Raw genomic sequence first — 144,179 nt, 5'->3', positions numbered from 1 at the left:
TTCTGGCAAGACAGTGATGGAGTGAATGATGGTGAAAGTTTTTCTTTTTCGGGCCACCCTGCCTTGGTGGGAATCGGCCAGTGTGATAATATATATATATATATATATATATATATATATATATATATATATATATATATATATATATATATATATATATATATATATATATGTATATGTCGTGCCGAATATGTAAAACTGGTCAAATAGCAAGAGCATTTGGAATCTTTTCCAGTTCTAATGCTATATTTATGTTGTTTTAATCTTAGTTCAACATAAATATAGCATTAGAACTGGACAAGATTCCAATGCTCTATTTATTCATGTAAGATATTTTAACCATCCAATTGATTTTCAAAAAATTGAGAAAGTAGTATCAAGCAAGTCCATGGTCGACAGGAATATAATTGAATCTTGTTTCATAAAAAGCAGTTTTGACAATAATATGAATATTTCCTTTGGTTTATATAAATTAGATCCATTTATAATTAATAGAATTTGGGAAGAATTTAATAATACACTGGACAAATAATAATTTTTAAATTTTCTTGGGTAGAATAGTTTGTGGGTGAGTTGTGCAAAGGACCTATCCAAGTTGGGTCGGCGCGCGTCAGGTGTTTAACCGTTGTGGGATCTGATAGTGAGGTGCTGGCCAGACCCCTTATATAGCTTCCTTGGATGCTTTACTTTCATAGTTCCTTGATAATGTGAGTAGTCACGAAAGCGATTGGAATTTCTCTATTCTTTCTGAGTGGTTGTTTTTCATATATATATATATATATATGTTGTCCAGAGGGCTGAGGAAGGGTTGTTGAGGTGGTTCGGACATGTAGAGAGAATGGAGCGAAACAGAATAACTTCAAGAATGTATCAATCTGTAGTGGAAGGAAGGCGGGGTAGGGGTCGGCCTAGTAAGGGTTGGAGGGAGGGGGTAAAGGAGGTTTTGTGTGCGAGGGGCTTGGACTTCCAGCAGGCATGCGTGAGCGTGTTTGATAGGAGTGAATGGAGACAAATGGTTTTTAATACTTGACGTGCTGTTGGAGTGTGAGCAAAGTAACATTTATGAAGGGATTCAGGGAAACCGGCAGGCCGGACTTGAGTCCTGGAGATGGGAAGTACAGTGCCTGCACTCTGAAGGAGGGGTGTTAATGTTGCAGTTTAAAAACTGTAGTGTAAAGCACCCTTCTGGCAAGACAGTGATGGAGTGAATGATGGTGAAAGTTTTTCTTTTTCGGGCCACCCTGCCTTGGTGGGAATCGGCCAGTGTGATAATAAAAAATAATAATAAAATAATATATATATATATATATATATATATATATATATATATATATATATATATATATATATATATATATATATATATATATATATATATATATATATATATATATATTTATATATATATGTATATATATATATATATATATATATATATATATATATATATATATATATATATATATATATATATATATATATATATATATATATCACTTCTACATTGTAAAAACTTCTCATATGCTAACTTTTTCTCCCTTACTACTCTCTTTACATCATCATTCCACCAATCGCTCCTCTTCCCTCCTGCACCCACTTTCCTGTAACCACAAACTTCTGCTGAACACTCTAACACTACATTTTTAAACCTACCCCATACCTCTTCGACCCCATTGCCTATGCTCTCATTAGCCCATCTATCCTCCAATAGCTGTTTATATCTTACCCTAACTCCCTCCTCTTTTAGTTTATAAACCTTCACCTCTCTCTTCCCTGATGCTTCTATTCTCCTTGTATCCCATCTACCTTTTACTCTCAGTGTAGCTACAACTAGAAAGTGATCTGATATATCTGTGGCCCCTCTATAAACATGTACATCCTGAAGTCTACTCAACAGTCTTTTATCTACCAATACATAATCCAACAAACTACTGTCATTTCGCCCTACATCATATCGTGTATACTTATTTATCCTCTTTTTCTTAAAATATGTATTACCTATAACTAAACCCCTTTCTATACAAAGTTCAATCAAAGGGCTCCCATTATCATTTACACCTGGCACCCCAAACTTACCTACCACACCCTCTCTAAAAGTTTCTCCTACTTTAGCATTCAGGTCCCCTACCACAATTACTCTCTCACTTGGTTCAAAGGCTCCTATACATTCACTTAACATCTCCCAAAATCTCTCTCTCTCCTCTGCATTCCTCTCTTCTCCAGGTGCATACACGCTTATTATGACCCACTTCTCGCATCCAACCTTTACTTTAATCCACATAATTCTTGAATTTACACATTCATATTCTCTTTTCTCCTTCCATAACTGATCATTTAACATTACTGCTACCCCTTCCTTTGCTCTAACTCTCTCAGATACTCCAGATTTAATCCCATTTATTTCCCCCCACTGAAACTCTCCTACCCCCTTCAGCTTTGTTTCACTTAGAGCCAGGACATCCAACTTCTTTTCATTCATAACATCAGCAATCATCTGTTTCTTGTCATCCGCACTACATCCACGCACATTTAAGCATCCCAGTTTTATAAAGTTTTTCTTCTTCTCTTTTTTAGTAAATGTATACAGGAGAAGGGGTTACTAGCCCATTGCTCCCGGCATTTTAGTCGCCTCATACGACACGCATGGCTTACGGAGGAAAGATTCTTTTCCACTTCCCCATGGACAATAGAAGAAATAAAAAAGAACAAGAGCTATTTAGAAAAAGGGGAAAAACCTAGATGTATGTATATATATATATGCATGTGCGTGTCTGTGAAGTGTGACCAAAGTGTAAGTAGGAGTAGCAAGATATCCCTGTTATCTAGCGTGTTTATGAGACAGAAAAAGAAACCAGCAGTTTTTACAATGTAGAAGTGATGCAATGAGGGAAAAGTATATGGAGAAAAAGAGAGAGGTTAAGAGAGTGGTGAAGCAATGTAAAAAGAGAGCAAATGAGAGAGTGGGTGAGATGTTATGAACAAATTTTGTTGAAAATAAGAAAAAGTTTTGGAGTGAGATTAACAAGTTAAGAAAGCCTAGAGAACAAATGGATTTGTCAGTTAAAAATAGGAGAGGAGAGTTATTAAATGGAGAGTTAGAGGTATTGGGAAGATGGAGGGAATATTTTGAGGAATTGTTAAATGTTGATGAAGATAGGGAAGCTGTGATTTCGTGTATAGGGCAAGGAGGAATAACATCTTGTAGGAGTGAGGAAGAGCCAGTTGTGAGTGTGGGGAAGTTCGTGAGGCAGTAGGTAAAATGAAAGGGGGTAAGGCAGCCGGGATTGATGGGATAAAGATAGAAATGTTAAAAGCAGGTGGGGATATAGTTTTGGAGTGGTTGGTGCAATTATTTAATAAATGTATGGAAGAGGGTAAGGTACCTAGGGATTGGCAGAGAGCATGCATAGTTCCTTTGTATAAAGGCAAAGGGGATAAAAGAGAGTGCAAAAATTATAGGGGGATAAGTCTGTTGAGTGTACCTGGTAAAGTGTATGGTAGAGTTATAATTGAAAGAATTAAGAGTAAGACGGAGAATAGGATAGCAGATGAACAAGGAGGCTTTAGGAAAGGTAGGGGGTGTGTGGACCAGGTGTTTACAGTGAAACATATAAGTGAACAGTATTTAGATAAGGCTAAAGAGGTGTTTGTGGCATTTATGGATTTGGAAAAGGCGTATGACAGGGTGGATAGGGGGGCAATGTTGCAGATGTTGCAAGTGTATGGTGTAGGAGGTAGGTTACTGAAAGCAGTGAAGAGTTTTTACGAGGATAGTGAGGCTCAAGTTAGAGTATGTAGGAAAGAGGGAAATTTTTTCCCAGTAAAAGTAGGCCTTAGACAAGGATGTGTGATGTCACCGTGGTTGTTTAATATATTTATAGATGGGGTTGTAAGAGAAGTAAATGCGAGGGTCTTGGCAAGAGGCGTGGAGTTAAAAGATAAAGAATCACACACAAAGTGGGAGTTGTCACAGCTGCTCTTTGCTGATGACACTGTGCTCTTGGGAGATTCTGAAGAGAAGCTGCAGAGATTGGTGGATGAATTTGGTAGGGTGTGCAAAAGAAGAAAATTAAAGGTGAATACAGGAAAGAGTAAGGTTATGAGGATAACAAAAAGATTAGGTGATGAAAGATTGAATATCAGATTGGAGGGAGAGAGTATGGAGGAGGTGAATGTATTCAGATATTTGGGAGTGGACGTGTCAGCGGATGGGTCTATGAAAGATGAGGTGAATCATAGAATTGATGAGGGAAAAAGAGTGAGTGGTGCACTTAGGAGTCTGTGGAGACAAAGAACTTTGTCCTTGGAGGCAAAGAGGGGAATGTATGAGAGTATAGTTTTACCAACGCTCTTATATGGGTGTGAAGCGTGGGTGATGAATGTTGCAGCGAGGAGAAGGCTGGAGGCAGTGGAGATGTCATGTCTGAGGGCAATGTGTGGTGTGAATATAATGCAGAGAATTCGTAGTTTGGAAGTTAGGAGGAGGTGCGGGATTACCAAAACTGTTGTCCAGAGGGCTGAGGAAGGGTTGTTGAGGTGGTTCGGACATGTAGAGAGAATGGAGCGAAACAGAATGACTTCAAGAGTGTATCAGTCTGTAGTGGAAGGAAGGCGGTGTAGGGGTCTGCCTAGGAAGGGTTGGAGGGAGGGGGTAAAGGAGGTTTTGTGTGCGAGGGGCTTGGGCTTCCAGCAGGCATGCGTGAGCGTGTTTGATAGGAGTGAATGGAGACAAATGGTTTTTAATACTTGACGTGCTGTTGGAGTGTGAGCAAAGTAACATTTATGAAGGGATTCAGGGAAACTGGCAGGCCGGACTTGAGTCCTGGAGATGGGAAGTACAGTGCCTGCACTCTGAAGGAGGGGTGTTAATGTTGCAGTTTAAAAACTGTAGTGTAAAGCACCCTTCTGGCAAGACAGTGATGGAGTGAATGATGGTGAAAGTTTTTCTTTTTCGGGCCACCCTGCCTTGGTGGGAATCGGCCAGTGTGATAATAATAAAAAATAATATATATATATATATATATATATATATATATATATATATATATATATATATATATATATTACACTTTGACAAAAGGAACTCACAGCCAAATTCTCTCTGTCTGTCTGTCTCTGGTTCTGTCTCTGTCTGTCTCTCTCTCTCTCTCTTTCTCTCTCTCTTTTATTTGTATATGAAGGCATAAGGGTTGCACAAGTTGCGCTCACGAAGAGATCACCGTGAATACAATAATGCCTCGAGTGATCCTTCCACTGCCTCCTAAGATCATCATTAGCTGGAAAAAATGTCTCAAGGTAGACACGCTGCGTTTTAGGAACTGTCTCTTGTTTTTTCAAATATCAAAACCGAAATATTGCACAAGTTGCGCTCACGAAGAGATCACCGTGAATACAATAATGCCTCGAGTGATCCTTCCACTGCCTCCTAAGATCATCATTAGCTGGAAAAAATGTCTCAAGGTAGACACGCTGCGTTTTAGGAACTGTCTCTTGTTTTTCCAAATATCAAAACCGAAATATTTATCCTTTGAGAAAATATTAATTTTATTTAATCCCTCAAGTTTATTCAATTGATTTGAATTAAAGATATTATTAATATTTACATCTCTAGCATATTTCTGAAGAAAAGTTTGATATGATTCTTAGTGAAAAATTCAGTTTCTGGGAACCGTTCGGGTCACCTCATGACAGTAAAAATCTTCTGGTTCTGCAGTCGTGCATAGAGGTAAATAAAGGTCCTTCTGATTGATAGGTTAGGTTAGGTATAGTTCGTCAGGAAACAGGACAAATGTTTCCTGACGCGGGTCATAGTCAGATGATGACCCCCCTTTGGAGCTTTTGGTCATCTGACCGAGGCCTTCCGCTGGCTTACCGGTCCACCTCTTTAAAAATTATGGTCATGTAGAACGATTTTTGTAGTAATATGTACTATTTCTAATTGATCGTTTTATCTTTAATTTCTACTCAAAATGTTTTTTGAATCCTGAGTTGATTCAGGATGTATATAAAAAATAAATGAAGCTGCATTTCACGATAAGAATACTTTGTGACCATTTTTTTTTTTTTTTTTTTTTTTTTTTTTTTTTTTTTTTTTTTTTTTTTTTTTTTTTTTTTTTTTTTTTTTTTGCGAAAGAGCAAAATGTAAAATTCACGCAAACTATTTCACAAGTGAGAGTTTCTCTTCATATGATTTTTTTAAGTAGTTTGTTAACTTTGCTAAAGTGCATAAATGTCGATTTAAATATATAGACGTGATGAATATATAAAAAAATATTATAATGAAATACAAGTGGAGTCAAGAAGCATATATGAAAGATTGAAGATTAAGTAGCGTTCGTATTTGTCTTTTACCTACCCCCCCCCCTCCCTCAGTAGTGCATGATATATAGGTGAGTTCATTATTACAGAAATTACCAAGGTCGTAATTGATTTAAAGTACCACAATGAACTCTGAGTGAAGACACAGAAACAATCTTTGACACTTAAAAATCCTTAACTTGTCACAGGAAACAGGAAAATTTACAGAAAGATGAAAACTAGGAATTGTCATCAAAATATTTAATCATAGAAGGAGGTAGCACTGTACTAAACATTTATTAATATTTTGTAATTAAAATGAGGACTGTGGAACACCTGGAGAACAACAAATCAAGAAACATTTCAAAAATTAAGAGGACGGGTAGGTGGGCTACACTTTTCTGTAATGTAAGAATATATTTGTTAATCACCATATCAGAACCTGATGGGAAAATAATCTTACGAAAAAGGCACTACAATGGGCCACATAATATCAATTAGAGGGATTGAAAGTCTTACTCAAATAATCAGAATGATAATGTGTAAAAAGTGGAATCCATCATGGATCACTAGTGAGACTAGTATTGTCTTTCGATATTTTAGTTAGTTTAATATGTTTATTATGCACCCCATACCCATCCTGTGGGCGGTAGTCAAAAGATTACAGAGGTACATAATTGGTCCAGGGACTGGACTCCAAAGTTTTGATAGCTGAGCAAGTTACAGAGGTAATGAACTCACAATTTACAAAGGTAATGAACTCCAGGTAGGTCTAGTCACAATCACGACAAGTTACAAAGGTATTTACAGATTACAGAGGTACACAATTTCGATATGCAAGAAGTTTAATCGTAATTTTCTGTGTGCATTTGATGTTAAGCGAATGATGAGAATAATTACTGAAAGTGACATGGAAAGTCATCCCCCTCCTAAAAAACCGCTAATATAAAAGATTTCGGGGTATAAATAATATTTGAGATAAATTATAAATTACAAGAAACAGGAAAGCTGAATTGGTGTTGGGGTTCGGGGAGGAAAAAAATCGATTAAGGACTTTATATCGATTAAGGACATTATATCGATTAAGGACTTTGTATAGATTAAGGACTTTATATCGATTAAGGACTTTATGTCGATTAAGGACTTTATATTAACCATTTTACATGGGGTGTCCATCACCTGACTACAATTAATGGAGCGTGAGGCTTCTGTAAACTTAAGAATTACACTCATAAAATCTAAAGAATTATACAGGATGCAACCTAGAGATTACATTTGACACAAATAAAGATCACATCCGGCTTACAATGTGCGCGTAAGTTTGTCGACAAAATCAATTACAGATAAAAGCATCATATAAAACGAATTCTGAAATAGACGATTTACATGAATATATGATGTTGTTACCCAACACTGAAAGCTTGTTTTATGGTACCTTTATCAAACACTTGAATATTTTGGTGTAATTGTTACTCTCTTTCTCCCTCTGTCTCTGTCTCTGTTTGTTTGTTTGTCTGTCTGTCTGTCTGTCTGTCTGTCTCTGTCTGTCTGTCTGTCTGTCTGTCTGTCTGTCTCTCTCTCTCTCTCTCTCTCTCTCTCTCTCTCTCTCTCTCTCTCTCTCTCTCTCTCTCTCTCTCTCTCTCTCTCTCTCTCTTTCTCTCTCTTTTTACACAGGGTTTGACAAGGTTAGGTTAAGAATCCCTAGCTTTATTGAAAAGCTATTTATTGGTTAAGGATTCCTAACTTTATTGGCAAGCTAAGAGCTGTTACCTACATCAGCTCATTTGAAAGCATTTTTATTGTTATGAGACATACAAGTAGGGAATAGGATGAAGTTGGAGCCATCTATGGGCCAGCATTTTCATTTTATCAACTGCTTTTACCGCGTTGACATCATTATGCTTTACGAATGTGTTCCATACTGGAGTCATCCTGGGTATATATGATCTCAGATGGAGTGATGTTCTGGAGAAGGGTACAGCCAGAGTGAAGTTGCTGCTTTCTGCCTGTCTTGTGGCACAAAAGCTTGTTTCACGCTGTCCTCGAAGTGGATCCAAGTGTGGTACTTTGACAATATTGGCCTTGTACATAACAGTAAGGCCACCCACATCCCTCCTGTGTTGAAGGCTCTGCTGAAATGACTGATCTATCCAGGATGGGTCCAGGCGAGAGATGAGACGTCTTCCTCTGTTCTCTACTTTGTCAAGCAGTCGCAGATTAGAGGGGGGGGAGGGGCAGGCAAACCAAGAAAGTGGAGCATACTCAAGGAGTGAGCGTACTTGTGCCTCGTACAGAATCTTGCAACCCCTACTGTCAAGCAGATGCGAGATACGGCGAAGTGCTATAAGATTCCTGGCTCCCTTGTTTGCAAGATTTACAACATGGTTCTTCATGGTTAGTTTGGAGTCAAATTTCACCCCAAGGATATCAACTTCTTCTCCAGGTGCCAACACCCTCCCTTTCATCCTTACTACTGCACCAGCATTACCATCATGGTGCCTAGAGTCCATCATCATTTGCATTTTCTCAGGTGCAAATGTTACTTGCCATCTATTTCCCCAAGCTGATATAGCTCTTAGCTGGTGATTGATGTAGCTTAGAGCAGCTGGCATTTCTTCTCTTGGATAAGTGTGTACAGTCTTCTGCATATGCATGGGATTCTGGGATGGGATGAAGAAGGTCGTTGAAGTAGACATTCCATAACAATGGTCCCAGCATGCTTCCTTGTGGAAAACTTGCCCCAATGGGATGTCTTGCTGATTCCGTTCCATTGAGAACTACCCTTAGAGATCTACCATGAAGGTAATCACTGAGGAGACATAGCATAGAGCCTGCAGTTCCCAGTGCTTGAAGTTTTGCTTAGAGGCCCTGGTGCCACACCCGGTCGAAAGCACCAGCAATGTCCAGTGCTACCACACAGCTGACTTTGGATTCATCCAGTGACTGGTGCCACTTAGTGGAGAGGTTTAACAACAGATCAGCAGCACAGTAATGTTACAAAAAATGCGATATCTAATAAGCATAGAGATCTCCAGTGAATACTAGAAAGGACTGCCCTTCTAGCATCCAGCCTGTTACTGGGTTTTTGTAACAAGTAGTCAGTATCCTGGTCCAATTATCCATTAGAATTCGGTAAGATTTAATAGTGTTTCAGGATTACAACTGGTAGGCTACTAAAGAAATTAACATTTTAATAAGGTTATTAATAAAGTTGTCTAGGCCTATATTATCAAATTAAATTAATCAATATAAACAAAATAATAAATCACTTCTCTCGTGTACAGTAATGTTGTGCTGAAGGCACATATCACATCTTTATGGCTTATAAGTAGCGTCTGGTACATTATTAGAATTTAACAACTTAATACAAATATATACAAGTTTGTGTGTATGTGTGTAAGTGCTCTAAGTAATTCGCTGTGTCTCAAGACTCGACTAGACTTAACCAGTGACTGACTAAAAGTCCTCACATAAACTAACTTCTTGACCAATCTGGCAATCAGAACAGCTTGCTTGAACAATAAAACGACTGATAAGCCGAACATCAATGTAACAAGCAACAGCGACACAGTATCAGGAACAAGAGAGATAATATAACGACACTAAGTAGCGACCATCTGCAGATCCTCCACAAAAGTCACAAAACTCCCATACTACTGAATCTAAGTTCAGCATTAGAAAATCCCCGACTGTGACAGTACACAGATACCAGTACAAATTAGGTCAGAAGCTACAGCTCAGGAACTGAGTTACTTAGAGCGTCTAAGCGACACACAACCTCAGTACAACGTCGAAAATCACTAAGTCTAGGCAATGTTGTATGAACAGAGTTCCACAGAACCAACAACAAGAAAGCGACAGAGACGATCCTCCAACAAGGGCCCATGAGGGAGAGGAGTGTGTTAAGTCTTGTTAGGAGAACGTCCAACTGACAAGAGACAGCGCAGCCCTGGCAGACTACTACAGGCAAGGTGTGATCACTCCCCCTGATCACGAGACTCTGTGCTCCTGCTGCCCAGCAACACAGAGAAGCTGGCAGCATAACGAGCACAACGATTGTTAGACAATGTTGTTAGCTACTTAACACTCGAACTATGAGCAATGAATAATATATAAATGTTACATCCTACCGAATAAATATAACTAAGTCAAATAATAATATAAAGCAATGTATTTACGATTTTGCTATTATCGCAAATATAAGCAATATAAAAATTGTCTATTGCACAAGAATTCTTTTCTAATAGACAGTCTCCAATACTATGATCGAGCCACAACGTGTCATGCTTGTCTACGCTATCCTGTCTCTATACTGTTGTACATAACCACTAGTATGCAGAGATAAGATACTGTGTACTGCCCTAGTACGAGGGGCATAACTTATAGTGAAATAAACACTGAAAAATAAGAAGTGTTGGCACAAGAGTGACTCTGAATTTTTATTAAATTGTGTTATTAAAGTGACACGAGTAATCACAGTAATCATGTGAAAGACATTAATGCAACTCCTAGTGCGACCGTTTGTCATGATGAGGGGGTATTGCAACCCCTGAATGGGTCACAATGTATATAATGTATATAACCTGTTCATTGTAGATGAATGGTTCAAAGAACCGACACGTTGTTAAATTAGACACATGTGCAACTCTTTGGTATCTTTAGTGGCTTCATCAGTCCATACAAAGGATAAACATGAAGAACAGGAGGAGAATGAGGTAATCAGTCCCTCGACCTTGAGTCGATGTGGCCAGTCCATCAATCTTGAATAGATTGATGGACTGACCGAGCCTACCGGGAGTGTGTTACACTCCCGGTAGGCTCGGGGGAGCAGACAGGACCGCCGGGGGCTCCATCAGGAAGGAACGATGTTCCTCAGGAAGATTTACTGGAGGATGTGTTGAGAGGTTTTTTGGACGGGTCGGGGACCTCCGCCTTAAGTGTTGCCGAGGCTGATGTGAGGGAGGAACAGCAGTCTGTGGTACAAACATTGTGTGGAACTCGCTTAGAGCAAGTGGTGGAGGTGGAGGTCCATCAGGAGTATTTGTCGGATGAAGACATGTGTGTGGGTAGTGGTTCTAGGAAAAGGCCGGCTGGTACGGTTGAGGCCGAGGAGGTACTCACGGCGGGGCAGAGGCCGGGCAGAAAAGCTTGGGCAAATAATGAGGAGTTGCTGGACCAAAAGGATCTAGTGGATCCTGATTTATGTAGTGAAAGGGTAAAAGTTGGGGAGGGAGCCAGGGGAAAGTCTGGTGAAGTGTCGGGTCGACGCACAGGAAAAGGGATGGTAGGCAAGCCACAGAGGCATAGAGGGAAGCCGCCGTTCTTATAAATTTCAGGTGTGTCACTCTAAATGTGAACGGTCTCAAGGCTGAGATCAAAACTGTGTGGTTATTATGGTTCTTACGTAGGTTCCAGGTGGATGTGTGTTTCTTGCAGGAACACAATCATAAGATTGGTAGTGAGTTGTTGTTGTATGTTAGTTGTGCTTGGCAGTTGAAAGGGGGGGTGGAGATAGCGATAAAGGAGACCAGCCTCTTGCGTGTCACGGGTTGGGAGGAGGCAGGGGGGAGGGTTGTGCGGGTAGATGGTGTAAAGGGTGATAGAAGGGTATGTTTCACAGGAGTGTATGTGCCGGCGTCGAGCAATACACGAGTAAAAGCGAATTTTGTGAGGGAAGACTTATTGTACCATCTGCGGGGATTGCCTGCCATCACGATTATTGGTGGGGATTGGAATTGGGCAATTCGGGGCTAGGATGTTGAACGGAGGGGGGCGGGTTGTGTATTACGTGTTCTGAGGGATGTGTTGAGGGACGTGGGTGTCGTAGATGTTGCAGGGGGAGGAGGTTATAAGGTGGAGCACACGTTCATTCTCATTCGCAAGGGGTATGCTGCAAGACTAGACAGGATTTACATCATGAAGGGATTGGAGGTCGGGAGGGTGCAGACTTTTGATGTGGGTTTCTCGGACCATAGGGCAGTGATAGTGGATCTGTCGTGGGAAGGTGCCGTGCATATTTACCCCGGCTATTGGAAGTTGAATGTGTGGCTGCTCAGGGGGAAGGGGGGGGAATAGGTTTTGAGGAGTGGTGGAATGGGTTTTGGGGAGATAGGGGTCGGGCTATGGAGCTTGTAGAATGGTGGGAGTTGTGGGCGAAACCTGGGATCGCGAATTTTTATAGGGTCAAGGGCCGTGAGGAAGCGAGATGGAGATATGGTTTGCAGAATTATTTGGAGGGACAGTTACAGGCATGTTACGGGAGGGGGGGGTGGGGAGGGGGAAGATATAGCACTGCTTCGAGGTAGGATTGAGGAGATTCATAATGAACGTTTTGACGCGATATGTTTTCATTCAGGGTTGGACGATGTGTTGTGGGGTGATAAACCGACTGGGTATGTGCTGCGTAAGTTTAGGGAGCATAGGAGAGTGACCACGTTATTGCAGTTAGAGACTAGTGCTGGAGTGGGGGATTACCCGGAAGGTGAGGTCCTCATCTCCACTGAGAGTATGAGCATTTATGCAGGTGAATGACTCAGGAGAAAATGGGGAGAGGGTGGGAAGCAGGGCACCTGGCAGGCGTCTTTCAGTAGGGGGCTTCATAAGGCTATTGGAGAAAAGGATAGGGTGGGGTTGGAGGCTGATATTAGTGAGGCTGAGGTGTCAGATGCGGTCTTCAGCATGCACACGGGTAAGGCGCCAGGCATTGACAGTTTGCCTATTGACTTTTATAGGGCTCATTGGGGGTGCATGAGGCATTGTTTAGTTGGGGTTTTGAAAAATATGCTAGATGGAAAGAGAATGGGTGAATCACAACGTACAGGCATAGTAGTATTAGTACCAAAGAAGGAAGGGGCACTGGCACTGAGTGCTTTCCAGGCAATTTCCTTAATGTGCGCAGACTATAAGGTATTCGCAAAGATTCTAGGGAATAGAATGAAGGCAGTTTTCGGATCACTATTACACAGAGGTCAGTTTGGGATTCCAGGGAGGAGTATGTGGGATGGACACGGGCGCATAAGGGATTTCTTAGAGGGCTGTGGAGGGGAGGGTTCTAGGGGTTGATTGGGAGAATGCGTATGATTGTGTGGACAGGGTGTTTTTGTGTGAGAGTTTGTGTGATCTGGGTTTTAGTGCCAGGGTGGTAGGGTGGGTGGATGCATTGTATGCGGGGGCGATCATGTGTGTGCAGGTGAACGGTAGGTTGGGTTCTGGGATTCGTATGGAGAGGGGTTTGCGGCAGGGTTGCCCACTTTCACAGCTATTATTTGCTTGTGTTCAGAGCCCATTTTATGAGCTTGTAGACCGAGAGTTGTGTGGGGAGGGGGTTGAGGGGAATGACGGGGGGGGGTTGTGGGTTACATTGATGATACGACGATCTTACTTAGTGGAAGGGAGGATTTTTCAAGGGTGGGTAGAGTCATCGAGAAGTTTGGGGCCATAACAGGAATGAGGGTAAACAAAAGCAAGTCGATGTTGTTAGAGGTGGGCACCTGGGTAGGCGGGAGATTGGGTCAGGGGTTTGGATGGAATGTCATAGAACGGATTAAGATTTGTGGGATTTGGTACACAGCGGACAGGCAGGACAGTAGAAAGATTAATTCAGAGGCAGTTAGGGACAGGGCAGTGGGTAGGCTACATGGCCTTCGGGCCAGAGATGTTAAGTTGCACCAAAGGGTTGTGATTGTGAATTCGTTGGTATACAGTAAGGTTTGGGGAGCGGCGGCAGTATATCCCTTGAGAAATTGTGATGTAACAGACATACAGAGGAGGGCCTTAAGGTATATATGGGGTTATGGGAGGGCGTGGTTGTGACGTGACGTAGTAATGACTGGGGTGCGTCAGGGGGGATTGGGTTTGTTGGCATTGGGGCCCAGGGTGAGGGCAATATACGTCAAGGTGAGATACCTCAGTGAGGAGGGGTCTGGGGGCGGCGTGTGGGGGAGGTGATGCGGGACTTACGTTGTTGGTGGAGTGGGAGGGACCTGGAGGTGTGTGAGGATATGTTGAGGTATATGTTAAGAGTGCGAGATGTGCGTCATTTGCGAATAGGGAGGCTGGTGGGAGTTGAGTATCATCGGGAGACGCTGCAAGGGGTAGCTGTCTTCCCCACATATAATTGGAGGGTAATACGGGAGGAATTTCGAAAGCTAAGAATGCCTGCAAGGGTGAGAGAAGTGGTCTACAGATTCCTCATGGGGACATTATCGTCAAAACAGGTGTTGAGGCAGATGGGATATGTGAGTGATGCTTCATGTGTGCATTGTGGTGACGTGGAAAATGCTTTCCATGTGGTGTACTTTTGTCCTTTTTTGGAAAATGTAAGGGTGTGGTTGAGGGGTGTTTTTGGATTATTGGGAGGGGGAAGGGTGGGGGTCCTTAGGGCTTTACTTTTAGACGTGGGAGGAGTGTTGAATGAGGTAGCGAGGGCGTTAAGGTATATAATGGTTGATTTTTTGTATGTTTCTTGGGGAATGAGGGAGGTGGGGGGTAATGTCAGGATCAAGGCCTTAGCGGCGAGTTTTTATAGGCCGGTGGGTAGGAATAGGAGCTTATATGGGGGTCAGTGGGTTGCTCTTTTTCCGGTAGTTATCGGGGACTGACTGTGGCACGACTGCTACAGTTGGTGCCAGGGAAAGGCAGCAAGGGGTTGGTTTCTGGAGGTGAGTGATGAGTACTTGGAGATGATTGTAGTAAGGAAGAGAAGAGGTGGCTGCTCTAGTGGTGTATGTGAGATAACATGATGTAAGGCCTGTCTGTGTGAAGGCCTCTGTGTGTGTGTGTGTATGTGTGTGTGTTGAGTGTGTGTGTTGAATGTGTGTTGTTGCATGTGGTGTGTGTGTGGTGTGTGTCTGTGTGCGTGTCTGTGTGAGTCTGTGTGTGTGGGTGGGGTGTTCTGTTATTGAAATGGGGCTTCTGTGAGAGAGGTGGAGGTTTTTGGTAAGATTTTCTTGCTTCTGTGGGTTCGCCAAGGCGTCCTTTCGATACTTTTCAAAGACGGACCAAACTGAAATTTTTTAGGGAATAATGAGCTAAGAATTATTTGTGTTGTAAAAGATGCAGGGTTTTTTTTTGTTGCCCCAGAGATTAATGTTATGATTCCTATCCTATTTAACAACTGTAGTACGGGCGAGGTGCCTGCGTGCACCAGGCTCATGTATTTACTGTATATTTAACTTTGTCAATGTTAAATGTTCTGTGTACGAGAGTGGGCATTGTACATTGCCCTATTCAGTATGCCTTCCTGTTTGGAAGTTAATGAGGTAGGAACGTATATACACACGGATTAAGGGTATATTTCACCTGTTCATACTGTGTACCTTGTGGGTGATGGGAGGAGGCACACATCTTAGAAAAATTTTTCTTATTTATCATTTATTCTAGAGTAGGCAAAGTTCCATATGATGTGTATTTGGGTTATATGGGGTGTGGGGAGTACGATTTAGTCTCCTCGAAAACATTGTCAGGGGGTTTTAGTTTTCGAGAATCTATGTACGTAATATGTTACTATACAAAATAATTGTATGAGAAATGATTTGGTGTATACTTAATGTTTTGTATATAAAGTTTTTATACAAAATATGCATAAGTGTAACAGGTTTTGTTTTGTAGTTTTTTTGTTAAGGAATGCTCATGTGTAGGTTCTTCTGTTTCATTCCTAATTAGGCTTGTTTTTTCTCAGTGTTGAGCTTTTTTTGTTAAGCTTTATGTATAACAACATGTAGATTGTATACTGTGTTCTTAAATAAAAATATAAAAAAAGTAAGCTCAGTGAGAGGACAGCAATCTGAGAAAAGTTTGGACAGAACCTGCAATAATATCCTGCCATGCCCAGGAATCTCTGTACACCCTTCATATCCTGTGGCACTGGAAATGCAGAAATAGCACGAACCTTAGCCTCAACAGGAGCAACCTCACCTTGGCCGATACAAAAGCCTAGATAGGTAATTTTGGCTTGACCAAAACTACATTTAGCCAAGTTAACAGTGAAGTTGTAGTGTGCCAGTCTCTCAAACAATGCTCTGAGACGCATCAAGTGTTGTTCCCACTCGTCACTGCACACCACTAAGTCGTCAAGGTAGGCTTCTACTCCAAGTTGTGGGTCAACTCGTTGATTATACATTGGAATGAAGAAGCCACGGTACACAGGCCAAAGGGGGTGACGAGGTAGTTAAACAATCCATCTTGAACAGTAAAAGCAGATATTTCTTGAGCACGTTCAGTAAGCGGGACGATCATAGCCTCGTAAGAGATCTAAACGGCTGACAAACTTGGCTCCCGACACACGACACACGAGGTAGGGGATAACCATCAGGCAAGGTGACAGAGTTCACTTTTCGGTAATCAGTGCACATCCTGAAACTACCGTCAGGTTTAGGCACTAAAATACATTGAGATGCCCATGGACTTTTACTGCCCTCAATAAGTCCGTGAGATAACAAAATCAACTTCTTCTCTCAATGCTTTATGCTTCGTTGGACTCATCCTATATGGTGATTTCTTATTGGGTGATGCTCCCTGTACATCAACGTCATGTACACCCTGAGTACAACGTTTAGGAACATCACTGAACAATTCAGAGAACTGCAAAATCATGTTTTTAATATCACCAGCTTTATCAATCCCAAGGTTACTAAGAAAATTGTCTAGTGATTGTAAAGTCACTGAATTTTCTAAACGCACCTCTATACCTCTGGAGATGTCAGGCAGACTGACGTTTTCTTCTTCTGCCCTAGGAAGAATAGGTGCAGTAGGTAGAGGACTAGCGTAGTATGTCTTGTGCTGGTTAACATGGTACACATGATTGGATTTCTTCTTCCCAGGCGTGCGTACCAAATAATTTACGTCGCTAAGCTTTTTCACTACTTCCAGGGGACCATCATACCTGGCTTATAGAGCATGACCTGGTACTAATTTCCGAGCCATCACCTTCTCTCCTGCTTTAAAAGAACGAGAGACAGCACGCTTGTCATAATGTTGCTTCATTCTAGCTTGGGCTGAAACTAGGTTTTTCGAAACTAGCTCTCTAGCGGCTGTCAAATGTCGCTGCATTAATGAAGGTGAAGTACTCAATGATGGATTTGATTTTCCTGTCCACACGTCTTTCAACACTGCAAGAGGACCACGCACTTGGTGTCCGAATATTAACTAAACCCGAGACTTTCTTGCTCACTTTCTCTCATAGCAAGCAGAAGAAAAGGTATATATACCTTCATCCCTGTCTCTAGAAAAAATGTCCACAATAAGCTCTCATCATGGACTTCAATGTCTGATGAAATCTCTCTAGAGCACCTTGTGACTGTGGATGATAACTGGTTGAAAGTACAGACTTTATTCCTAGGTGGGATAATGCTTCTCGAAAGATCTTAGAAGTGAAGTTAGATCCCTGATCTGATTGTATCTCTCGTGGCAATCCAACCTGGGAGAAAAATTCCATCAGCGCTCTTACAATAGCACGTGCATTAATTTTTCTCATATGAATAGCTTTGGGATAGCGTGTTGCAGCATCCATAATAGTAAATAAGTATTGGTTCCCCAGTTTGGTTCTAGGCAAAGGACCAACACAATCAATAATAAGGCGTGAGAATGGTTCACCATCCACGGTGATAGGAATGAGAGGTGCAGGTGGAGGTGTGTGTGCTGGCTTGCCTGTCACTTGACAGACGTGGCAGCGTCGCACATGATCAGCTACTGTTTCCTTCATTTTTGGCCAAGTAAAATGTTTTGCCAGTTTACCGAGTGTCTTCTTGACACCCAGATGTCCTCCTATGGGACTATTGTGAGCAAAATCAATGGCTTGTTCACGAAATGTAACTGGTAACACTACGAGATGCTTGACTGTGGTGGAAACACTATCAGCTGACAACTTTTATGTATTTTTCTCCATCAGTACACCGTTACTATAATTGTAACAATTATCGAGATCCTTTGCTTCTCTTTCACTAACTGCTATATCTCTCAGTCTTTCCAGTGACTGATCAACAAACTGATCCTTGATTAAATCATCATGAGTCAGTTGTATCCTGACTAGGTTGATGACAGGGGGGAGTCAGTGTTAATGATCCTGGGCGCAGAGCGTCATTAAACAACATATTCAAGCCCAAATCATTGTCATCTACTAACTCAACAGGATACAAGGATGGTTGTTGTATCTTTGACATAGCTCTAGTAATTGCACTGAGAGGAAATAAAATAGGCTTCTCTCTACAAGCTTCAATGGCATAATTGTCATCAGTGGTATTATCAAACACAAGTGGTTCCTTACATATACCAGCATGAAGGATATCGTTCCCTATCAACAAGTCCACTGACCTGATGGGAAATACACCACTGGATATTCCCACTGAAATGTAACCAGTATAATAGCTTGTTTCAATGTAAACTTTGTGCAGAGGTACTTTTATAACAGCCCCACCATAGGATTCTAACAATACATCTATCTTGCAATACATCTTCTGCAGCACATCATGCAGCACATCTTCTCTTAATAATGTGAGATAACTGCCAGTGTTTCTGAAAGTAATTATCTCAGTTAGATGTGAGTCTTCAAGTCCTACTTTACCTCTCGATAAGTAAGGACTCATTGCTGAACAAATTTTTTCGTCAGATACACTTTCTGATGCTAGTCATCTATTCTGAGTAATATTACCTAAAACAGTAGGATCAGAGGTATTACTAGGATTTTGGTGCCCTTGTTGCATGGAAGAGGATACGACTTGTGTGGAGGCGCCAGCCGCATGAGAGCTTCTCGTATCTCTTTCCAACTTATAGCAATACTCTCTAGCATGTCCTTTTCAGTTTTTTTTATTATTATCACACTGGCCGATTCCCACCAAGGCAGGGTGGCCCGAAAAAGAAAAACTTTCACCATCATTCACTCCATCACTGTCTTGCCAGAAGGGTGCTTTACACTACAGTTTTTAAACTGCAACATTAACACCCCTCCTTCAGAGTGCAGGCACCGTACTTCCCATCTCCAGGACTCAAGTCCGGCCTGCCGGTTTCCCTGAATGGTGACGTGTACTTAGCTCTGTGAAGACCTGTTTGTGTGCTCTCTGTGAATCTGAACCAGGATGCCCTCTCTTGAGCAGCTTTACCAGCAGCTGAGAGAAGAACTCAGAGTTGCTAAACTGGAGATACGGCGATTAACGGAGGAGAACAAGAGGATTCGTAGTAATCCTCCTGTTGTGAGTCCCCAGGTTAAGAGGGGAGCTTGGTCAGTGGCCGGGCAACATGGAACCAAGCTGAAGATTAAGAAAACGGTTGGAGAGGCAGAAACAACGAGAAACCAGAAGACTGCCGTGGAAACTTCCAACTCATTCTCGGTGCTACCTGACGAATGTGAGTGTTCTACTGGGAATGCCACAACGAGCACCAAGGAAGCATTGGCAGACGTGAGTGAGACATCCCTAGAAACCCCAACGAAGACCATCGAGAACGTCATGACGAATTCTACAAGTGGTGTAATGCTACCTGGCGAATGTGAGTCGACTACTCGGAGCATCACTACGGACGACGCCAAGGAAGGTAAAAACATTGTTGTTGTTGGGGATAGCCAGATTAGGTACATGGATAGGGCATTCTGTTTGAAGGATAGGAGTAGGAGGCAGAGAGTGTGTTTTCCTGGGGCTGGGATGAAGGATATTGTTAGCCGTCTGGATGACATCATGAGAGGTAATGGGAGCAATCCTATTATCTGTCTCAGTGCTGGAGGCAACGATGTTGGCAGACGTAGGAGTGAGGACCTGATTAGCAGGTATAGGTCAGCAATAGAGATAATTAGGAAGAAGGGTGGGAAACCTGTCATATGTGGCATTTTGCCAAGGAGAGGAGTTGGAAATGAATGGTTGTCCAGAGCAATTGGTGTCAATTGCTGGCTGGACAAATACTGTAAGGAAAATGCGGTAACATTCATTGACAACTGGGACCTCTTCTATGGCAGAAATGACATGTATGCCAGGGATGGGGTTCACTTGTCTAGGTGTGGGGTGGGAGCACTGGCCAACGCAGTGGAGGGAGCTGTTAGGTCTTTAAACTAGGAATAGTTAGTGGTATGGGTTTTGGCGGGAAAACTGTGAAGTCGCAGGGTAGTAACATGAGTACTAGGAGAACTAGTAATAGGCAAAATGAGGAGGATATTGGAAAGCCAGTGGCACTAATTGACAATGACAGTAATAGGTTTAGTGGAATAACAGAAAGGAGCAGGAAGGGTAAAGAGATAGGAGGGTCATTAAATATTTATTACACAAATAGTCGCAGTGCTAGGAATAAGATGGACGAGTTGAGACTAGTTGCTAGTGCAGGTAACATAGATGTATTTGCCATTACTGAGACGTGGTTTAATTCAAAAAGTCGGGACATGCCTGCAGAATGTCACATTCAGGGTTTTAAATTGTTCCAAGTAGATAGAAGTATCGGGAAGGGGGGTGGGGTGGCATTGTATGTCCGAGATCGCTTGAACTGTTGCATAAAAACGGGTATTAAGTCTGAAGTAACACATACAGAGTCTGTTTGGATAGAATTTTCAGAGGGGCATGAAAAATTAATTTTAGGTGTGATATACCGTCCCCCAAATTTAGATAGGGACCAGGGGAGACTACTATGGGAGGAAATTGTTAGGGCCACAAGGCACGATAATGTAGTAATTCTAGGAGACTTTAACTTTAGTCATATTGATTGGAATTTCTTGACTGGGAATTTAGAATCATACGATTTCTTAGAAGTAGTTCAGGATTGTTTTTTGAAGCAGTTTGTGACAGAACCTACAAGGGGTAATAACCTGCTTGACTTAGTTCTGGCAAACAATGAATCCCTTGTTAATAATTTAGAAGTTTCAGAGGAACTGGGTGCTAGCGACCACAAATCAATTACATGTAGAATTGAATGGAAGTATGATAGTAGGGATAACTCAGTAACAGTCCCAGATTTTCGCTTAGCAGATTACGATGGGCTTAGAGAACACTTATCATCTGTTGACTGGGGTAACGAAGAGAGCTATCAATATGACAGTTTTCTGAACACAATACATGCTGCTCAAAGAACGTTTATCCCTTATAAGGAAATTAGATCAAATAGAAATGACCCAAAATGGATGAATAATAGGCTGAAATATCTACTAGGGCATAAGAAAGGAATTTATAGGCGTATCAAAAGAGGCGAGGGTCATCTTATGAATCAGTATATTGACATTAAGAGGGACATTAAAAAGGGGATAAGAAAAGCTAAAAGGGACTATGAAATTAAAGTTGCTAGGGATTCTAAAACTAACCCAAAAAGTTTTTTCCAGGTCTATAGAACAAAAGTCAGAGATAAGATAGGTCCCCTTAAAAATAACTATGGGCATCTTACTGACAAAGAGAATGAAATGTGCTCGATTTTAAATAATTATTTTCTCTCGGTTTTTACACAGGAAGACACTAATAATATTCCGGTAATTAATTTTTATAGTGGATCAGAAGAAGATAAATTATGTAACATCACAGTCACTAGTGAAATGGTTGTGAAGCAGATAGACAGACTGAAGCAAAATAAGTCACCGGGTCCTGATGAGGTTTTTTCAAGGGTTCTAAAGGAATGCAAAATGGAAGTCTGTGAACCATTAACTAATATTTTTAATTTATCTCTTCAAACAGGTGCAGTGTCTGATATGTGGAAGATGGCTAATGTAATTCCTATTTTTAAAACAGGGGACAAGTCGTTACCATCAAATTACCGCCCAATAAGCCTGACCTCAATTGTAGGCAAATTACTAGAGTCAATTATAGCTGAGATTATAAGAAGCCATCTCGATAAGCATAGCTTGATTAATGATACTCAGCATGGATTCACAAGAGGCCGGTCTTGTCTAACTAATTTATTAACTTTCTTCAGTAAAGCTTTTGAGGCTGTTGACCACGATAAAGAATTTGATATTATTTACTTAGATTTTAGTAAGGCATTTGATAGAGTTCCGCACCAAAGACTGTTGAAGAAAGTAGCAGCTCATGGCATTGGGGGAAGGGTGCTCTCGTGGATCGAATCATGGCTCACAGACAGGAAGCAAAGAGTGTCCATAAATGGGGTTAAATCCGAGTGGGGATCAGTAACAAGTGGCGTTCCACAGGGATCAGTCTTGGGCCCGTTGTTGTTTATAATATATATCAATGATCTTGATGAAGGAATTACTAGTGATATGAGCAAATTCGCCGATGACACGAAGATAGGTAGGATAATTGATTCAAACGTAGATGTTAGGGAACTTCAGGAGAATTTAGACAAACTCTACTCTTGGTCAGAAAAGTGGCAGATGCAGTTCAATGTAGATAAATGCAAGGTTGGTGGTGACGTGTACTTAGCTCAGTGTTGACGTGTACTTAGCTCAGTGGTGACGTGTACTTAGCTCAGTGAAGACCTGTTTGTGTGCTCTTGAGTGGTGACCTGTACTTTGAGTGCTGACCTGTACTTAACTCTGTGAAGAAGTGTCTTGTTTGCTCCCGTGGACTGAACCAAGATGCCCTCCATCGAGCAACTTTACCAGCAACTTAAGGAAGAATTGAGGGCAGCGAAGATGGAGATACGGCGATTGACCGAGGAAAACAAGAGGATTCGTAGTAGTCCTCCTGTTTCGAGTCCTCAGGTCAAGAAGGGATCGTGGTCAGTGGTTGGACAGCAGGGGACGACGAAGTTGACGATCAAGAAGACGAATGGAAAGCCAGAAACGATGAAGAAGAAAGAGACTGCTGTGGAAACTCCCGTGGAAACCTCCAACGCATTCTCGGTGCTACCCGACGAATGTGAGTCTACTACTGGGATCGTCACGACGAACGACAACAAGGAAGGTAAGAATATTGTTGTTGTTGGGGATAGCCAGGTTAGATACATGGATAGGGCATTCTGCTTGAAGGACAGGAGTAGGAGACAAAGGGTATGCTTTCCTGGGGCTGGGATGGAGGACATTGTTAGCCGGCTTGACAACATCATGAACGGTAATGGGATCAATCCTATTATTTGCCTCAGTGCTGGAGGCAATGATGTAGGCAAGCGTAGAAGTGAGGATTTAGTTAGAAAGTTCAGGACAGCTATAGACATGATTAGGAAGAAGGGGGGGCGCCCTGTTATATGTGGCATTTTGCCAAGAAGAGGTGTTGGTAATGAATGGTTGTCCAGAGCAATTGGTATTAATTGTTGGCTGGATAAACACTGTAAGGATAATGCAGTACCATTCATTGACAACTGGGACAACTTCTATGGCCGAAATGACATGTATGCCAGGGATGGGGTTCACTTATCCAGGGCAGGTGTGGGTTTTCTTGCTAACTCAGTTGAGGGGGTTGTTAGGACTTTAAACTAGGATTAGTTAGAGGTATGGGTTTTGAAATGATTAATAATGAATATGGATATATTGACTTATGCTCTGATATTAAGAATCTTAATAGTAACTGTCATGGAGTAACTCTGGGTAATGATAATTTCAGAAATTGTGTAAAAACAAAGATGAATAGGAAAAATGTGCAGAAGAAAAAACATATGATGGTATTTTATGCTAACAGTCGAAGTGCAAGAAATAAAATTAATGAACTACGTTTGGTAGCATGTGCTGGGAACTTTGATATCATTGCATTAACTGAAACGTGGTATGATTTAAAGAGTCGGGATATGACTGCTGAGTGTAATATTCAGGGATTTAAGTTATTCAATGTGGATAGATGTAATGGGAAGGGGGGAGGAGTTGCATTGTATGTTCGAGAAAATATTAATTGTTGCATAAAAAAAGGTATAAAAATAGATGGAGCAGTAACAGAGTCTGTTTGGGTAGAGTTCGTGGAGGGTCAAGAAAAACTAATTCTAGGTGTAATATACCGACCTCCAGGCTTGGATCACGATAGAGGGAGACTTCTTTGGGACGAAATTGTTAGGGCTTCTGGACACAGTAACGTAGTCATAGTAGGGGACTTTAACTTTAGCCAAATTGACTGGAATTCTTTGACAGGTAATCTAGAGTCCAGTGACTTCATGGAAACAGTTCAGGACTGTTTTCTGAAACAGAGTGTAACTGAACCTACCAGGGGTAATAATTTGCTAGACCTAGTCTTGTCAAATAAGGAAACACTCGTGAATAATCTGGAGATCACTGAAGAGCTTGGCGCAAGTGATCACAAATCCATCACCTTTAGCATTAATTGGGAATGCAAGAATAATGATAATACAGTAAAAATCCCCGATTTTCGTTCTGCCGATTATAATGGACTTAGGGAACATCTGTCTAATCTTGATTGGGGTTATCTAGCTAATGATTTTATTGACGATAATCATACTTATGAATATGAAGGGATCTGCTTTTATGATTGTTTTCTTAATAATGTACACAGTGCCCAGAGTATATACATTCCCCAGAGAGAAATTAGGTCTAATAATAACGATCCCAAATGGGTTAACAGGAGGCTAAAGCATCTATTAGGGGAGAAAAGGGGAATTTATAGGCGCATCAGAAGAGGAGAGGTTAACCTTACTGACCAATATGTTCAGCTTAAAAGAGAAGTAAAAAAGGCGATTAGAAAGGCTAAACGTGACTATGAAATTAGAGTTGCTAATGAATCAAAGACTAATCCAAAGGGGTTCTTTCAAGTGTATAGGACGAAGGTGAAGGAAAAAGTAGGACCTCTGAAATCTGGGAATGGACAGCTGACGGATAATGAACTGGAAATGTGTTCCTTATTTAATGACTATTTTTTGTCAGTTTTTACACAGGAAGATGTAAATGAGATTCCAGTAATTAACAATTATTTAGTTCCTGATGAATTTAAGTTAACTAATATTACTGTCACGAGGGACATGGTTATTAAACAGATAGACAAACTGAAACAAAATAAGTCCCCGGGACCCGATGAGTTGTTTTCAAGGGTACTTAAGGAATGCAAGATGGAGCTTAGTCAGCCATTAACGAGTGTATTCAATGCGTCCATCCTTACCAGTGTTGTGCCAGAGATGTGGAAGATGGCTAATGTGGTTCCTATATTCAAATCAGGGGATAAGTCCACTCCTTCAAATTACCGTCCAATAAGCCTGACATCTATAGTGGGCAAGTTATTAGAATCAATTATAGCTGACATTATCAGAAGTCACCTTGAAGAGCATAACTTGATAAATGAATCTCAGCATGGATTCACGAGAGGTCGTTCCTGCCTGACAAACTTACTGACGTTCTTCAATAGAACATTTGAGGCAGTTGACAGTGATAAGGAATATGATATTGTTTATTTGGATTTTAGTAAAGCCTTCGACAGAGTACCTCACAAGAGACTCTTAAGAAAAGTGGCAGCTCATGGTATAGGAGGTAAAGTTCTAGCATGGATTGAGGCATGGCTTACCAATAGAAAGCAGAGAGTTACCATTAATGGAGTGAAATCTGAATGGGGATTAGTCACTAGTGGCGTTCCACAAGGATCAGTTTTAGGCCCTCTCTTGTTCATAATTTACATTAATGACCTTGATGAAGGGATTACTAGTGACATGAGTAAGTTTGCTGATGATACAAAGATAGGCCGTATAATTCACTCTGAGGAGGATATCAATGAACTCCAGGACGATTTGAACAAATTAATGTCTTGGTCTGAGAAATGGCAGATGAAGTTTAATGTGGATAAGTGTAAGGTACTTGCCCTTGGTAATGAAAATAACCCTCGAAGCTATAATCTAGGTGAAGTAGAGCTTGGTCATACAGAATGTGAAAAAGACTTGGGAGTCATGGTAAGCAGAAATCTAAAGCCAAGACAGCAGTGCCTCAGTGTGCGCAACAAGGCCAACAGATTACTTGGATTTATCTCAAGAAGTATAAGTAACAGAAGTCCAAAAGTTATTTTACAGCTCTATACATCACTAGTGAGGCCTCATTTAGATTATGCTGCTCAGTTTTGGTCCCCTTACTACAGGATGGACATAGACTCATTAGAGAACATACAGAGAAGAATGACTAAAATGATTTACTGTGTAAGGAACCTCCCGTATGAAGATAGACTTAAAGCCTTAAATCTCCACTCTCTGGAGAGGCGTAGAATGAGGGGAGATATCATTGAAGTGTATAAGTGGATGACGGGCATAAACAAGGGAGACATTAATAAAGTACTGAGGGTGTCGAACCAGGTAAGAACCAGGAATAATGGATTTAAGTTGGATAAATTTAGATTTAGCAGTGTTCCTACATTCTTATGTTCTTCCCAATACCTCTAACTCTCCATTTAATAACTCTCCTCTCCTATTTTTAACTGACAAATCCATTTGTTCTCTAGGCTTTCTTAACTTGTTAATCTCACTCCAAAACTTTTTCTTATTTTCAACAAAATTTGTTGATAACATCTCACCCACTCTCTCATTTGCTCTCTTTTTACATTGCTTCACCACTCTCTTAACCTCTCTCTTTTTCTCCATATACTCTTCCCTCCTTGCATCACTTCTACTTTGTAAAAACTTCTCATATGCTAACTTTTTCTCCCTTACTACTCTCTTTACATCATCATTCCACCAATCGCTCCTCTTCCCTCCCGCACCCACTTTCCTGTAACCACAAACTTCTGCTGAACACTCTAACACTACATTTTTAAACCTTCCCCATACCTCTTCGACCCCATTGCCTATGCTCTCATTAGCCCATCTATCCTCCAATAGCTGTTTATATCTTACCCTAACTGCCTCCTCTTTTAGTTTATAAACCTTCACCTCTCTCTTCCCTGATGCTTCTATTCTCCTTGTATCCCATCTACCTTTTACTCTCAGTGTAGCTACAACTAGAAAGTGATCTGATATATCTGTGGCCCCTCTATAATCATGTACATCCTGAAGTCTACTCAACAGTCTTTTATCTACTAATACATAATCCAACAAACTACTGTCATTTCGCCCTACATCATACCTTGTATACTTATTTATCCTCTTTTTCTTAAAATATGTATTACCTATAACTAAACCCCTTTCTATACAAAGTTCAATCAAAGGGCTCCCATTATCATTTACACCTGGCACCCCAAACTTACCTACCACACCCTCTCTAAAAGTTTCTCCCACTTTAGCATTCAGGTCCCCTACCACAATTACTCTCTCACTTGGTTCAAAGGCTCCTATACATTCACTTAACATCTCCCAAAATCTCTCTCTCTCCTCTGCATTCCTCTCTTCTCCAGGTGCATACACGCTTATTATGACCCACTTCTCGCATCCAACCCTTACTTTAATCCACATAATTCTTGAATTTACACATTCATATTCTCTTTTCTCTTTCCATAACTGATCATTTAACATTACTGCTACCCCTTCCTTTGCTCTAACTCTCTCAGATACTCCCGATTTAATCCCATTTATTTCCCCCCACTGAAACTCTCCTACCCCCTTCAGCTTTGTTTCGCTTAGGGCCAGGACATCCAACTTCTTTTCATTCATAACATCAGCAATCATCTGTTTCTTGTCATCCGCACTACATCCACGCACATTTAAGCATCCCAGTTTTATAAAGTTTTTCTTCTTCTCTTTTTTAGTAAGTGTCTACAGGAGAAGGGGTTACTAGCCCATTGCTCCCGGCATTTTAGTCGCCTCATACGACACGCATGGCTTACGGAGGAAAGATTCTTTTCCACTTCCTCATGGACAATAGAAGAAATACAGAAGAACAAGAGCTATTTAGAAAAAGGAGAAAAACCTAGATGTATGTATATATATATGCATGTGCATGTCTGTCAAGTGTGACCAAAGTGTAAGTAGGAGTTGCAAGATATCCCTGTTATCTAGCGTGTTTATGAGACAGAAAAGGAAACCAGCAATCCTACCATCATGCAAAACAGTTACAGGTTTCTGTTTCACAGTCATCTGGCAGGACGGTAGTACTTCCCTGGGTGGTTGCTGTCTACCAACCTACTACCTAACCTTTTCTGTTACAATAGGTAAATTTAACTTTCTTCTTTTCGGTATTAGATTTCTGTCTAACCATAGAGACAGATTCAGGATTGTGAGTTTTCCTGGTAAAGGTATGAGAAGTTACAGTAGCAGGTACATCAGGCCGGTACTGAACAGCTGATTTAGGTTGCTAACTTCTAGGACAATTTTTAGTTACCTTGTTTCTCTGTGTTTTAGTACGTACAAGTTTGTGAGAAATCTCGTAATTGTATGCTAATGCTGCAGTTTCCAGAATATCCGAGGCCGTATGATCGATCAGATATTCTTGTATGTCAGCAGACATACAGTTGTAAAATTCTTCGTGTAGTAACAACTGAACTAGACTGTCGTAGTTATTACTCTTAGCGGCTCTACACCACCTCTCAAATGCAATTTTTTTCTTACGAGCAAACTCTACACAAGTTTGATCTTGTCGTCGTTGTAACATATGAAATGCACATCAATAACTTATGGATAACAAGTTATATGTCTCTAGAATAGTTTCCTTGACAGTGTCATAACTAATGTACTTGGCAAATGGTAAAGCAGCAGTACAAGTTTGAGCTCTTCCTGTCAAAGCTGTGTGCAACAAGGTAGCCCAGTGCTTACGTGGCCAGTTCATAGCACGTGCCTGGTTCTCAAACACATCAAAATAGGTGTCTAAGTCACTCTCAAAAAAACTTAGGAACCATTGACACAGCTTTCTGCACATTAAATGTGTCCTATGTTGTGCTAACAGATTTATCAACTTTGTCAGATCTATCAGTCTGTTGTCTTCCGAGATGAAAATTTTCTCTCTGGAAATCTTCTTCGTTCAATTTCCTCTGTGCCTCTATTTGTGCAGTCTGCAACATAATGAGGTGTTCCATCCTCTCAAATTGTTCCTCAGAGATAGATCCAGTAGGTAACGGAGGAGTAAGGAAATTAACGAATGAGTCTGGACGGTCCTTAGGTCGGGCACCTTGTCCAGCCATCCCTAGAGAGTCTAGATCTGGTCTAGGATAAATAGATACAGGTGTAGCATACATGGTACTAGTATGAGGCTGAGTCATACTACCAGCTACACTCTGTACTATTTTTTTAATCTGGTGAGATGGTTCGAGCGAGAACGGAGTTACACTAGACTCAGACATTTCTGCCGTAGTTGCTCTCTCTTCTACGTCATCAAATAGAGTCATACTTTCTAATAGCGATACTATGCTCTCTGTATCTGAATCATAATCAGACATCTCTGCATGAGCAGGAAACAATATATCTTTAATTAATGCTCTGACAGTTTCTGCGATGTAATTCCTGTTATACGTCACACCGATATATTTGGCTACTCACCAACACGTCTGAAGCTTTAATGTACTCAACTCTGACAAAGTCAGAGTATCAATTAACTGTTTCACTTTGACATACATCACGAAAATAACTGCACTACGAGAGAGGGATTATAGGAAACTATAATCCTAATAGGTAATTGTCCTCATCGCTCTCAGGCCATGTGGACCTGCTGCACAGACACTCCTGTTTCAGTTGGTTTTCCTGCGCTGTTTTCCTGTTTTCTTCCAAGATGGCTACCGGTGGCAGACGGTGCAGCAATACAGTGTTTATTGACATCGTAAAGGGTGCGATTTACCCGTCCATGGCTTCTGCAATGCTCCCGGAGATCATCAGTATTGGTAATGATGAGCTGCATGGCATAGCGCTAAATGGAACTACACGAATCTTCATTAAGTTTTGTTCTGCGGCTGCCTATGAATGGACGGTGGCTTTATATCAGTAGAAGTGCCTTTCTGTGACTTCGGGGATGGGGGTACGTCTGAGGGATGCTTCCCGCACATACACCTGGGTAAGGATTCGTAACGTCCCCTTTGAGGCGGATGCTGTTGATGTTAGTGAGGCATTCAAGGTTTATGGTGAAGTGCATACGGCGACGTTGGGTAGATGGAAGGATGGGCTCTATGCTGGACTGCCTGAAGGTTCTTTCACATTGAAGATGGCGTTGAGGAGGGCCATTCCCTCCTATGTCGTTCTGGAAGAATTCAGGATGCAGGTATATGTCACTTATGCTGGACAACGGTGAACATGTCGCATGTGAGGAGGATTTGATCACATGACAGCAGAGTGTGGAAAGATGGCTCCAAGACATTCGACAGCTTTGGCAACATCGGTGGTGTCAACCCCTTTGAAGTGTTCCTCATCGGTGCTTGTGGCAGGTGCTGGACGGATGACTTGGGCAGATGAGGTTGAAGGAATTGGGGAACATTGTGTGACACTGACAGAGGCATTGGGTGGCCCCTCGGGAGAGGGGATTTGACATGCGACAACGGCAGAGGTGCAGGGGATATCTAGTTCACTCCAGGAGCCCTTGGACCTCCTCCTACAGGACGTGATCAACAACTTACTGAACGAGCCGTCGAACGTTTTCTCTGCTGTGAGGACGGATTCCCAGCTTGGCTCTGTGGACCTGGGGGAGGGACCAGGGTGTTTGGATACTAAGTCTGATGGTTTGCAACGACTGCAGGTGGAGGCTGAGGTCCATGAGCCTGGTGAGAATGTCAAGATGGAGCTGGGAAGCAGCTCTAGGAAACTGGCTGGGGAGTTATCAGGTGATGAGGTTCTCATGCCGGCCCAGAGGCCTGGTAAGAAGTTGTCAGGGGATGTAGCTAGGTCGGGGTTGAGGAGTGCACAAGGGAGGGAGGAGGGTTAGGAGGGAAAGAGTGCATGAGATGGTTCGAGTTTTTTTAAAAGAGGACAGGGTAAGACCCAGAAGCATAGGGAAAAGCTCCCTTTGTTGAAGCTTTCAAGTGTGTAACTATTAATGTCAATGGCCTTAGGGCTGAAGTGAAACATGCATGGTTAGAGTGTTTTGCGGTGGTTTGATGTGGATGTATGTTTTACTCAGGAATATAATTATAAGTATGGATACGAGTTAAGGTTGAAAGGTTATCGAATGTTTGTAGGCAGTTCATTGAGGCTAAAAGGTTGGGTGGCGGTGGCGGTAAAGGAGTCTAGCCCCTTTCAAGTCCTTGCCTGAGAGGAGGGGGAAGGGAGGGTGGTGAGGGTGGAGGGGATCGGGGGGAGGTCCGGGTTTATTTTTTGGGTGTGTATATGCCGGCAGAAGGGTTTAGACAGGTAAAGGTGGATTTTTTGAGAGATGTTTTGTTATTTCTTTTGCGGGGTTTGCCCATGATCGCCATCCTGGGAAGAGATTGGAATTGTGTTATCAGGCATAAAGATGTGGAGCCGCGTGGTTCAGGTTGTGTGCTCGGGGTGTTATCAGATGTGCTGCGGGATGCTGGGGTATCTGATGTGGTGGGGAGGGACGGGGGATGGGTAGAGCACACGTTTGTGAGGAGAGGAGATTGGATCGAATATATGTAACTACGGGGATTACAGTCGAATGGGTACAAACTATCGATGTCGGGTTTTTGGATCACCGAGCAGTTATGGCAGAACTGGCATGGTTTGGTATGGTACGGAGATACTCGGGATATTGGAAACTGAATGTGCGGCTCCTTACTGCAGGGGGAGAGGGAACGTCTTTCAGAGATTGGTGGGAACCTTTCTGGGGGGCTAGGGATCAAGGGGTGGGCGTGTTGGATTGGTGGGAGTTGAAGGCCAAGCCATGAATTCAGGCGTATTATAGAACTAAGGGTAGAGAGGAGGCAGGGTGGAGGTTCGGGTTGCAAAAGTACCTAGAGGGGCAGCTGAATGCTTGTTATGAGGGAGAAGTGGGTAATCGGTATGGGGAAATTGCAGACCTTCGGGGTAGGTTAAGTTACTTACAGAATGAGCGTTTTGATGTCATACGTGTTAGGGCGGGGTAAGAGGAGGTGCTTTGGGGTGACAAACCCTCGGGTTGTATTTTGCGCCGGTTTAGGGAAAGGCAACAGGCGACCACGATGATGACTTTGGAGGTGTGTGAGAATGTTGGGGGATATCAGAGGGGGCAGATGCTATGCACGTCGGAAAACATGAGTCATTATGTGGACCATTGGTTTCAGGAAAAAATGCGGCAGGGGGTGGGCAGTGCCAGGGAGAAGGCATTGTGTGGTGATGTAATAATGAATGTTTTAGGTGAGAAAGAGCACATGGAGCCAGGGAGAGTGATTAATAAGAGGGAGGTGGAGGAGGCTGTGACTGAAATGAATAGAGGTAAAGCTCTGGGGATTGATGGGATACCTAATGATTTCTATTTGGCACATTGGGATTGCATGAAGACTTGTCTGGTGGCGTTGTTAAATGGTATGAAGGAGGGAGGGGTGTTGGGAGCGTCGCAAGGTATGGAGGTTATTGTTTTAGTGCCCAAGAAAGGGGGGGAAGGACGTTGAGTGCATATCGGGCAATCTCCCTTATGTGTGCGGATTACAAATTTTTTGCGAAAGTTTTGGGTAATAGGCTGAAGAGGGCAATTGAAAGGGTTATACATCGGGGACAGTTTGGTATACCTGGACGGAGTATGCGTGCTGGACATGGGAGGATCAGGGATTTTTTATAGAGCTGCCAAATGGGGGGCATCTTGGGTATAGATTGGAAAGAAGCATATGAATGTGTGAATAGGGAGATGTTGAGGGTAACTTTGTGGAAACAGGGTTTTGGAGAGGAGGTTGTGCGATGGGTCACCACGTTGTATTCGTGATTGATGTAGCTTAGAGCAGCTGGCATTTCTTCTCTTGGATAAGTGAATGTCAGTGTACAGACGTTTGCATATGCATGGGATTCTGGGATGAGATGAAGAAGGTCGTTGAAGTAGACATTCCATAACAATGGTCCCAGCATGCTTCCTTGTCGAACACTTGCCCCAATAGGATGTCTTGCTGATTCCGTTCCATTGAGAACTACCCTTAGAGATTTAACATGAATGTAATCACTGAGGAGACATAGCATAGAGCCTGCAATTCCCAGTGCTTGAAGTTTTGCAAAGAGGCCCTGGTGCCACACCCGGTCGAAAGCACCAGCAATGTCCAGTGCTAACAGTGCTACCAGTCACTGGTGCCACTTAGTGGAGAGGTTTAACAACAGATCAGCAGCAGAGTAACCTTTCCTGAAGCCATATTGACGATCACAAAGTAGTGAGTGGTAGTCAAAAAACTCTGTCATTTGTCTTGAGATTATTGTCTCAAGGATCTTACCAGAGATTGACAGGAGTGACATTGGTCTGTAGTTGCTGATTTCTGCTCTGCTCTTCTTTTTGTGAACAGGGACTACATTTTCCTCTTTCCACAGAGAGGGCCATTTACACTGTACTAGGTACTGCTGAAAGATGCGAGTTGGAGGTGCTGCTAGCTGGTCTGCACATCTTCTCAGCAATCTTGGGCTCAACTTGTCTGGGCCCACAACCTTTTCTTGGTCAAGCGATTTAAGAAAGAAATGCACCTCCTCCCGCCTTGTTGTCACCACTGACAGTTTTGACACAGTTCTTGGAGCTAGCCAAGGAGGGTCCAGCGCTGGATCACGAACTTGCATTTTAGTAGCAAAGTGTTCGGCAAAGAGGTCCGCCTTCTCTTGACTACTAGTAGAGATGCTCCCATCCTGTCGATTTAGAGGTGGAATGAGTTCATCAGGCAGATAACCTTGTCCAGGGACCACCAGGTTTTGGAGCCTACCCTTCATGATGCTAGCTTTCTTTTTGTGTCCACCTCCCATTTAGCAATGGCACACTTTTGAATGTCACCCATATTCCTACCGGCTTGTCTGTGCAAGTTCCTGTTATATGTGGTAGGATGTCTCTTATACGTTCGCCATGCTTTGTACTTAGCAGTAGCACCCTCTCTACAATCTGTAGGCTTCGTCACATATTGCCGGTGAGGAATGTGTTCTTGTTGTATATTAAGGATGTGTCCAGTGAAGGCTTTCACTTGGTTGTCAACATCCCCTTGGAGAAGAGCATTCCAATCGGTGGTGGCGAGCTCAGAGCAAAGGGCTGGCCAATTACTTCTTTCCCATAGCCAGGTTGTGCGTGTGGACTCCTCATTATGCTGTTGGGATCTTAAGTGTCGTAAAAACAGCCTTGAAGTCAGATGATCCAACGTAGCCGAGGGGTTGACAAGTGACTATACCTTCTGCCAGATCACTCACTACTGGGTCTAGGGGGGAGCCAGAGATGTGAGTAGAGAAATCAACAAAGTTTCTCATGTCAAATACTGCAAGAAGGTCATCAAAGTCCCTATGCATAAGGTGTTGGTTGAGGTTACCAACAATTATATGTTGACAGTTGTGTTGTAGCAGAAGGGAGTCCATATTTTCCATTAGGAAGCTGATGGGGTCTGCATGTTGCCACTGAGGTCTGTACATTGCACATGCTAGTACAGAGGTACTAGTTTTCATGCAGAGCTTGAAGAACATCATTTCAAGATGAGTAGGGGTGGCAACATCAATGTGCTGGGCATGAACACTTTTATAGGAGCACACAGCAACACCTCCTCCTTGCACTTGCCCGTCTCTTCTCATCCATAAGGTGTAGCCAACAATTCTTGCATAATTTTCTGGAGTCCTGTCATCCAAAAATGTTTCAACAACAGCTATCATGTCGGGATGTCGAGTGTTCACAAAATTATGTGTGAGCTCTCAAACATTAGTAATGAAACCTCTAATGTTACCCGACAGGATGCTGATAGACTGGCTCCTCATAATGTGGTCAGCTTGAGGTGGTGGGTGTATAAGGCAAGTAAGGTGCCTGCCCTTGAGAGAGGTAGGGTACTGAGGAAGCTGCAGGGATGTAGGTCTGTGGTCTTGTATAAGGCACAATACCACCTGCTGGGCTGGGATAGGAGTAGCTGACTGGGTGACGTGTGAGAGTGTTCACTAATTCAGAGATCCTGCTGGTTTGTTCCGAGAACATGTCTCTCTCTCTCTCTCTCTCTCTCTCTCTCTCTCTCTCTCTCTCTCTCTCTCTCTCTCTCTCTCTCTCTCTCTCTCACTCACTCTTTGTTTACACTGGGTTTTATGAGGTTAGGTTAAGGTTACCAATTTTATTTATATACTAAGAACTATCACATATATCAGTTCATTTGAAAGCCATTTTATTATTATGAGTCATACAAAAATAGAACAGTATGAAGTTGAAACTATCTGTGTTCCAGTGATTTCATTTGACCAACTGTCTTTATTTCGTTGATGTCATTATGCTGTACAAACATGCTCCAGACTCGAGTCTTCATAGGAATAAATGTTCTCAGGTGAAGTGATGTTCTGGAGAAGGGTACAGCCAGAGTGAAGTTGCTGCTTTCTGCCCGTCTTGTGGAATAAAAGCTTGTTTCACGCTGTCCTCGAAGTGGATCCAAGTGTGATACTTTGACGATATTGGGGGGGGGGGCAGGCAACCCAAGAAAGTGGAGCATACTCGAGGTGTGAGCGTACTTGTGCCTCATACAGAATCTTGCAACCCCTACTGTCAAGCAGATGCGAGATACGGCGAAGTGCTATAAGCTTCCTAGCTGCCTTGTTTGCAAGATTTACAACATGGTTCTTCATGGTTAGTTTGGAGTCAAATTTCACCCCAAGGATATCAACTTCTTCTCCAGGTGCCAACACCCTCCTATTCATCCTTACTACTGCACCAGCATTACCATCATGGTGCCTAGAGACCATCATCATTTACGTTGTCTCAGGTGCAAATGTTACTTGTCATCTATTTCCCCAAGCTGTTATAGCCCTTAGCTGGTGATTGATGTAGCTTAGACCAGCTGGCATTTCTTCTCTTGGATAAGTGAATGTCAGTGTACAGTCGTCTGCATATGCATGTGATTCTGGGATGAGATGAGGAGGGTCATTGAAGTAGACATTCCATAACAATAGTCCCAGCACGCTTCCTTGTGGAACACTTTGCCCCAATAGGATGTCTTGCTGATTCTGTTCCATTGAGAACTACCCTTAGAGATTTACCATGAAGGTAATCACTGAGGAGACATAGCGTAGAGCCTGCAATTCCCAGTGCTTGAAGTTTTGCTTAGAGGCCCTGGTGCCACACCCGGTCGAAAGCACCAGCAATGTTCATTGCTACCACACAGCTGACTTTGGATTCATCCAGTGACTGGTGCCACTTAGTGGAGAGGTTTAACATCAGATCAGCAGCAGAGTAACCTTTCTTGAAGCCATATTGACGAACACAAAGTAGTGAGTGGTAGTCAAAAAACTCTCTCATTTGTTTTGAGATTATTGTCTCAAGGATCTTACCGGAGATTGACAAGATTGACGCTGGTCTATAGTTGCTGATTTCTGCTCTGCTCTTCATTTTGTGAACAGGGACTACATTTGCCTCTTTCCACAGAGAGGGCCATTTACGCTGTACTAGGCAGTGCTGAAAGATGCGAGTTAGATGTGCTGCTAGCTGTTCTGCACGTCTTATCAGCAGTCTTGGGCTCAACTTTTCTGGGCCCATAACCTTTTCTTGGTCAAGCGATTTAAGAAGGAAATGCGCCTCCTCCTGCCTTATTGTCACCACTGACAGTTTTGACACAGTTCTTGCAGATAGCCAAGGAGGTTCCCTAGCTGGATCAGGAACTTGCATTTTGGTAGCAAAGTGTTCGGCAAAGAGGTCCGCCTTCTCTTGACTACTAGTAGAGGTGGTCCCATCCTGTCGATTTAGAGGTGGAATGAGTTCATCAGGCAGATAACCTTGTCTGTCCTTGACCAGGGACCACCAGGTTTTGGAGCCTATCCTACCTGATACTAGCTTTCTTTTTGTGTCCACCTCCCATTTAGTAATGACCCACTTTCGAACGTCACCTATATGCCTACAGGCTTGCCTGTGCAAGTTCCTGTTATATGTGGTAGGATGTCTCTTATACCCTTGCCATGCTTTGTACTTAGCAGTAGCAGCCTCTCTACAACAAAAGCCAAACCAAGGCTGAACTGTAGGTTCGGTGGTGGCGAACTCAGAGCAAAGGGCTGTCCAATTACCTCTTTCCCATAGCCAGGCTGTGCATTTGAACTCCTCACCTCGTTCTGTTGGGATCTTAAGTGTCGTAAAAACAGCGTTGTGTTCAGATGATCCAACGTAGCCGAGGGGTTGTCAAGTGACTATACCTTCTGCCAGATCACTCACTACTGGCTCAAAGGAGGAGCCAGAAATGTGAGTAGAGAAATCAACAAAGTTTCTCATGTCAAATACTGCAAGAAGGTCATCCGAGTCCCTCAGTATAATGTGTTGGTTGAGGTTACCAACAATTATGATATGTTGACAGTTGTGTTGTAGCAGAAGGGAGTCCATATTTTCCATTAGGAAGTTGATGGGGTCTGCATGTTGCCACTGAGGTCTCAAATTGTACATGCTAGTGTAGAGGTACTAGTATTTATGCAGGGCTTGAAGAACATCATTTCAAGATGAGTAGGGGTGGCAACATCAATGTGCTGAGCATGAACACTTTTAGGGGAGCACACAGCAGCACCTCCTCCTTGTCCTTGCTCGTCTCTTCTCATCCATGAGGTGTAGCGAGCAATTGTTGCAAAATTTTCTGGAGTCCTGTCGTCCAAAAATGTTTCAACAACAGCTGTTATGTCGGAACGTCGAGTGTTCACAAAACTATGTGTGAGCTATCCAACATTAGTAATGAAACCTCTAATGTTGACCGACAGGATGCTGATAGACTGGCTCCTCATGATGTGGTCAGCTTGTGGTGGTGGGTGTAAGGTATGTAAGGTGCCTGCCATTGTGAGATGTAGAGTACTGAGGCAGCTGCAGGGATGTAGGTCTATGGTCTTGTATAAGGCACAATACCACCTGCTGGGCTGAGATAGGAGTAGCTGAGAGGGTGACGTGTGAGAGTGTTCACCAATTCAGAGATCCTGCTGGTTTGTTCCGAGAACAGGTCTCTCTCTCTCTCTCTCTCTCTCTCTCTCTCTCTCTCTCTCTCTCTCTCTCTCTCTCTCTCTCTCTCTCTCTCACACACACACACACACTCTTTGTTTACACTGGGTTTTATGAGGTTAGGTTAAGGTTACCAATTTTATTTATATACTAAGAGCTATTAAATACATCAGTTCATTTGAAAGCCATTTTATTGTTATGAGTCATACAAAAATAGAACAGTATCAAGTTGAAACTATCTGTGTTCCAGTGATTTCATTTGATCAACTGACTTTATTTCGTTGGTGTCATTATGCTGTAAAAACATGTTCCAGACTCGAGTCATCCTAGGAATAAATGATCTCAGGTGAAGTGATGTTCTGGAGAAGGGTACAGCCAGAGTGAAGTTGCTCCTTGCTGCCCGTCTTTTTGTATAGAAGCTCACTTCTCGCTGCTCTCAGTGTGGAGCCAAGCACAAAATAGTAAGATCACCTACATCCCTCTTCTGTTGAAGGCTTTGCTGAAATAACTGATCTATCTAGGCTGGATCCCGGCGAGAGATGAACCTTCTTACTCTGCTCCCTGTTCTGTCAAGAAGTCGTGGTGTTTTCCTGGTGAGTGTGGAGTCAAATTTCACTCCAATACTCTTTCATCCAATCTTACCACTGCTCCAACATTATCATCATAGTGCCTGGAGACCATCATTTGTTCTTTCCCAGAAGAAAATGTGACCTGTGATGATTATCCCCTGGCTTATATAGCTGTAAGCTATATTATATAGCTGTAAGCTATATAAGCCTGGGATGATTCATGTAACTTACAGCAGCTGGCATTTCCTCTGATGGATAAGTAAATGTCAGAGTACAGTCGTCTGCATATGCATAAATTTCTGGGATGAGATGAAGGTCATTGAAGTAGACGTTCCATAACAATGGCCCAAGCACGCTTCCCTCTGGAACACTTGCACCAGTAGGATGTCTTGCTGACTCTGTCCCGTTGAGAACTACACTTTTTTTAACACCGGGTTTGACAAGGTTAGGTTAAGGATCCTTAGCTTTATTGACAAGCTATTTACAAGTTACGTATTCCTAACTTTATTAACAAGCTAAGAGCTAAGAGCTGTTACCTACATCAGCTCATCTGAAAGCATTTTCATTGTTATGAAACATACAAGTAGGGAGCAGGATGAAGTTGGAGCCATCTGTGGGCCAGCATTTTCATCTGATCAACTGACTCTATCTCGCTAACAACATAATGTTGTAAGAATGTGTTCCATACTCGAGTCATCCTGGGGATAAATAATCTCTGATGAAGTGATGTTCTGGAGAAGGGTACACCCAGAGTGAAGTTGCTGCTTTCTGCCCGTCTTGTGGTATATAAGCTTGCTTCTCGCTGTACTCTCTCTCTCTCTCTCTCTCTCTCTCTGGAAATCTCTCTGGAAATCTCTGTTAAAAAAATTGCACATATTTTTCAGTTACCTTAACATATCTACCTATCTACTTTATATTATTTGGCAAACACTGTGTTTTTCTCATAGCATTACATATCTGCTCCTAACAGTTTCTAAATTAAGAAATACATATTAATATAAATAATTTCTTTAAAGAAAAAGACATGCCGTCAGGCTCACAAGGGAAGCTTAAAAGAGACAAAGCATTTAGTTTCTACACAATAAATTACGAGGGAAGGAGGAAACAAGGGAAGATGAAACACCTCTGTAATACCACTCAGTATGAGACGAGCTTTAAACATAGGGAATATAAGACATCATTACAATGACGTTAATATTATTATAAATAACCGGCAACAAACTCCCTTTATATAAATGAATTCTCAAAATCCCTGCTAATAGTCCAGTCATTTAAAAATCATACAAACTAGTAGAAATCTGAACACATAGTCAATTCATAAAGTGTCTTATCAATAAGACATATAATACACAGGGTTTTCGACATATTAGGTACGTAATCCATATAGTCTGAATTTTAACATATATGTCCACTACTTTGGCCGGGTATATGCGCGCATTTTGAAACAAGATTTATGAGATTTGGCTTTTAAAATTAAAATTAAAGACGGATACCATCATCTCTAGGTTGTGTCGTAAATATATTAACACTTCATATTTGACCTTTATTTGCAAATGGAAGGTGTCCTCCAACTGTCAAGATTGTAAGACAGAAAATGGAACAAAAAATAAAATTGGCGATAATGCTTCCCAAGATGGCTCAGGCTAATTTATTTTCTAATACATGAGCAATTTTTTGAAACTCACAAATTAAATTAACACAATGAGCTGCTCAGTGGATACATTGGAAATCACTCACCTTTTCTCTAGAAGGATCTCAAATATATCAAACATCTTACATGAGAGATTTGGGAGGAAAAGAAGTCCGGACGTTTCTGTTGTTATTCATCTTTGTTGCTTCTTGGAAACTAGTGGAAAGAGATTCAGCAATTGTGCTTCATAGAATTTTTTATTATTCATCAGCAAAAGTTTATCAAAGAGTAAATCAGCTAATCTAAAAAACCCTAAAACAATTTCACTTCTAAACAGCTTACACGGAGAGTAAAAGGTAGATGGGATACAAGGAGAATAGAAGCATCAGGGAAGAGAGAGGTGAAGGTTTATAAACTAAAAGAGGAGGCAGTTAGGGTAAGATATAAACAGCTATTGGAGGATAGATGGGCTAATGAGAGCATAGGCAATGGGGTCGAAGAGGTATGGGGAAGGTTTAAAAATGTAGTGTTAGAGTGTTCAGCAGAAGTTTGTGGTTACAGGAAAGTGGGTGCGGGAGGGAAGAGGAGCGATTGGTGGAATGATGATGTAAAGAGAGTAGTAAGGGAGAAAAAGTTAGCATATGAGAAGTTTTTACAAAGTAGAAGTGATGCAAGGTGGGAAGAGTATATGGAGAAAAAGAGAGAGGTTAAGAGAGTGGTGAAGCAATGTAAAAAGAGAGCAAATGAGAGAGTGGGTGAGATGTTATCAACAAATTTTGTTGAAAATAAGAAAAAGTTTTGGAGTGAGATTAACAAGTTAAGAAAGCCTAGATAACAAATGGATTTGTCAGTTAAAAATAGGAGAGGAGAGTTATTAAATGGAGAGTTAGAGGTATTGGGAAGATGGAGGGAATATTTTGAGGAATTGTTAAATGTTGATGAAGATAGGGAAGCTGTGATTGCGTGTATAGGACAAGGAGGAATAACATCTTGTATGAGTGAGGAAGAGCCAGTTGTGAGTGTGGGGGAAGTTCGTGAGGCAGTAGGTAAAATGAAAGGGGGTAAGGCAGCCCGGATTGATGGGATAAAGATAGAAATGTTAAAAGCAGGTGGGGATATAGTTTTGGAGTGGTTGGTGCAATTATTTAATAAATGTATGGAAGAGGGTAAGGTACCTAGGGATTGGCAGAGAGCATGCATAGTTCCTTTGTATAAAGGCAAAGGGGATAAAAGAGAGTGCAAAAATTATAGGGGGAAAAGTCTGCTGAGTATACCTGGTAAAGTGTATGGTAGAATTATTATTGAAAGAATTAAGAGTAAGACGGAGAATAGGATAGCAGATGAACAAGGAGGCTTTAGGAAAGGTAGGGGGTGTGTGGACCAGGTGTTTACAGTGAAACATATAAGTGAACAGTATTTAGATAAGGCTAAAGAGGTCTTTGTGGCATTTATGGATTTGGAAAAGGCGTATGACAGGGTGGATAGGGAGGCAATGTTGCAGATGTTGCAAGTGTATGGTGTAGGAGGTAGGTTACTGAAAGCAGTGAAGAGTTTTTACGAGGATAGTGAGGCTCAAGTTAGAGTATGTAGGAAAGAGGGAAATTATTTCCCACCTTAGACAAGGATGTGTGATGTCACCGTGGTTGTTTAATATATTTATAGATGGGGTTGTAAGAGAAGTAAACGCGAGGGTCTTGATCACAACAAAGTGGGAGTTGTCACAGCTGCTCTTTGCTGATGACAAATTCTGAAGAGAAGTTGCAGAGATTGGTGGATGAATTTGGTAGGGTGTGCAAAAGAAGAAAATTAAAGGTGAATACAGGAAAGAGTAAGGTTATGAGGATAACAAAAAGATTAGGTGATGAAAGATTGAATATCAGATTGGAGGGAGAGAGTATGGAGGAGGTGAATGTATTCAGATATTTGGGAGTGGACGTGTCAGCGGATGGGTCTATGAAAGATGAGGTGAATCATAGAATTGATGAGGGAAAAAGAGTGAGTGGTGCACTTAGGAGTCTGTGGAGACAAAGAACTTTGTCCTTGGAGGCAAAGAGGGGAATGTATGAGAGTGTAGTTTTAACAACGCTCTTATATGGGTGTGAAGCATGGGTGATGAATGTTGCAGCGAGGAGAAGGCTGGAGGCAGTGGAGATGTTATGTCTGAGGGCAATGTGTGGTGTGAATATAATGCAGAGAATTCGTAGTTTGGAAGTTAGGAGGAGGTGCGGGATTACCAAAACTGTTGTCCAGAGGGCTGAGGAGGGGTTGTTGAGGTGGTTCGGACATGTGGAGAGAATGGAGCGAAACAGAATAACTTCAAGAGTGTATCAGTCTGTAGTGTAAGGAAGGCGGGGTAGGGGTCGGCCTAGGAAAGGTTGGAGGGAGGGGGTAAAGGAGGTTTTGTGTGCAAGGGACTTGGACTTCCAGCAGGCATGCGTGAGCGTGTTTGATAGGAGTGAATGGAGACAAATGGTTTTTAATACATGACGTGCTGTTGGAGTGTGAGCAAAGTAACATTTATGAAGGGGTTCAGGGAAACCGGCAGGCCGGACTTGAGCCCTGGAGATGGGAAGTACAGTGCCTGCACTCTGAAGGAGGGGTGTTAATGTTGCAGTTTAAAAACTGTAGTGTAAAGCACCCTTCTGGCAAGACAGTGATGGAGTGAATGATGGTGAAAGTTTTTCTTTTTCGGGCCACCCTGCCTTGGTGGGAATCGGCCAGTGTGATAATAAAAAAAAAATAATATATATATATATATATATATATATATATATATATATATATATATATATATATATATATATATATATATATCAGAAGGGTGAGTGAAGAGGCTGCTGCAATGCAGAAACCAACTCAGCTCGGTTTCGGCGTTCAACAGGGCTGTGAAGCAGCTGCCCACGCAGCACGAGTATGTATCAAAAACATGTCCGATGAAAAATCCTTGGTCAAATTGGGCCAACGATTTCAACTCAGCAGGCTCTCTCCAAGCAGTTTATAGAAACTTCCTTTCCCTTTATCCTTCATAGAATCGTGTTATAGTGTGACTTCTAAACTATTGTTTGGGGACCATGAAATTGGCTCAGGTGAGGGCGTGCAACAAGGGGACCCTCTCGCCCCCTTTCTATTCTGTTTGGTCATCAAGGAAGTCACAGAAGCACTCTCCAGCGAGCCCAATATCTGGTTCCTGGATGATGGTACCCTAGGTGCCACAACAGAATCTCTCCTAGAGGGCATCAGTAAAATTAAAGAGATGGGAGAAAGCCTGGGCCTTTCTTTAAACCCCACCAAATGTGAAATAGTTTCTACCAATCAACACATGATCCAGAATATTAGCGCTGTTTTACCAGGAGCACGAGCCATTGATCCAACCAAAAATAGTACTCTTGGGTCCAATGCCATCGATCTGATCCTAGAAAAAAAAGTCTCAGACCTCCGGACGATGGAAAACAGGATGAAAGATATTGACACACACGATGCCTTCTACCTACTCACCAGGTGCCTGTCAATCCCAAAACTTACCTACTTTCTCAGATGCTCCCCAGCCTTCAGCAGTCCAAAACTCAAGGAATATGACTCTCTCCTTAAGAAGATGCTAGAGAGTGTATTGAATCTTTCCCTTGAAAATGGACAGTTGTTGCAAGCCTCACTTCCGGTCAGGCTTGGAGGGCTAGGAGTACGCAGATTCTCCCAGATAGCTCTACCAGCTTTCCCATCCTCTTCCATAGCATCAAACGAGTTGATAAGACAAATTCTTCCTGATACCCTCAGTGACTCGGCAGGAATAGAAGACCCTAGCTATGTCAGTGCCATCACTTAATGGGAGACTCTTGCTGCTCCAGCACCAAACCCTAGTGCAGCACTGGCTCACAAAGAGCCAAGCTGGGATAGCCAACATGCTCAGGGCTGCAACATCAGATAGGGAGATTGCCCGCCTCCATGCTGTGAGCGCACATCACTCCGGGGACTTCCTCCAAACAGTTCCAATGTCGGCAATGGGAACGCGACTCGACCCTAAGACCCTCCGTATTGCAGTGGCTCTGCGCCTTGCTGCCCCAATTCACACAGAATATATGTGTATTTGCAGTGAAGCGCAAGGAAACCAATACAGTCTAAATGGTCTTAACTGTTCCAAAACCATGGGCTGGCATGCAAGACGCAATGAGGTCAATGACATCATTAAGAGAACCCTTGCTACAGCTGGATGCCCAGCTGAGAGAGAGCCCCAATCACTAGCAGCCAACAAAATCCACAACCCAGCAAACTGCCCCGACGGGATCACCATCTATCCTTGGAAGAGTGGCAAGCTCTTAGCATAGGACTATACCTGTGTGTCCACACTGGCTGACACCTATATCCATCACAGTGTGGGGCGACAGGGAGGAGCTACTGACCACAGGAAGGAGTACAAGATCAGCAAGTACAGGGACATAAGCCATCAGTATCAATTTGTCCCAGTGGGATCAGAGACCTTGGGATCATGGGAAAAAAATGCCACATGTTTCCTTAAAGAATTGGGTTCCAGACTCATCGACACCACCAGGGACCCAAGGGCAGCCACTTTCATGTTCCAGCGCCTCAGCGTCGCCATCCAGAGGGGAAATGCTTGCTGCATACTTGGCTCGCGTCCAGCCTCGGAGGAGCTGGAGGAAATTCATGATCTTTGGAATTTCACTACTCTTTCACAGTAGTTGTTTTGCATATTTTAAAATCACCTGTTTACTGTGATCTTATTGCATATATATATATATATATATATATATATATATATATATATATATATATATATATATATATATATATATATATATATATATATATATATATACAGCGTTCCCTCGTTGTTCCTGGAGGAGCTACTATAAACGAAATTTACGATTTACGAATCAATTTTCCCCATAAGAATAATGTAAATACAATTAATCCGTTCCTGACACCCAGAAGTATTAAAACAAAAAAATTTTTAACATGAAATATACATGTAGTACATAAACAATACAATGGAAAATGATGAATTAAACGTTAACAGCATAACACTTACCTTTATTGGAGATTCTTCTTAGTGTATGGGAGACTGGAGGAGGAGAGAGAGTGCATTGTTTATAGTTTGGAAGGGGAATTCCCTTCCATCAACACCTCAGGTACCATTTGCTTTTCTGGGGTTGCTTCTCTTCTGTTTCTTAATGCCACTAGGACCACCTTGAGAGTCACTGGAGTCCTGTCTCACAAAATAACTGTGGAGAGAGCTCTGTTTCTGGCGTCTCTTTAATACTTCCCTAAAATGGCCCAAGACTTTGTCACTGTACATGTTGCCAACCTGGCTTGCAACAACCTTGTTAGGGTGATGTTTCTCCATAAAGCTTTCCATCTTACCCCACATAGTAAAAATCTCTTTAATTTCTGAAGAAGGCACCTTCTTCCATCTCTCTTCCTCCTCCTCTGCAGCAAGATTCTGAGTTGCGATGTGTTGCTCTTCCTGCTGAAGCTCTTGCAGCTCCTCAGTGGTGAGCTCTTCATTGTGGTCTTCCATCAATTCTTCCACATCCTCCAAACTCACATCCAACCCCATGGTACTCCCCAGTGCCACAATTGATTTTACAACAGACATAGGCTCATTAGGGTCAGTCCCAAATTCTTCAAAATCCCTCTTGTCGACACAATTTGGCCACAATTTTCTCCAGGCAGAGTTCAAAGTCCTGGTAGTCACTCCCTCCCAAGCCATACCTATAAGGGTTATGCAGTGGAGAATGCTGAAGTGTTCTGTGAGTGTCTGTGGTCACAGTCAAGCACCTGTGAAATATTGCTTTTGTGTAGAGTTTTTTAAAGTTTGCAATAACCTGCTGGTCCATGGGTTGGAGGAGAGGAGTGGTATTCGGGGGCAAGAACTTTACTGTGATGACCCCAAACTCCCCGAAAATTAGGTCATCCAGTTTGGAGGATGAGCAGGTGCATTGAGATCCAATTTCTTTTCCAGGAGATACTCCTTCACACTAGGGCCAAACACTTCATTGCACCACTCGACGAAAATTTCCCTCGTGACCCATGCCTTACTATTAGATTTCCAAAACACACACAATTTACTCTTCATAACATTGTTTTTCCTGAACACTCTGGGATTTTCAGAATGGTACACTAGTAATGGCTTCACTTTGAAATCCCCACTAGCATTAGCACAGAACATTAGCGTCAGCCTGTCTTTCATAGGCTTGGGTCCTGGCATTGCCTTTTCCTCTTGTGTAATGAAGGTCCTCTTTTGCATTTTCTTCCAAAAGAGGCCTGTTTCGTCACAAATGAACACTTCTTCAGGTTTCAGTCCTTCAGCCTCTATGTTCTCCTGGAATTCGTGCACATATTTTTCAGCCGCCTTGTGGTCCGAACTGGCAGCCTCACCATGCCTTACCACACTGTGCATGCCAGTACGGTTCATAAATCTCTCAAACCAGCCTTTGCTGGCCTTAAATTCACTCACTTTACCACTATTTGCAGGCAATTTCTTTACCAAATCTTCATGCAACTGCCTAGCCTTTTCACAAAGAAACGAAGTAATAAGAGTATCTCCTGTTAATTGTTTCTCATTTATCCACACCAATATAACTTCTCAACCTCTTCCAGTACTGGTGATCTCATTTTTGTCAGCATAGTTGCTCCCTTTGCAACAACAGCATCCTTTTTTTCATTTTTCTTGGCCACTATGGAACATAAGGTTGTGTAGAGTTTCTTATACATCCTGGACAGTTCGGCCACACTTGTACCACTTTCATATTGTTCAATGATGGTTTTCTTAAATTCAATCGTATTTCTCACCTTCTTTATCACAGGCTTGGCACTAGGAGCTTTCTTTGGAGCCATGGTAGCTTATTTAGTACTTGCAAGCACTAAAATAAATGGAATATTATAAAATATTTCGCTGGAGCACGTGAGGGGACCTTCGCTCACTGGTAAACAATGCCAGACTAGCTGCCGCCCTGGCTCACGCCATGGGTACGCGTCCCGGACGAACTACGACTCGAGAGTCAACCTATGAAAAGCGAGTCCATGTTTATACGAAAATACTCCTATGATTGGCGAATTTTACGAATGCCGGGAACTGCGAAAAGTGGGGGACCACTGAATATACATACATACATATATATATATATATATATATATATATATATATATATATATATATATATATATATATATATATATATATATGTATATATATGCAATAAGATCACAGTTAACAGGTGATTTCAGAATATGCAAAACAACCACTCTGAAAGAATAGAGAAATTCCAAGCACTTCGTGACTACTCACATTATCAAGGAACTATGAAAGTAAAGCATCCAAGGAAGCTATATAAGGGGTCTGGCCAGCACCTCACTAACAGATCCCACAACGGTTAAACACCTGATGCGCGCCGACCCAACTTGGATAGGTCCTTTGCACAACTCACCCACAAACTATTCTACCCAAGAAAATTTAAAAATTATTTGTCCAGTGTATTATTAAATTCTTCCCAAATTCTATTAATTATAAATGGATCTAATTTATATAAACCAAAAGAAATATTCATATTATTGTCAAAACTGTTTTTTATGAAACAAGATTCAATTATATTCCTGTCGACCATGGACTTGCTTGATACTACTTTCTCAACTTTTTGAAAATCAATTGGATGGTTAAAATCTCTTACATGAATAAATAGAGCATTGGAATCTTGTCCAGTTTTAATGCTATATTTATGTTGTTTTAATCTTAGTTCGAGATTTTTACCAGTTTGAACGTAATAAACTTTATCGCAAATTTTACAAGGAATCTTATAGACACATCCATCAGCATTTTGGGGGGAATTCTTTAGCAAAAGTTTTTTTACTGTATCAAGATTTTTGAATACAACTTTAATATTAAAAGTCTTAAGAAGAGAAGGCATATCAACCAAGTTTTCATGGTAAGGGACAACCAACATATTTTTAGTTGAATAAGGCTGGTTGTCCCTTTTTGGATTGTAAAAAGTAATTCTAGCAACTTTAAAAGATTTATCAATTACATTTCATGGGTATTTTGAATCATTACCTATTTCATAAATTTTGGATATTTCCTCATCTATGAACTCAGGACTACAAATTCGTAAAGCTCTCAAAAACATTGATGAGAAAACAGACAGTTTAACTCTATCTTGATGCGAGGAATAATAGTGGACATAGGAACAGTTATTTGAAGGTTTTCTGTAAATTTTAAATTTGAATTCATTATTACCCTTAATAATTAAAACATCTAGAAAAGGCAATGAGTTATTTTCTTCAAACTCAACAAACTAGAAACTAGCAAAAACATATGCTAATTATTTAAGCGATGGCTGAAATAACTCAACTTGTCGGTTTTCAAAACCATTCATCACAACTCTCAGGGAACAGACTGGTATTACTCATTGTCAGAAACCTTCCCTACTAAACCAGCTGTTGTTCTCAGGAAACCCATTCAAGATGTAAGAAAAAAATCTTCTGTTACGTAGCAGCATATGATTTTTTTTTAAACAAACAGCCAGTTTCCCACCATGGTAGGCTGTCCGTCATTCAGTCTATCGCTGACCGTCATTCAGTCTATCGCTCTTGTTAGAATCATGCGGAAATAACAGCTCAGATGACACTTCAAACTATAACTTCCCCATCCCTCCGTCTGAGTGCCGGCACAGTTCTTCACACTTTCAGGGCTCATGTCCGGCTATCTTGTTTCCATGAATCCCTTATCAAATATTATCATGCTACATTCCAACACCGCATACTCCTATCTAAAATGCTCAGGTTAGCCTGTTGGATACCCAATCCCTTAGCACTCAAAACCTTCTTTACCCCCTCCTTCCAGCCTTTTCTAGGACGACCCCTACACTACCTCTGCTTCCCTCCATTCTAGAATTATACACACTCCAAGTCATCCTATTTTTTCTCTATCTTTATATGTCCAAACCATCTCAACAACCCTTCCAAAGTTCTTTGAAAAATTTCTTTTGGTAACCCCCATATATCTTAATCTCCAAACTCACATTGCCCTTAAACAACATCTAACATGCCCCTATCCTCCTCTTCGCTGCAGCATTTAAAGCCTATGATTCAAACTCACACACCAGTGCTGATACCACTATATTATATTACTTTTGTCTTTTTTTTTGCCTCCAAAGATAAAGATATTTGTCATCAGAGATACATCAGTGCATCAATCACCTTTTACCTATCATCAGTTCTGTGGTTCACTTCACCTCTCACACAACCTTACCATCCACCTGCATGTCCTCTATACTTCCTCTATACTCCCTGACATCTAATCTGATATACAGTCCCTTACTGCCAATATATTTTGATACTCTCATCATCTTGTACTTTTCTATGTTCACTTCTGACTTTTTCTTTTGTATTCTTTCCAAAATTCATCTACCAACCTTGACAGCTTCTCTTCAGAATCTCCCAAAAGAACTTTGTCATCACCATAAAGTAATGTGATATTCCCACTTTGTATTAGATTCATTAACTTTTAAACTTACTCCTCTTCCCAACATCCTAGCACTTTTCTTTTTTACAACCCCCATCTATAAATAGATGTTAACGTATCCTTGACTAAGTTTTACTGTATAATAATCTTCCTCACTTCTACTTACCTTTACCTGAAGTTAACTATTTCCATAAAGAAACTCTTTATTGCTCTACATAATCTACTACTTTTTAAATATATTCGCATCATATGATGTATTGCTCCTTAATCCACAGTCAAATGCGTTTTCTAAGGCATATGACAGGCACTGATTGGAGCAAATACTCGGCTTAATGCTTAAAGGAGGCTCTGGAAAATGGGGAAAGAGTAGCTGTGTTAGTGCAACTCCCTCCACCTCTCTATCATCAAAATATAACTCCAACGTCCTTCCCTCCTCTAACCCACTCTCACTGTCTATCGTCACTCCTTCCTCAAACACCAACAGATGGTTTCTCCTAGCCTTGAACACCACCCTTTCCAACTTTCTAAATCAGTGTTACTCCTGATACCGTATCTCATCCCTACTCTAAACACTCTCCCTCAATCTCCCATTCCTCACCCTTATCCTAAACCACCCTTCCACCCACCTCTTCTCACCTTTATTTTTGGATGCCATAACACCACCTCTCCTTTCTCACTCCTGCTGCGACACCCCTCTCTTGCTTCAACATTTTACGTCCAACCACCTACTACCCAGCCTCTTCCTTGCCTCCTTACTCTACTTCCAGTTCCTGTTTAGAAACGCTTGTCCAGGCACCCCTCCCACTGCCTTAAATTACCCCGACTCTTTGAACCCTCTCTTTTACTCCATTATCTCACATCTAAATTGTACATTCAACTTTCTCCCTCTTACATGCCTCGTTCCTACCCCTGACAAAATGATTACCCTTCTCAGATCCCAGCCACCCTCTTTGCGTTTCTATTAATTTTGGTTGCGTATTTGTAAGGTGTCCGTTCTAACAAAAAATATGATATTGTCTTCATTCTTTCCACTAAATCTGCGTGTGTGGTATGCCATCCAAACTGGAATTTCTATGTAATGGTGGATTCAATTCCTTTGGAAGGAAGCATTTAAAACTGGCGTAGTTACTACTCACTTAGTATAATGCTAAAGTATCCCGCCTCAGGCTTGGAAATCATTTATAATAAACTATGAGAGTTAAACTATGTGGTTGACAGAGGTTTTAGATAAACAAAAATATTTTCTATAATCCTGTAAAATGTCGTCTAGATCAGGGTAGCCACAGATAGTGGTATACATTTTGATAAAACTCCTTCATTTCCTGGTTGACTGTGCACTACCAGTGGAGGAACAGGTAGGACGTTCACTGACTCTGAGGGCAGTGCGTCACAACACCAGCGGTGCTTTCCTCTGCATCGCCACCAACGGGGTTCCTCCCTCCGTAAGCAAGAGGATATTACTCACTGTTAACTGTGAGTACCAACCAGGCCATTTGTAAAATATTCACTTAAGCTCCCATACAGAGTGTTCTATATTTTTTCCTTTGGTTTCTCACTGAAGGGGAATGATCGAACGTGTTGGTTTCTATTATTATTAAAATGGAGACGATCTGAGCTCTATGGCTCTTAAAGCACCTGAAGATATGAGAGCAATCAGGTTTGATTCCAAGAAATAGTGCTTTCATTCCTTCGCCAGCATGAAAACACAACCTTGGAAAGAATGTTAGTCTATAGCTGATAAATATAAATATCAATGAGAAGCAAACACGTTCGGAGTGTTTCCCTTCCCCGAAATGATCTTAGTCTTGGAATGTAAGGAAAGGTTTCATTAAACTGTATGAAAACGCTACTGGTACCAGTAAAATATTTCTAAAAATATGTATTGTGAATAACACATGTTGTAAAAAAGTTTAAAATGCTTGTTTGCCTAACTACTACAAGCATAATTAAATTAATGTATATATATATATATATATATATATATATATATATATATATATATATATATATATATATATATATATATATATATATCTATATATATGTATATATATATATATATATATATATATATATATGTCTATATATATGTATATATATATATATATATATATATATATATATATATATATATGTATATATATATATATATATATATATATATATATATATATATATATATATATGTATATATATATATATATATATATATATATATATATATATATATATATATATATATATATATATATATATATATATATATGTATATATATATATATATATATAATATATATATATATATATATATATATATATATATATATATATATGATATATATATATTATGTATATATATATATATATATATATATATATATATATATATATATATATATGTATATATATATATATATATATAATATATATATATATATATATATATATATATATATATATATATATATATATATATATATACATATATATATATATATATATATATATGTATATATATATATATATATATATATATATATATATATATATATATATATATATATATATATATATATATATATATATATATGTATATATATATATGTATATATATATATATATATATATATATATATATATATATATATATATATATATATATATATATATATATATATATATATATATATATATATATATTTATATATATATGCAAAACAACCACTCTGAAAGAATATAGAAATTCCAAGCGCTTTCGTGACTACTCACATTATCAAGGAACTATGAAAGTAAAGCATCCAAAGAAGCTATATAAGGGGTCTGGCCAGCACCTCACTATCAGATCCCACAACGCGCGCCGACCCAACTTGGATAGGTCCTTTGCACAACTCACCCCACAAACTATTCTACCCAAGAAAATTTAAAAATTATTTGTCCAGTGTATTATTAAATTCTTCCCAAATTCTATTAATTATAAATGGATCTAATTTATATAAACAAAAGGAAATATTCATATTATTGTCAAAACTGCTTTTTATGAAACAAGATTCAATTATATTCCTGTCGACCATGGACTTGCTTGATACTATTTTCTCAACTTTTTGAAAATCAATTGGATGGTTAAAATCTCTTACATGAATAAATAGAGCATTGGAATCTTGTCCAGTTCTAATGCTATATTTATGTTGTTTTAATCTTAGTTCGAGATTTTTACCAGTTTGACCCTAATAAACTTTATCGCAAATTTTACAAGGAATCTTATAGACACATCCATCAGCATTTTGGGGGGAATTCTTTAGCAAAAGTTTTTTTACTGTATCAAGATTTTTGAATACAACTTTAATATTAAAAGTCTTAAGAAGAGAAGGCATATCAACCAAGTTTTCATGGTAAGGGAGAACCAAAATATTTTTAGTTGAATAAGGCTGGTTGTCCCTTTTTGGATTGTAAAAAGTATTTCTAGCAACTTTAAAAGATTTATCAATTACATTTCTTGGGTATTTTAAATCATTACCTATTTTATAAATTTTGGATATTTCCTCATCTATGAACTCAGGACTACAAATTCGTAAAGCTCTCAAAAACATTGATGAGAAAACAGACAGTTTGACTCTATCTTGATGCGAGGAATAATAGTGGTCATAGGAACAGTTACTTGTAGGTTTTCTGTAAATTTTAAATTTGAATTTATTATTACCCTTAATAATTAAAACATCTAGAAAAGGCAATGAGTTATTTTCTTCAAACTCAACAGTAAAGTTTATAGAATGGGTTAAGCTATTTAATTTTCCAAGGAAATGGTGTATATCTACACTTTTGGGCATAAGACACAAAATATCATCAACATATCTGAACCATTTAGCTCTATTAGGGAGGATTGTGTTAATAAGTAACCTTGTTTCAAAAAATTCCATGTATAGGTTACTAAGAACAGGTGAAAGAGGATTTCCCATTGCCATACCAAACTTCTGAGTGTAAAACTTATCATTAAATACAAATTTTGCATCAACAATGCAAAGTTTAATAAGTTTAATGATAGTAGGAACTGGCAATGTTAAATCATAGTTAACGAGTTCTTCAGATAAGAAACTTAATAAATCATCAACAGGAACTTTCGTAAACAAGGAAGTAACATCAAAACTAACCATGTTAAAATCATAGACTTGGTTGATAAATTAAGCTCCTTGACTGACCTAAATGATTTTAACATGGTTAGTTTTGACGTTACTTCCTTGTTTACGAAAGTTCCTGTTGATGATTTATTAAGTTTCTTATCTGAAGAACTCGTTAACTATGATTTACTATTGCCAGTTCCTACTATCATTAAACTTTCTAAGCTTTGCATTGTTGATGCAAAATTTGTATTTAATGATAAGTTTTACACTCAGAAGTTTGGTATGGCAATGGGAAATCCTCTTTCATCTGTTCTTAGTAACCTATACATGGAATTTTTTGAAACAAGGTTACTTAACACAATCCTCCCTAATAGAGCTAAATGGTTCAGATATGTTGATGATATTTTGTGTCTTATGCCCAAAAATGTAGATATACACAATTTCCTTGGAAAATTAAATAGCTTAGCCCATTCTATAAACTTTACTGTTGAGTTTGAAGAAAACTCATTGCCTTTTCTAGATGTTTTAATTATTAAGGGTAATAATGAATTCAAATTTAAAATTTACAGAAAACCTACAAATAACTGTTCCTATGTCCACTATTATTCCTCGCATCAAGATAGAGTCAAACTGTTTGTTTTCCTATCAATGTTTTTGAGAGCTTTACGAATTTGTAGTCCTGAGTTCATAGATGAGGAAATATCCAAAATTTATGAAATAGGTAATGATTTAAAATACCCAAGAAATGTAATTGCTATAAATACTTTTTACAATCCAAAAAATGACAACCAGCCTTATTCAACTAAAAATATGTTGGTTCTCCCTTACCATGAAAACTTGGTTGATATGCCTTCTCTTCTTAAGACTTTTAATATTAAAGTTGTATTCAAAAATCTTGATACAGTAAAAAAACTTTTGCTAAAGAATTCCCCCCAAAATGCTGATGGATGTGTCTATAAGATTCCTAGTAAAATTTGCGATAAAGTTTATTACGGTCAAACTGGTAAAAATCTCGAACTAAGATTAAAACAACATAAATATAGCATTAGAACTGGACAAGATTCCAATGCTCTATTTATTCATGTAAGAGATTTTAACCATCCAATTGATTTTCAAAAAGTTGAGAAAGTAGTATCAAGCAAGTCCATGGTCGACAGGAATATAATTGAATCTCGTTTCATAAAAAGCAGTTTTGACAATAATATGGATATTTCCTTTGGTTTATATAAATTAGATCCATTTATAATTAATAGAATTTGGGAAGAATTTAATAATACACTGGACAAATAATTTTTAAATTTTCTTGGGTAGAATAGTTTGTGGGTGAGTTGTGCAAAGGACCTATCCAAGTTGGGTCGGCGCGCGTCAGGTGTTTAACCGTTGTGGGATCTGATAGTGAGGTGCTGGCCAGACCCCTTATATAGGTTCCTCAGAGTTCCTTGATAATGTGAGTAGTCACGAAAGCGCTTGGAATTTCTCGATTCTTTCAGAGTGGTTGTTTTGCATATTCTGAAATCACCTGTTTACTGTGATCTTATTGAATATACATGTATATATATATATATATATATATATATATATATATATATATATATATATATATATATATATATATATATATATATATATATATAAAGGTGGCATATAAGGTACATGTTGTTACGTGTGTATCACCGATTATAAGTCGAAAATCTCATCCAGCTCCTCAGAGCTGGGGCGTGTGCCCAAAATACAGCAGGCATTACCCCTTCGAACAGCCGCACTGAGCCGCTGGAACAGAAAACTAGCTGCCCTGGGATCCCTAGTTACCCTGATGAGTCTTTATCCCAGCTCCTTGAGGAATTTAGATGCGTTCTTTCCCTATGAGCCAAGGGTCTCTGAGCCTATGGGAACAAACATATAATGATGGGCAAGTTCTCCATATTTTCTATACTTTTGGGACTCCCTGAAGCTGGCAGCTGCCCCTCCTTCCTCCCTGGTGTATTGGAGATAGGTATCAGCCAAGGTAAATGCACATGTATACTCCCACACCACCTGCTTCCCATCTGTCCAGGCTTGAAGGGTGATACCATCTGGACGCTTCTGGCTGCCATCAGATCTGCATAGTTGGGGTGGCTCCCTTACTGCTGGGCATCCAGCTGTTGTGAGGCTCCTCTTGATAATGTTATTAACCTCCTCATGTTTTGCAATCTTTCCCTCGGATTTACGGTTCACAAGATCATGGTACCCGAATCGGTCTGCTGCTTCACTGCCACAAATACACCTGTGTTCGGCGAGAATAGGGGCGGTAAGTCGAAGGGCAACACCGATGCGGATGGTCTGTGGGTCTAGGCGCGTGCCAAGGCTGGAGTTGGGAACAGCCAACAGAAAGTCCCCAGCATGAGGGGCTCTCACTGCCAGGAGGCGGGCTCTATTCTTCCCTGACACACTCTGAAGCATTGTTGAGGCTATATTTTCCACTATTGGACCATCCCAGTGCGATTGTTTGTAGTTGTTGGGGGGAGCAGGTCTGGTTTCAGAGCCCGTTAGATTATCCCATATCATTGCTCCGTCAATGAATTTTTGGTCCTGGACTTCAATCTTGTCCCTAAGATGTTCAGGGAGAATCGCTGCTACAAGCTCTCTGGATGCAATACTTAAGGACAGAAAAGCAGGTAGCGCAATCTGTGATGACTTGCGGACACCAGTGCCTCCTAGTCTGACTGGAAGTGTAGCTTGGTTCCACTGCCCGTCTTCTAGAGTAAGGTTAAGTACTTTCGTAAAAATCTGCCTCAGAATACTGTCATATTCATGTAGTATGGGGTTATCATATGAAGGTGCACATCTTAGGAAATATGTCAACCTGGGCAGACTCAAGCACTTTGTGGAAGGTACAAGGCATCGTGGGTGTCCAGATTGCCTATTCGTTGTTCCATTCTCTTTAACTCTTCCAATTTCTTCCTGAGCATTGTGTCACTGGCATTGCTTCCCAGAGGTGCTCCTAGCAAGACACTATTTGTGGGGACAATGACTGCTGCTCCTGGTAGTTTTGATCTCACTGCATGAGACCCATTTCCTGTCCCCGTGTCATTACCTGTGTAAGGTCATGTAGGAGGGACTCCTTTGTACCTGCTAGTGTGCCATCATCTAGGAACCAGATGTTTAGCTCGCTGGTCAGTATGACTGTGATTTCCCTAACTGCTATACAGAAGAGAAATGGTGCAATAGGATCTCCTTGTTGGACACCCTCCGATGATGTAATTTCATGCTCTCCAAAGAGAAGCATTGATTCCTTGCTATACCCAGCTGCAACAAAAGGGAAGAAACCAGGGAAATGTTCTTGTACTGCTGCTAATACCACGTCTCTTTTCAGGAGATTGAATGCATTCTTGAAATCTAATTTTACCACTGGATTGTCCTCAGGCAGGTTGTTGATATACGTCTTTGTTGCATGAACCGCTGCTTCACTTCCTTGAGAGACCCCAAAGCCAAGCTGGTTTGGTTGAAGCATCATGGCTGCCTGTGCACGAATACTTCGGACAGCAGCTTTGGATACGAGGCAGCGTAACGTGTTGCCTACTGCAATTGGCCGAATTCCTCCATCCTTCTTTTTAAGTGCACAAAGTGTTGCACCAAAAAAGAAAGGTCTAATTTCATCAGGAATCATACCACACACACACACACACACATATATATATATATATATATATATATATATATATATATATATATATATATATATATATATATATATATATATATATATATATATATATATATGTATATATATATATATATATATATATATATATATATATATATATATATATATATATATATATATATATATATATATATATATATATAGACGAGGATAGTGAGGCTCAAGTTAGAGTATGTAGGAAAGAGGGAAATTATTTCCCAGTAAAAGTAGGCCTTAGACAAGGATGTGTGATGTCACCGTGGTTGTTTAATATATTTATAGATGGGGTTGTAAGAGAAGTAAATGCGAGGGTCTTGACAAGAGGCGTGGAGTTAAAAGATAAAGAATCACACACAAAGTGGGAGTTGTCACAGCTGCTCTTTGCTGATGACACTGTGCTCTTGGGAGATTCTGAAGAGAAGTTGCAGAGATTGGTGGATGAATTTGGTAGGGTGTGCAAAAGAAGAAAATTAAAGGTGAATACATTAAAGAGTAAGGTTATGAGGATAACAAAAAGATTAGGTGATGAAAGATTGAATATCAGATTGGAGGGAGAGAGTATGGAGGAGGTGAATGTATTCAGATATTTGGGAGTGGACGTGTCAGCGGATGGGTCTATGAAAGATGAGGTGAATCATAGAATTGATGAGGGAAAAAGAGTGAGTGGTGCACTTAGGAGTCTGTGGAGACAAAGAACTTTGTCCTTGGAGGCAAAGAGGGGAATGTATGAGAGTATAGTTTTACCAACGCTCTTATATGGGTGTGAAGCATGGGTGATGAATGTTGCAGCGAGGAGAAGGCTGGAGGCAGTGGAGATGTCATGTCTGAGGGCAATGTGTGGTGTGAATATAATGCAGAGAATTCGTAGTTTGGAAGTTAGGAGGAGGTGCGGGATTACCAAAACTGTTGTCCAGAGGGCTGAGGAGGGGTTGTTGAGGTGGTTCGGACATGTGGAGAGAATGGAGCGAAACAGAATAACTTCAAGAGTGTATCAGTCTGTAGTGGAAGGAAGGCGGGGTAGGGGTCGGCCTAGGAAAGGTTGGAGGGAGGGGGTAAAGGAGGTTTTGTGTGCGAGGGGCTTGGACTTCCAGCAGGCATGCGTGAGCGTGTTTGATAGGAGTGAATGGAGACAAATGGTTTTTAATACATGACGTGCTGTTGGAGTGTGAGCAAAGTAACATTTATGAAGGGGTTCAGGGAAACCGGCAGGCCGGACTTGAGTCCTGGAGATGGGAAGTACAGTGCCTGCACTCTGAAGGAGGGGTGTTAATGTTGCAGTTTAAAAACTGTAGTGTAAAGCACCCTTCTGGCAAGACAGTGATGGAGTGAATGATGGTGAAAGTTTTTCTTTTTCGGGCCACCCTGCCTTGGTGGGAATCGGCCAGTGTGATAATAAAATAAAAAAATAAATATATATATATATATATATAATGGACGCTCATAAAGAAAAGAGGCATAACCCACCCCAGATAACTTCACTCTATTACATTCCTTGAATTAAACCCTTTACTAGGCTAGGAATAACATTTGAGAAACAGCAAAATTTTCAACCTATATTGTGATAATATAAGCAATTCTAAAGCATTTATTTTTACTATAGGTGACAGATCACACATCGGATTTGATGCAATGCCTGACAACGGTGTCTAAATGAATCATAATATCTACTAATAAATGATAATAAGAGCATATGTATACACTGAAGGTTTACTAATACACAGCTAGGTTAAACAAAAGGCACAGTAACTGATTTCAATAATTTTAACACATTTGTATACTTGACATTATAAAAAATGAAAAAAAGTTACAAAAGTGTCTATATAATATTTACCAATATGTATTTATTGTGACAAATATTTTTATCAGAGGTATCTAAGCATCTTGTTCAGTATGGAAATCCATGAAACAATTCCTGGTTGTGCTTAGACATAGATTAACCTTGTATAGGGAACAAGACAGGAAGAGTAGGTCCTCTTGGTGTTGGTGTTGCAATGTTTACATGAAAGCATCTTTGTAGGAACTGGCCAGTGAGGTACTGTTTGATCAAATATCATCATGAGCCCTTTTTCCAGGCCAACTGAAAATTTCTTCAAGTGAAGAATACCATGAATTTGAAATGATCTCAGGCTCCTTGGGATTACCTTGGCTAGTCTTCTTCCAGAATAGGAGACAGAAAACCTGAATTCCTTGAGGTTCATGTATTTCTCTTTCAAAGCACCATAGTCACGCCTGTACAACAACCAGCCATTGACACAACAAAGATGTTGCTTTGAGTGGAGACTTGTAAAGATTCACCAACATATCATTCTTATCTATGCCTCCCATATGGGCATTATAATTCTTTATGACTAAAGGACAGTCAACATCCACCTTTTGTTGTTGACAGTTCTTTCATCAACCTCATCATCTTCAAGTACTTGTTTTTGTATATTTGTTTTCCAGTAACTCGCTGACTTCTTGAAGACAAACCTTCATGTTCATTTTCACTTGAAGCTGAAGCATCTGTCTGTAGCTCAAATTCATCCACAGAATCCACTTCCTCACTTGTGTCACTGTCATCATATAACTCTTGCATGATGTAATACATTTTTCTTTGAGCCTTTGACCCATAAAACACTTTTGTGTTTGTCTGAAATGAACAGAAAACACAAACTGAGCATTCGAAATAAGCAAATTTTATAAATTTACAAGGTAAAAGTGCTCATATATCAATGAATTTGATTCAGCATGCAATTGTTAGCAATAAATGACAAAGATGATCTATTTGTTATCCGTTAATCCACGATATATACCTTCATTGCCACATTTCTTATCAACATTATCGGTTTTCGCCTCAAATAAGTACCATTCATTGGCACGTGATGTTCTATCATTGTCTGGCCACGACTCAATGCCTCAGGCATCTCAAAATGAGGTTCAAACATTCAACAACACCTAAGTGACACCACATTCAAACTCCGCCCAGATGGCTTCTGATTGGTTGGATTGAGATGAGAAATCTCTTTGAGGACATGAAATGTGTTCATGACTCCACGAAAATCATGCTTTTGTTTTTTTTTTTGCCTCAATTTTGATATAAGCCTGGTAAAGGGGAGAAACAGGAACGACACATTAATTTTGTTATCCTTTCGGAAAGCTGCAGCTCATCACTGTCAGAAGAGGTGGGAGCTGTAGCTCAACCCTCAAAGACAAAAAGTGGTAGCTCAGTATTCTAACGATAACTATGTCATTCAACACTATCGAGAAGTCCAGGAGGTGTAGCTAAATGCTCTTAGGAGCCCCAAGAAATGTAGTTCAACTCCTCAGTAGCCCAAGAACTACTGTTCCACACCATTAAAAGCCCATGAACTACTGTTCAACGCCATTAGGAGTCTCAGGAACTACTGTTCAACACCACTAAGAGTCCCAGAACCTATTGCTCAGCTCCATTAGGAGTCCCAGGACCTACTGCTCAGCACCATTAAGAGTCCCAGGACCTACTGCTCAGCTCAATTAGGAGTTCCAGGACCTACTGCTCAGCACCATTAAGAGTCCCAGGACCTACTGCTCAGCACCATTAAGAGTCCCAGGACCTACTCCTCAGCATCATTAAGAGTCCCAGGACCTACTGCTCAGCACCATTAAGAGTCCCAGGACCTACTGCTCAGCAGCATTAAGAGTCCCATAATCTACTACTCAGCACCATTAAGAGTCCCAGGACCTACTGCTCAGCACCATTAAGAGTCCCAGAACCTACTGCTCAGCACCATTAAGAGTCCCAGGACCTACTGCTCAGCACCATTAAGAGTCCCAGGACCTACTGCTCAGCACCATTAAGAGTCCCAGGACCTACTGCTCAGCATCATTAAGAGTCCCAGAATCTACTGCTCAGCACCATTAAGAGTCCCAGGACCTACTGCTCAGCATCATTAAGAGTCCCAGGACCTACTGCTCAGCACCATTAAGAGTCCCAGAACCTACTGCTCAGCACCATTAAGAGTCCCAGGACCTACTGCTCAGCACCATTAAGAGTCTCAGAATCTACTGCTCAGCACCATTAAGAGTCCCAGGACCTACTGCTCAGCATCATTAAGAGTCCCAGAATCTACTGCTCAGCACCATTAAGAGTCCCAGGACCTACTGCTCAGCTCCATTAAGAGTCCCAGGACCTACTGCTCAGCACCATTAAGAGTCTCAGAATCTACTGCTCAGCACCATTAAGAGTCCCAGGACCTACTGCTCAGCATCATTAAGAGTCTCAGAATCTACTGCTCAGCACCATTAAGAGTTCCAGGACCTACTGCTCAGCACCATTAAGAGTCCCAGGACCTACTGCTCAGCACCATTAAGAGTCTCAGAATCTACTGCTCAGCACCATTAAGAGTCCCAGGACCTACTGCTCAGCATCATTAAGAGTCTCAGAATCTACTGCTCAGCACCATTAAGAGTTCCAGGACCTACTGCTCAGCACCATTAAGAGTCCCAGGACCTACTGCTCAGCACCATTAAGAGTCTCAGAATCTACTGCTCAGCACCATTAAGAGTCCCAGGACCTACTGCTCAGCATCATTAAGAGTCCCAGAATCTACTGCTCAGCACCATTAAGAGTCCCAGGACCTACTGCTCAGCACCATTAAGAGTCCCAGAACCTACTGCTCAGCACCATTAAGAGTCCCAGAACCTACTGCTCAGCATCATTAAGAGTCCCAGGACCTACTTCTCAGCACCATTAAGAGTCCCAGTACCTACTGCTCATCACCATTTAGAGTCCCAGAACCTACTTCTCAGCACCATTAAGAGTCCCAGGACCTACTGCTCAGCATCATTAAGAGTCCCAGGACCTACTTCTCAGCACCATTAAGAGTCCCAGAACCTACTGCTCAGCACCATTAAGAGTCCCAGAACCTACTGCTCAGCACCATTAAGAGTCCCAGAACCTACTGCTCATCACCATTAAGAGTCCCAGAACCTACTGCTCAGCATCATTAAGAGCCCCAGGACCTACTTCTCAGCTTCATTAAGAGTCCCAGGACCTACTGCTCAGCACCATTAAGAGTCCCAGAACCTACTGCTCAGCATCATTAAGAGTCCCAGGAACTACTACTCAACACCTTTAAGATGCCAAGAGACTTCTCTTAAATACTCTCAAAACCTCCAGTTGATAATATTGAGTGAGCTATCTCTCTCATAAGGCCCAGAAGATAGAGCGCTACAGTCATAAGAAGTCCATAATCAGTAACTGAAGATTCTCAATAAGCCTAGAAGTTATTGCTCAACACGGTGACAGTGACAGAGTGCATGTGTTGCTGTAAGTGTACCAGACCCGGGAGACTTCTGAAAAACAATAATGTCAGTGTTATGTCTTTAGATCTTTAACACGCTGGCTGTCTAGCTGGCTGGTTGACAGGCTAACTGGCTAGTTGGCTGGCTAACTGACTGGCTAGCTAACTGGTTGGTAGGCTGACTGTCTCACTGCCTGATTGACTGGCTGGCTGGCTAAGTGATTGGCTGGCTAACTGGCTAGTTGTCTGGCTAAATAGGTGGCTGAATAACTGCCTGATTGCCTGACTAACGGACTAACTGCCTGATTGTCTGGCTGACTGGCTGACTAACTGGCTAGCTGGCTAACTGACTGGCTAACTGGCTTCCTACTTGCCTGCTTGCTTCTCTTTGCCTCTCTTTCCCTCGGCTTCTTGTAAACAATTATTTTGTCTGGCAACATAACTTCCAGTTGGACATAAGAGGATTGTCCACAATGAAAATGGACGGGTTCTGAACGAAGGTTGGACCGTACAATCTTGTAATTAAGCTGAGTTGGTCCATTTTATTGAGCACATCACCGGACTGGACAGTCGTTCGATATTGAGGATTTGATCCGCTTCATGGCCATTTTAATCTGATATCCCATTAAATGTACATGTTGAGCTTTTGTCCGGCCACATTTCACTCCGATTAATACGACATCCGGTCTATTGGGTTCTGTTTTTTTCGGTCTTTTACTGTACCACTCAAAACATGTGTAATAACAGTTACACTGTAAACTTCAGTACACTTTTAATGTAACTATTCTCTTTATGAACTAGAATACAATTGCTCCCACTAAACACTCACATTAACTCACTACATAAATAGTATTCAGCAGCGACAACTTCATCAATAAGATACGTGTACAACACTGGAGAATGTGTGTTGATAAAACCTGCCTCCTGCCAAGGATGCTGTGACGCACTCTTCAACTTCTGCACTTTTCTCTGGCTCCTGTTTAACTTCATGCCTCTAGTTTTAGGCTGTATCAAGGCTAAGGATATGAACAAATCCAAATTACCTCTTCACTTTTTCCACTGACTCTAGTGTAAAAGCATTATATTGAAAAAAAAAGAAAGCCTGCTGCACATGTTAAATATATCATTAATAAAGACACCCAGGTGTTTCACATGTGCCATATTAATAAAGACACCCAGGTGTTTCACATGTGCCATATTAATAAAGACACCCAGGTGTTTCACATGTGCCATATTAATAAAGACACCCAGGTGTTTCACATGTGCCATATTAATAAAGACACCCAGGTGTTTCACATGTGCCATATTAATAAAGACACCCAGGTGTTTCACATGTGCCATATTAATAAAGACACCCAGGTGTTTCACATGTGCCATATTAATAAAGACACCCAGGTGTTTCACATGTGCCATATTAATAAAGACACCCAGGTGTTTCATATGTGCCATATTAATAAAGACACCCAGGTGTTTCACATGTGCCATATTAATAAAGACACCCAGGTGTTTCACATGTGCCATATTAATAAAGACACCCAGGTGTTTCACATGTGCCATATTAATAAAGACACCCAGGTGTTTCACATGTGCCATATTAATAAAGACACCCAGGTGTTTCACATGTGCCATATTAATAAAGACACCCAGGTGTTTCACATGTGCCATATTAATAAAGACACCCAGGTGTTTCATATGTGCCATATTAATAAAGACACCCAGGTGTTTCACATGTGCCATATTAATAAAGACACCCAGGTGTTTCACATGTGCCATATTAATAAAGACACCCAGGTGTTTCACATGTGCCATATTAATAAAGACACCCAGGTGTTTCACATGTGCCATATTAATAAAGACACCCAGGTGTTTCACATGTGCCATATTAATAAAGACACCCAGGTGTTTCACATGTGCCATATTAATAAAGACACCCAGGTGTTTCACATGTGCCATATTAATAAAGACACCCAGGTGTTTCACATGTGCCATATTAATAAAGACACCCAGGTGTTTCACATGTGCCATATTAATAAAGACACCCAGGTGTTTCACATGTGCCATATTAATAAAGACACCCAGGTGTTTCACATGTGCCATATTAATAAAGACACCCAGGTGTTTCACATGTGCCATATTAATAAAGACACCCAGGTGTTTCACATGTGCCATATTCATTAGCTTGTTAATATTGCATTCCATTAAAGTAAGGATACTTTTTTGACACAGCAACACCACGGGATCTTGGTATTGAAAAAAATTTCTGCAGCTCTATTGCCAAGTGAGAGGACACATGTGCAACTAATGCAACATTTTATTATGGCAACGTATTGCTTTCCAGGAACTCTGTCAAGCAGCTACAAAAGAATACAGAGACAAATAAGGTATATATGGGCAACAAGTGCGAAGTAAAAGCATAAGCACCGCAGTAAGCTTACTTGCTCATACTGTTGGTAGTAGTAGTAGTAGTAGTAGTAGTAGTAGTAGTAGTAGTAGTAGTAGTAGTAGTAGTAGTAGTACTAATACTATTGGTATTAGTAGTTGCAGCAGCAGTGACGATAATTCTTGTGTGATGGCAAAGTTTATGGTTTTGGTGGAAAACTCTTGTTAATACTTCAGAGATGACGAAGATGCTTTTATTTTCCTTAATAGTGTATGAAATGGTGATTAAGGCATTTACGTCACAAGACGGGCGTCGTTAAATTTCATCAGATGGTTGGTGGAATTTTAGTGTTGTACACATACGTTGTTCAGGTTATCTCTCCTGTATGTAGAATGTGTTCACAATAAAATGTTGCATTAGTTGCACACAGGTACCTTTACCTAATATATTGCAGGTAATTCTAACAATATTATTACAGCTCTATTGGCAACCTCTGGTCTCACTAATAGAGAATGATCTATTTCCCTAATGAGTCCCATCCAACGCATACTGGTGTCAATTCCGGAGGTCATCAACCCAACTGCCCGGATCTCACACCAGTCCCCCCAGTTGCTGACCCGGCTGACATTCTGTTGGTGCTAGTTTCATGTATTCCAATATATTAAAAAATGCCCAGTTCATCAGGAACTGACTTCAAGAACTTATTATATTTCTCTCTGAAGATAAAGCTTTCTTTGAAGTTCCCCAGATACATGGTGGGACTTTGTAAATGGGGTATGTCGGACCAAAACGACGTCGTAAGCTCCCCTCTTCTATGTACTGGAATTATCTGTGTGTTATCTTGGTGTCTTGTAATTACACATGTTGAGTTCTCTCTGAGCATACTCACTGATTTTGCTCCTACTTTTTATCGGAAGCATTTTGCACCGTTTGTGAGACCTTGTGCTTTCTTGTAGAGAGATATCAGAGAGCGGGTTTGGAACCACTCTCTCCAGAATTTAAGTATAAATTATGACGAATATTTCTTGCCTCTGTTCCAAGAAGTACATGTCAAGGGACACTCCCTCATAATTAGACTGAAAATATGCCTGTTGCATAGGTAAAATGTCTCGATGTAAAGATACTCAGGTACCGCACATAAGCTTTATTAACTTACACTACACTTAAGTAAGACCATTACACAGTACATACAAATACTCACACTGCAAACATGAGTGCAAACACTCACATTATAAACGTAAGTGAATCATTATTAACGCGCTTCCAACCCACCACCAGTTGCCCCCATGATCGTGCAAGAGGACGGAAGAGAGAGCGTGGGCGTTCCGGTTGAGGGCGTTGCAACTCTCACTTGCAGCTTCTATGCACGTCCGTTCACCGAGGTGCGCTGGGACCGCGGACAACACCAAGTCAAAGTCCAAGGGTCCGGGGCCACCATAGACACCAGTATTGACCAGGTATGTCGGGGTCTGGTGGAAGGCAAAGGACGGAGGAGAGGCAAGAAAGGAGAGAGAACAGAACGAACAGTCTTCTAATCTCTGTTAAATTATTAATCTCCCATTTTTCTCTGCTTATTATTTACTTTTAACATCTTGGGGAATTAATTAAATATCTAGGCTTCTCCTACAACGTCTTCTATTTTTATCAGTTTTTCCATTTCACTCCTTACTAAAATACCACTTGAGGTGATAATGTTATGGTTATAATGGTTATAATTGTGTTAGTGGCTTTTATGGAAGCTTTGTGAGGATTGAGGTGGGTTTGAAAAGAGCTGGACATTTGAGAACAATATGAACGTGCTGTTCACTAAAAGATGAAACTAGCATTACAGTTGCCATACAATGCTAAAGTGAAGCGATTTTGCGTTAATATAAGTTAGGAAATTTCTAACATAGGTTTTGCTAATTTTTTTTTTTTACATCATGTCTATGAAAGAATGTCTATCAATTTGTAAAAGAAATGTTTCTTAGAAAATCCCAATTTTTAAGGAAGTCCTGCCAATTATATATATATATATATATATATATATATATATATATATATATATATATATATATATATATATATATATATATATATATATATATATATGTATGTATATATATATATATATATATATATATATATATATATATATATATATATATATATATATATATATATATATATATATATATCAATTAGCAAAAACTCATTCAAAATTATGTCCTTTCTATAAATTTCTCTTACACGTTTAAAGATGTGTATTTTCATATATGTTAATGAAAATTAAAAATTTTGTACGAAAAGAACCTTAGAAAACTTACCTAACCTTATTATAACAAGTGCAATCTTATTTAGCCTTATATATTTTAGAAAAGTTTATAATATGATAATAAACAAACTCAATGAAATATATTTTTGTCGTTAGGTTCAGAATGATTTTAGCGAAATTAATGTATACATGTCCACGCGATCTCAAAGTATGTACATGCTTAACAAATCGCGAACAGGCGATATTATTTACAAATATGGTCACTACGTCCATAGCAGGACTCGAACCTGCGAACTCTGTATCAGAGTCCAGAGTACTTTACCACGGAGCCTGACCCCAGATAAGTATGGGCGCCTAGCTGAAGTTAAGCGATGTTTCCCTGTACCCTGGGGCATCAGGCTTGTTTTTGAAGTTACTTCATCAAATCCTGCCATATGCAGTGCACAATGAGAAAGATCTGAAATGCTTAACAATTTGCAAACAGGCGAAATTATGTACAAACATTGTCCCTACGTCCACAGCAGGATTCGAACCTGCAAACTCTGTAACAGAGTCCACAGTATATTACCATTGTGCCAAACCCCTGATAAGTATGGTTGCCTAGCCGAAGCTAAGCGATGTTTCCCTGTACCCTGAGGCACCAGACTTGTTATCAAAATTATTTCACCAAATCCTGCCATATGCAGCGGAAAACGAAAGAGATTTGATATGCTTAACAATTCGCAAACAGACAAAATTATTTACAAACATTGTCTCCATGTCCACAGCAGAACTCGAACCTGCAAATTCTGTATCTGAATCTATAGCATTTTACCATGGAGCCAGACCCCAGATAAGTATGGCACCTAGCCAAAGCTAAGCGATGTTTCCCCATACCCCGTGGCACCATGCTTAAGGAGGTTAGCTAGCTAAGGGTGGCTAAGCTCGAGATACGACGATTGGCAGAGGAAAATAAGAGGATTCATGGCAATCCTCTTATTGTGAGTCCTCAGGTCAGGAGTGGAACCTAACAGTAGCCGGGCAACATGGAATGAAGCCGAGCATCACGAAGTTAGATGGAGTGGCAGAAACAATGAAGAACCAGAAGACTATTGTGGAAACTTTGAACCCATTTTCTGTGCTACCCGACCAATGTGGGTTGTCTACTGGGAATGTCACAACGAGCACCAAGGAAGCATTGGCAGACGATGGTGAGTTGATGTCCCTGGAAAATCAAGTGAAGAACATTCCCCAGAAGGCCATCCCAATGAAGATCATCGAGTACGTTAGGACAAACTCCTCCAGGGAAGGTAAAATCATTGTTTTAGTCAGGGGACAGTCAAGTTAAGTTCATGGATAGGGCTTTTTGACTTAGAGATAAAAAGAGAAGGCAGAGGGTGTGTTTTCTTAGAGCAGGGATGGAGGATATTGTTAGACATGTAGACAACATCATGGGGCAATCCTATTATCTGTGTCAGTGCTGGAGCCGACGATGTTGGCAGACATAGGAGAGAGGACCTAATTAACAGGAATAGGTCAGTAACAGACATAATTAGGAAGAAGTGAGGTAACCTTGTGATATGTGGTATTTTGCCGAGGACAGGAGCTGGAAATGAATGTTTGTCCAGGGTAACTGGTGTCAGTTGCTGGCTGGACAAACACTGTAAGGAAAGTGCAGTAAGATTCATTGACAACTGGGACTTCTTCTACGGCAGAAATGATATGTATGCCAGGGATGGGGGTTCACTTATCTAGGTTAGGGGTGAGGGCTCTGACCAATGCAATCATGGGAGCTCTTAGGTCTTTAAACTAGAAATAGTTAGTGGCATTTTTTTTTGTGGGAAAGTAATGAATTCTCAGTGTAGTGTTAGTGTGAGTTTTAGACAAGCCAGTTATGTGTAGAATGAGGGAGAGTCATTGTTGAATATTGGAAAGTCAGTGGTACTAGGTAATAAAGACAGTAACAGGGAAAAGAAAAGAGAAGGGAGGGTTTCTAAATTTGTATTATACTAATAGTCGTAGTGCTAGAAATAAGATGGGCGAATTGAGATTAGTTGCAAGTGCGGGTAACATTGATGCATTTGCCATAACTGAGACATGGTTTACTTTGAAAAATTGGGACATACCTGCTGAATATCACATTCAGGGTTTTTAATTGTTCCAAGTAGACAGAAGTATCGGAAACGGGGGTGGGGTGGTACTGTATGTCCGAGATCACATGAATTGTTCATAAAAACAGTTATAAAGTCCGAAATAACACATGCTGAGTCTGCATGGGTATAATTTTAAGAAGGGCGCGAGAAAATGTTTTAGGCGTGATATACCATCCCCGAAACTTGGATAGGGACCAAAGAAGACTACGCTGGGAGGAAATTGTTAGGGCCATAAGGCACAATAAGGTATAATTCTAGGGGACTTTAGCATTAGTCAGACTGATTGGAATTCCTTGACTTGGAAATTAGAATCTAATGACTTTTTAGAGGTAGCTCAGGATTGTTATTCAAAGCAGTTTGTTACAAAACCTACAAGGGAAAATAACCTACTTGACTTGCTCTGGCAAACAAGGAAATCCTTGTTAATAATTTAGAAATTTCAGAGGAACTTGGTGCAAGAGACTACAAATCAATTACCTTTAGCATTGAATGACAGTATGATAGTAGGGATAACTCACTAATGGTCCCAGATTTTCGCTTAGCAGAACACCTATCATCTGTGGACTGAGTGTGGCATGCAAATAATATTTTACAATTTATTCGGCGTATGTAGACACTCCTATATAGGCTGCCTCTCAACCAGCAAACCGGGTGCTAAGGGTACCTTGGTTCATTGTCTAATCACAGTTGAGCCCGCCAAATGCTGAGGTGACATGGTTCACTCACAGTCATCATTTGCCAGACTTGCCTAGCAGTTGGTTGATTACGGTGCTTTCTCTCTCTAGTTTCTGTTTTGCCTTTCTTTGTCGCTGTATATTCAACTCCTGTACATAGCGTACATAAGTGAACATAATTGTATATATATCTGGTGAAGGAAATACAAGCTAAGTGTTACTGCTGAGATTGTTTTGCTCCAAAAAAAAAAAAATTACAACCAGGTTACAGGACATTCTATTAACTGATTTCTTAATACTGGGGTAATGAAGAGAGCTATCAATATGACTGATTTCTGAATATTCCACATGCTGCCAATAGAACATTTATTCTGTATAAAAAATTGGATCGAATAGAAATGGCTCGAAATGGATGAATAATAGGCTCAAATTTATAGCACAATAAAAGAGGTGTGGGTTATCTTATGAATAAATATATTCACACTAATAGAGAGGTTAAAAAGAGGATAAGAAAAGCCAAACAGGACTATGAAATTAAAGTTGCTGGGGATTTGAAAACTAACCCAAAAGGTTTTTAATATGTTTATAGAACAAAAGTTAGAGAAAAGATAGATCCCCTTATAAATAACTCTGGGCATCTTACCGACAAGGAGAATGAAATGTGCTTGATTTTTAATCATTATTTTCTCTCAGTTTTCACACAGTAAGACACTAACAATATCCCAATAATTAATTTATATAGTTGGCCTAAAGTAGATAAATTATGTAATATCACAGTCACTAGGGATATGGTAACCAAACAAGTAGACCTACCGACTTTTTTTTTCTAGGGTTCTTAAGGAGTGAAAAATGGAACTTTGTGAACCATTAATTGAAAATTTTAATATATCTCTTCAATCAGGTGTAGTGTTTGGTATGTGGAAGATGGCCAATGTAACTCCTGTTTTTAAATAAGGTAACAAGTCGTTACCGTCAAATTACCGGCCAATAAGCCTGACCTCATTTGTAGGCAAATTACTAGTCAGTTATAGATGATATTAAAAGAAGTTACCTTGTTAAGTACAATCTGATTAGTGATACTCAACATGGATACATGAGGGGCCGTTCCAGCCTAACTAATTTCCTAACCTTCTTCAGTAAAGCTTTTGAGGCCGTTGATCATGATAATGAATTCGAAATTGTTTATTTGGATTTTAGTGAGGCTTTTGATAGAGCACTGCACCAAAAACTGTTTAAGAAAGTGACAGCTCTTGGCATTGGGGAGAAAATTCTGTAATGGATCGAGTCATGGCTCACCAACGGAAAGCAGATAGTGTGCATAAAATCTAGTAAAATTTGAGTGGGGATATGTAACAAGTGGCGTTCCAAATGGATCAGTTTTAGGCCCAGTGTTGTTAATATTCATTACTGACCTTAATGAGGGAATAACTAGTGATATGAGCAATAGGTAGGGTAATTGATTTAGATGTCACTGAACTACAGGAGGATTTAGACTCACTTTACACGTTGCCACGATAAAATGTCACACTAGTTGCACTTGTGTTTACTTACCTAACATATTGTTGGTAATTCTACCAACATTAATACAAGATTATTAAAGTTTAGTCAACAAATCATATGTGAAGGTTAGTTAGAAATACACTTGAAACGATAGTTTGCATTCTTCTCAGAATAGTAGCATGTACAGAAACTGTACTGGTCGTTCTTCTTCTACTATAGAATGACCTGCGAGTAGCAGCACGTCGAGAAACGAGAGATGGTTGTTCGTCTCTAGAGTGTACTTAAAAGAAGATTCTAGAGTGTTAATTGTGTTGAGGGAGTCATGGACTTGGAGACTTTTGGGTACTATGACTAAAATGTGATCCACTTTCCACAGCCGAGTATCTGATCTTGATGGATTGTATTTAGAATCCGTCTGGATTCCACCCCATGGCTAGCCTGAACAGTTTATATTTTCTCCCTTTAAAACTTCAGCATAGTTCACGACATCCACAAAATCCTGTACCAGTAACAATGGTACTAGGAAAGTTGATATATATTTATGAATATGGCAAGACAGACGTCGTAACTGGCGTTCATCTTATCGCTCACGTTCAGATCCCTAGCATGATGAAGGTCATCAGAGTGTAGCAGATGTGCTTGACCAGATATCTAGATATTTCGATAAACTCCTGCTAGCTTGTGGGAGCTTCACCATTACCTAAAATCATGGCTCCCTGAGGCACATTCGGCTTTTCTTGGCTAAATCATAAAGCATCGTTGATCTTAGATCGGTTCACTATAATAATTATGATGGTAATAATAATAATAATAATAATAATAATAATAATAATAATAATAATAATAATAGTAATAATAATAATAATAGTAATAATAATAATAATAATAATAATAACAACAACAATAATAATGATAATAATAATAGCAATACTCATACATACAATACTCATACTCATTGACAAACCTTTCTTCTCAGATTTTTTATCACAAAATTATCCACTTAAACTGCAGGAAAGATCCCTCAAGAGGACTGATGAGTTATGTGTACCTTCTACAGAAGACGGGGTTGTGGAGGTCAGTACTCATCGTCCGCATGCAGAAACCCAAAGACTTCGGCCAGTACCGCTGCTTTGTGCGCAACCATCTGGGTACCGACGAGATCACTTTTGACGTAACTGGTAAGCTCGCACTGACTTAACTGGAGCTCTATAGGGAAATGTCTTTGTTCCCTGTTTATTGGGCATTATTCTACTAAATGTTCCTAAAATATTTATTTTCTTGTGCTGTTGTAGTGAGAAAAATTTCAGTTCAGTTCAATATGCTTTATTACATAATATACATTACAGTATACACACACTCACTACATATTACATATACCCACAGAAATAAAATAACACAGAATTTTGAATTTCTCAGTTAATGATTCGGTAGCCAACACATTTTCATTTTTATTACATCAACGTCATTGTCCAAAAATAATGAATTTACTGTCAGTGACAGCTCTGAAATGCATGGGTAATATTATCATCCCTGTTTTAGAAGTAGGTATGTAAGATGAAGAAATGAAAAAAATGTTATTAATCAAAGATGTAAACAACCGACAACACAATAAAAGAAAATAATATTTAAGATGAAAACAATTAAGATAATAATAATAATAATAGTAATAATAATAATAATAATAATAATAATAATAATAATAATAGCAGCAGTAGCGGAATCAGGAGCAACAAAATCAGCAGCAGCAGCGTCAGTAGCAATAGTCGTAGTAGTAGACGTAGTAGTAGTAGTAGTAATAATTGCCGTAGTCGAAGTAGTAGTAAAAATTGTAGAAATAGTAATAATTATAATAGTTGTTGTGAAGGCTTACTCAGCCCTGTAACAACTTCAGACAGTATTACCAAGGCTGGCTCCTGGTCAGGAAAATTAATGTATAGAAAAAGAATAAAAACTGACAAACAAACACTTTATTATTTAGAAAATATAAAATATAAAACACTTAAATATGAAATATTGATCCTACCTTAAAGAAAATGAAAAATGAAAAATATAAAAGATATCTGAATTCAACGCTAAGATATATATATATATATATATATATATATAACTTGGGTGTCTGGTGTTGGTGACACTGCGTGTTGTTGAAATCGTAGCCGTTGCTGATGATGGATGGGGGGAGGGGGGTCGCAGGTGTTGATGACAACCCACCGGCTCGTTCTTCACAGATTTTATAGCCGTCAATAATCCATCCAGATGACAGGAAAGCAGGTTTTTTTCCACTGCAATGATGAGGGGTTATATCCTGCTACTTGCATACACAAACAGGTAAGTGGATCAGAAATTGGGACGTCTCAGAACGTTAGTCCATCTCCTTCAATTCTACTCGTTGATTGGCAGGTGACCCTCTCTGTCATTTCAAGCTGTAAAGAGAGACAGATTACCCACTGCTTAAGAAATCACTCTCCATGATAAGTACAATACCTAAAAGATGTGGTGATTATTAAAACATTTAACCTATCAAGACTGAAAGGACTAAGTTAATTATTGGTCAAAAGTGAAGCTTTCAACCAATAAGTCCACGAAAATTTGATCAGGCGTGTACTTACAGAAGTGTTGGGAGCTGTGAGTCGAGTGATTTACTGTTTGACCGGAGCCCCCACACGTCACCTTTCGGGATGGGGGAGAGGAAGAGGGAGGGGAAGGGATAGCGGGAGCTAGACTGACCCTACCTTACCAAGCAGCCGACAATCAAACTATCACTTTCGGGGAGGGGGAAAAAGGGGGGGAATAGCGGGAGCTGGACTTACACTACCTTAACAAGTAGCCAGCAATGAAACTATTGTTTCTATATACTCCCTCGCTACTCCTATCTATTGAACTTTTCCCTCACAGTTGTTGTGAAAAATCTTTCCTCCCTTAGCCATGCGTGTCAAAAAACACGACATAAGTGCACGGTGCAAAGGGGTAGTAACAGTTGCCCTGTGGACAGCACTAAACTGAAGAAGAGAATATGAAAACTGAGATATTTGGTTGTGCGCGGATGGTTAAGAAAGAATTGGTTATGACTTATGACTGAAATAAAGCTCAATGTTCTGTCTCAAAGCAAAATCAAGCTAAAGTGGATAGAATTTTTTTAGCTGGATGAGGTAAATGAAATCAGGTAGAGCGTATGTGACAGAATCAGTAATATTAAATGATCCTTAATAATAAGAAAAGAACGAGTATAAATAAATAATCTTGTGGATTGTGTGAATTAAAGTATGGGTGGGATATAAAAAATGGGTTATAATAAGTGTATGAGAGTTTTGAACCAAGTGAATAAGTAATTGTTGTGCGAGCTTAATCGCTAGACCAGGAGAAACTGTAGTTGAGGACGTAGTAGAAAAGTGTAGGTTGTCAGGGGCAAATAATAACGAGGGCCTCCAATTGAATTAAGTGCTGAAAATAAATTTGTAATAGCTAATGCATATTCAAAGAAAAAAGTATAAATAAGTATACGAGATACGAAAACGACGTAATCTAACCTAGTTGGACTAAGTATTAGTAGATAAACGATTGATGGGTAGATTTCTGAATGATCTTAATGTGTTTTTAGAGGGGCAACAGATTTATCAAATCATTATCTAGTGGTACCCACAGTTAGAGTAAGGGCAGATGTAGTACAAAGAGAATGTCGTCAGTATGACGGAAGCGAAAGTTAATTAACTTAAGAAGATAGGGAGAAGGGTGGGCTACAGAGTACGTGATGAGTTGGACGAAAATGTTTGGGGTAGAAATAAGAATGCAATGCTTGAAAGTGAAGCACAAGTTTGTGGATATAGTAACGTTGGCATGTGAGAGGTTTTACAAAGCAGCAGTGATATACAGAGGGCAGATCATACAGAGCGTGAAATAGAGGGTATAAGATCAATAAGATCAGATATACTAAGGAACATAGGTTTAACTGACAAAAATAAAAGAGTGGACATTTTAGATAGAGAGGTGTAGGTATTGGGAAGATGATGGAAATATTCAGAGCTGTTAAATGTTGATGAAGAGAGGGAGTCAGTGGTTTCATGCACTAGACAAGGAGGTACGAGTACAGCATCATTAATGAGTGCGGAAGAGTCAGATATGAGTGTTGGGAAAATGCGTGAGGCCACGGCATAATGAAAGAGTGAGAAACAACTAGAAGAAATGGGATTAATACAGAAATGTTAAAAGTGGAATGAGGAAATGGTATGGTGATACCGACAAGATGTGGAAAAAGACACTTATGTACAGTTCAGGACATTTATGTCCTGAACTGTACATAAGTGTCTTTTTCCACAAAAGTGGAATGGTTGGTGCATTTGTTCAATAAATTTATGAAAGGAGGGAAGGCTGAGAGCATGCATAGTTCCTCTGTATAAGAAGGAAAAAGAATAAAAGAGAGTAAGAATTATTGGGGATTAAAACATTTGAGGATAACAGGTAGTGTTGAAAGAATTAAGGGTAAGAGACAGAGTAGGGAGGAAGATAAGCAAAGAGGATTTAGGAAAGGTAGAGGATTTGTAGATGCATATAGCAGAACCGAAAAGGAGCAAAGCAAACAAGCAGGGGTGGATTTTTTACTCATATATATATATATATATATATATATATATATATATATATATATATATATATATATATATATATATATATATATATATATATATATATATATATATATATTTCTAAGAAGTCACTGAACTCAAAATTTTCTGTCAAAGTAATCCGGTCAATCTGACGAAAATCCCTTGCTATTACTACTCTTCAGTTCTAGAAGCCATAGCAGTTTCTTCCATAAAGGTATCCCTTTATAGCTATAGAAGTTAGGAAGTCGGTATATAGTCCTCAAAATTTTCTTCTAGAAAATCTATCCATTAGTGGCAATATAAATAGCAGTAGTAGAAACAGAGATAACAGTAGTCAATATCAGTTATGTTATCCAACACTCCTGCCGTCTCCCAGTAGTAGAAACAGAGACAACAGTAGTCAATTTCAGTTATGTTATCCAACACTCCTGCCGTCTCCCAGTAGTAGAAACAGAGATAACAGTAGTCAATATCAGTTATGTTATCCAACACTCCTGCCGTCTCCCAGTAGTAGAAACAGAGACAACAGTAGTCAATATCAGTTATGTTATCCAACACTCCTGCCGTCTCCCACATCAAGGTAACTTGACCCGAAAAAAAAGTAACTAGCTTTTGTTGCCTCGTGACATCGTAGCCAACACATTCGAAATTGTTTTAAACACTAATAATACAATATATTTTAATGAAATGCTATGAAAGGCATGAAAAATAAAATCCGTTTTGGAAGTATATAAGATTAAAAAAATGTATGATTATTAATCAAGGATTTAAATTATGTAGATTGTAAGAAAGCAATTTTATGGTTCAGTAAAACATATTGCAAAATTGTTCATCATTATGAGTACGTAACTCAAACATATTTTTAAATCATATGAAAAAGCTACTTGAAAAATATTGAAATACCTATAATTGAAAGATTTATCACTATTTAATAGTTACACTCTATAATTTATCATGCGATATACCTCAAATAAATACAGGATTAAATCCAAGTTAATTCTTTGTTCGATTTCTAAAGGCAGAATTAAATTTTAAATGAAACATATTATCTAACAAAACATTCAGTATGTAATGACATAAAATTATGGTATGTTTGTTCTACACTGTCATATTGTCATATTATTCAAATTATTACTACTATATTTATATTTTGTTTTACTTTTAATCTGTAAACATACTTTATGGAAGTTTCAATTAAAACAATAAATTAATTGTCTCAAACGTTCATCTGAATAAGCCATGAGAACAACATCTGCATATGTAACATTAACTATAAAAAAATTGAGCCTGCATTCTGCTTTCATTAAGGCTATATCTCTAATTATTTCTTTAATATGTAAGAATATAGTAAGAATATGCTAGCTAGTCTTACAATCTGTTTAATAATACAAAAAAAAAAAAATCCATCCCATACTGTTCATACCTCGGTGTTTGTTAAAATTACATAATAGAATATACAGGATTGATGTCTCAGTAAGCATATCCACTAGAACAGAGTTGTCAACCTTATAATATGCCTTATATATGTTCTTGAAAGCAGCAAATGCCCTTCAAGTGTTCTTTTTACATGGCCTACCAGTTTCTTTCAACACGAAGCAAGCATCAATAGTAGTTAATCCTTCACCAAACCCAAATTTTCTAAAATGTATGATGTAAGATGTTTTCTAATATAGCCAGTATGAATTTCGAATAAGCAAGATGCTATCACAACAGATCTATAATTAGATGTTTATTCAGTTATCTTTTGAGTCTTTAAGTAGTGGATGTACGTCACTCTGAACTAAATTATTTGGAATATAACAAAGATTGTAACAGACATAAAATATGTGTAATTGATGGAACTCATATTTCAGAATGGGTAGTAGTAGTAGTAGTAGTAACAGAAGCAGCAGAGGTATTAGTAGCAGTAGTAGTCGCACTGCTGATAGTAGTATTAGTGGAACAAGTTTTTATTTCAATATGTAATATTTCACCATTTTCAGAACAGTGTGACCAAGCACTTCACATACGTCTTAAGTTCCCCGAATTCTGCATAGTTATTTCAGAATCTTGATTACAATTGTGTGGGAATTTATTGAGATCGAAATTTCCCAAAGGGCCATTGTAACAAGCAGTAGAGCCCCTTAGAATCCACGCCAACAAAAATATGCGGTGGAATTCATGAGTCAGCATATTATTATTGATATGTTTGTAATAATTTGATATATTACAGGTTTTAGGTAGAATTAGGAACTAATAACAGAATTAAAATACGTAAATCTAGGCTTAATATGTTTACATTAGATAGAAATGAGTGGGGGAAATTAGATAAGTAGAGGCACCTAGCGGTCCTCCAATGAACTAGATGAAGAAAGACGCTGGTAACCATTTTTTGGACATGGACGGTATTGAGAGCTTATAAGTTTCTATCTTTTGAGTCCCACGCGGTTTCCCAACGTTACCTGGCAGTTAACAACGTACTTCAGAGGCCTTACAACGAATCATTTATACGAGTCTCTGTGCCAAATCCGTTGCTGACACTTATGTTTCTGTATTTAATCCCAAGTCACGTGGCCACAATACTAATAAGCGTGCCCATGACCAACGATCAGGTAATTTATAATTGATATTTGCTATCGTTTACAGTTTTACTCCTGAAATTGTTGTGAGGGTGAGACTAAAGGAGTCTTGGGGAATGGTGTCAGATGGAGGCAGATATTACACACATTTTCATAAATTGTTGGGAATCCACCAAGAGGTTATCTGATTTTTGGGGACCTCTGTGAGACTGCCTGAAATTCCTTTTCTCTCTTTTTCGCTACTACTTTTTGATAATATTTCATTACTCGAGAACGTCTTATTCAGTGCGCTTCATATTTTCAAGACTTGTGTAAGGTGAGGAAGACCAGAATCTTGGAACAAGTGGCATGTTCACACACCCTAAGACCAAAGTTGCTGAGCACATTCCCAGCGTCCTGGAATGGCATATGTTCTGGTTATGACAGTTTTAAATTTTTATTTCCGTTAAATAATGCTAAATAAATATCATTTTACCTTTTTTGAACACCTTCAATATTTAATGACTGATGCATCGTAAGTTTAGTTTAAGTGAAATTAATTTGCTGATGTAGTAAAAAAATGGAATCGTCGAAATTCGCACCATAACTAGAGAATGATTCTTCTGATCGACATCACATTGTCACCACTGTTTGGGTTTCCTGAACACCTGCTATTAGGTGACATAATTCCCAGTTTGTTATTTTTTTAATAAATAGTGATATTTTTTTTTAACCTCTTTTGTAGAGGGGAGGTGAGCGAGGAAGAGAGCTGGTGACGTATTGCCACGTTGCAAGACCTCTCTAAACGTCAGTTATAAGGCTAATTAATCATAAGACATTAGAAAGCAAATATCTAATCAAGTTAGGCTAGGAATGTAAATTATAGTAGCTTAGTATCGACATTCTCTGTAGGACTAAAAACCTGACACCATTTGTGTCATGCAGTATATAGGCCTGGAGCGGCAGTAATTAACTGAATCCCAACGAGTCAGGTCGTGTTCTTGCTTTAGATAAGCAAGAACACGACCTGAATATCAATAATGAGTCACTGATGCCAGTGCGGGCATCAGAGACTCATTATTGATATTCAGGTGGAATCGGGAAGGGTTCATGACAAAGAATAACTCCAGGAGACTTCGCAACTGTCCCAAGGTACTAACTAGGGTTGCCACAAATCTGTATTGCACGGGTAATCTGATGGCTTATATTTCGGGTATAAACAGCCTTCTAGACAGCTTCCCCAGAATATTCAACCAACTCGCGCCCTGGTAAGTAAACAGCCCAGTCGGAAGATGTAGTTCCATATAACGACTAAGCATGGGATGGCTGCTGCCTAATGTTGATATCATTAATGTACTGATTAATTTATGGAGGAAGTGAATGTATTCATATATTTGGGAGTGGACTTGTCAGCAGATGGGTCTATGAAAGACAAGGTGATTCACAGATTTTATAAGGGAAAAAAGGTGAGTGGTGCATTGAAGAGTCTGTGGAGACAAAGAAAGTTATCCATTGGGTGTGAAGCATGGGTGGTGGATTTTGCAACAAGGATAAGGCTGGAGGCAGTCTAGATGTCGTGAATAAGGCAATGTGCAATTTGAATATAATGCAGAAAATCCGTACTTTGGAAATTAGGAGGAGGTGCGGGTTTACTAAAAGTATTATCCAGAGGGCTGAGGAGGGGCTGTTGAGGTGGGTCGGATATTTAGAGAGGATGGAACGCCTTCCTTCCACTATAGTGGAAGGAAGGCGGGGTAGGGGTAGGCCTAGGAAAGGTTTTATGTGCGATGGGCTTGGCTTTCCGGCAAGCATGCGTGAGTGTGTTAGATAGGAGTGAGTGGAGAAAAATGTTTATTTTGACTTGGAGTGTAACATTTATGAAGGGATTCAGGGAAACCGGGAGGCTGGACTTGAGTCCTGGAGGTGAGAAGTACAGTGCCTGCACTCTGAAGGAGAAGTGTTAATGTTACAGTTTCATATACAAATAACCCGCACATAAAAGAGAGAAGCTTACGACGACGTTTCGGTCCGACTTGGACCATTGACAAAGTCACTTTGTCAATGGTCCAAGTCGCACCGAAACGTCGTCGTAAGCTTCTCTCTTTTATGTTCGGGTTATTTGTGTATCGTTCCAGTCACGGTATTGTGCCTTTTTGTTATTTACAGTTTCATAATTGTAGTGTAAAGCACGCCTCTAGCAAGACAGTGAGGGAGTGAATGAAGAAAGTGTTTCTTCTTTTTCGGGTCACCCGTCCTTGATGGAAAACGGCTGATGTGTTAATAAATAAAAGAATAATTTATTGTGAATCAAACATAACCCCTCTTTTAACCATAGTGTTTTTTAAAATATAATGTATTCTATAAGAAGGATGATAAATAATAAGTATAACTCGAATATATTCACATATGAAATTTTACTGAAATTTTTATAGAACTTATAATCAATAAAATCAGATCATTCCTGGTTGCATTTTTTCTGCTGGACTTGAAACTTTTGCTTAAGGTGGACATTTTTTAACCCAAGTTGATCGCTGAGCGCTGTGTAAATTTAAATTTAAAAATTTTCTTAAGTAAACTGTGTCAAGTGACAACTAGTGAGTGTAGATTTTCTTTTATTGCTGGAGAACGCATCTTTTGATCGACTTGAAGTTTTCATTGCTGGTGTACTATATCTTTCGTGTGAGCCCTATGCACAGTGTTACATGGGCCATTCCCAAATTTTGTTTCTGTGTGATAAGAGGAGAGAGGCTCCTCTGATCAGCTTCAAAATGTCAGCAGTGGTGTATCCTACATACAAGAAGGTTAGTATAACTAATGAAATTTGTAGTTGCCATTTTGCCACTTCTAATCTAGAATTTATTGTATTATTTTGCCTTGATGCAGATGAGGGGTTCTTATTACAATTATCTTGATCTATCTTCTCCTGGCTTGGATTGGATTTGAATGTTTTCCATTCAATAGGCACTTTCCTCTGATTAAAATGCAAGAATTGTGAGCAGCTAATTAATATTAGCCCAGCAAATCAAAGTGTCCAGGGACCTAACAGAAAAGGACGTCTTTGTTTTTGATAGCCACACAGCGCAACGATGGGTAAATACGACGGACCAATGGATGAAGGGAATCAAATTGTTTAGTGGCCTGTAAAGCACTGAGGGAATCTGAAATGTTCACAAATGTCGAATTAGACATATATGTAAAACAGAGAAGCGCTATGAGGATGGCATGCAACTCGGCGGTAAAAATACTAGCTGAGTCTAACAAATGACCCCGGACAACATCGTCAGGGAATACCGCTGCAAACCCAACACCGTCAGAAGATTTAGAACCATCTATATAAACAGCGACGGCATGAGCATACAACCGGAAGTGATCAAGAAAAAGAGAGCGAGAAGCAGCTGTAGGTAGGAGAGCTTTGGTGCACAGCAGTAGGGAAGAACAGACACAAACCGTGAACATACAAGGGAGATAACTGGAGAGGAGACCGGAGTGAGTGAAAACGAAGAGAAAATGGTCGGAGTAAGCAGAGGCGCTGAACAAATAACGGGCTTTGACTAACATCTGAGACCAACCTATACATAGAAGGAATACAAAGTCATGAGAGTGGACAAAGTTATGAAGGCAATGAAGATCACGACGATTGGCTGAGGAAAGAACATTCGCCTCAGCATAGAGGCTTTCAACAGGGGATGAACGAAAGGTGTTGGGAGGGTTCGTGGAGATGTGATGGTAGGAGTAAACACACTTGTTGGATGTTAACACATATATTAGCAGAGTCTGAGAGGGGCGGAGCCCAGACTGCCTGTGTTGGCCGTAGACCTAAGCGTGGGGAACTGAGAGAGAGGACGAGCGTGCAGCTCTCACAACGGCGTCACGTGATGTCACACATGCTGGTCACTAAGCCTAGTGAAAGGGAGCCTAAATTATACATGGATGATATGATCTACAATATACTACACAAGCATAAACATAGGGAATTCAGTAGCTATACTGACAGCTCGGTCATGTTACGTATGTCATCTCGACATACAATGCTATGCTATAGGCTGAACAGGCAGGAGGTTCTAGGCTGATTCCATACAATAGCAAAGACATATGTAACTTAGAACTAATGGATGGTATCATAATGGATGTTAATGAATTATAAGAACAAATGGTATAACAAAGGATGGAATTGATTGATCGATCTGTATTCATGCACTCTACTAATTCTGAGGAAGAAAATATATATATTTACAAAGGTGAAAGTAATTAACAGCAAAGGTAGATCTGGTGCACACAGATCTTTACTGCTAAATTCTCAGAATTCGGAAGGAACATGAACACAAAAACAAATTCTGAAAAACTGATCAGCTAATAACAAAACACACAGGTGACAACTTCATTCATCTTGGACATCTAATTATACAGGCTATGTACATTTAAACCCAACTCTGCAAGGGTAAGATTTACATATGCAGAATGGTTATCGTCTTTGGGTGGATCAAATTCTTTTGCAATGGCTAACACATGCCTTGACTGAGGGTAATCTGAACAAGTATCTACATAAGATACAGCTACATTCACTAGTGACTGTAGAATTACTAACTGGTAAACTCTTCTGCTTGGAGTACTCAACTCGGCTGTTCGATACAGTAATTCTTGGCTCATTACAAAGTCACTAATGGGTGCTGGTGGCTTCAGAGTCAGAATAAGATCTTCCTGGAGCATGAATCGAATCACACCAGACCCCAAGGGATCGGTCCTTTCTTACTGGAGGAATGAACAAACTCGGTGGAGTGGGTGACTCTCCCCAGTTGAAAAAAAATAACGCTATAACACGCAATATGAGCAAGGGAGAATGGATCTACTATCTCTCACTGCAAGCACAGAGGAAAAGAAATGAACACAGTCAACAATACTGGTATTCAATCTGAGTTGCACACAGTGACACGATGTTATCAAATGTTAACAACGTGGAGACTATGCGAGAAAGAACTTTTTACAATGCACAGATTACTGTCAACGAGGATGGTATCACCATCTGGAACACTAGGAACAACAACAGACACTCTAGTGAGTACACTAGCCGCGACACATGCAGATGGCATGTGACATCAACAAGAGATGGCATTACTAGTTTCAAGTAATCATTTTCTGACAAGGCATCCCCTGTGGAGAAACTACTACTTAAACTAGCAGACAATGCAGGGATAGGCTGAGCACTCAAGGCAGTCCGAGTGTCCTCGGATACATGAGGCATGTCTGAAGGTGTAGGTGGAACACAGATGGGAGTGACAGAGTTACTAGTGCCTGACCACTCGGCTACATCAATAAGTAATTCATGGATCTATAGGGACTTAATCTGAACTTCACATTTCGCAGCACTTTAACAAATCTCAGATACAAGTTGTGAGAACAAACATACTGCTCAAGGGCTAGGGATTGTCTTTCAGTTAGTAAGGAGATATTAGGACTTTGGAGTAATTCATATTTACTTGGACTGGCATGATACACTAAGTGAGAATTCAAAAGTGACTGGGACATCTTCTCAGGGAACTTACTTAAGGACATAAAAGCAAGAATAATAAAGAGAATATATGACACAGTAAGCTTAAATGGGAAGAAAATGCTTAACTATTCTGCATAAGTAAAGAAAAAAATAACAAGTCACACTGTAGAGCAAGGAAACTCACATAAAAAAAGTACTCAACTGGATAAGCAACACTTTGATAATCAAGGAAAATTGTACTTTACTCAAGTCAAATTTACTCGAATTTACTTTAAATTGAATTAATGGTACAGTGAGTTGGCTTTACTCTCAATTCAATAAAGAAATTCAACAATAATTGATAAATCAAACAAAAAAATTATAAAATGGAATCAATAAATCTTGTGCAAAATTAAAACAAACTGGGAAAGCTATTCACTAAAAATAAAATAAAATGACACACAAAGAATAAAATATTATGCACAGAACATCAAATGTGAAACTGAAATCACAGAATATTGCACTGAAATAAACTGTAGCAATATTGCAAATAACAATTACTAATCAAAAAGTACTGCACAACACAACACTACATAAAAAAATTTCTGAAAGCAAAAGTTTAATGGCAGCACAATATTTACACAAGAATCATTGCAAATAAGTCAATACTGCAGTAATAAAAAAAATTGCACACACAAGAAAAAGCAGTTTACAAAAAAATAAAAAAATTATCAAGGTATGAACAGATTGAACACTTTAACTCTTAATTGCAGCTTAAGCAAACACTGAACAAGCATAAGAATGATTTACTTTAAAAAAAAAAAGTTAAAAATTGCACTAAGAGTGAATTTATTCAATGGAATATGAAAAATATTAAAGGGCAAAAAAAAAAAAAATACAAAACAGAGGAAGGTTAACACTCATAATAATGCAGGAACACAACACATCAATATATGAACAATACTATGAGAATTTTCCTCCAATGAGGCTTGGGGTGACAAAAATTGGAAAAATAATTCTCTTGCTTCAAACAAAATGATGGCACTATTGTCCGTGGAGATAAGACAAATTAGACACTGGCTAAATAAAAGAATTAACACAAGAATGTTCAACACACAGAAAAAAATGGCAAATGAATGAATAAAAAAAAAATCAGCAAGGACACAAATACTGGGAGAAAAATAAATAACTGAGACAACACTGAGTTGTGATGCAGAATATAAGATAACAAGTTACTGAATTACTTCACTGCATAAATTACTAGGCAAGGAACACAATACTGTGAACACAAGATAATTATGAAGTGTAAACACAAGTTTATACTGCTTATATAGTGCATACAACAGGGATAAATGGAAAAGTACTTACTTCACGTATATAAAACAAAAAAAAAGATTACAACACAACAGACATAAAATAAAGCACGAAAATTTAAACACTGAAGAAAAAAATTAATATTGCAAATAGAATGTAATGGACACTGAGACTAATCAAGAGTCACTGAAAAGAAATGTCACTAAGAAATCACTGAAAAATTGTCTCAACACTCGCAAATGTCTCTATATTATATATTATATATTATCACTGTAGCGATATTGGTGAAAAATTGAGTGTGATGGTGGTGGAAAAGGATAATTGTTGCTGGCGTGGCTCTCCACTACTCGGCGAATTCTCGAAATTTTTGTGCTTAAATCGATGATAGACTCACACAGGAGGCTTTTACATTGGCGCAAAGGGATGAAGGAACAATCTTGCATCTTGACCCCCTATGAGGTCCGTATAATAAGGTGCTAGGACCTGTATATAAGGGTAAAAAAAACAGTGGTGGTAGGTGTGGGTGAGTGAGGCAGCGTGGTTGAACACCGCATGGTGGCTGGGCCTACGGGATGGGATAAGCAGTGAAAGCCACTTGAGGACACCCGCACTAGGCACGGAAATATTCTAAGCCGGGCTGGCTTAAAAACCCACAAAATACCACAACACCACAGGGATGGTAAAGCACTCAGAACAGCTTGAACTGGAAGTACAAAGCGATGGAGAAGGCTGTACCCACATGGCTTGCTTGAGTACTGGGTTAAGCCACCTGGGTTAGTTGGCTGGCTTGCTTGGCTGGCTTAACCCATCGCACAGACTGGGTTGAGAACTTGTAATGATGAGCATAGCAGGGGTGGAAAGGTGGCTTAGCAGGCAAGGCTGGTACTTAAGACAGGCTGGATGGTGTAGGGCTGGACTCCCTCCACAGACTGGCTTGGTGGTTTGGCTTAATTTGCAAACCTGGGTCAACCCCTCGGAAGTAATGCAAATAAGCAAATAAAACACTAAGACAAAGACTGACCAGAAAGCAGTGCAGAGAGGCTGGCGAGTGCTGGGTCGGAGTAACAGGCTGTTTAGCTAGGACGCCATGCATCAAACACACAATGTCCTCGTCTGCTGAGAGAATTTATCTCCAGACATCTACGTAAATACCAAATTTACGTGCTCACCGCTGGCACCATTTGTTGGGAGAGTTCGTGGAGATGTGATGGTAGGAGTTAAACACACTTGTTGGATGTTAACACATATATTAGCAGAGTGTGAAAGGGGGGGAGCCCAGACTACCTGTGTTGGCTGTAGACCTAAGCGTGGGAAACTGAGAGAGAGGACGAGTGTGCAGTGCTCACAACGGCATCACGTGACATCACACATGCTAGTCACTGAGCCTACTGAAAGGGAGCCTAAATATATACATGGATGATACGATCTACAATATACTACACAAGTATAAATATAGGGAATTCAGTAGCTATACTGACAAAGGCACAAAGGTGGAAATGTAGACCCTGATGATGAAGGGGATATAACTTAGAAAGAGTTGTAGGAGAAGCCGCAGAATAGACTTGGTTGTCATAATCCAGCTTGGACAAAATAAAGGTGGAATGCAAACGGAGGAGAGTCCGGTGATATGCTCCTCATGAAAGATGCACAAGAATTTTAAGAAGATTTAGCTGACCATGGCAAACTGCCTTTAAAAAGGAATGTAAGGTTTCCATGTCAACCAGCGATCAAATAGAAGGCCAAGAAAATTGACCATATCACATTCTGGGATACGTGAGCTGTGTAAATACAATGGAATATCTGGGATAAGAGGACGTCTAGTGAAAGTAATGAAATTGGTTTTTGCAATAGAAAATTTAAATCCATGAGAAGTGGCCCAATGGGAAATACTGTCAATCACATCCTGAAGGGAGGCTGGTACCAGGCGACAGTCAGCACCTGTGTAAGCTATTGGGAAGTCATCCATATAAAATTACGACCAAATATGGGATGGAAGAACGGAAGGTAGGTCATTTATAGCCAAGAGACGAAGGGTAGTGCTAAGGACACAACTTTGTGGGATTCCCTCGGCCTGAACAAAGTCTGAGGAAAGCGAGGTACCAACACGGACAAAAAAAATGTCTTTCAGATAAGAAAGCAGCAAGGAAGGTTGGTAGATTACCGTGAAGGTCTAAGGAGTGGAGTGGGCCTGGGCTAAGATGTTATACGTATGTGCATTCTGCACATACGTATCTAAGTGGAGCAAAGAGTCCAAAGTAAAGCGGTCCTTGCGAAAGCCATATTGGTGAGAAGTAAGACTATTGTGAGTCTCCAAATACCATATCAGAAGTCTATTCACCAAACGTTCCATCACCTTTCAGACTACACTGGTCAGTGCAATGGGACGATAGTGAGAGATATCAAGCCCCGAAGTACCTGATTTGCAAAACGGTACTACAGTGGCAGATTACATTCTTGAGGAAGAACCCCTTGCGTCCATACAAGATTGAAAAGACACAAAAGGACTGTAAGGACAGTAGAATGCAGATGCTATAGCATATGAATATGAATATCATCGGGCCTAGCTGTGGATGACCGGCAAGCAGAAAGCATGCACTCTAGCTTTAAGAAAGTAATAGGTACGTTATATTGCTCTATCCCTTTAGAAAAGAAATCTAAGTGCAATTGCTCCCTGGCAGACTTAGAATCGAGAAACGAGGGACAGAGGTGAAGCCCTTGCGAGACATGGACAAGATAGCTCCTGATTTCCATGGGAACTTCAAGAGGATCCGCAACCCTAACACCAGCAACCCGCAAAACGGGAGTTGAGTTTGGAGTGTACTTGCCACACAACTACCGTACCTTCTTCCAAACCGCACACACGAGAAGTAGTCTTGCTAGTAAGTCTGTTTAACATCATGTATCACATGACGAGCGACTGGCCTTGCTTGCTTATAATCCAAAAGATGATTATGTCGATAATGCCATGCACGGGCATACGCAGGAAACCACCAAGGCATGCATGTCTGAGAATGCCTGCCTGAGGTTTGAGGAATAGAAAGTGATGCTGCAGTCGAAGCTAAAGTCGAAAACTGGTGCACCTGCTCACCAATAGAGGACGAAGAAGGGTCCCCGCAAAAAGAGGTTAGATGAGAGTGTAAGTCCCAATTCACTCATCCATATTGCCAACGGGGGCTACGAGGCAGTCGTGAATACATAGTAAAAATAAGAATAATAGGAAAGTGTTCACTGTCGTGCAAATCTGGGAGATTAAACCAAGCATAATCAAGGGTAATTGAGGAGAACAGATAAAAATTTCATTGCAAGAGAGAGAGACTGCATGCAAGAGCCAAAATAGATTGGAGCACCCATATTTAAAACATGAAGAGGATGAGGAGTGAGAAGAGTCACCAACTGATCACCACAAGAGTCGCTGTGGGACCGTCCCCAAATATGAAGATGAGCGATAAATCACCTAACAAGATGAGTGGCATCAGAGAACAGATCAAGAACACAGCATCCGAGATACAGAATGCACGGTAAGGAGAGAGAGATATGAAGAGCAAACTGAATACCACCTGTACAAATAAATATGGGCCGTAGGATAATGTAGCTGAGAATGAGCAAAGACCTGTTGAAACAATATAGCAATGTGCACAAGAAGCGCACTCTCACTAAAAGTTTCATCAGGAAACGGATCAGAAGAATGCAACAGCACTTAGCCCGAAATGGGATGGATGACCGCTTAACGAACTTCAGGCTCTTGTAACCCGAAACATACTGGGGAAAACTGCGAGAGCAACCTGGAGCTCTCCCCGATTACCCCTGAGGCCACGAATGTTCCGTTGTAAATAATGATATTATTCACAAAGATAGGTATGCCAACAATGAGAAGCGATAAAATCTGCGAGCTAGTAGGGTCAGTGAAGTCAATGTGTGGAGGCAATGGAAAACGTTTTAGCAAGGAGGAATCGGAATTCTGTGAAGGAAAAGATTGCTGCGAGGGCTGTGAGAAATAAGAAGAGACATAAGGAGGCATACTGATGTCCATCTAGGGTTTCGTCTCTGCAGTATAGTGGGAGATACTATCAAGTGTTTCAGTGAGCAAGGAAGATGCCGTTACCATTATTTCAGAGACAGGTGAGGTAGAACAAGTAAATATCAGGGAGACTATGGAGGGAACCAAAGAGATCTGAGAGGGGAGGGGAATATGAACCTGGAGAGATGTGCCGGTGGGGACAGAAGAGTCTTGCTGTGAAACAGGAGAGGAAAGAGGCCGGAAGCGGACTGGGGGAAAAGGCTGTGGGGGCACAGGAGAAGAGAGGACCACACGAGCGTGGTGAACCTCCACCTTCCTGTGAGAGTTAGAAAGGGTTGAGAATTAGGCACCGAGGCTGAAAAGGAGAACTGTTGGGGAATTGTAATCACCGGAGGAATGCGACAAGATTTGGACTTAGGAGACAGGTTCAACTTCACAGGTGATAGGTGCAAAGATGATGCAGGCATGCGAGGCCTTGCAGACTGAGAAAGTAGCAGGCAAGAAAGATGTAGAAGTAGGATGAGGTAAAGAGGTGGGGGCTTCAGAGGATAAGACTGCAAAAGAATTAGAGACAATTGTGACCCAGGAATACATGACACCAAGGGACCGCCAAGGTAGGAGGTCTCCTAGCTATTCGATAATAAGAAACACAAAGAAGACTCCTCTGAAGGTGGAGCCGAGAGACAACCACAGCATTAGCAAGGCCTTCGCTTTCCTTAAGACAACAGATTTCACTTTCATTAAGATAGACCTAACATTGGCGGGATAAAGAAAGATGAGTTCCATTGCAAATACGACAAGTGGGGGGAAGACTGCAAGATAATACGTATTGACATGATCCTCGGCACTGCAGCCCGGGCACTCGGATGCAGACTTGCAGAATTTAGGGGGATGTCCGAAGCACCAACAATTTCGACACTGTTGGGATGTAGAGACCACTTTACACATCTCTAGGTGATGTTCCACTATATAAATGGAGGATGGGATGTAAAGATTTACAGAGCCCAGACTCTCAAAGTGTATTTGTTAAAGCTGGTTCTTCCTCATAGAAATAAAAGATAGAAAATTCAATTTTATTATAATAAAAATTAGTAAAGAATATAAAACATTTAAACATGAAATAAAGCCAACTTTAAGCAAAAATGAGAAATGACATATACAGTGGACCCCCGATTAACGATATTTTTTTCATTCCAGAAGTATGTTCAGGTGCCAGTACTGGCCGAATTTGTTCCCATAAGGAATATTGTGAAGTAGATTAGTCCATTTCAGACCCCCAAACATACACGTACAAACGCACTTACATAAATACACTTACATAATTGGTCGCATTGGGAGGTGATCGTTAAGCGGGGTCCACTGTATAAATAATTAGTGATTCAAAGCTAATATGTACACGAAGATGTAAGTTTGAAGGGTGCCATACTGATGTTCTGGGCACATAGGTTTGAATTATAGTTTGGAATGCCGAGCCATTGTTGATGATGGGGGGAGGAGGTCACAGTTGGTCGTGGCTAGACCAAGTCGACAGTGTCCCCATCATGCTTATGTATTCTGCCGAGGAGAGGTTGACTGATCCTCTGATCACCACAATATGATTGAAGCAGTTAAGTAGCCAGTCAAGAACAACCATGAATGCTGATGTAGTTGCAACTTGGAGAAGGCTGCTTGAATGGTGTGTAACTGACTGGGTGGTTGGCTACGTGTGAAAGGGGCACCAGTGTAGGTAGAGAGGTGATGTCTACAATCTTGGCCAGATAACTGCTGTCCTTATCTTTATCCCGCATGAGCCATATGACCCGAGCTGACAATCATGGTTAAAAATGAAGAAAGGCATACTGTTACACACCACCTGATAAATAACTAAAATGATTGGTGACCAGGCAAGACCGAGGGTACTCGGTCTTAAACGCATGTTTTTTGCGCATGTCTTCCTACTCCGTCCATGCATCTGAGTTCCCGTTCTCTATTTCTGACCAATCACAAGCCTTGTGTGAGTCGCTCCAGCTAAGTGGTGATGGTGTCTACTCGTTTCCCATTGGTTGAGAGACCAAAATGTAAACACTTCTAGCTTGGCGTCGCCGAGAGCCATTTTTTTCATCAAGTGACACTCGTATACCCTTGGATGTTACCCTCTACAATGTCTGTAAGTACTGATCTTTGTGTCTAGTGCATAAATGAATAGTTTAGCATAATATGAGTGCATCATGGAATTGAAAAATAGTGCAACCAAAAAAAGACAGAGCACACATGGTCTTGCCCCTCAAGGCCCAGTTAGCAATTTCAGTAAATAAATATTTCTAAAAAAAATTCTAATGCTTATATGAATTCTGTAGTGATCTGGATGTGTACAGAACATTTTTATTGTCCTTCCAGATCAATGAGAAATTGTTTTATGGTGAGCCCTCCAAAGAGAAGTCTAAATATGTATGCATTTTGGAGGAAAGGGACTCAGGTCAAGATCCAGCTGACCTGGAATTGCTTGACAGTGGTGATGAATACTTGCTAGCAGATGCACAGGTGTCATGTGATGAGGAGGAAGATAGGCCATCAAAAAAGCCTAAATTAGCCCACTGAATGCAGCATCAAGAAAAATCCTGTCACATCCTCATTTTCCTGTCACATGCAAAGTAAATCTATGTATCAAGAAGGAAAGAAATTGCTTCATAGCCTTTCATTGTAGCATGTAGTGATCTAGAATAATTGTTCTTTCTCAGCAAATTCAGGAATATGGGACTTTATCCCTGTTGCTCTTTGGTTCATTTTTATATTTTTTATACTTACAAAATGTTTGGAAACAAGTTCCATTTATGTTTTTTATATTCTCTATTTATATAATAAAATAGAAAAATACTTATTTGCTGCTTTATTAACAATTGCAAATTTGCAACCTTCACAGTTTGACACCCTTTACCAGGCAGGACCACGTACACACAGACGTCGAATATTGGCAACTGAACGAAAACTAACTTTTAGAAATCCATTTATATGGGCACATTTCCCTTACATTGAGATACTCTATCCACTGGTAAAGGGTAAAAAGAAATGGTGAGGATTAAAAGATGACATAAACTATGTAAATTCAAAACAAGGGAGGAATAAACTGAAGTCTAAATCCGTATATATGAGTGAAGCTCTTAAGACCAACTTAATCCCAAAATATAATTTAGACAGGAATGGAATGAATACTTACAGATTTAATGGGATCTGCAAGTCAAGTGACTGACCACCGGTCGGAGAGACCCTCATCACCTCCCGCCAGGAGCAGAAGGGGAGGTGAGGGTAAATAGTGCAAACTCTTCACCCACCTTAACTGAACAATCAGACTACCCACCATTCATTCATATTTCCCTCACTCCTATCTAATAAACTTTTCCCTCACACGGGAGTTCACAGTAGTCAAAGGTTAAGCTGGCGATGTTATTGGGAAAGTGCCTTCACCCGCCAGCAGGCAGGACATATGTATCCATTTTGAGAATCGGAAGGTCCTGAAGGGCTAATTACTCTAATATATCATCACCATAAAACAGAAAATCTTACTGCACAATGGTACATGGTAAGACCATCATACCACTTCAAGAACTAAAATTAGTGTGCTTGTGAACTGTGATAGGAACGTTAGCAGTAGCAGTAAGATGAGAAAGATCTTGAGCTTGATCTGCATTCTGAACTGTAACAATACTTTCACCACTCCGTAGAGCGTGAAAGTTTATATTTTGGCCAACTTATCGTAAAAGAGCTTTACCAATACTGTGATCTGAGAGATAATCAGTTGGAGGTGTAGGTTGCAGGGAAAAGAATTTGGACCACAGTGTACATGTAAACATGGTGCATAAAGAAAGTGGGTGTCATGTAGGTCGTTTCTGGGTGGAATGAGCAGAAATCGAAGAAACGTCATCAGAAAATGGTTTGGAACGTTTAGGCGTAGGACCGCGGGCGGCCTGACCTGAGGCAGGCGGTCAATCTGAAAGCCATCGCACAGGATTTCGGGAAGTCAGTCAAAGGCGTGCAAGAGGCAAGAAACGGCCAGAGCCTTGACACCTGGAGCAGGTGACAGTGTCACCAGCAAGAGGTACAGGGGTATGGTAAAAGTCTCGGGAATAGTGTAATAACAAAGCTGGGTCTGAACAGGATGCAGTAACAAAAAGGAGCCTGGGAGGAGGAGGGATGTCACGGAACGAAGACTCCATAATGGTGGTGCTTCTTTTTTATTATTAAAAAAAGAGTGAAGGAAAGAAAAAAAAAAGAGGGACAAGAGAGGGACAGTTACCAAGAGAAAGGGTCATAAGTTTCCCCCATGCAACCAAGAGAACCTCGAGACCGCCAGCAGTGCAGATGCAGCGTGCAACCCATGCCATACCCTACCCTTCACGCTAGCAAACCAGCACTCCGGGATAGCAACCTCACATCTACCTAGCCACCTCGACGGACAAAAGAGAGGGCAGTTGGATTCCCGCCACTAAACATACCTCCTTCGGCTGCCACCTCCCAGAACCGACAGGCAGCCTCTGGAAACACACCCATCACCTACAGGACACCCTGCCCCACCTCCTGGAAATCCAGGAAGGGAGCAGGGATACTCCAGATGATCCAGATTTCACGGCAAACTACACCACTCCCGAGGATCCCTACGGAGCAGGATGAACCTTGGCACACTTACCCCTACCTAGAAACAGTAATGCCAGAGGGGAGGAACCCAGAGGCTACAAAAGGGACAGGGAAAAGAGAGGGATGGGAGGGGGAGGAGAGGGAGATGGGGGATGGGGGGGATGTGCAGTGTGGAAAAGACAAGAGGACCTATCCTCTGAAACGTTCAACATTTACAAAGGCATGGTATATTAGGCTTTGCTCAGACCTGTCAAACTGAAGTGTCCTCAAAGATTTATTAAGTCATGCTATGAATGAAAGAACGATCCTAGACTTCACTTTATGAAAGCAGGCAAAGCAAATGCGAATGTTATTATGGACAAGGTAAATTATAGCTGATAAATGAACCTTTTATAAAAAAAACAGGAAAACTTACATGCCCCTTAATAAGAACCCAGTGGACCAAGTCAATAATAAATTTAACAAGCAACTTGGAAACTTACCGAGAGGTAATGAGGAACTGATTAAGCAGTTACCTGCTAGGTCGGCTACATTCCCTTATATGTACGGTTTGATTAAAACCCACAAAATTGGTTTTCCAGCTAGAACTATTATTAGCTCAGTAGGATTGGTGATATATGTCCTGTTAAAATGGTTGGTAAAAATATTGACTTTAATGCTTTGCAGCATTTATGATGTCCACATAAAAACAATGCTGGTCTTATTGACAAATTCCAAAATGTTAACATGTTTAATGATTTTTATATTAGTTTGACATCAAGGCATTGTTCACCGGAGAGCCTGTTCCCGATTTGCTCTCTTATTTGGAAGAACAAGTAGATGAGTTCTCCATGCCTTATGATAAGAATACTATTACTGAGCTCATTAAGTTGTGTTTATTTGATGCAGGAATGGCTATTTTAAACCCAATGTCTCCCTTCCTGAGCAATCTGTATATGGAGTTTTTCCGAGGCTAGGCTGCTGAAAGACATCCTGCCCTGTGAAGCTAAATGGTTCAGATATGTGGACTGATATTGTGGAAAATTGCATTTATCTGAATGTAACTCATTATGTACATAACAGTAAATGATAACAAACATAATTATTATTTATCAGAGTTACATAGACAAGTAGGAATTTGGGACACCTAGGTCACAAAAAATGTCCCCCTTCGATACCTACCACTGTCATATCCACAAGTTGTTCTAGACCTATTAATTACAAATGAAATATGTATCACCAGGAATTCTGGTAAATATGTAAATTTGTGGATTGTATATTAAAATTAATAATTGATTATATATATACAATTTACATAACAGAAGGAGAATATATCTTAATATCACTCACCAATTTGACTGGAGATTAAGGTGTATCATACTCAGAAAACCTCACTGTCTATACATGAAAATAACACTGGCCAGAGTTAAACATTAACAGACTTATCTGAGGTTCCTGGAGCTGTCTTATCCAGTCGTCTGATATCTCAAGTTATGCAGGAATGCGCTTCCAACAATTTCGGCTCCTATTTGAAAGGTGTCAGCCCAATTTGACCTCTAGAGCACGAAAATTCTTCCCAATATTCACTAACGTTTGTTACTCAATTCAAAAAACACTGGCGAGTCCCCTCTGCGCAGGCGCAGTTTCCCATTTTTTATAGCATAATTTTTATTAAATACAGTATGGCCATCTATTTACATATAACTACTGTATTTCTGGAAAATATATACAGTATTTTCCAAAGATATCATGTGTCTTTGGTCGGCTGATATGGCCCTGGGTACACTTTTACCGAAACTTAATTCTCTGGTCCCTCTAATAAACTCATCATGGAAAATAAACTGGAATCTAAACTCAGAGTATTTGATAAGGCTGGTTCCTCCTTTTGGAAATGAAAAGATAGAAAAATCAATCATAACATAAGATAAACAATTTTATTAATAATATACAAAATTAGTAAAGAATATAAAACACTTAAACGTGAAATTAATCATACTTTATGCAATAATATATGTATATATATATATATATATATATATATATATATATATATATATATATATATATATATATATATATATATATATATATATATATATATATATATATATATATATATATATATATATATATATATATATATATATATATATATATATATATATATATATATATATATATATATATATATATTTATATTTATATGGTGAGAGAGTGCAAAAGGAGAGCAGATGATAGAGTGGGAGAGTGAGTTAAACAAGTTAAGAAAGCCTAGGGAAAGTATGGATTTGTCAGTTAAAAACAGAGTAGAGGAGTTAGTAGATGGGGAGAGGGAGGTATTAGGTAGATGGCGAGAATATTTTGAGGAACTTTTAAATGTTAAGGAAGAAACAGAGGCACTAATTTCATGCACTGGTCAGGGAGGTATACCATCTTTTAGGAGTGAAGAAGAGCAGAATGTAAGTGTGGGGGAGGTACGTGAGGCTTTACGTAATATGAAAGGGGGTAAAGCAGCTGGAACTGATGGCATCATGATAGAAATGTTAAAAGCAGGGGGGGATATAGTGTTGGAGTGGTTGGTACTTTTGTTTAATAAATGTATGAAAGAGGGGAAGGTACCTAGGGATTGGCGGAGAGCATGTATAGTCCCTTTATATAAAGGGAAAGGGGACAAAAGAGACTGTAAAAATTATAGAGGAATAAGTTTACTGAGTATACCAGGAAAAGTGTACGGTAGGGTTATAATTGAAAGAATTAGAGGTGAGACAGAATGTAGGATTGCGGATGAGCAAGGAGGTTTCAGAGTGGGTAGGGGATGTGTAGATCAAGTGTTTACATTGAAGCATATATGTGAACAGTATTTAGATAAAGGTAGGGAAGTTTTTATTGCATTTATGGATTTAGAAAAGGCATATGATAGAGTGGATAGAGGAGCAATGTGGCAGATGTTGCAAGTATATGGAATAGGTGGTAAGTTATTAAATGCTGTAAAGAGTTTTTATGAGGATAGTGAGGCTCAGGTTAGGGTGTGTAGAAGAGAGGGACACTACTTCCCGGTAAAAGTAGGTCTTAGACAGGGATGTGTAATGTCACCATGGTTGTTTAATATATTTATAGATGGGGTTGTAAAGGAAGTAAATGCTAGGGTGTTCGGGAGAGGGGTGGGATTAAATTTTGGGGAATCAAATTCGAAATGGGAATTGACACAGTTACTTTTTGCTGATGATACTGTGCTTATGGGAGATTCTAAAGAAAAATTGCAAAGGTTAGTGGATGAGTTTGGGAATGTGTGTAAAGGTAGAAAGTTGAAAGTGAACATAGAAAAGAGTAACGTGATGAGGGTGTCAAATGATTTAGATAAAGAAAAATTGGATATCAAATTGGGGAGGAGGAGTATGGAAGAAGTGAATGTTTTCTTATACTTGGAAGTTGATGTGTCGGCGGATGGATTTATGAAGGATGAGGTTAATCATAGAATTGATGAGGGAAAAAAGGTGAGTGGTGCGTTGAGGTATATGTGGAGTCAAAAAACGTTATCTATGGAGGCAAAGAAGGGAATGTATGAAAGTATAGTAGTACCAACACTCTTATATGGGTGTGAAGCTTGGGTGGTAAATGCAGCAGCGAGGAGACGGTTGGAGGCAGTGGAGATGTCCTGTTTAAGGGCAATGTGTGGTGTAAATATTATGCAGAAAATTCGGAGTGTGTAAATTAGGAAAAGGTGTGGAGTTAATAAAAGTATTAGTCAGAGGGCAGAAGAGGGGTTGTTCAGGTGGTTTGGTCATTTAGAGAGAATGGATCAAAGTAGAATGACATGGAAAGCATATAAATCTATAGGGGAAGGAAGGCGGGGTAGGGGTCGTCCTCGAAAGGGTTGGAGAGAGGGGGTCAAGGAGGTTTTGTGGGCAAGGGGCTTGGACTTCCAGCAAGCGTGCGTGAGCGTGTTAGATAGGAGTGAATGGAGACGAATGGTACTTGGCACATGACGATCTGTTGGAGTGTGAGCAGGGTAATATTTAGTGAAGGGATTCAGGGAAACCGGTTATTTTCATATAGTCGGACTTGAGTCCTGGAAATGGGAAGTACAATGCCTGCACTTTAAAGGAGGGGTTTGGGATAGTTTGGAGGGATATGTTGTGTATCTTTATATGTGTATGCTTCTAAACTGTTGTATTCTGAGCACCTCTGCAAAAACAGTGATAATGTGCGAGTGTGGTGAAAGTGTTGAATGATGATGAAAGTATTTTCTTTTTGGGGATTTTCTTTCTTGTTTGGGTCACCCTGCCTCGGTGGGAGACGGCCGACTTGTTGAAAAAAAAAATTATATATATATATATATATATATATATATATATATATATATATATATATATATATATATATATATATATATATATATATATATATATATATATATATATATATATATATATATATATATATATATTATATATATGGTGGGAATCGGCCAGTGTGATAATAAAAAAAATAATATATATATATATATATATATATATATATATATATATATATATATATATATATATATATATATATATATATATATATATATATATATATATATATATATATATATATATATATATATATATATATATATATATATATATATATATATATATATATATATAAATACACTGGCCGATTACCACCAAGGCAGGGTGGCCCGAAAAAGAAAAACTTTCACCATCATTCACTCCATCACTGTCTTGCCAGAAGGGTGCTTTACACTACAGTTTTTAAACTGCTACATTAACACCTCTCCCTCAGAGTGCAGGCACTGTACTTCCCATCTCCAGAACTCAAGTCCGGCCTGCCGGTTTCCCTCAATCCCTTCATAAATGTTACTTTGCTCACACTCCAACAGCACGTCAAGTATTAAAAACCATTTGTTTTCATTCACTCCTATCAAACAAGCTCATGCATGAACGCTGGAAGTGGAAGCCCCTCGCACACAAAACCTCCTTTACCCCCTCCCTCCAACCTATCCTAGGCCGACCCCTACCCCGCCGTCCTTCCACTACAGACTGATACACTCTTGAAGTCATTCTGTTTTGCCCCATTCTCTCTACATGTCCGAACCACCTCAACAACCCTTCCTCAGCCCTCTGGACAACAGTTTTGGCAATCCCGCACCTCCTCCTAACTTCCAAACTACGAATTCTCTGCATTATATTCACACCACACATTGCCCTCAGACATGACATCTCCACTGCCTCCAGCCTTCTCCTCGCTGCAACATTCATCTCCCATGCTTCACAACCATATAAGAGCGTTGGTAAAACTATACTCTCATACATTCCCCTCTTTGCCTCCAAGGACAAAGTTCTTTGTCTCCACAGACTCCTAAATGCACTGCTCACCCTTTTCCCCCTCATCAAGTCTATGAGTCACCTCATCTTTCATTGACCCATCCACTGACACGTTTTTCGTGTATTCAATTTTAATTTTCTTCCTTTGCATACCCTACCAACTTCATCCACCAACCTGTGCAACTTCTCTTCAGAATCTCCCAAGAGCACAGTGTCATCAGGAAAGAGCAACTGTGACAACTCCCACTTTATGTGTGATTCTTTATCTTTTAACTCCATGTCTCTTGCCAAGACTCTCGCATTTACTTCTCTTACAACCCCATCTATAAATATATTAAACAACCACGGTGACATCACACATCCTTGTCTAAGGCCTAATTTTACTAGGAAATAATCTCCCTCTTTCCTACATACTCTAACTTGAGCCTCACTATCCTCGTAAAAACTCTTCACTGCTTTCAGTAACCTACCTCCTACACCATACACCTGCAACATCTGCCACATTGCCCCCATATCCACCCTGTCATACGCCTTTTCCAAATCCATAAATGTCACAAAAAGCTCTTTAGACTTACCTAAATACTGTTCACTTACATGTTTCACTGTGAACACCTGGTCCACACACCCCCTACCTTTCCTAAAGCCTCCTTGTTCATATGCTATCCTATTCTTCGTCTTCCTCTTAATTCTTTCAATAATAACTCTACCAAACACTTTACCAGGTATACTCAACAGACTCACCCTCCTATAATTTTTGCACTCTTTTGTCCCCTTTGCCTTTATACAAAGGAACTATGCATGCTCTCTGCCAATTCCTAGGTACCTTACCCTCTTCCATACATTTATTAAATAATTGCACCAACCACTCCAAAACTATATCCCCACCTGCTTTTAACATTTCTATCTTTATCCCATCAATCCCGGCTGCCTTACCCCCTTTCATTTTACCTACTGCCTCACGAACTTCCCCCACACTCACAACTGACTCTTCCTCGCTCCTACAAGATGTTATTCCTCCTTCCCCTATACACTAAATCACAGCTTCCCTATCTTCATCATTATTTAACAATTCCTCAAAATATTCCCTCCATCTTCCCAATACCTGTAACGCTCCATTTAATAACTCTCCTCTCCTATTTTTAACTGACAAAACCATTTGTTCTCTAGGCTTCCTTAACTTGTTAATCTCTCTCCAAAACTTTTTCTCAATACACTCTTCCCTCCTTGCATCACTTCTACTTTGTAAAAACTTCTCATATGCTAACTTTTTCTCCCTTACTACTCTCTTTACATCATCATTCCACCAATTGCTCCTCTTCCCTCCCACACCCACTTTCCTGTAACCACAAACTTCTGCTGAACACTCTAACACTACATTTTTAAACCTACCCCATTCCTCTTCGACCCCATTGCCTATGCTCTCATTAGCCCATCTATCCTCCAATAGCTGTTTATATCTTACCCTAACTGCCTCGTCTTTTAGTTTATAAACCTTCACCTCTCTTCCCTGATGCTTCTATTCTCCTTGTATCCCATCTACCTTTTACTCTCAGTGTAGCTACAACTAGAAAGTGATCTGATATACATGTGGTCCCTCTATAAACATGTACATCCTGAAGTCTACTCAACAGTCTTTTATCTACCAATGCATAATCCATCAAATTACTGTCATTTCGCCCTACATCATATCTTGTATACTTATTTATCCTCTTTTTCTTAATATATGTATCACCTATAACTAAACCCCTTTCTATACAAAGTTCAATCAAAGGGCTCCCATTTTCATTTACACCTGGCACCCCAAACTTACCTACCACACCCTCTCTAAAAGTTTCTCCTACTTAAGCATTCAGGTCCCCTACCACAATTACTTTCTCAGTTGGTTCAAAGGCTCCTATACATTCACTTAACATCTCCCAAAATCTCTCTCTCTCCTCTACATTCCTCTCTTCTTCAGGTGCATACACGCTTATTATGACCCATTTTTCGCATCAAACCTTTACTTTAATCCACATAATTCTTGAATTTACACATTCATATTCTCTTTTCTCCTTCCATAACTGATCCTTCAACATTACTGCTGCCCCTTCCTTTGCTCTAACTCTCTCAGATACTCCAGATTTAATCCCATTTAATTCCTCCCACCAAAACTCCCCTACCCCCTTCGGCTTTGTTTCGTGTAGGGCCAGGACATCAAACTTCTTTTCATTCATAACATCAGCAATCATCTGTTTCTTGTCATCCGCACTACATCCACGCACATTCAAGCATCCCAGGTTTATAAAGTTTTTCTTCTTCTCTTTTTTAGTAAATGTTTACAGGAGAAGGGGTTACTAGCCCATTGCTCCCGGCATTTTAGTCGCCTCATACAACACACATGGCTGATGCATGCAGGGGATTAGATGAAAAGCTGTAAGCCTTCTCCCTGAAAGCTGGCTGCCATGGATCAAAGTCTAGCGCAAGCTGGACTCCAAGGTATTGGTCCAGTGTGGGTAGATTGGTAAAGCACTGCGTAACTTGTTCCAAGGTTAGTAGGTTCGAGTCTCATTCAGCCAGAGATCAGTGTTTGTGTATATTTCGCCTGCTCTTGCGAATTCCTTGCATTGTTAATATCTCTAGTAAGGCTGATGCATGCAGGGGATTAGATGAAAAGCTGTAAGCCTTCTCCCTGAAAGCTGGCTGCCTTGGATCAAAGTCTAGCGCAAGCTGGACTCCAAGGTATTGGTCCAGTGTGGGTAGATTGGTAAAGCACTGCCTACATTGTTCCAAGGTTCGTAGGTTCGAGTCTCCTTCAGCCAGAGATCAGTGTTTGTGTATATTTCGCCTGCTCTTGCGAATTCCTTGCATTGTTAATATCTCTAGTAAGGCTGATGCATGCAGGGGATTAGATGAAAATCTGTAAGCCTTCTTCCTGAAAGATGCCTGCCTTGGATCAAAGTCTAGCGCAAGCTGGACTCCAAGGTATTGGTCCAGTGTGGGTAGATTGGTAAAGCACTGCGTACATTGTTCCAAGGTTCGTAGGTTCGAGTCTCCTTCAGCCAGAGATCTACCCACACTGGACCAATACCTTGGAGTCCAGCTTGCGCTAGACTTTGATCCAAGGCAGCCAGCTTTCAGGGAGAAGGCTTACAGCATTTCATCTAATCCCCTGCATGCATCAGCCTTACTAGAGATATTAACAATGCAAGGAATTCGCAAGAGCAGGCGAAATATACACAAACACTGATCTCTGGCTGAAGGAGACTCGAACCTGCGAACCTTGGAACAAGGAACGCAGTGCTTTACCAATCTACCCACACTGGTCCAATACCTTGGAGTCCAGCTTGCGCTAGACTTTGATCCAAGGCTGCCTTGGATCAAAGTGGAGTGTCAGTGAAGGGTAAGGAGATGCCAAGTGCAGTGTCAATGAAGAGTAAGGGTAATTCTAATTTTTTGCTTCTCATATTTTGTCAGCAAATGTGACAAAAATGTATCTTTGTTATATATGAAAATAAAACGTAAGATAAATAAAACAATAAATAAATGTGTTTTTATTGGTCTCGACAGTCTGGTGAGACAATGCAGGTAACAAAAGAATATGATGCATTTGAAACCTTACCATTGTAAACCGCGTAGCTCAGTGGTACAGCACTGAGAATACGGTCTGAGACTCTGACCACTATTCTTTTTATTTATTAAGAGCCATTAATTACAACTTATCTTGAGTTCATATAATTTATGGCTTGGAGGGGTACGAGAAGAGTGGTACTAAGAAATTTTCGAGGGGTGTGGGAAGGAACAGTTGGGTCTCACACACAAGGTGACCTCTGGCGCAATCACGTCACAGTAGAGCTGGGGAAGTATCGTATTGTAAGCCTCGTAAAACACACACACACACACACACACACACACACACACACACACACACACACACACACACACAATATGATAATTCTTCCATCTAGCCAGAAAATATCTGTGTTCATCGTTCTCTTCAAGGGAGTAAAAGAAATGAAGGAACATCTCTCCATATGGCAAAATATTAACTTTCGAAAATGGTAATATGCTGACATTCCTCAACATCGGTTGGAGAACTTACGATTCTTCTTTTTTTTTTTTTTACACAGGGTTTGACAAGGTTAAGGATCCCTAGCTTTATTGACAAGCTATTTACAGGTAAGGATTCCTAACTTTATTGGCAAGCTAAGAGCTGTTACCTACATCATCTCATTTGAAAGCATTTTTATTGTTATGAGACATACAAGTAGGGAACAGGATGAAGCTGGAGCCATCTGTCGGCCAGCATTTTCATTTGATCAACTGACTTTATCTCGTTGACATCATTATGCTGTACGAATGTGTTCCATACTCGAGTCATCCTGGGTATGTATGATCTCAGATGGAGTGATGTTTTGGAGAAGGGTACAGCCAGAGTGAAGTTGCTGCTTTCTGCCCGTCTTGTGGCATAAAAGCTTGTTTCACGCTGTCCTCGAAGTGGATCCAAGTGTGGTACTTTGACAATATTGGCCTTGTACATAACAGTAAGGCCACCCACATCCCTCCTATGTTGAAGGCTCTGCTGAAATGACAGATCTATCCAGGATGGGTCCAGGCGAGAGATGAGACGTCTTGCTCTGTTCTCTACTCTGTCAAGCAGTCGCAGATGAGAGGGGGGGGCAGGCAAACCAAGAAAGTGGAGCATACTCAAGGTGTGAGCGTACTTGTGCCTCGTACAGGATCTTGTAACCCCTACTGTCAAGCAGATGCGAGATATGGCGAAGTGCTGTAAGCTTCTTGGCTGCCTTGTTTACAAGATTTACAACATGGTTCTTCATGGTTAGTTTGGAGTCAAATTTCACCCCAAGGATATCAACTTCTTCTCCAGGTGCCAACACCCTCCCATTCATCCTTACTACTGCACCAGCATTACCATCATGGCGCCTAGAGACGATCATCATTTGCGTTTTCTCAGATGCAAATGTTACTTGCCATCTATTTCCCCAAGCTGATATAGCTCTCAGCTGGTGATTGATGTAGCTTAGAGCAGCTGGCATTTCTTCTCTTGGATAAGTGAATGTCAGTGTACAGTCGTCTGCATATGAATGTGATTCTGGGATGAGATGAAGAAGGTCGTTGAAGTAGACATTCCATAACAATGGACCCAGCACGCTTCCTTGTGGAACACCTGCCCCAACAGGATGTCTTGCTGATTCCGTTCCTTTGAGAACTACACTTAGAGATCTACCATGAAGGTAATCACTGAGGAGACATAGCATAGAGCCTGCAATTCCCAGTGCTTGAAGTTTTGCTAAGAGGCCCTGGTGCCACACCCACACTTTTCGATTCTGTTTTGCGCTTAAGTTGAGAACGCATGTTCAAGAGCTCTGTTATCATAATTGTTGCACACTTTAACATCTTCCTGTCAATGGTGCAGCTTCAAGCATTCATAAAACGTTGCAAAATATATGACGACCGACAGTAAAACTGAAATGTACAGATGATGATTTGACGATTTAAAGTGTAAATCAGTGGCAAACTTTCAATTCAGTTGGGTTTTTATTTTTCAATTTGCCCTTTTTTCAATTCTTATCTTATTTCGTTTTGCAAAATATTAAAATTTAAACAAATTATTACATTATGGAAGAGAATTTTAATTAGAATAAAATGTGAAAAAAAAAATGAAAAAGAAATTGAAATCCGCGGATTTTTGTTTTAGGAACATTTTCGTTTTCTTTATTACGTATTTTTTTATTACTCAAAATGTCTTATTCAGTCGGCTTCAAGATTTCTTGCTTGTTTAATGTATTTTGCGGAAGATTCATGGGAGTATTTGCATGTATTTACATAGACTATCCCATTTTTCTCTGTGATTACTGGAGAAGGGCTCCTCTGAGTGGCCATTTTGCAAGGTTTAACCTCAAATTGTGTCGTATTATTTTACCTTTGTTTTACCCATAATGCTGGTGATGAGCTCTTGATCCAAGGTAATGCTAGTCGCTTTTTCGATCACGCACCCCTCACTGAGGGGACCGGGATCGATACCCGGCACAGGCGAAACGTTGTGCATGTTTCCTTACATCTGATGCTCATGTTCACCTAGCAGTAAGTAGGTACCTCTGAGTGTTAGCCTACTGTTGTGGGTCTCACCCTGGGTGGCAAGATAATGTACTATATCCTCTATCAAAAATGTATCTAATTTGAAGAAGCCTCAGTTATGTCAATGATGGCAGGTTCGGCTGCACTAGTTGTATCACGTACTTGTATAAATAAAGAATAATATCTTCTCATTGCTTGAATCGAATTTAAATGCCACATAATCAGCTTATGCCACACTCTGCACTCTTCCAGTCACGTGACACAAGGGACTGGAATTTTGGAATACTGTTATTCTTTCCTGTGATCGCATTGCGAACGAATTACGTCTAGTAAATTTTAGATATTTGAGTATATGTGTATACTGTTTTTATAATTTAATTTCAGGTTTTACAATAGTGTAAGTTTTCAGTGTTTTTATATATATATATATATATATATATATATATATATATATATATATATATATATATATATATATATATATATATATATATATATATATATAATATATATTTTCAACAAGTCGGCCGTCTCCCACCGAGGCAGGGTGACCCAAAAAAGAAAGAAAATCCCCAAAAAGAAAATACTTTCATCATCATTCAACAGTTTCACCTCACTCACACATAATCACTGTTTTTGCAGAGGTGCTCAGAACACAACAGTTTAGAAGCATATACGTATAAAGATACACAACATATCCCTCCAAACTGCTAATATCCCGAAACCCCTCCTTTAGAGTGCAGGCATTGTACTTCCCATTTCCAGGACTCAAGTCCGGCTATATAAAAATAACCGGTTTCCCTGAATCCCTTCACTAAATATTACCCTGCTCACACTCCAACAGATCGTCAGGTCCCAAATACCATTCGTCTCCATTCACTCCTATCGAACACGCTCATGCACGCCTGCTGGAAGTCCAAGCCCCTCGCCCATAAAACCTCCCTTACCCCTTCCTTCCAACCTTTTCGAGGACGACCCCTACCCCGTCTTCCTTCTCCTACCGATTTAAATGCTCTCCATGTCATTCTACTTTGATCCATTCTCTCTAAATGACCAAACCACCTCAACAACCCCTCTTCAGCCCTCTCACTAATACTTTTATTAACTCCACACCTTCTCCTAATTTCCACACTCCGAATTTTCTGCATAATATTTACACCACACATTGCCCTTAGACAGGACATCTCCACTGCCTCCAACCGTCTCCTCGCTGCTGCATTCACAACCCAAGCTTCACACCCATATAAGAGTGTTGGTACTACTATACTTTCATACATTCCCTTCTTTGCCTCCATAGATAACGTTTTTTGACTCCACATATACCTCAACGCACCACTCACCTTTTTTCCCTCATCAATTCTATGATTAACCTCATCTTTCATAAATCCATCCGCCGACACGTCAACTCCCAAGTATCTGAAAACATTCACTTCTTCCATACTCCTCCTTCCCAATTTGATATCCAATTTTTCTTTATCTAAATCATTTGATACCCTCATCACCTTACTCTTTTCTATGTTCACTTTCAACTTTCAACCTTTACACACACTCCCAAATTCATCCACTAACCTTTGCAATTTTTCTTTAGAATCTCCCATAAGCACAGTATCATCAGCAAAAAGTAACTGTTTCAATTCTCATTTTGTATTTGATTCCCTATAATTTAATCCCACCCCTCTCCCGAACACCCTAGCATTTACTTCTTTTACAACCCCATCTATAAATATATTAAACAACCATGGTGACATTACACATCCCTGTCTAAGACCTACTTTTACTGGGAAGTAGTCTCCCTCTCTTCTACACACCCTAACCTGAGCCTCACTATCCTCATAAAAACTCTTTACAGCATTTAATAACTTACCACCTATTCCATATACTTGCAACATCTGCCACATTGCTCCCCTATCCACTCTATCATATGCCTTTTCTAAATCCATAAATGCAATAAAAACTTCCCTACCCTTATCTAAATACTGTTCACATATATGCTTCAATGTAAACACTTGATCTACACATCCCCTACCCACTCTGAAACCTCCTTGCTCATCCGCAATCCTACATTCTGTCTTACCTCTAATTCTTTCAATTATAACCCTACCGTACACTTTTCCTGGTATACTCAGTAAACTTATTCCTCTATAATTTTTACAATCTCTTTTGTCCCCCTTCCCTTTATATAAAGGGACTATACATGCTCTCCGCCAATCCCTAGGTACCTTCCCCTCTTTCATACATTTATTAAACAAAAGTACCAACCACTCCAACACTATATCCCCCCCTGCTTTTAACATTTCTGTCATGATCCCATCAGTTCCAGCTGCTTTACCTCCTTTCATTCTACGTAATGCCTCACGTACCTCCCCCACACTTACATTCTGCTCTTCTTCACTCCTAAAAGATGGTATACCTCCCTGGCCAGTGCATGAAATTACTGCCTCCCTTTCTTCCTCAACATTTAAAAGTTCCTCAAAATATTCTCGCCATCTACCTAATACCTCCCTCTCCCCATCTATAACTCTGCTTCTCTGTTTTTAACTGACAAATCCATATGTTCAATAGGCTTTCTTAACTTGTTTAACTCTCTCTAAAAATTTTTCTTATTTTCATTAAAATTTCTTGACAGTGCCTCTCCCACTCTATCATCTGCTCTCCTTTTGCACTCTCTCACCACTCTCTTCACTTTTCTTTTACTCTCCATATACTCTGCTCTTCTTATAACACTTCCGCTTTGTAAAAACCTCTCATAAGCTAACTTTTTCTCTTTTATCACTCCCTTTACTTCATCATTCCACCAATCACTCCTCTTTCCTCCTGCCCCCACCCTCCTTATAACCACAAACTTCTGCCCCACATTCTAATACTGCATTTTTAAAACTATTCCAACCCTCTTCAACTCCCCCACTACTCATCTTTGCACTAGCCCACCTTTCTGCCAATAGTCGCCAGTATCTCACCCAAACTTCCTCCTCCCTTAGTTTATACACTTTCACCTCTCTCTTACTTGTTGTTGCCACCTTCCGCTTGTCCCATCTACCTCTTACTCTAACTGTAGCTACAACTAAATAATGGTCTGATATATCAGTTGCCCCTCTATAAACATGTACATCCTGGAGCCTACCCATCAACCTTTTATCCACCAATACATAATCTAACAAACTACTTTCATTACGTGCTACATCATACCTTATATATTTATGTATCCTCTTTTTCATAAAATATGTATTACTTATTACCAAATCTCTTTCTACACATTAAAGGCTCCCCATTCATATTTACCCCTGGCACCCCAAATTTACCTACTACTCCCTCCATAACATTTTTACCCACTTTAGCATTGAAATCCCCAACCACAAGTACACTCACACTTGGTTCAAAACTCCCCACGCATTCACTCAACATTTCCCAAAATCTCTCTCTCTCGTCTACACTTCCCTCTTCTCCAAGTGCATATACGATTACTATAACCCACTTTTCACATCCAACCTTTATTTTACTCCACATAATCCTTGAATTAATACATTTATAGTCCCTCTTTTCCTGCCATAGCTTATCCTTCAACATTATTGCTACTCCTTCTTTAGCTCTAACTCTATTTGAAACCCCTGACCTAATCCCATTTATTCCTCTCCACTGGAACTCTCCCACCCCCTTCAGCTTTGTTTCACTTAAAGCCAGGACATCCAGCTTCTCATTCATAACATCCACAATCATCTCTTTCTTATCATTTGCACAACATCCACGCACATTCAGACTTCCCACTTTGACAATTTTCTTCTTCTTATTCTTTTTAGTAATCTTTACAGGAAAAGGGGTTACTAGCCCATTGTTCCCGGCATTTTAGTTGACTTTTACAACACGCATGGCTTACGGAGGAAAGATTCTTATTCCACTTCCCCATGGATATAAAAGGAAAAGTAATAAGACCAAGAACTATTAAGATAAAATCAAAGAAAACTCAGATGAGTGTGTATAAATAAACGTGTACATGTATGTGTAGTGTGACCTAAGTGTAAGTAGAAGTAGCAAGACATACCTGTAATCTTGCATATTTATGAGACAGACAAAAGACACCAGCAATCTTATCATCATGTAAAACAATTACAGGCTTTCGTTTCACACTCACTTGGCAGGACGGTAGTACCTCCCTGGGCGGTTGCTGTCTACCAACCTACTATATATATATATATATATATATATATATATATATATATATATATATATATATATATATATATATATATATATATATATATATATATATATATATGCAAGGAATTCGCAAGAGCAGGCGAAATATTCACAAACACTGATCTCTGCTAATTCCTTGCATTGTTAATATCTCTAGGAAGGCTGATGCATGCAGGGGATGAGATGAAAAGCTGTAAGCCTTCTCTCTGAAATCTGGCTACCTTGGATGAAACGTGTAGCGCTAGCTACACGCCAAGGTATTGTCCAGTGTGGGTAGATTGGTAAAGCACTGCGTACCTTGTCCCAAGGTTCGTAGGTTCGAGTCTTCTTCAGCCAGAGATCAGTGTTTGTGTATATTTCGCCTGCTCTTGCGAATTCCTTGCATTGTTAATATCTCTAGGAAGGCTGATGCATGCAGGGGATGAGATGAAAAGCTGTAAGCCTTCTCTCTGAAAGCTGGCTGCCTTGGATCAAAAGTGTAGCGCTAGCTACAAGCCAAGGTATTGTCCAGTGGGGGTAGATTGGTAAAGCACTGCGTACCTTGTCCCAAGGTTCGTAGGTTTGAGTCTCCTTCAGCCAGAGATCAGTGTTTATGTATATATGTATATATCATGTCGTGCCGAATAAGAAAAAATTATTAATTAACAAGAACTCATTTAAAATTAAGTCCTTTCTAAAGTTTTCTCATACACGTATAAAGATATATTTTTTAATTTATGTTAATGCAAAAATTAATAATTTTGTACCAAAAGAACCTTAGAAAACTTACCTAACCTTATTATACAAAGCGTAATTTAAGTTAGCCTAATCCAACCAAATATATTTTAGATAAGTTTACAATAACTAAATAATAAACAAACTCAATGAAATATAGTTTTTTTTCGTTATATTCAGAATAATTTTTGCGAAATTACTGCATACACTAATTTTCCCTTGTATTTGGGGAAGAGGTTGTGGAATGGGTGGAGACTTTGTATCGAGGGGCGCGGGTGCGTGTGCAAATTAATGGTCGCGTAGGGGAAGCAGTGTGTATGGGGCGGGGTCTCAGGCAAGGATGTCCACTATCTCAAATCCTGTTTGCCTGTGCTCAAGACCCTTTTTACAGACTCATTGAGGCACGTATCTGTGGGGGCGTGGGGACAGGGGAAGTGGAGTGTGGGCCGGAGATTGTAGGATACGTCGACGACACGACGGTACTTGTGCGGGAGGGAAATAGTTTAAGAGAGGTGGGAGAGGTCATTCGTACGTTTGGGGAGGCTACGGGGATGAGGGTTAATGTGGAGAAATCTTGCTTCTTAAAGTTGGGAAATTGGAACTGGCAGGGGGATTGGGATGCTGGTGTGGAGTGGAGGGTGGTGGATAGCTTAAAGATATGTGGAATAGTGTTTATGGAGAATCAAGTGCGGTCGAGAGAGGTTTCGTGGTAAACATGTTACTATACAGTAAGGTTTGGCATGTGGCGGCAGTTTACCCCTTAACGGGGCAAGGAATTACGAGAATTTTAAAGCAGGTGTTTAGGTTTATATGGGGTTCTGGGTGTGATTGGCTGAGGAGGGAGGTGGTAATGCTGCCGGTACGTCAGGGGGGGTTAGGGTTATTGGATCTACGGCGTTGGGTAAAATATGTTTTCTTACGAAGGGAATATGTACGGGTCGGGTGTGGGGGGGGGTTAAAGCTTCTGTATGAGGGAGTGCAGAGGTGGTATGTGGGTGCAGAGTTGAGGGAATGTGAGGAGGTGCTGCGTACCCTCATGGTCCTACGGGAGCCTGGCAAGATTCGCATAGGGGTTTTGGCGAGAGTAATTGGGAGCCGGGTGGTGGTGCCGGTGGAGGGAATATACCCCATCTATGGATGGGGAGATATTTGGTGTCGTTTTCGTAAGTTGAAGCTCAGACCTCGGGTGCGGGAGGTTATGTTCCGTTTCCTGCATGGCATTTTGCCGTCAGGAGCGGTCCTGCGGGCGAGGCGAATATTAGAGGAGAGTGGGTGTGGAGTGTGTGGTGGCGAGGATACGGCATATCATGCGGTGTATTTTTGCGAATGTTTGGGGAATGTTAGGGATTGGATGAGTAGGATTGTGAGGCTAGTGGGAGGGGGGGCATACCGGTGTTGAGAACGCTCGTTTTGGATGTGGGAGGGGTGCCAGAGAGTACACAACGTGCATTGGCATATTTAATGGTAGATTTCGTGTACGTGTCGTGGGGTATGCGTGGGAATGGGGATTGGGTGGCGAGGAAACGGGTACTGGCAGCTACTTTTTATAGGACGGTTTGCAGGAACAGGGAAATATATGGATCGCGGTGGGAGCCTTCCCCGTAGGTTATCGTAGTTTAACTATTGGGATCTTACTCGCTTTGTAGTGGGGGGGGGGGGGTTGTCATGGCTGGGGTAAGGATTGAGAATGTCATCCGAGGTTTCAATGGGCTCGCCGTCGGGTGTGTGTGTGTGTGTGTGTGTGTGTACTCACCTATTTGTACTCACCTATTTGTGGTTGCAGGGGTCGAGTCACAGCTCCTGGCCCCGCCTCTTCGCTGATTGCTACTAGGTCCTCTCTCTCCCTGCCCCATGAGCTCTATCATACCTCGCCTTAAAACTATGTATGGATCCTGCCTCCACCACATCACTTTCTAGGCTATTCCATGGCCTGACTACTCTATGACTGAAGAAATACTTCCTAACATCCCTTTGATTCATCTGAGTCTTCAACTTCCAATTGTGACCTCTTGTGTCTGTGTCCCATCTCTGGAACATCCCGTCTTTGTCCACCTCGTCTATTCCGCGCAGTATTTTATATGTCGTTATCATGTCTCCCCTGACCCTCCTGGCCTCCAGTGTCGTCAGGCCGATTTCCCTCAACCTTTCTTCATAGGACAATCCCCGTAGCTCTGGGACTAGTCTTGTTGCAAACCTTTGCACTTTCTCTAATTTCTTGACGTGCTTGACTAGGTGTGGATTCCAAACTGGTGCTGCATACTCCAGTATGGGCCTGACGTAGATGGTGTACAGAGTCTTAAACGAATCCTTACTGAGGTATCGGAACGCTATCCGTAGGTTTGCCAGGCGCCCGTATGCTGCAGCAGTTATCTGATTGATGTGCGCCTCAGGAGATATGCTCGGTGTTATACTCACCCCCAGATCTTTTTCCTTGAGTGAGGTTTGCAGTCTTTGGCCATCTAAACTATATTGTGTCTGCGGTCTTCTTTGCCCTTCCCCAATCTTCATGACTTTGCATTTGGCAGGGTTAAATTCAAGGAGCCAGTTGCTGGACCAGGCTTGTAGCCTGTCCAGATCTCTTTGTAGTCCTGCCTGATCCTCGTCCGATTCGATTCTTCTCATTAACTTCACATCGTCTGCAAACAAGGACACTTCTGAGTCTATCCCTTCCGTTATGTCGTTCACGTATACCAAGAACAGCACAGGTCCTAGGACTGACCCCTGTGGAACCCCGCTTGTCACAGGCGCCCACTCTGACACCTCGTCGCGTACCATGACTCGTTGTTTCCTCCCTGTCAGATATTCTCTGATCCATTGCAGTGCCTTTCCTGTTATGTGTGCCTGGTCCTCTAGCTTTTGCAGTAACCTCTTGTGAGGAACTGTGTCGAAAGCCTTCTTGCAGTCCAAAAATACGCAGTCGATCCACCCCTCTCTCTCTTGTCTTACTTCTGTCACCTTGTCATAAAACTCTAGTAGGTTTGTGACACAGGATTTTCCTTCCCTGAAACCGTGCTGGTTGTCAATTATACACTTGTTTCTTTCCAGGTGCCCCACCACTCTCCTCCTGATGATCTTCTCCATGACCTTGCATACTATACACGTTAGAGATACAGGTCTGTAGTTTAGTGCCTCATGTCTGTCTCCCTTTTTAAAAATTGGGACTACATTTGCCATTTTCCATACCTCAGGGAGTTGCCCAGTTTCAAATGATGTGTTGAAGATCTTTGTTAATGGCTCACACAATATCTCTGCTCCCTCTTTAAGGACCCATGGAGAGATGTTGTCTGGTCCCACCGCCTTTGAGGTGTCAAGTTCGCATAGCAGCTTCTTCACCTCCTCCTTGGTTATATGTACCTCATCCAGCACTTGCTGGTGTGCCCCCCTGTTCTGATTTCTTGGAGTCCTACTGGTTTCCACTGTAAATACCTCTTTAAATCTTGTGTTGAGCTCCTGACATACCTCTCGGTCGTTTCTTGTGAATTCCCCATCACCCTTCCTCAGTCTGATTACCTGGTCCTTGACTGTTGTTTTCCTCCTGATGTGGCTGTACAACAGCTTCGGGTCAGTCTTTACTTTTGATGCTATGTCATTTTCATATTGTCTCTGAGCATCCCTTCTTATCTGTGCATATTCGTTTCTGGCTCTTCGGCTGATTTCTTTATTTTCCTGAGTTCTCTGTCTTCTGTACCTTTTCCATTCTCTAGTACACCTAGTTTTTGCCTCCCTACACCTTTGGGTGAACCAAGGACTCGTTCTGTTCTTCCCATTATTTCTGTTTCCCTTGGGAACAAACCTCTCCTCTGCCTCCTTGCATTTTGTTGCTACATAGTCCATCATTTCTTGTACTGGTTTTCCTGTCAGTTCCCTCTCCCACTGAATGTCTTGAAGGAAGTTCCTCATGCCTGAGTAGTTCCCCCTTTTGTAGTTTGGTTTTTCCCAGCCTATTCCTGCTACTCTCTCCACTTGGAGCTCAACTATGTAGTCGAAGCACAGAACCACATGATCACTAGCTCCCAGGGGCCTTTCATACATGATACCCTCGATGTCCGAACTACTCATGGTGAATACAAGGTCCAACCTTGCTGGTTCATCCTCTCCTCTCTCTCTGGTAGTGTCTCTAACATGTTGATGCATGAGGTTCTCCAGTACCACATCCATCATCTTGGCTCTCCATGTTTCGGGACCCCCATGGGGCTCCAGGTTTTCCCAGTCAATCTCCTTGTGATTGAAATCACCCATAACTAGTAACTTTGCTCCCCCCATGTGTGCTCTCCTGGCCACCTCGGCTAGTGTGTTGATCATTGCTCTGTTGCTCTCATCGTATTCTTCTCTTGGCCTCCTGCAGTTCTGTGGTGGGTTGTACATTACTGCAATTATCACCTTATGTCCCTCAGACTGGATTGTTCCTACTAAGTAGTCCCTTTCGCCCATGCCATCCATTCCTTCCATTTTCTCAAAACCCCACTGGTTTTTAATGAGCAGTGCAACTCCTCCTCCCCCTCTCCTCCCTCTGTCTTTCCTGAAGATTTGATATCCGGATGGAAAGATTGAATCTGTTATTATTCTGGTGAGTTTTGTTTCTGTGAGTGCTATTATGTCTGGGGATGTCTCTTTGATTCTTTCGTGGCACTCCTCATACTTGTTTGTTATTCCATCTGCATTTGTATACCACACCTTCAACTTCTTTTCTAAGACTGTGGTCTGGGAAGTATATTGGGGTTGGGGAAGTGGGAGACCTGGTAAGGAACTATGGGTTGTTGCTGTGGGGGTGAAGTTTGTAATGTAGTGGGTGGGGGCATTGGATGTAGCATGGGTGTTTTGATTTAGAGTGTTTGGTTGCACTGGGGTCGACCTGGTTGGGAGGCTTCTATAGAAAGTTGTGAGGGAGGCTGTATTAGATCTTCTTCCTGGGTCTGGGATCTCCTGTCTGTCTTCTCCATCCCCTCTCTTTCCTCCTTTCGCCTTTGTACCATCTCTCTCAGTTTCTTCCTTTCTTCTTGTGTTCTGTCGCGGTCGAGATACACCCTCCTGTATGCCGTCATGTCCCTTAATCGTGCTTTCTCCTGCAGTATCCTGGTCCGAGTCGCTTCTGCCTTGAAGGTCACTCTCACTGGCCGGGTTCTTTTTTTTACAAACCCCCCTATTCTCCGAAAATTTTCCAGCTGGGTCATATCGTCTTCTCCTATTGCTTTCATGATGCTTTCAATTGCTTTTTTTTCCCTTGTTTTCTTGCTTCATATGTTTCCCCTTCGACTTCCTGGAGCCCATACACAAAGACTGACCTCACCCTTTCATTCTCCCACTGCATATCCCTGTGTATCCCCTCATTTAAATTGGTTTCCTCCACTGCAGCTTTCCTTTCATCAGTTTCACTGGCTAATGTACTTGGGCTCAGTGGCCTGTCATTTTCCCTTCTCGGCTTTCCTTGGGCTCTGTTGTTGTCTGTTAGGGCCTCCACATAAAGCTTAGCTCTTTCATTTGCTACAGTCTCCTCTGATAGAGCATCTCCATGCAGTTGTGCCCCTTCTTTCCCTACAGTCCCCTTATTTGTGGCTGAGGTAGCAGTCTCTGTTGTCAATCCCAAAATGTTCTTTAGTTCTTTAGGCTGTTTCAGATTTTTTAATTCCTCTTCTAAACTCTGTATCCTAGCTTCTGCTGCTTTGACATGCACCTCCCACTTCCTGCTTTCCATATCTATCCTCTCTTCCATTCTCATGCTAAGTTCTTCTAGTTTCTTTTCCCATTCATGATCCCTTTTTATGAGCTCTGCTGCCCAATCTTCCTTTGCATTTTCCTCCTCCTGTCCCTTGGTTTTTCTTGTTGCTCTCTGGCAACCCATTTTTGTTTTATCCTGATTGCCTCAGAGTGGGAAACCTATGTAGTTCTGTATGTTAGGTTAGTAGTGTGTGTGTCAGAGTGTGGGGGGGGGGGAAGCAGTGGAGGAACTGTGGCTATTTGGGAGCTGAGTGGGGAGGGGTGGGGAGGGTTTGGGGTGAACGGGGGAGGGGAGGGTGATCGAGGGAGGGGATGGATCAGGGGAAGTAGTGAGATGTCGGTGGTGAGGGGGGAGTGTGTGTGTACTCACCTATTTGTGGTTGCAGGGGTCGAGTCACAGCTCCTGTCTGGATATGTGTGTGTGTGTGTGTGTGTGTGTGTGTGTGTGTGTGTGTGTGTGTGTGTGTGTGTGTGTGTGTGTGTGTGTGTAATGTGTGTATGTGTGTAATTATGTGTGGGTTTATTATGTACTGAAAGGTAGGTGGCTTGTGCGTTTAAGATAAGTCTCAGTGGTCCTTGGCTGCCCACACCTTCTTGTGACCTGACCAACCTCCTGGGACTTACCGCACTTACAGTGTGTGTGTGTGTGTGTGTGTGTGTGTGTGTGTGTGTGTGTGTGTGTGTGTGTGTGTTACCTGGAGTTTGTGTGTGATGTGGGGGTGTACGTGTGCGTGTTTGTGTCTGTGTGTGTGTGTGTGTAATTATGTGTCGAATTATGTGTGGGTTTATTCTGTGTCTGAAAAGTAGGTGGCTTGTGCTTGGAGTATAATGTAGATTCTCAGTTGTCGCTTGTGTCCACAACCTCTTGTGACCTGACTCCCACCCTTGCAGTGTTGCCTATATCACCTGCTTATAGTGAGTTAATCGCCTTGTTCAATGGATTACCATTTGCTAAACCTTATTGAATACTTGAGTGCCTATTCTTGATTGTGCTATGAGAGTTAGACCATTCACATTCAGCTTGGCGGTTAATTGGAACCTGGACCCCACACCCAAACAACCACTCATAGGTGATACAGTACTTGTAGTGCAGCTGTAGCAGTGTAGATTGTCCAGGTCGATGTGACGTCCTGGCGTAGATCCAGCTCGATGTACGTCCTGGCGTAGATCCACCTCAATTTCTTCTCGTTAATAATGTACCCTATTCACTGTATTTCTTTCACTGGTCACACGATTGTTTCACTTTATTACCTTTCTTGGGTGACACTTGGCAACGCCGCCTTACAACGCCTGCGCCACAACGCTTTTATTTTCCAGATCACTTTCAAAATTGTGGCTCTCCCCACACTTGTGTGGCTCAGGCAATTAAAAAAAACACTTCTAGGATTGTTGACTACCCTGACACACTTAGCAACCCTTGCAGAACACTTATTAGCCCTCAAAAACACTTAAATCCCCGGAGCACCGACGGCGTGACTAGCGCGCTCGCTGTCCCTACTGTGTGTGTGTGTACTCACCTAATTGTGGTTGCAGGGGTCGAGTCCTAGCTCCTGGCCCCGCCTCTTCACCGGTTGCTACTAGGCCCTCTCTCTCCCCGCTCCATGAGCTTTATCAAACCTCGTCTTAAAACTGTGTATGGTTCCTGCCTCCACTACGTCATTTTCTAGGCTATTCCACTGCCTTACAACTCTATGACTGAAGAAATACTTCCTACTATCTCTCTGACTCATTTGTGTCTTCAACTTCCAATTGTGGCCTCTTGTTTCTGTGTCCCCTCCCTGGAACATCCTGTCTTTGTCCACCTTGTCTATTCCACGCAGTATTTTATATGTCGTTATCATGTCTCCCTTGACCCTCCTGTCCTCCAGTGTCGTCAGGCCGATTTCCCTTAATCTTTCTTCATAGGACATTCCCCTTAGCTCTGGAACTAACCTTGTCGCAAACCTTTGTACTTTCTCTAGTTTCTTGACGTGCTTTATCAAGTGCAGGTTCCAAACAGGTGCTGCATACTCCAGTATGGGCCTGACATACACGGTGTACAGTGTCTTGAATGATTCCTTACTAAGGTATCGGAATGCTGTTCTCAGGTTTGCCAGGCGCCCATATGCTGCAGCAGTTATCTGATTGATGTGTGCTTCCGGAGACATGCTCGGTGTTATACTCACCCCAAGATCTTTCTCCTTGAGTGTGGTTTGCAGTCTTTGGCCACCTAGCCTATACTCTGTCTGTGGTCTTCTGTGCCCTTCCCCTATCTTCATGACTTTGCATTTGGCAGGATTAAATTCGAGAAGCCATTTGCTGGACCAGGTGTCCAGTCTGTCCAGGTCTCTTTGAAGTCCTGCCTGGTCCTCATCAGATTTAATTCTCCTCATTAACTTCACATCATCTGCAAACAGGGACACTTCTGAGTCTAACCCTTCCGTCATGTCGTGTGTGTGTGTGTGTGTGTGTGTGTGTGTGTGTGTGTGTGTGTGTGTGTGTGTGTGTGTGTGTGTGTGTGTGTGTGTGTGTGTGTGTGTGGTGTGGTGTGGGTGTATGGCTTAGATGGAACCGAGGGAAGGTTCAGTGTGTTAGTAGGTGTTAGGAGGTACGTGTGATGCTAGCTGGTTTAAGTGTGTGATCCAGTTTGATAGTGCAGAATTTAGGTTTATATCTTTGCATGCGTGTCCCATGGGATGACTGTATTGCCCTCTGTGTATATAACACCTTGCTATGCTTGGTCACTTACCATCACACCTCTGTCAGAGGGTTGAGGTATATATTATTGTTTAGAGGTATTGTATGCATGTATGCAGTAAGAATGCTTGGGTGTGGTTTGTTGTGATTGAGATACTGTTGCGATGTGACAGGCTTATATGCTCATGTACAGCTGGGAGACTGAGTGACAGGGAACTGTATGCTGCCGAGAGACAGTGGTGGTTGTCTAAATGAGGGAGAAGAGGGGGGGGTGTAATAGAATGTTTTGTTATAGGAGACAGCATTGATTCTGAATTCTGAATGGAGGTTAATGAGATAGGATTATATACACATATACGGATTACGGGTTTTTTTTTTTTTTCAAACTATTCATACTGTGTACCTTGTGTGTGGTGAGAGGAGGAATGTATCAACTTATTGTTTAATGTCGCTTTGTTTTATGTAAAAATTTATATATGTTTGATTTTGGTACATTTAAAGTGTATATTAATTTAGGTCACAACCCTGGTACTGTTTTTGTTAAGTGCTATGTTCTTGATGCAAGTTTTTCATGTATGGTTTACAGTTACATATACAGAGTTTATATATGCAGGTTTTGTAGCATTTTTTGTTACGGTGTGGGTAGTAAATCATTTAGTTACAAGGATGGTGTATTTCTTATTATAGTTTCATGTTTAGTGATTTAAGTCAATCATGTATGATTACATGTATATTGTATACCTGTGCTCTAAATAAAACATACAATATTAGGGGATGAATAGCTACGGAATGTTTAGGTACATAAAATGCTAATATTACAATGCACAGTAAGAGGCCAAAGCATTTGTTTTATATATAAAAACATTTGTATATACAGTTTCATACAAGATATGAATATAAATGTCAGTTTTTGGCTAGTGGCAATTTTATTATGTATGTTCAGGGGTAGGTTGTCATCCGTTAGTTATAAGGATGTTTTCTTATAAATGTTTCATGTATTGTGACTCCGTCAATGTGTGATATGCATGTATACTGTATATTTAAAAAAAAAAAAAAAAAAAAAAAAAAAAAAAAAAAAAAAAAACCCTTGCCTTATTCGGCAAGAAGAGCGTTGCTATATAATCAAAATCAGAAGTTTTGCCTATTCGGCACGACGTATGTATAGAGTATAAGCTCTGTATTCGGAATTAATTTTTCCTGAATATTCAATTTTCAGTTTCTTTCCATAGGAAATAGTAAATTGGATTAATTAGTTGCAGACCCCGAAAGTTTCTCTTCATACACCATTTTTAAGTTAGAATATTGGTTAATTATTCTTGTAACATAACAAGTACAACCAAGAAAGCAGACATGAACCCTTCAAATTTTTTAACTCCTGTTAGCACTTTTTATTGCTCCTTTATTTTATATAAAAGAAAATACGGAACATTATTAACATGGCGTATTCCTTGGCTAGGTTATCAAGACGTATTGTATGCACGTATTTTGAAAATATCTTCCTTTTTTTTAGTTCAGTGGTGGTTCTTACAGCTCTCCTTTTAGTTTTTTTTTCTTCACTATTATTTTTCTGGGCCATGATCAGTTATTTTCATTAATAAAATAAAAATAACACAAAGTTATACAAAAAACAACAGTTAAATCACAAGGGCTCAAAAAGCGTGTGTCGTTCCGAATGTTGTGATATTTGTGAATATCGGTACTTATTTTTTCTCAATTTTTTTTTAAGAACATTGGATTTTACGAATAAAGATGCATCCAAATACAGTGTTGTAACGCATGGATATGTAAGTTACTGTCACCTTCCTAACAACATGAGGCAGTCTTGCTATTCTCCTCTAATCTCTCTGGTATCACGGTGTTCTCGCTGCCTAGTGAATGTTGTGTAGGAAAATCCCAAATTAGCAGTTTGTGCGATACTCAAATCACCCAGTCTGGCACCATCAATCATTCCACCATCAGCTTAGTTAACATTTTTGTCCCATTCTAATGGTTGGTCTGTACAGCGAACCGCTTGACAATGTCTCTCATGCTTTTAGGGCATTGCGGTGCTGCCACCTGATTATCTGATTAAATATTTGCTGGTCTACAGATGCACCTAATTAAATGGCCTCTGAGTGTATATGCACAGCTATACCTATGCACAAGGATTCCTTTACACATGTATACTTAACGTTTACATACATACATGAAGATTGAGACATGCAACATATGGGAATCTTTATTCAGGAAACGTTTCGTCACACAGTGGCTTCATCAGTCCGATACAAAGCAGAAGGTGTAAGGAGAGGAGGAGTTTGAGGTAATCAGTCCCTCAGCCTGGAGTCGGTGTGTTCAGTCCATCAATCTTGTAGAATGTATAACATAGGGCCGTAGACGTGGCTTATATACTGTAGTGAGGTGAGGCGAAGCAGGAGGAGGTGGGGTCATAGTGGTACTATCCACTAGTCGAAGTAGGTCTTCGTCCAAAGGTTGGACAAGTGTTGAAGAATACTTCGTAACAAGATCCCATGATGCTGCAGTGTCTGACAGTTGTGATGAATGGTTTGAAAAACCGACAAGTTGAAGATTGAGACACTTATGCAACATATGGGAATCTTTATTCAGAAAACGTTTCGCCACACAGTGGCTTCATCAGTCCAATACAATACTGTATGGCGAAACGTTTCCTGAATAAAGATTCCCATATGTTGCACATGTGTTTCAATCTTCAACTTGTCGGTTTTCCAAACCATTCATCACATACATACATACACGAATTCATACCTCTATGAATGAATAGAAAAAGGGACGGGGATTCGATCCATGATTTTTTTTCACTTCGGTGGTTTATTGTGGTTAAAATGTTCATCTCACATACGAAAGATTTCTGGTTCAATTCTCATCAAAATTATCTATTACTTGCTGGTGTTTACTGTTGGGTGTTTAATCCATGGAGATTTTGTCCCTGAGCTTGAAGATGGTATCCCTGAGCTTGGAGGTGGTATCCCTGAGCTTGAAGATGGTATCCCTGAGCTTGGAGGTGGTATCCCTGAGCTTGAGGATGGTATCCCTGAGCTTGGAGGTGGTATCCCTGAGCTTGAAGATGGTATCCCTGAGATTGGAGGTGGTATCCCTGAGCTTGAAAATGGTATCCCTGAACTTGAAGGTGGTATCCCTGAGCTTGGAGGTGCTATCCCTGAACTTGAATATGGTATCCCTGAGCTTGGAGGTGGTATCCCTGAGCTTGGAGGTGGTATCCCTGGGCTTGAAGATGGTATCCCTGAGCTTGAAGATGGTATCCCTGAGCTTGGAGGTGGTATCCCTGAGCTTGAAAATGATATCCCTGAGCTTGAAGATGATATCCCTGAGCTTGGAGGTGGTGTCCCTGAGCTTGATGATGGTATCCCTGAGCTTGAAGATGGTATTCCTGAGCTTGGAGGTGGTATCCCTGAGCTTGAAGATGGTATCCCTGAGCTTGGAGGTGGTATCCCTGAGCTTGGAGGTGGTATCCTTGAGCTTGATGGTATCCCTGAGCTTGAAGATGGTATTCCTGAGCTTGAAGATGGTATCCCTGAGCTCGAAGATGGTATTCCTGAGCTTGAAGATGGTATTCCTGAGCTTGAAGATGGTATCCCTGAGCTTGGAGGTGGTATACCTGAGCTTGGAGGTGGTATACCTGAGCTTGAAGATGGTATCCCTGAGCTTGGAGGTGGTATCCCTGAGCTTGAAGATGGTATCCCTGAGCTTGGAGGTGGTATACCTGAGCTTGAAGGTGGTATCCCTGAGCTTGGAGGTGGTATCCCTGAGCTTGGACCTGCCGCTCACATACGAAGATCTGTATAAATATTTCTGACGCATTTTTGTTGTTATTCATAACCATTCACTTTCGGAATCTCTTGATATATATCTTACCATGCCATAAAATATTATATTTGTAAATGTCTAAGAGTTTTGCAGATTGAACTATCAGTTTTTGACCAGTTATGCACGCTTCAAAATGAAATTTTTTTGCCTTAAATTCGATGCTTTTTGACCTAGTATAAAGCAGCACTGACACAGTCCTTCATGCACACCTCTATTTGCTTGAATTTTTACTCTTGTTTATTTTAGACATATTGTCACTCACATTAAATAAGCACAACGAGAGTTAATTTTGCACCGTCTCCCTTCCCTGGCAGAGATCACTACAACCACCACTACTACCACTACCAGCACTACCACCAGCACCACCACCACTGCTCATTCACAGTTGCTTCCCCCCAAAGCTACTACTCAGTGGCCCGTCCAACAGCGATCCCAACCTCCCTTCGTACCCTGGTGGAGTATTTTGGGTGAGTGGGTGTCTTCCAGTATAGTGTATAGGGTATGTAATCCATATATAATAATATTTTCCATAGCAGTAAAAATTTCATTTCTGTAGGACCCTAATATCAGGACGACCCTGACCAGTCGCCTCTGCTGGCTTCTATTAAATACAGCCTTCTCCATAACGGAGAATTTTGACTTAATGGGCAATCCCCAAAACAGTGTTATTGGTGGATGGGTCGCCGTCCCTTAGTGAAAATTTTCGAGAAAGTGGGTGACCGCTTAAACCATTATATGGTTGTGTTAGTGGAGTATTCTATAAGTAGGTTTTTCACGGCTGGAAAATTTTGTGTGTGACACCAATAACCTGACTGATGAGGTAATGACAGCCTTTGGCAGAATATTTTAGGTTAGTGCATGTTATCTGAATTTCTTTTTGTTATGCATAAATGGCAATATTCCTCATTTTCCTAATGAAACACTATTTTGAATAGGAGGTTAATCGCCTTTTATCATATTAAACATTTTTGTGCAATGTTTATCTTTGAATGCATCGAGATTAAAGATAAACGCAATGATGGTATGTTCGGTAAGTCGCTGGTCTTAGTGCATTGGAAGGGTAACTCTTTAAGAAAATTCTGGGTATGTGAGTGTTCGTTTAAAGGGTATTCTGCTGAAATATATTACTGAATATTAATGAATGTTTGTAGACCCTGGAAGAAAATTAAGTATGACCATCTTATTCAGGAATAATGTAAATATGTCAGTGACGATGAGTAACTTCGCAAATAAGTGAATTATGAAAGTATACTTGGTTGTTAGCGCACTCAGATCACTCACTTTGGTCCGTGTTTCAATCCCTGGTACGGGAGGAAACATCTGGTGTCTTTCCTTAAGACACCCGTTTACCTAGTAGTAAGTAGGTACCTGGGTGTTAGTCGGCTGTTGTGGGTTGCATCCTGGGGAAAAAATAAACCTAACTTGCGTGAAATGCTATGCATAACTAGGGACCTTCTATGTAGTATGGCACTGATGTCACCTACGTCTGTATAAGTAGTATCATGTTCTTGTAGAAATAAAGATTATTATTATATTATTATTATTATTATTATTATTATTATTATTATTATTATTATTATTATTATTATTGTTGTTGTTGTTGTTGTTGTTGTTTTTGTTGTTGTAGACGAGGTAATACCATGGTACAAGATGAGAAAATACCATGAAGTCATTCTGGATACTACCATTATACAAGACGAGATTATACCACGATTACAGACGAAATACAGCCTTTGCATGAGAAGAGATAACACTAAAGGGACAAACAAGATACTAACATGGGAGCAGGCGAGATTCTACCGTGGGATTATGTGAGAAATTATTATGGAACCAGGCGAGGCACTACCCTGTGAGACGACAAGATACTATCCTGAACCAGGAGGTACTACAGTGGGAAAAAATATTATAATGGGACAAGAAGAAATACAATCATTATAACATATTAGATGTTACCATGAAAAAAAGAGAAGACTCTATACTGAGCCATACGACACGCAGCCTTAGGAAAAGACGAATTACTACCATGGGATCAGATGAGATGCTACTGTGGGATTAGATTACATACTACCATGAGAACAGATGAGATACTACCATGGCATTTAATTGTTTATCCTCTTTGACTCGAAGATATTCCCCCACGGGACGAGGCAATATATCCCTTTAAACCAAATATGTTACCATGGGATCAGAATGTACATCACCTGGACCAGATGAGACATCTCCATAGAACCTAAATCAGTGTCATCATAGCACTAGGTCACATATCATCGTAGAATCAGATGAAACATCATCGAAGGTGACTGCAGAATACATATGAAAATTCAACAATACTTACTGGAGATTTGAAAGATTATATATGAATTAAAAACAACGTTTCAATGTTGAAAACGTCAAACAGATTCTTGAAAAAAATAACTCTTGTTTCAAGCTTCTAATCTATTGTATTACAAAAGCAAAAAAGTGAAACAAACCTTTATAAAGATTACATTAATTTAAGTTTAATAAGGCTTTCAGCGGATTAAAGTGGATCACTGGCGAGAAATTATCACTTTGTTTTAAAAGTACTAACAAAAAGTGCAGAAAAAAATTTTCTCTTGGGGAAAAATTTCCATCAGTAATTCCTTATTTTACAGTGGCCTACATGGACAGAAATTTATTTTAAAATATAAAAAAAAAGTTGCAAAAAGAAATATGAAAATATTATTAATATTTAATACACTCGTAACATGGAAAAAAATGAAAACAATTAGCAACATATATGCAAATCACTACTTTAAAACTTGTTTAAAACTGAATAAATGAAGTGGCAGATATATAATGGAATTAAATATGGGTAAGTACCATGGAAGTGGATAAGAAATAACAAGATTCTTGATTAATACAGACTAGAATATTGAGCAAACATTGTGTAATAAATTTTTGGTATCGACGAAAGACAAGATTAGTCAGGAAACAAGACAACTATTTTTGCTGACGTTGGTTTCAGTCATATGATGACCCGCCACTGAAGATTTTGGCCATCTGACTGAGGTCAGGTCCTCCCTTTCAAAAATATTACATATAATCTATAGTTTTACCGATGGGAATTAATCGAGAATTAATTAAATGAGAAAGATTCTCACTGGAAGATCACATAAAAGATGAAGTGAAATATTCCTGTGTCGTACTTAGAAAATTTGAAGACGACTATGAGGCTCTAAAGATGTCTTCAGATACAGTGAATTAGAATTGTTCAAAATACTGCACAATGCGTACCTTAAACAAGGAAACTAATATGAAGCGGAAAAACAGTGAAAAGAGTACAGCACCATCACTGCTCTGTCATTATAACACCACTATCACTGATCTGTCATAACACCACCATCACTGCTCTGTCATTATAACACCACTATCACTGATCTGTCATTATAACACCACCATCACTGTTCTGTCATTATAACACCACCATCACTGCTCTGTCATTATAACACCACTATCACTGCTCTGTCATTATAACACCACTATCACTGCTCTGTCATTATAACACCACCATCACTGTTCTGTCATTATAACACCACTATCACTGCTCTGTCATTATAACACCACCATCACTGCTCTGTCATTATAACACCACCATCACTGCTCTGTCATTATAACACCACCATCACTGCTCTGTCATTATAACACCGCCATCACTGCTCTGTCATTATAACACCGCCATCACTGCTCTGACATTATAACACCACCATCACTGCTCTGTCATTATAACACCACTGTCACTGCTCTGTCTATATAACACCATCATCACTGCTCTGTCATTATAACACCACCGTCACTACTCATTATAAGACCACCATCAATGCCCTTTCATTATATCACCACCATCAAGGCTCTCTCATTATAACTACAAGGTGGTAATTATGTCGTGCACTTAAAATATAATCAGTCAAAGAAACCGAACAATACTGTAAAAAATTAATTAAATTAATTAATTATTATTATATTTATGTCAATTATTATAACTTTAAAAGTTAATTCCTCACCTAAGCTAACTCAGCATCTGCACCAAACTTTGCTAAATTTAGATTTGTGTAATTTAGCTTAATCTAATTCAACATACTTCATGTTAATTTTATATTACGTAAAATAAGCGTTAAAATCGTAAGAATCAAGCTGAATTTCGCAGAGTTATTACAGCAAAAGAAAAAAATGAACTCTGCTTATTTTGCAGTCGATCCTTGTTATGTGAGTAAAGGTTTCGAAATTAAGACATGTGGCATCATCTGGGTATCTTCACTGTAGGCGTCTCGCCATCCAGTGGCTTTATCAATACAAATTCTAGGACAAAGATACCCAGATGTTGCACATGTGTTTTAACTTTCATCTTTCTGGTATTGTATACCTTTCATGCACAACGAGTGAAGGTTATAATGTCCAAAATACACAGGGTCACAATACATTAATAGAGATGGGATACTACAGACTTAGGTGATAATGGGAACTTCTCCAGGAAAACTTTGATCATTACTGTACACAACCGCTGCATGGAATGGCTAAGAGGGAGTAATTATAGACAAAAAACTGGTCAGAATCAAGCAGCGAGTGTGCAGAAGTGCCAGTTTGGTAACGAAAAAAAAAAAAACTGAAACGCAAGCTTACAAAATTACCAGTAAATATTTAGCAAACCTAAATTTATTTTTTTTCCAAGAGAATCAAAGCAACACTGAATAACTCGGATAACGACGTTAGCTACAGCACATGACGAAGACGTAACCTATAGACTATATGGGTGAGAATACACTATGTAATGCAGTGGGGAGAGGACAAACTATGTAATGCAGTGGGGAGAGGACAAACTATGTAATGCAGTGGGGAGAGGACAAACTAAGTAATGCAGTGGGGAGAGGACAAACTATGTAATGGGGTGGGGAGAGGACAAACTATGTAATGGGGTGGGGAGAGGACAAACTATGTAATGGGGTGGGGAGAGGACAAACTATGTAATGCAGTGGGGAGATAACGCACTAAAAAGAACATTGAGGGGATAACACACTAAATATTTCAGTGGTGGGAGAACACACTGAATAGTGCAGTGGATGAGTACACACTAAATAGAGCAGTGAGGGGAGAACACACTAAATAGAGCAGTGAGGGGAGAACACACTAAATAGAGCAGTGGACGAATACACAGTAAGTAGAACGGTAGGGTCATGCTCAGGTATAATAAATATACGCAGTGTATTATCCGTAAATGATAAATAACGTTATTATTGTAAAGGACATACATTAACTGAAGAACAGTGTGAAAATATGAAGATTTCTTCTTGTTGACGTTCTGTTGTTCAGAATGTTCCAATAGGTTTTCACTACGAATGTTGTTCAGCTTGAAATAAATTGTATTCATTCCTCTGTATCTATTTAATGTTCTTGAGTCATAGTATATCTTATTAATATTAGTGGTAAGCATATATAAATGGGTTCGAACCAGAGTTAATATGTTTTGCACAGAAAGTTGTTGTATTTACACGGCACTCCGTGTAAATTCGAAGGATTTTATAGGGGAATGAGAGATCAAGCGTTGGTAACAACAGCAGCCCAGGTGATTTACCTCACTTGGGTATTATTCTAGTGGCAATAGTATTTCTGCTGCTAACAAGTGAGCTCATAAGCATTGTTATAGAGTATTTTAGCTACGGAAGCCCATGTAATGATATAATGATGTTTTCGTAATAAATAAGTACCTGCGGAAAGCCAGCCGCAAATCTGCAGTGTTATGCCAGTCTAAGTGATAGATATATTTATGTATGCATGTATGTATGTATGTATGTATATATGTATGTATGTATGTATGTATGTATGTATGTATGTGTATTCTGAAAAATTTTTGAATGTTGTAGAGAAAGAAACTGTGATTTCATGCACTGGCCAGGGGAGTATGGGATCTTTTTGGAGTGAGGAAGAGCCAGATGTTAAGTGTGGGGGAGATGATGAGGCTGTGGGGTAAAATGATAAGGGGGTAAAGCAGCTGGAATTTGTGGGATTAAGACAGAAATGTTAAAAGCAAGTTGAGGATATAGTTTTTTGGGTGGTTTGGTGCTTTTATTAGACAAAAGTATGAAAGAAGAGAAGGTACTTAAGGACTGGCGGAAGGTGTGCATGCTTTAATTATATAAAGGCAATGGGGACAAAAGCATTTCGGGTATACCTGGTAAGGTATGTGATAGTTATTATTGAAAAAAAAAAATAACGATATGATAAAGAGTAGGATCGTAGATAAACAAGGAGGCTTTAGGAAGGAAGGAGTGTTTACACTGAGGCATATAAGTGAACAGTATTTAAATAAAAGTAAGAGTTTTTGTTGCATTTACAGATTTGGAAAAGGCATATGACTGGGTTGACAGAGGAGCAATGTGGTAGATGTTGAAAGTGCACGGAAAAGGAGGTAGTTACCGTAAAGGTGCAAGAGCCCTTCAAACCCTCAAAGAGCTTTTGAAGGAGCCCCCTCCTTCATATGAAAAGAAAACGTTGAGAAATAAATTATAACAAAATAAGATTAACAATTTTTTATTGAATATAAACAAATATCTTAAAATATAAAGTAATTAAACATGAAATCTTTCTAACTGAAGCAAATGATGGAAAAAAAATGAATGAATAAATAAATCAAATGAACAAACCTGATATGTACAGAAAGTTTTGAGTAGATGTTATGGCAAGACGCCCAGGAAGGAGTGGAACGGGAAGATACAGTGAGACTACAGGTGGTCGTCACTGTTGTGAAGTCCAGCTCCAGATGGATATAATACTTATGAAGGTGCGCAGCTAGCAGCGTAGGTAACCGAGTTAGCTGCCGGCATTAGTAATCAACTGGAGATCGGCAACAGTGAAAGATTGTTAGGTAAGACACATATGCAACAGTTAGGTATCTTTATTATGAAACGTATCGCCTACACAGTAGGCTTCTTCTACTTGACTGAAGAAGCCTACTGTGTAGGCGAAACGTTTCATAATAAACATACCTAACTGTTGCATATGTCGGTATTTTATACCATTTTAATGTTCAACAGTGAAAGAACTAGGCAAGTTCCTCAACATGTTTCCGAGACAGTAGCTCTGTCCAAGTTCCTCAATATGTTTCCGAGACAGTAGCTCTGTCCTGGTGGTACAGAACAACAGAGTTCTCAAGTGAGGCTTTTGACCTGCACAAAAGTAGTGTCGCAGCAGAGTTCTTGTGATCTAAAGCAAAGGTGAAGGAACAATAAAGTTTCCAAGATGAGGCATTTGACGGGATCGTGGACCTGCACAGCAGAGTTCTCGTAATATAGTAGACTGGTAAACACAAATTTAAAGGTGAAGCAACAACAGTTCCCAAGATTCCATTTTTTTCAGTTTCTGATCTATTGTTAAATCAATGCTGCTTGTCTCGTTTCACATCTGGTGGATAACCCAAACCATCAGACAAGGCTGAGAAGAAATAAAAAGAAATCACGACCGGCCTTCAAATGAAATAGTGATGACTAACATTATCTTATAAACGTAGTTTTATCTAAGTACGGACAAAAGTAAAAAATCCTAACAAGAGTATAACTCTTGTCTATGAACTTAAGAAAACAAAAACTAAACAAAATAAATAATCAAGGGTGGAGCTCCATACTTACAGACTTGAGAGCAGGAAACCAAGTGACTACTCTGCCCGCAAGTGCCACATATGATCTCTCACCCAGTGGATGAGGGGCAGGGTTAACTTCTCACATCCCCTTTCTGAACAGGCATACTACCAGTCATACTTCCTCCACCAGTCATTCAGTCTTCCACTGGTATTTAATGGATTTTTGTCCTCACAGTTAATGAAAGCAGTTATGAGGTTTTCATAAGGATAGCGAGAATCAGGTTAGGGTATGTAGGAGGGAAGGAGGTTATTTTCCAGTAACGGTAGACCTTAGACACCATGAATGTTTATTATATAATATATATATATATATATATATATATATATATATATATATATATATATATATATATATATATATATATATATATATATATATATATATATATATATATATATTATATATTATATATATATATATATATATATATATATATATATATATATATATATATATATATATATATATATATATATATATATATATATATATATATATATATATATATATATATATATATATATATATATATATATATACATCATAAACATATATCATAAACATTCATGGTGTCTAAGGTCTACCGTTACTGGAAAATAACTTCCTTCCCTCCTACATACCCTAACCTGATTCTCGCTATCCTTATCCTTATGAAAACCTCATAACTGCTTTCATTAACTGTGAGGACAAAAATCCATTAAATAACAGTGGAAGACTGAATGACTGGTGGAGGAAGTATGAGTGGTAGTATGCCTGTTCAGAAAGGGGATGTGAGAAGTTAACCCTGCCCCTCATCCACTGGGTGAGAGATCACATGTGGCACTTGCGGGCAGAGTAGTCACTTGGTTTCCTGCTCTCATCAAGTCTGTAAGTATGGAGCTCCACCCTTGATTATTTATTTTGTTTAGTTTTTGTTTTCTTAATTTCATAGACAAGAGTTATACTCTTGTTAGGATTTTTTACTTTTGTCCGGACTTAGATAAAACTACGTTTATAAGATAATGTTAGTCATCACTATTTCATTTGAAGGCCATCAGCCTATCACGTGAATGACTCCTTGTCCGGTCGTGATTTTTTTTTATTTCTTCACAGCCTTGTCTTATGGTTTGGGTCATCCACCAGATGTGAAACGAGACAAGCAGCATTGATTTAATGTGTGTGTGTGTGTGTGTGTGTGTGTGTGTGTGTGTGTGTGTGTGTGTGTGTGTGTGTGTGTGTGTGAAAGACAACCACGGGGAAAGTAGAATGATAGTTTATGTATACACACTCTTCTGAGTACTCTTTGATTTTTTATTAGAAGTTCTTTTTCTTATTTTCTTTCATCTCCCTGGGGAAGTAGAACTAATCTTTCCTCCGTTTAACATGAGTGTTGTAAATGTCAACTAAAATATCGGGAGCAATTGGCTAGTAACCCCTTCTACTGTATAGCTTACTAAAAATAAAAAGAAGAAAACCTTCAAGTTGTGATATCGGAATGTGTGTGGATGTAGTGCGAATAATAAGAAATGAATGTGGATGTTATAAATGAAAAGAAGCTGATTGCCTTGGCTCTAAGTGAAACAAAGCTGAAGGGGGTAGGAGAGTTTTAATGGGTAGAAATAAATGGGATTAGGTAAGGGGTTTTTAATAGAGTCAGAACTAATGTTGAATGATCAGTTATGGCAGGAAAAGAGGAATGTAAGTGTATAAATTCAAGGATTATGTGCAGTAAAATAGGGGTAGGATGGGAAAAGTAGGTGTTTAAGAACCTGGAGACGAGAGTAGTGTAGAAGAGAGATTTTGAGAGATGTTGAATACTTAGGGAGTTTTGAACCAAATGAAGATATTTGTGGTGGGGGACCTGAATGCTAAAGTGGGAGAAACGGATGTAGAGGGTGTAGTAGGCAAGTTTGGCGTAATAAGTAATACATATTTTAAGAAAAAGATGATAAATAAGTGTACAGGATGTGATAAACCACATTATGAAATTAGTTTGTTGGATTATGTATTGGTGGATAAAAGGTTCATGGGTAGACTTCAGTATGTGCATGTTTATAGAGAGGGGTAAAGATATCAGATCATTATTTAGTTGTAGCTATAGTTAGAGTAAGAGATAGATGGGGCAAAAGGAAAATGGCAACAACAAGTAACAGAGGTGAATGTTTATAAAGTAAGCGAGGAAGAAGTTAATGTGAGATAAGCAATTACTGGGAGAAAGGCGGGCTAATGAGAGTGTATAGGTAGTACATGGGTTGAAGAGAGGAGGGAAAGTTTTAAAATGCAGTGTTATAACGCGGGGCAGAAATTTGTGGATATAGGAGGGTGGGTACAGAAGAAGGAAAGAGGAATAATTAGTGGAATGATGAGAGAAAGGGAAAAAACTGTTTGCTCCAGAGAGGTCTTTCTGAAGTTTCAAAAGCACTTTCAAACCCTCAAACAGTATTTGATAAGGTTGATTCCTCTTTATCGGAAATAAAAGAGAAAAATCAATGATAACATAAGAAACAATTTTATTAATATGTAGAACTAGTATATAATATGAAACAAAGATGAAATTAATCCTACCTGAAGCGAAGAACGAAAAATAAAATATACAAAATAATTAGTAACTCAAATCTAATATGTACACAATAAGTAAATAATAGAGGTTAGGGTGCCATAGCTCTGAATCATGGGTGGGGGGGGGTCACAGGTGGACGTGACTGTTGTGACACTCAGTAAATACAGACTCGAACATGAGTAGGGATCCTGAAGAAACGATGTACTGGGATCCTATGAAAACCATAAACTTTCTGAAGCAGTAGAGTCACCAGTCGTGAATCACAATGAAATTTTGGTGTTTTTTTTTTTTTAATTTTAAAATTAGATATAAGATAAGATTTTGTTCGGATTTTTAACCCCGGAGGGTTAGTCACCCAGGATAACCCAAGAAAGGCTGTGCGTCATCAAGGACTGTCTGTCTTATTTCCATTGGGGTCCTCAATTTTGTCCCCCAGGATGCGACCCACACAAGTCAACTAACACCCAGGTACCTATTTGCTGCTAGGTGAACAGGACAAGTGTAAGGAAAAGCGTCGAAATGTCTCTACCCTGCTGGGAATCGAACCCGAGCCCTCCGTGTGTGAAGCGAGAGCTTTGCCAGCCAGGCCACGGGGTCACATAGAATGTACTTTCTGAAATTTTAGGACGAGTGATGTGAACATAGGAAATTATCCTAACTCAACTACAAGAATTCACTCTGTAATTCATAATTATACATTCATACATGCATATAACATCATCTTCTTAGTTTGTTTACCTATTTTTATATTTATCATGTTTTCCTTATGTGACTCTGTATTCTCTATCACGTAGAGAGTCAGAGCAAGAAATAAATAAATATTGGAAGAAAGAATGGCTTGGAAGAATACATAAAAGAGGGAAAGGTAGAAGGCGTATGGAATAGATGTAAGAGTAGTATTATTTAGGAGAGGATTTTTGGTACTGAGGTGTAGATACAGATTGGAAAAGGAGCGAGTCCATGAATGATGAGCTAAAGGGAAGGTAAGGAGAAAAAACTTTCACATGTAAGATTTTTTTTACAATGTAGAAGTGAAACACAAATGGCAGATTATTTTGAGAGAAAAAGAAGGTAATTCATTGGTGAGAGAAAGCAAAAGCAGAGTAACTGAGCGAGTTGGAGATTTATTAACAAATTTTTGCCGAATGTCAAATAATTTATAATGAGATTAATAAGTTAATAAAAAGGGAACGAATGGATTTATCAATTAAAAAGAAAATAAGGGGAGCTGTTAGACAAGGAGGTGCAGCTACTGGAAAAAGGGAAGGAATATTTTGATGATCTGTTAGATGAGGAAGAAAGGTGTCAGGCATAGGTCAGGGAGGTATAGCATTTTGAAGAGAAAGGCGGAGCTAAATGTGAGTGTGGAGGGAAGCACAGAATGTATGGGAAGGTAAAACATCTGGAATAGACGGATCAAGACTGACATGTTAAGGGCAGACGAGTGGTTGAGTACTTTTCAATAAATGCTGAAAGGAAGGGAGGATATCTACTTTTTGGCCAGAAACTTGCAGTTGACTAAGAAAAAAATTTTGCAAGAGAAAAAAAATGTTGAATATACCTTGTAAAGTGTATGGTAGAGTAATTATTGAAAGTATTATCGACAACACAACGTAGAACTACAAAGGAACAAAGAGGATTTGGAATGGGATGCAAGAGTGAGATTATTTTCTAACGAAGATAGGCTTAGGAATGCAACAATATATAGCTTTATACACATACACGTACAAGGTATACAGGTCTAGCTGACATCAGTGACATACTACTAAACAGAAAGCCGCTTGTTATACAGAGCATTTCGGGCAAATTAGGTCTGTTTTGACCCAGGATGCGACCCACACCAGCCGACTAACACCCAGGTACCCACTTAACTGGTGGGTGAACATGGATAACCGCTGTAAAGAAACACGCCATATGTTTCTACCCTTGCCGGGAATCGTACCCGAACACACAGCGTGTGAAGTGAGCGTTTTTGCCACCAGTCCCTGGGTGAATGCTAGGGTGCTGAGGTGAGGTGCTGGAGTGAAGGGTAACTAATACAAGCGGTGGTAGTCTCAGTTCCTCTATACTAATGAATCGCTCGTTTTGGGGTATTCTAAAGATGTGATGCGAAGGTTGATGATGAAATTTTGGAGTTTGCAGACCTTCTTCCTTCTTCCTTATGAAAAGAAAGTAGAAAAGATATATTATAACATGTAAAAATAATCAATCGTAGAAAAAAATATACAAGATCAAAACTAATGATCAAAAACTAAATACATAAATGGGTCATATGAAACTTAGGTAATGTTCCTATATACAAATATATACAAGATCAAGAAAGATGTATTCCTGTGAACAGATGGAATGTGGCAAGTAGTTAGCAGGATTCACGGTGCTGACAATGATGCGCGTGAAACACGAGACATTCGCAGTTCAGCATGGCTCTTATAAATCAGCATTTCACTCTGTAAAGCAAGTTGCATATGACGTCTCCATTAAAATAGACATGTTAATAATACAAACGCTGTCTTTTTGCACTTTCATGAAGGTGGTTGAATGATATGAAGATAATTGATGGTAATATTCCAAGTGTGTTAAAATATAGTGATATGGCATCAGGAGGATAGTTGGTAAATGATGTTGTCGCAGATCAAGAGCTTAGCTCTATCTGCCCGACTTGTCTCATGCGTCAGATGACCCATGCCGAGTGACAAGGCTAAAAGACAAAAAAAAAAGAAAACCGTTGAAAACCCGGACAAGTCGTCACTCACATGATAGGCAAAAAGACTTGAAACAAATTGGTGAGGAATAAGAATAATTACGTTAAAAGGCGTAATCTTATCAGGTTCGGTTACACTAACATCAAAACCCAACACCTGGAATATAAAAGACACCTGAATGGAACTCCATGCTTATAGATTTGGAGGGAGCAGGAAGTTAAAGTGATTTAAAAGTAGCTAGGAGGGTCCATTGTTATCTCCCAATGAGTGGAATAAAAGGGGGGGAGGGGGTTAGAGAAGCAACGATGCACGCTTCTTACTCAACAAGCATTCACCCATTTATTTTATCACCACCATTCATTCATGGTTCCACTCTTATCTAACGAACTTTTCTCTCACAGAAGAGAAACATTGAATATCAGATTGGAGGGATAGAGTATGGATAAAGTAAACGTGTTGAGATATGAAAGATGAGGGGTTATTCCACAAAAGGGGAATGTCAAACAGTGGCGGCTCGTCCACAGGAGCTGCAGAGCTGCAGTCTCCCCAGATGCTTACTGCCAGATGTATAACTTCATCAACCTTACTCTAAAATAATTTGCATATGTATGTGCATATGTATATGTGAACACTTATCATTATTAAATTTCGTTTAATTTTAAAAATTATTAGTTTAATAACGTTTATTATGCTGTTCTATGAGGCAAAATGTTAGGTAAATGTTAGTGTCTGTCATCTGTGTTCTTTTACTTAACCAATAATGTTATATCAATTATATGATTTCATACATTGCAATTCGGAGTAGTCTGGAGGGAGGAGAGATGTCGTGTTTGAGGACAGTGTGTAGCGAGAATACTATGCAGAGAATTTGGAGCCCAAATTTAGAGAGACATTAAGAGATGATAGAGCAAAACAAGATGCCTCGAATGATTTATAAATCTTGGGTAGTGTGAAGGAGCGGTAAGTGGCATCCCAGGAAAAAAATGGAGGAAGGATTCAAATGAGATTTCATGTCTTAGGGGATTGAACATCCAACAGTCTGATGTAGCCGCGATGTATCGGAGAGGCCAGTAGGTATTATAACAAGACATGCAGTTGGAGTGTGAGCAAGTTAATAGTAATGATGGGAATTGGAAAAATTCGTTAGCCAAACTAGAGTTTTGGAAGGTCATCTGATCTGTGATGTCGGTGCGATTCTGAGAAAATAGTCACCGAATGACTGACAGTGAATGAGTGTTTCTTTTAGGGGGACTCTACCTTGGTGGTAGAAGTCTAAGAGTATCTCTCTCTCTCTTTCTTTCTCTCTCTCTCTCTCTCTCTCTCTCTCTCTCTCTCTCTCTCTCTCTCTCTCTCTCTCTCTCTACACAGGGTTTAAAAAGATTAGGGCTAGGGTTTTTAACTTTATTTACATGCTAAGAGCTTTTACCTACATCAGCTTATTTTAAAACCTTTATATTGTTAAGGGATATACAAATAGGGAACGGGATGAATTTGAAGCCAGTGATTTTACCTGGTCAACAGACTCTACTTCGTTGTTGTCATTATGCTGTATGAACATGTTTCAGACTCGAGTGATCCTAGGAATAAATGGTCTCAAGTTAAGCGATGTTCTTGAGAATGGTTCTGCCAGAGTGTAGTTACTGTTTGTTTCCCATCGTGTTGTGTAGAAGCTCACTTTTCATTGTCAGGGAAGTGGAGCAAAGTGTGGTACTTTGTGCATGACGGTAAGGCCACCCACATCCCTCCGGAGTTGAAGGCTCTACCGAAATGATGGATCTGTCCATGCCGGGTCCAGGCGAATGAGATGAGTCATTTCGATTTGTACTCTATTTTGTCAAGAGTCGCAGATTAGACGGAGGGCAGGCAATTCAAGAAAGTGAAATATACTTAACTGTGATCATATTTGTGCCTTGCACAGAATTTTGCAACCTATAATGTCAATGAGATGCGAGATACGTCGAAGTGTTGTATGCTTCCTGGCTGGTTTGTTTGCAAGATATACAACGCTGTTCTTCGTAATCAGTTTGGAGTCATTTTTCACCTCAAGGATATCAACATCATTCCCTGGTACCAACACTCTCCCATTCATTCTTACCACTGTCCAAGCAATACCATCATGGTCCCTACAGAGAATCATCATTTGCCTTCTCTCAGGAGTGAATGTGACCTACTATCGTTTTTCCCAGGCTGATATAGATGTAAGCTGATGATTAACGTTACTTTGAGCAGTTTGCATTTTCTCTCTTGAATGTATACATCAGAGAGCAGTCGTCTGCATATAAATGGATTTTGGAATGAGTTGAAGGTCATTGCAGTAGACATTCAATAACAAGGGGCCAAGAACACTTTCATGTGGAGCAGAAACTACACTTAGAAGGCATAATGCAAAGCCGGCGACTCCTAGTGCTTGCAATTTCACCAAGAGTTCTTGGTGCCATACTCGGTCGAAAGCACTAGCAATGTCCAGTGCTATAACACAGCTGTCCATGGATTAATCAAGTGACTTGTGCCACATAATGGAGAGGTTAAACAGCAGATCAGTGGGAGAGCGACCTTTTGTGAAGCGATATTAACGGTCACAAAGAAGCGAGCGAGAGTCGAAAAACGACGTCATCTTCCGTAAGATTATTGTCTCATGAATCTTCCCAAGTGATTAGCAACAGTGACACTGGTCTGTATTTCGTGATTTCCGCTCTGCTCGTCTTTCTGTGAACATGGATTACATTTGCCTATATCCAATGAGAAGGTCATATACACTGTGCTAGACAGGGCTGATAGATGCAAGTTAGAGGTGACACTAGCTGGTCTGAACTTCTCAGCAATCTTGGGCTCACCTTAACAGTCTTTTCTTAGTTTACCTGTTTACCTGGTAAACTAAGATTTAAGGAAAAAAAATGCACTTTATCCTGACTTATTGTCACCACCGAGAACTTTGACACAGATTTTGCGGCTAGCAAGAGAGGTTCCCTAGTTGGAACTGGAATCTTGGCAGTAAAGTGGTCGGCAAACATGTCAGCTTTCTCATGACTGCTAGTAGAGGTGGTTCCATCCTGCCGGTTTAAAAGAGGGATAATTTTATTAGGTGAATAACCTTGTAGATCCTTGACCATGGACCACCAGGTTTCGGAGCTCACTTGATACCATCTCTTTTCGTATCAGCCTCCTATCTAGAGATGACCCACTTTTGAACTTCCATTTGCCAATGGGTTTGCCTGTACAGGTTCCTGTTATAGATATTGTGATGCCTTTTGTACCTTCTTCAAGCCTTGTGCTTAACAGTAGCAGCCTCTCGACAACGAAAGCCGAACCAAGGCTGATCTGTAGGCTTCGTCACATACTACAGGGAAGGGATGTATTTTTGTTGGAGATTGTATTGTATTGTATAAGGTTCCACGGAACTGCCGGCCCGGGTCTTCTTCAGATGGTGACCCGGCCTTGGCTCCCAGGAATGGGAGTGTCTTGAAGGGCATGCCAGTGGTGAGCAGATGGCGATACGAAGACGGCTGATGGATCTGCACAGCAGCAGGCAGTGTCAGGAGGGGCCGAGAAAGAAGCCATTACTGGGTCGATTGGAGCCAGACCCCAGCTTTAGCCAATGGCAAAGTGCAGGGAAACTTAGCTTCACAGTGATTGGTCGATGGGAAGCTTGCTATTCGAGTGAACCGTTTTGCAGAGATCTGAACTTCTTTCTGAGATGTAGTCCACCGCAACCACAGTTGTGGTGTTTGCTAAGCTCTGTTTGCCACGTTGGAATACTTGTTCGGTGTTGAGGACATGTTTCGAGTCGCAGGTGAACTTAGCAGTCCCATCCTGGAGTTGCTGGTGAAGTTCTCGGGCAAGCATTATGTCGGTTGTGAAGAACCAGACACCAGGTATTTCCACGTATTGAGGCTCATTATCCAGGGCTGAGGCAGCCACAGTAGGGCTGTCAGTAGTGGCAGTTGAAGGAGTGTCTGACTGGGCCGAGACGGCGAAAGTTTCATCTCGATGTTGTAGTGTTTGAACTTTCTAGGCTGGTGGTGGTTGCGATGTTACAGGCGAGGCCGCTGGTTGGTCCATTGCAGTGGTGGTGAAGAAAGGTGGTGGTGCCCTCTTATTGGTGGGATTGAGTGGCGTCTCATCGGTCTCTGACTGGTCTATCTCAGTGGTGGAAGGAGGAGGCAGTGGTGGTGGTGGAGCTGTGGAGACATTGACAGTATTTGAGTGGATTTCACGATGTCAGACGAAGGTTGAGATTCAGGGAATGTAAAACTGGGCATGGTGTTGAGCCTGAAGAGTTCATTGATGGTGGAGCTAAATGATCCACGTGCACTTACATTGTGCACATGGGCGTAGTAAAGAATTTTGGGGGAGTCGCCAGCAGGAATCGGTGGTGATGTATTACTGGTGGATGACGTAGTTTGAGCAGCCATGAGAATCTTAGTGGTATCTGCTTGCAGTTTTGTAATAGCAGCATATGTTTTAGATTGAGCAGTGATTTTCGTATGCTGTTCTAGCTGTTTCGTGAGTACTTCTCGTCTAGTTGGGCATTTGGCAGGAAGAGTATGGTGCTCATTCTTGCAGTTCAGGCATTTAGGTGGAGTGGTGATGGTGCAAGACTTGAAATCATGATCTTTGTTGCCGTAGGTTGAGCAGAAATTCTTGTCCTTGGTGGGGCAGTCATTACCGGTGTGCATATAGGAGTAACACTGTATGATGTACTTGAATCTCTTTGCTTCAGTGTATGTTGGGTTGATATAAAAATAGTGAACAGCCAGTGCCTCCGCGAGAACTCTGGCTACCATGTTGACGTCAGCACTGAGGAAGTATTGGGTATTATGGTAATATACTCCACCGTGGCCCAAGGGTTCTGGTCTTTAATAGATGTTTTGATTTCTTCAATAGCCTGGGTAGTGATAAGTCTATCAAGTCGCCTGAGGAACACACTTCTCTTGGACCTCAAAGCTGGGGAAGTCATAACTTGAAATCCTCGCTGGTGAAGAGTGGTAGTAGCGTTGGCGGTGATGAGTTTCTCAGCCTCGTTGTTGTCAGTACAAGCTACAACGAAAGCAGAATTCCGCTAACGGCAGCTGCAAATGCTAATTTGGACGAGTCATTGACTGACCCGCTTGCTGGTTTCATCTTCACTCGGTTTGAAAAGTGTATCGTAGAATATTATGCCGAATGGAGAAGTATAAGTTCCCCTCTCCAACAGGGATTGTAAGGATACGATGTGTGTGTTTTTTTTTTTTTTATATTTTATTTAGAACATACAATACAATAAAAATCAAAGTGTACAGTATCAGATCATCCAGACAATATAAATTTTTCATTGTCTAAGCACACTGCATGTTTGACTTTGCCCTTACACAAAAAATCCCACATCACCTGTATAGTTCATCCCTTAACACTTATGCTACATACAGGATTGTACAATGCTACATACAGGATTGTACTATACTACATACAGGATTGTACTATGTTAGACTTGACAACAATCAAAAAGATTGCAATATGCAGTAATATGTCAAATATGTACCCTTCCCGCAACTGATACATGTATAATGCCATTAAACATAATTCCATTAAAGCAAAATAAAACTGTGTAAGTAATACAAAGTAAAAACAATCCTCTTACCCCTTCCCATCTGCTAATTACAATATACACACTGAAAAATTACATTCAGTAAGAATTCAAGCAGTATAACTAACCCCCCCCTTAACCCCATTTCACCATATTATACAACAACTCGCCATTGTTCATTTATGTTATAACTAATAACCAACATAATTTAAAACCTATGAACATATTTTGAATGACAACTACAACTCTTCAGTAGTGAAAAATGCCAATTGCTATCCTAACATTACAATTGATATTAATAAAAGAGCTCAGCATGACTCAGCATAAGAAAACCGCACCATGGTTCTCAGTACCACTCCCCAACCTTTCTCAGTACCGCTCCCCCAACCTTCCTCAGTACCGCTCCCCCACCTTTCTCAGTACCGCTCCCCAACCTTTCTCAGTACCGCTCCCCCAACCTTTCTCAGTACCGCTCCCCAACCTTTCTCAGTACCGCTCCCCCAACCTTCCTCAGTACCGCTCCCCCACCTTTCTCAGTACCGCTCCCCAACCTTTCTCAGTACCGCTCCCCCAACCTTTCTCAGTACCGCTCCCCCAACCTTTCTCAGTACCGCTCGAACAACCTTTCTCAGTACCGCTCCCCCAACCTTTCTCAGTACCGCTCCCCCAACCTTTCTCAGTACCGCTCCCCCAACCTTTCTCAGTACCGCTCCCCCAACCTTTCTCAGTACCGCTCCCCAACCTTTCTCAGTACCGCTCCCCAACCTTTCTCAGTACCGCTCCCCCAACCTTTCTCAGTACCGCTCCCCAACCTTTCTCAGTACCGCTCCCCCAACCTTTCTCAGTACCGCTCCCCCAACCTTTCTCAGTACCGCTCCCACCACCTTTCTCAGTACCGCTCCCCCAACCTTTCTCAGTACCGCTCCCCCACCTTTCTCAGTACCGCTCCCCAACCTTTCTCAGTACCGCTCCCCCAACCTTTCTCGGTACCGCTCCCCCAACCTTTCTCAGTACCGCTCCCCCAGCCTTTCTCAGTACCGCTCCCCCAACCTTTCTCAGTACCGCTCCCCAGCCTTTCTCAGTACCGCTCCCCCCTTTCTCAGTACCGCTCCCCAACCTTTCTCAGTACCGCTCCCCCAACCTTTCTCAGTACCGCTCCCCCAACCTTTCTCAGTACCGCTCCCCCAACCTTTCTCAGTACCGCTCCCCCAACCTTTCTCAGTACCGCTCCCACCACCTTTCTCAGTACCGCTCCCCCAACCTTTCTCAGTACCGCTCCCCCACCCTTTCTCATTACCGCTCCCCCCCCACCTTTCTCAGTACCGCTCCCCCAACCTTTCTAAGTACCGCTCCCACAACCTTTCTCAGTACTGCTCCCCCAACCTTTCTCAGTACCGCTCCCCCAACCTTTCTCAGTACCGTACCGCTCCCCCACCTTTCTCAGACTATGACACTCAATCACGCCCGCAAGACACTATACCCCAGACCACACAAAGGTCCCCCTCCCTCTCCCTACATTACACCCCGATCACCATACACTCACAAAAAAAAGTACAGTCCAGTCGCCAAAAAACCTAACTCTTCCCCCCCTCCCCCTCCCGGGAGACCAACCCCTTGGCTCCACCGAGGGATTATACCTACCTACACCTCATTACTCCTGTAACGTTTCCGTCGTTAGATTCCTATACCCCAACGGAAGAGCTCCCTCCCAGCATTGCCCATATACCTCTCTATTCCTACATTTCGTCCTATAAACATGGTACATCAGTGGCCTGACGCGCATAGCACCCCTATATTCGCTCATACCCCATGACACGTATAAATAGTCAAGTACCAAATATGACACAGAACGTCGTACCACATCCGAACAATCTCCCATCTCAAGACTCAAAACTCTAAGCATCGACAACCCCTTCCCCTCCCACTCGTCTGAGGACACCCTTGAACCTATTCCTAACCTTATGTAAATCATCACAAAAGTATACGACTTGAAACGCCGTTTCCAGCCACCCACACCACGCACAGGTCTGATCCTGGGTCATTCCCAATAGGTACAATTGTGCCTTGGATGCCAAAATCCCGTGGAGGAAGCGGTAATCAGTTTTCCTAACCCATGGTTGTAAGCGCAATTTCTTGAACCCCTGCCACATAGTCTTCCAATGATATCCTGGGAAAACCTCATCACCGATGACCTCTCCCGATGTTATACCTATATTGTCTAATTTACCTGCCCTAACTCTCATAGGGTTTTGCACCACCAGTAAGTGCTGTAACATCGCTTGGCACCTTGTGAGGTCTTTCTTCACCCACCATCATCGAACCTCCCTCATCACCGCATCAACCCTCGCTCCCCTGACCCCACCCCTTGTCAAGAATTCCTGTCGTACGTAAATGCTCATTAGGCGACTGTGTAGTGGTATCAGCCCCACCCCTCCTTAGCTACGTGCGTCATAACTATGTCCTTCCCTAACCAATGCCTATGGTAACCCCATATGAAATCCAAAGCCTTCCTCTGTAGTCGCAACACATCGTTTGTCATCAGCGGATAGACCGCTGAAACAAACCATAATTTACTATACACCAGTACATTGACAACTAATACTCGATGATGTAATATTACTTCACCCGGCCGCCATCCCGCCATCCTATGAACTGCGGCTGCTACTACAATGGACGAATTAAATGCACGCGCCGCCTGTTCATCATTGCAAAAATACACACCGCAGATCTTTATCCGCTCAACGGTTTTCCACCCATACTCCGTACCTAACGTCCCCCCCACCCAGGACCCCACCTCCAAAAGTTTGGATTTTTCTCTATTAATGTGCATGGAAGACGCATCACTAAAAAAACATTATAACCTTTTCTACGAACACCAAACCATTCCTACTATGCACCAAGATGGTGGTATCATTCATATAACCTAAAATCTCTCCTGCTTCGCCCTGCGCACAATCCTCCCCTCTACCCCACCCATTACCAATCTATAAAAGGGGTCCTGC

The sequence above is a fragment of the Cherax quadricarinatus genome, chromosome 71 (genome assembly GCF_038502225.1).
Source record: "Cherax quadricarinatus isolate ZL_2023a chromosome 71, ASM3850222v1, whole genome shotgun sequence".
Taxonomy (NCBI): domain Eukaryota; kingdom Metazoa; phylum Arthropoda; class Malacostraca; order Decapoda; family Parastacidae; genus Cherax; species Cherax quadricarinatus.
The sequence above is the reverse complement of the archived record's forward strand: the minus strand, read 5'-3'. Positions refer to the sequence as shown.